The 144,179-nt window shown below is 36.6% G+C and overlaps 1 protein-coding gene across 1 annotated transcript; it reads left to right on the top strand.

Moving 5' to 3' along the window:
• The first annotated feature begins 47,208 nt into the window (after window positions 1–47,208).
• On the top strand, window positions 47,209–107,787 carry LOC149259364 (30-kDa cleavage and polyadenylation specificity factor 30-like). The gene is made up of 6 exons (XM_089453979.1): window positions 47,209–47,444; window positions 47,578–47,730; window positions 47,842–48,004; window positions 48,093–48,206; window positions 107,533–107,601; window positions 107,692–107,787. The coding sequence occupies exons 1-6, from the start codon at window positions 47,209–47,211 to the stop codon at window positions 107,785–107,787; spliced, it is 831 nt and encodes a 276-aa protein (XP_089310105.1).
• Window positions 107,788–144,179: the final 36,392 nt, after the last annotated feature.

Below are 144,179 nucleotides of genomic sequence, written 5' to 3'. Positions count from 1 at the left end.
AAGGCCACAGTCAAGAACGTAAGGCCACAGTCAAGCATGGAAGGCCACAGTCAAGCACGTATGGTAGTCATAGATCTGTATAGGCATAGGATAACCAATGGCCTCGGCACACTTGTAAGGATCTCGGTTGAATGAAGAGCGGTCTATATAATTCTAGAAGACCATACACAGTCATGGATACTTCTCATACACTGGTCTGGAAGATTCTTATACGCAGGTCTATACGCAGTGATGGAAACTTCTCAACACTATTCATGGAAACCTTATACGTTATTCATGGTAACACCTTACCACTGACGAAGTAGATCCAGGTGGTATTCGTGTAGTAGTATCAGCATAATGGTCAGCAGTGGTTAGGGTTTGAATCAAAAGGGCTACGTTCTCTGCAGAACCATTATGGTATAGAAGATCACTATGATTCGGCATTCTCCCAGTCTAGATCTGTAAGGGTATGAATTATACTTGGTGATCAATAAATATATATGTATATGAGTATGATCAGTAATGGGACTATGAAGGACAGCATGATCATGATGATGTAAAGGGCAGCATGATTAGCAATGAGATTGCATGCAGATGTATGCAGCAACATGCTGATGTATGAGGCAGCATGATGATGGATGGACATCATGATGATGAAAGCATATGAGATGGTGCTACACGATACGATGTGGTAAATGGATGAAATGGATAGGTAAAGCCGTCACCTTGGAGAATCAGTTGAAGCAGAATGTCCTCAACTGATCTCAGGTACCATCGTTATAGGAGATGATCTATGCTCTGATATAGATAAGTCAAAATGTTGACTTTTGTTTTAAATGTATTGTCTCTTTCTCTATTGAACTTTGAAGAACATAAAAGAAGAATTGATCAAGGGTTTCCCCACACGTTGTGGGGTTTGTCCCTAGCTAGTGCCACATCTTGTGTCCTCTTGTCTTGGCATGTCTTTTGTGATTTATATTTATGTTCCATCTGCAGTTTACTTTAATGCTGATGTGATTGCTAACTATGAAAATTTAAATAAATTGCTCTAGCATAGAACATACCTAAAATTAACACAATTGTAACAAAGCTCTTTTTCTCTTTTTTCTTCCAATTGTTTTGGTGTAAACCTTGTAGGTTGTGGAAGGCTAGGAGAAAAAAACACTTCCATAATTATAGTCGTGAGTGGTGGGATTCCTTGTTTCCATAATTTCGCTTTCAATTTTTCTTGCCAACCTGAATGCCTTCTCCAATGAATTAGGTTCCCAAAGACGAACCTCATGTTGAATGTTATCCTTTAAATTCCCTATGAAGACATCAATCCTTTGCTTCTCTGGAATATCATTTACCCTTATATTCAATTTTTGAAAGTCCTCAATGTGCTCTTCCATTGAACCCTTTTGTTTGAGATTTATCAATTGGCTAAAGAAGGTGTTTCTCTTTGTATCCTCATAATGTGTTATCATTTCCTCCGTGAAAATTAACCACGTGATAAGTGGTTTATGAGAATAAAGCCCTTCATACCATAAAAATTGATTCGGTTCTAAATATAAAGATGCAATACGTACTTTTTTTAACAGTTTCACCTCATGTAGATCAAAATATTGTTCCATCTGTAGTATCCATTTTACCGGATCCTTGCCATCAAACTCCCTCATATCACCTTTTCTTAATTTTAGGAGCTCGATCTCGAAACAACTATAACTTTGTAACTTTGGATCTCCCAGTTCTAAAATTGTGACTTGCGGTAGCCCTCCGCGTCCTCTTTCCAATGCCACCAGTCTAATCGAAATTAGATTCTCCAAGAAAGAGCTATGCACAATCTCCCAAGATGACATGATTATATACCTTTTCAAAAGAGAGAACGTGTACGAAGCACCACGTGTCACTGTTTCGACCTTCGGATCTACAAATGATACACAAAAAACTATAGTTTGTCCTCTTTCTTTAACTTCTTACGAAATTTCAATCTGATGCTCAGCGAGATAGTTATGACGATTTTCCCCAAGCCACCTATTTTGGATGTAATTTGGGAGCCTGCAGAAACCCTAAATGTCTTGGACTATATCTCTGAAAATATAGAGAAACAAGATCTGAAATTCAGGCCCAAGCTTCACCACAATTTTGGATCTAATGGGTTTTAATTTCAGAGTTTGAAACTTCGCAGAAAACAAATTATAGTGAAAATTCCACGATGACCTGTTCGAGATGGAATTTTGGAGCTTGCAAAAACCCTAACTTCCTCAAATCTTCGCAAATATAGTGAGACAAGATATGAAATTCTAACCTGACTTCATTTCAAATGGGTTTTTGTTTTATCTTCTGAAACATCGTAGAAACAAAGTTATAGAAAAATTTCCACGATGACCTGTTTGGAGCAGCGAAACCCTAAAGTCCAAAGCTCTGATACCAAATGTTATGAAACCAACTCACAAAAAGATAGAAAAGTTGTATCAACGCCTTAGAAATAAGCCTCTTGGAGGGGGAAACTTCCTTTACATTACACACATGAACAATTATTGGATGATACAAATGACAAGACCTCCTTTCTATATATAGGAGTCTAAGGGGTCATAATATAATCAAAGCTGACATAACAATAATAATGTAAGGGCACAATAATAACAATAATGGGCTTCTATGGGGCACAATAATAACAGTATGGGGAATACATGGGCACAACAATATAATAAGGGGGTTGTACTAATAACAATAGGGGGTTACACTAGTAGTATATGGACCTAACAGTGGTATTCATACTCTTGGCTCTCTTTAGTTCCCTTGGTTGTAAGTGTACAAAATCCTTGGACTACTATTACATTGAGTTCCTGATGATAGGAGTTAATAATCTTGGAAAGGTTTTTGAGGAATAGAGAAACCAATATCTCTCCTTAGCTAATAACCAGAGGAATAGCCTACTCTTAAGGCTATGTGTAACTAAGTCCCTTCACCAAACCAACCCCTCTTGTATAGAACCGAGAACTTTCACAAGTGTTTCCAAAGGTCAGTGGCTTTGTTAACCATCATGTTAGGAAGGGATTACAGCTCTAATATATATGAAGCTATGCTAGACCTCCTATATAGATTTCAGAGCCACTAGGTTTACACTTTTCAGTATCTTAAATCAATTTCCGAAAGCATGAGGGAATAATTAAATTAGTAAGTTGAGAAGACCAAGAAGCTTCTAAAATATTCCTCTTACCTCATTTACCTCTTCATCTTCTACCAAAATAACTCTCTGGCCCACCTACATTTGCAACAATTTCCATATAATAAACTAACCAGGTGTATTGATTGGATACCCTGGGTTAGGAAAGATGAGAAGGAATCTTCCCTAATCAATTACATCAATAGGATTATGTATACATCATTTTTAGTCATAACAAGGAAGGATCCAAGAAGGATGGCCAAACAAATCAATCTCTACATTCAAGTGAGAACTAAACGTAGGAGGGGAAGCATTATTTTTAGGGGAATACTTAAAAAATATCAAAATGTATGGGTCAGAGTTGGTTCATTATAGGCTTCTCATGCTCCTTATTCCTACAATTTTGGTATTAGAATATGTAAGGAAATTGTTGTATATTAATAAACATTTTTTTGAACTCAAAGAAGAAGAGTCATATCACGCACCCCATTTCCATGGGGGATATGCCTTATCAAACAAGAAAGGTGGTAGGGAGGCTACAATAATCATGGAAAAGATGAAGTTTCCCTTATAAACGCATTGGAAGTATGATCCCCCTTTATTCATTGTAGTAATAAATGGAAATCATAAAATAGGGCCATAAAAGGAACTATTTGAAAATCTACGCTCATAGATGGAGGTGAAAGAAATCATGGCTATGGAGTTATATCCTAACAAGACCATGGTAGAATTATTTTCTCACCCACAACCTAAAGGAGAAAATATCTCATTGTATTACACTTTCCACAAGCCCAAAGATGCAAATGAACAATGGCATCCTAAACTGCTAGCTGTGGAGAAAAAACCAAAAGGCATGGGGTTAGGAGCTTATCCTGATGCTCCCATCACTGAAGAGAAGAAATTGTAGTCTACTAGATTTAGATTTTGGTTTGAAATGAGTAAAGAGATACTTGTAATAAGTAGTGGCATGGATAACTCAAAATTTAGGTTACTGTGTATACTTAAGGGGTGTCAATTTGTGTTTATAGAATGGACTTGCTATTCAGATTGATCTTTTACATAAACTACCACCAAGGTTGGATCCCAGACTATACCACTGAATGCTTGTTTTGTGACTCACTACACCCTTCAATGTAAACTAAGCCATACACCTTCACATTGTAATAGATGATTGTTGTATACGATGGGAATGGTTGCAACATCTGGTTTTGGTGGGACATTATTTTCATGGAATCAAGTTTGAGAATGGGGTTTATAGAATCGCCAATTATACATGTTATCCACTATTAAATCCTGTATATATCTCCTCATGAAAGGTTGACAGTGAATATGAGGACCTTTGTCTAGTCTCCACCTGGTTAGTCACTCCCACCAAAAGTTATGACAAAGCTACCATAAATGATCTGAACTAATCTACACTTAGCATATGCATCCTCTTTGTTGGTTGGATTTATTTCTCTGAGTAGGGTGGTATTCATGCTTTTGGCTCTCTTTAGTTCCCTTAGTTGTAAGTGCACAAAATCCCTAGACTACTATGATATTGAGTTATTGATGATAGGATTTAATAATCTTGGCAAGGTTTTTGTTTGAGTTCTTTGGGTTTATTGTCATTTGATATCCACATTGTATAGATAGTTTTGTTTGTTAGAATAAAGACACAAGTTATAATAATAGAGTTTCCCTTACAAATTCAAGAGAGGCATGTTGTCATTAAAGGAACCCCAAGTCTACAACCAACAAATGAACTATTTTGTTTCAATCACCCTCAACTTATCCTTTTCTTGATCCATTTCACTCTTCTCTAGGTATCAAAATGATTTTCACACGAAATTTCCATTAACAAACTAAATTTCTAAATCTTGTTCACTATTTTTTTATGAGAGTACCAATTACTTGATGGTTACCTTATGTTATGAAGAATTATTTCCAGCTTGCTTTCTTCTTGTGGATATGGGTAAGCACTATCTTCATCCAGTAAAGAATAAATTATTGTATAATGATGGTGTGAATGCATATAACTATTTTCTTGTAGGCGCTGGAAAATGATTTTCCAACGCTTCCTGTAGGCGCTGGAAAATCATTTTCCAACACTTTTCTGAGGTAGATTTCCAAGGCTCAGGAAAAGAAAACTGAGTTTGGCCTGACATGTCCAACAAGATATACAATTAGTCCTAGTGAAATGGAATAAATAATATAACCCCTCTATCCTTATAATTAGTAAACCATATTATAAGAGAAACTAAGCACTAAAACCACATCTGATTTTTATGTCACCAAAAAGACTCAACAACCTTTAGTACATGTTTCAACAGAACATGAAATTCTATTACTATTTAGAAAAAAACCATTTATCTTTCTGAAGATGGTTGTTAAGAAAAATACTGCTATTGCCTTAATCAATTGATCAACTTGGTTATAATGTCCATGGGATTGAATAGAGCAACAAATAAAAAAAATGTTAATAAAATCCTAGAATCATGAAGCTAAAATGTGAATCATATGCAACACACACTAATGAAACAAGTTGAAGAGAAAGACACTGCAATATATTAGGCACCACTATAGTATTATTTAATGAATACTTATCAATTTCAATGAATTCCATCTACCAACAAAATTGATCAAGAGAACACAGTTACTACTTAACACATCTCAATTTAGACCTCAAGCTGGTGGGACTCAAACTACAAAGGAACCAAAAATAATAGAGCTTGTAGGAAGAATCACTTGGCATGGTTTGTCCTAGCTGTCGGCATTATGATACAGGTGTTGTCCTTGATGGCAACTCACTCAGATGAAAGTTCACAGTGCAGCAGATCAACAACAAAGGATTACAGATCAGACTCCAAAGAATGAAGAAAGAGAGGTATACGTTGGTTCACTTTGTCCAAGGTGCATATACACACGGTTTAACAGAACAAAAGTAGCGTATAACGTATACACGCACTTTCACAGAAGGAAAAGCACAAACATGTTGGAAAACCAAGTTTTTGGTCCAAGGTATTGACCCTAGGTATTGGGTCCAAGGTATTGGTCCTAAGTGGTTTTGGTCCAAGGTATTGAGAAAGGCCTAAGAGTATATAAGGAAGAGAAGATCATTAGGCTAGGGTGTGTAAGCAATGAGATTCTGAGGAATACTTCTATCTGAAATATATATTATGTTGCAGGGTTATGTTTGGGACTAGATCTGAAATTTTCATGTGACCTTGAGTTCAACATTGGATCAGGAATCATGAGACTTGAAATGACTTATTCTTGAATGATCTGATATTGGTTGAGACCAGATTTGATGTTTTGCGCCTGTTCTACTTGTTATCTATCATGATCTAGGTTTTTCTGAAGTCTGAAATTGTAGCAAAGTTCTGAATCAAAATTTGTAGATATGTACGTAGGTTCGTCTCAGCCAAAGCACGTGTACACACATGTTCGATTCTTTCAAGTAGAATATACAAAAAGAAAAAAAAAATTGTTCAGATCTGACTGATCTATCTGTTCAAATTCTATTGTTTTACTGTTGTCTGTCAATGAAGTCCTCTTAGATTTGAACGTAGAACTGTTGTATAAGGAAATTGAGTCTGATTAATTGATTGAGAAGGAAGGGTGTTCCTTGCTGCTATCTATTTTGAACTCTGTAATATGACAGTACATCTTCAGAATGTCACTGATTGGTATAGTTTGTGGTTGAGAAGTTTATGATTCAATATCTTTAGAGATATACGCAGTTTAGGTTAAAGGAAGTAGCGTATACACATAGGTTGGGTTCAACCAAGTAGCGTATACACTTTAATGCATGATTTTAGAGGTTACAGCTTGTTCTAGGTGATGATGCAGGGTTCTGGGTTCAGCAAAGTGTTCTGGTGTCAGTGATCTGATTGTTCAGATTAATTGAAATTTGGTTGATGCAGTTTAAGTTTAAAATACTTTGATGGATCCAATGTGAAAATTTGATGAAACGTGGCCTTCATCTTGTGGTGTTGTGATCCAGGAGTATCCAGTCTGAAAATTCATGAAATGTGGTCCCTGGTGGAAGAGTGGAGTTTTATGTAGGCTGGCACCTACATACTAGTAAACATATTGGCTAGTACAAGAGCTAGGGGGTTGTAGCTCCCTTCCAGTAGAAATTGGAAAACGAGAGAAGTTTGTAACCTTCTGCACGTAGAAGCCTGCGTACTGGTATGAGTATGCACCAATACAAGATTGTAAACAGAATTTCTTATTAAGAAAAGAAGACAGAGACGACAGCAGCAGGTGGTTTTTACCCACAATGGGTTTCCACCTTAAATCTTGGTTTTCATGTGTGTTGCTTATGTGTGATTCTTTATTCTGCTTTTACTGCACTATCTAATAAATCTCTGATATACTGGTTTAATCTCAACACATGATAAACTATCTAAATCACAAGTTCTTTTCTTATACGTTGGTTTCTTTAAAAATGGTCACGTGTACGTGCTAGTTCACTTCACTGAAGTAGCGTATATAAATCTGTTTGGGAACTAAAATTATTGATATGATAATACTGATTCACCGCCTTCTCAGTATTATTTCCAACAATTGGTATCAGAGCAGGTCCTTCAGAAGAAGCTTGATCGCTTGAAGGGAAATCCATCAACATGAATAATCAAGAAAGCATGGGATCCACCAGATCGCCAATATTCGATGGGAGCAACTTTGTTTATTGGAAGATAAGAACCACAACCTATCTATAATCGCTTGGAACCGATGTCTGGGAAATTGTGGAAGGAGGATATACATTTCCAACAGCAATTCCTACATATGCGATAGGTAAAAAGCAATATGAAACCAATGCCAAAGCTGTCAATACTTTATTGGGAATTCTGTAATAATCAGAGTTTGTCAAAATCATGCAACTCAAATCAGCCAAAGAAATATGGGATAAAATCGTTCTGAGCTACGAAGGAGACTCTCAGGTAAAACGTGCTAAGCTTCAAGCTCTCAGAATTCAGTATGAAACTCTTAAGATGCAGAGTGATGAAAGTATAGCTAGTTACTTCTTATGTATAGATGAGGTTGTTAATTGTATGAAGAATCTGGGTGAAGAAATAAAGGAAGTTACCTTAGTTGAGAAAGTTTTGAGATCCTTGTCTGCTAAATTTGAATCCAAAGTGTCTACCATAGAAGAAAACTAGGATCTACAGAATATCACTATGACATAGCTTCACGAAATCCTAACTGCCTTCGAAATGAGAAAAGAAGGACCATCATATATGAGAGAAGTTGCATTTAAAGCCTCAGCGAAAGGAAAGGAAGAACACAATGAATCAGGACATATTTCAGAAGAAGAAGATGAGGTAAACTTTGTCAAGAAACTTCTACGGGGTTCTAGAAGGCTTAGAGGTAAGTTACCTTTCAAATGCTTTGCTTGTGGTAGAGTCGGTCATTATGTTGCCAAATGTCCTCATAAAGATAAATATGAAAAAGGAAAGGAATGTGCAAAAGGGAATAGAAAACAAGTTGTGAATAAAAGGAGTTACTATACTCATGAAGATAGTGATGGTTTATCTAATAGTGATGAAGATGAAACTGGACAAGATTACAAACTTCTCATGGCTTACGATGATGATAATTTTTGGGATGCTTTAGAAGAGGAAGACCTTCATGACAAAATATCTAAACTCAAAATCTGTTTGGAAGAAAAGAATATGATTATAGATACCTTGACATACCAACTTGCTGAAAAGGAAAAACACAATGAAAAACTAGAATGTGAAATTGTGGGTCTAAGAAAGGATCTTGAGAAAACTAAATCTCTCAATCTTAGATTTGCTAAAGGATTGGAAACTTTAAATGAAATGATCAAAGTTCAGTGTTCTCCTTTGATAAAGACAGGTCTTGGATATACTAAAGAATCATCTCAATCACAGAAGCCATCAACCTCCACCAAAAGCTATCTTGATGCAACAAATACTAGTGACCAGTATGAAAATCTTCAGCAAAGGCATAAAGTAAATCACCAAGTAATTCATACTCAATTTACTCCAAGATGAACAAAAGCCACAACCAACCTCAGGAAAATCATATTCAGTTTTCTCCAAAGATGAATATCAAAAGAAACTTCAATCACCAAGTTAATAGATTCAATAGCCGCAAGAACTTCTTTAATGGGAAATGCTTTTCATGTCATAATTTTGGGCACAAAGCAGCTCAATCCGTTGCTTACAAAACCATCATGAATAGAGAAGCACGAAATCAAAGGAATGTAACAGGGATCAAGATAATTTCCTATAATAACTTTTCTCCTCTTGAAAATGAAATAGAATGCTCAATCTGTAACAACTTTGGTCATGAAGAATTTGAATGCTGGAGCAAATTTCGGCAAACATCTCAAAAGGAGCAAACGCCATTAAATCCCAAGGTATGGAGAAGGAAAGAATCTCAAACAGAAATATGTGGTATATCCTTGTATGTAGAAGGACAAGAAAAGAAGTGGTACATCGACAGTGGATGCTCAAAACACATGACAGGTGACAAAGAAAAAATTCACTCATATAATTCTTTAGAAAAGGAAAAGAATGTCTCATTTGGGAATGACACTCCTGCTGTCATAAAAGGTAAAGGCTTTGTTTTCTTGAAAGAAAAGGTTAAAGCTGGAAATGTTATGTATGTTGGCAGTTTAAAGCATAACCTATTGAGTGTCAGTCAAATGTGTGATCAAGGAAATGAAGTTGTGTTTCGATAAAACACATGTGTTATTCATGAGCTTGATACAGGAGAGACCGTAATAAAAGGTACAAGAACTCCAAACAACTTATACATACTCAAGGGAGGACAACAACAGTGCTATCTAAGCAAAAATGATGAAAATTGGCTGTGGCATAGAAGATTGGGACATCTAAGCTTTTCTCAAATAAGAAAAGCATGCAGATTCAAGGTTGTTCGTGAACTTCCAAATATCAGCATTCCAAAAAATACAATATGCAAACCATGTCAAATCGGAAAGCAAACCAGAGCTCACTTCATGGAAAAGGAAGGGTCAGCTAGTAAGCCTCTTGAACTTGTCCATACTAATTTATGTGGACCATCAAGGAAAAATTCACCTCATGGAGAAGAATACTTTATTTTGTTCATTAATTATTTTTCCAGAATGTGTTGGATAAGTCTTCTAAAGCATAAAGATGAAGCTTTTGAAAATTTCCAAGCCGTCAAAGCTTTGGTTGAAAATGAATAAAATCGAAAAATCAAATGACTCAGATCTGATCAAGGAGGGGAATTTACCTCAGATGAATTATTTGACTTTTGTGAACAACATGGGATAAAAAGATAATTATCCACCGCATGGACTCCTTAGCAAAATGGTGTGGTTGAAAGAATCAATAGAACAGTTCAAAAAATGGCTCGAGCTATGCTAGATGAATCTGGAACTCCTGCAACCTTTTGGGGTGAAGCTACATTCATTGTCGTAACTATTCTCAATGAATCAAATGTTCGGGTAAACAACACTCAAACTCCACATGAACTTTGGTATGGTAAGACTCCTACTGTAAAATACTTTAAAGTTTTTGGAAGAAAATGTTATATCAAAAGCACTGATGAAAAACTTGGTAGGTTTGAACCCATAGTAGATGAAGGTATTCTTCTTGGTTATTCTTCCAAAAGTAAAGGATATAAATGTTATAATAAAAGACTTGGAAAAATTGTTGAAAGCATTGATGTTGTAGTTGATGAAACATGCAAAAGTCCAAAATAGATAAAATCAATAGAAGATTATGACAATGAAGAAGATGGGGATTATTTTCCCACATCAAATCCATATCATATTGAAGAAGAAACCAATGAAGCACCAGAAGAAGAGATAATGGTAGAATAAAAGACTTCGTCTAGGTATGTTCATAAAAATCATTCAGAAACTCAAATTTTAGGGGAAAAAGAGGCAAGTGTACAGACAAGAAGAACTATTACAGGGACCTCAAGCTATCTAGCATTACTATCCTCCACTGAACCTCAAAATGTAAAATAAGCATGCAAATATGAATGTTGGATCAATTCAATGGATGAAGAACTTGAGCAAATTGAAAAAAATGATACTTGGGAATTAGTTCCTAGACCTCATGATAAAAATATTATAGGAACTAAATGGGTATTCAAAAAAAAGCTGAATGAAAATATAGAAGTCATTAAACACAAGGCTAGACTTGTTTGTAAAGGGTATGCTCAACCAGAAGGTATAGATTTTGAAGAAACTTTTTCACCTGTTGCCAGAATTGAAGCCATAAGGATGTTTCTTGCTCTTTCTAGCTTTCAAAAATTCAAGGTATACCAAATGGATGTAAAATCAGCCTTCCTGAATGGAGATTTAGAAGAAGAATTTTATATTGAACATCCAGAAGGATTCATTATTGGAAATGATGCAAAACTTGTATGCAGACTCAAAAACGCCCTCTATGGTCTGAAACAAACTCCAAGGGCCTGGTAATACCACATTGACAAATATTTACACCAAATCTATATACAAAGATTGAAACTGATAAATTGCTAATTATTATTGTTTATGTTGATGATATCATTTTTGGTAGCAATGAAGAATCCATGAGTTATAATTTTTCTTCAGTAATGCAAAAAGAATTTGAAATGTCCTTGCTTGGTGAACTTACCTATTTTCTTGGTCTACAAGTTCAAAAAAATAAAGATGGTATTTTTCTTTCACAAACCAAATATCTCAAACAGATCTTGAAAAGGTACGGAATGGAAGATTCTAAAGCTGTGTGTACCCCAATGGTAACAGGATGTAGTCTCAGTTCAAATGATGGATCAGCAGTAGTACATCAACCAACTTACAGATCCACGATCAACAGTCTGCTTTATCTAACAGGTACCCGACCTGACATCATGCATGCAGTAGGAATAGTTGGAAGATTCCAAGCAACTCCAAAGGAATCACACCATCAGGCAGTCAAAAGAATTTTCAAATATCTTCAAGGAACTCATGACTTTGGTTTATGGTGTCCTAGAGATGCAGATCTTACTCTTCATGCATATATAGATGCAAATTGGGCAGGAAGTGTTGATGACAGAAAAATCACTAGTGGTGGTGCATTCTATATGGGTTCCAGGTTAGTGTCTTAGTTAAGCAAGAAACAAAGTTCAATTGCTTTATCTACAGCTAAAGCAGAATATGTGGCTGCTGCATCTCACTGCACACAACAACTTTGGATGATGCAAACCTTGCAAGACATTCAAATCACATATACTCCACCCATCTCCATTCTATGTGATAATACAAGTGCCATCAGTATTTCAAAGAATCCAGTCATGCACTCCAAGACCAAGCACATACCCATCAAATACCATTTTCTCCGTGAACAAGTGCTTGAACAAAAAGTCAAATTGGAGTATGTTCCCTTCAAAGAACAGGTTGCTAATATATTCACTAAACCACTACCCAGAGAAACATTTGAATATCTGAGACAAAAGATGGGAGTAATTGCTGCATCATCCTGTTGTTAAATCTAATTTTCCAGAGAAAGGTTATTATACGTGTGTTTCATGAAGTTTAGTCCCGTACACACGCAGGTTTCTGTGGGTCAAGAAGTGTATATGTTTTTCAAACAAGAAAAACAGTGGTGTAGGCTCTAATATGGGTTCTCTGTCTGATTATGATGATTACAGTCTATTGATATGCTATGTTCATTAATTTTTATATTACTAACAAAGATGCCTTGATCATTCACTTGTTAACCATGCACAGGTAGTATAGGTTCAAGGGGAGCATTAGCCTTCACTCACATTCTGCATTGTTGGCATTATGGTTGCTGAGTCCTGCTATGGCTTCAAATATGTATCCCTTTTTTTGCTTAAGTCATGTAAAAGTATAGGGTGTGATATGTCTTCTCATACATTTGAATGAGTACTATTGGACAAATGATGTAATTTGTATCCCCACTTTGCATGAAATAGATGATGTAATTATATTTCTGTCATGTATAAACAATTGGTAAATCCCCGCTTGGTTGGGAGATGAATGTATGTATGAGTCATTGGTGATAGGAATGTCATACTCACATAGTTGAGTAATAGAGTCATGTTATTCTCTTGGAGAATATTTTTTTGCAGACTTTGCTTGTGCTCAGGGGGAGCATGGACGATTTCAGTACATCTCAACATGTACAAAGGGGAGCTCAATCAGACAATTCAGCATGTACTTGGGGGGGCATGAACAACATAGGGGAGAGAATATCTTGGTCCGCCCTTTGCCCTTGATGTCAAAGGGGGAGAGTGTCTTGGTGTTGTTGTTGCCATCAAGTCCAAAGGGGGAGATTGTTGGCATTATGATACAGGTGTTGTCCTTGATGGCAACTCACTCAGATGAAAGTTCACAGTGCAGTAGGTCAACAGCAAGGATTACAGATCAGACTCCAAAGAATGAAGAAAGAGAGGTATATGCTGGTTCACTCCAAGGTGCGTATACACACAGTTTAACAGAACAAAAGTAGCATATAACGTATACACACACTTTCACAGAAGGAAAAGCGCGTACATGTTGGAAAACCAAGTTTTTGTTCCAAGGTATTTGATCCAAGGTATTTTGACCCAAGGTAATTGGTCTGAGGCATTTGGTCCAAGGTATTGACCTTAGGTATTGGGTCCAAGGTATTGATCCTAAGTGGTTTTGGTCCAAGGTATTGAGCAAGGCCTAAGAGTATATAAGGAAGAGAGGATCATTAGGCGAGGGTGTGCAAGCAATGAGATTCTAAGGAATACTTCTATCTAAAGTATATATTATGTTGCAGGGTTATGTTTGGGACTGGATCTGAAATTTTCATGTGCACCTTGAGTTCAACATTGGATCGGGAATCATGAGACTTGAAATGACTTATTCTTGAATGATCTGATATTGGTTGAGAACGGATCTGATGTTTTGTGCTTGTTCTACTTGTTATCTATCATGATCTGGGTTTGTCTGAAGTCTGAAATTACAGCAAAGTTCTGAGTCAAAATTTGCAGATCTGTACACAGGTTCGTCTCAACCAAAGCGTGTGTACACGCAGGTTCGACTCTTTCAAGTAGCGTATACAAAAAGAAAAAACTTTTGTTTAGATGTGACTTATCTATTTGTTCAAATTCTGTTATTTTACTGTTGTCTATCAATTAAGTCCTCTTAGATCTGAACGTAGAACTGTTGTATAAGGAAATTGAGTCTGATTGATTGATTGATTGAGAAGGAAGGTTGTTCCTTGCTGCTATCTATTTTGAACTCTGTGATATGACAATAGATCTTTAGAATGTCACTGATTGGTACAGTGTGTGGTTCATAGGCTTATGATTTAGTATCTTTAGAGATATACGCAAGTTGGGTTAAAGGAAGTAGCGTATACAAGCAGGTTGGGTTCAAACAAGTAACGTATACACTCTAATGCATGATTTTAGAGGTTACAGCTGGTTCTGGATGATGATGCAGGGTTTTGGGTTCAGCATAGTGCTCTGGTGTCAATGATCTGATTGTTCAGATTAACTGAATATTGGTTGATACAGTTTAAGTTTAAAAGACTTTGATGCGTCCAGTGTGAAAATTTGATGAAACGTAGCCTTCACCTTGTGGTGTTGTGATCCAGGATTATCCAGTCTGAAAATTCATGAAACATGGTCCCTGGTCGAAGAGTGGAGTTTTCTGTAGGCTGGCACCTACGTACTAGTAAACATATTGGCTAGTACAAGAGTTAGGGGGTTGCAACTCCCTTCCAGTAGAAACTAGAAAATGAGAGAAGGTTGTAACCTTCTGCAGGTAGAAGCCTGTGTACTGGTATGAGTCTGCACTAGTACAAGATTGTAAACAGATTTTATTATTATTAAAAGAAGATAGAGATGACAACAGCAGGTGGTTACCCACATTGGGTTTCCACCTTAAATCTTGGTGTTCATGTGTGTTTCTTATGTGTGATGCTTTATTCTTCTTTTTCTGCACTGTTTAATAAATCTCTGATATACTGGTTCAAGCTCAACACATGATAAACTGTCTAAATCACAAGTTCTCTGCATATATGTTGGTTTCTTTAAACACAATCGCGTGTACACGCTAGTTCACTTCACTGAAGTAGCATATATAAATCTGTTTGGGAAATAAATTTATTGATCTGATAATACTAATTCACCCCCCTCTCAATATTATTTCCAACACTAGCACCTTAGGGCTTGTTTGGCTCCATGTTGACATTTCCATTAATTTAATAGTGTTGGAGCCTTGATTTAAAGTGTGTTTTGACCTATGTTATATATTTGCATCCATTCAGCTTCCTAATATGTTTTGAAATTTTTTGCAGACATTGATACAACATGGAAAAGAAATGGCATACAATCATGGGTCTTGAGGTGCAATACGCTAAAGAGAAAATCATTTTTTCTAGTAAATATTTGGTTTGGTCTGAAATATACAAGAAAAACATGAATATTGACCGGGTTTCAAAAATTCCAAAGAAAGAATTACTGATTTTATTAAAGGAGAGGAATCAAATTCAGATTATCCATGTTCCTTCATGCATTGAAAAAGAAAACCCCCAAGCACACGGGCTAGTGCTTCCTTACAATGGGAATTGTAATTATTTAGGAAAATCATTGTTTATATTTTGATATTAATAGTGATTTATCATTTATCAGATGTGTTGACATTTCAAAATTTATTTTGTAGTTATCATTGCTCATATGGTCCAGATGACAAGAGAAAAGAATGGAAAACCAAACCAAGGAGTTCAATTGCCAAAAAGAGGGGTTGCCAATGCCACTTTATCATGAAGTTTATAGTTCAGGATCCTGACATAGTAGTAATAACATATAACATGTATGATCATGAAGATTGGAAAGGATGGCCTTGTCATGGCAAAAAAAACACTTTATATGATGATGTTCCTCAGAAGAAGCCAACACTTTCAATGGATAGGATTTCTTATTTAGAAAGTTTCTTTTTATTGAACTGCCAATTGACTCTGTTTGTAAACTAAATATTAAGAAATATCTTAACATAGATGCTACAACTTGAGATAAGGATTTTTTATTAATCAGAAAAGATATTGTAAACATCTATAATCGTCTGACGGAAGAAAATTATCAACTTCATATCAAAGATGAAATGAGTGTGAATCTCTTGTATCAAAAACACCATAATTAATTTTTCTTCTACCAGAAGCCCAATGGTGGAGAGATCTCTTTTACAACTAGAATAAAAACTAAATGGATGTCAGAAACTATGGTCAATTTATCCCACAATAGCTAGATAGCCATGGACTCAACGTTCAATACAAATAAATATGGGGTGAGTATCTTTTTCAATGATTGCTTTAATAAAATCATTTTGGTTATAATGATTCAATATGATTAATGACTTAAAATTAACTTCAGTTTATTTAATATGAAAGTATCAGTTGTACACGCTAGTGGTGTTTGATGAGAAACAGAGTGGGGTACTATTTGCATGGGTGGTGATGTCACATAATACATCATATGATATAGCACTATGGCTGGAGAACCTCATGCATAGGTGTTTTCAGCTTCATCCTAATTGAAAGGTAAATGCCTTCAAGGTTGATGATGTTATGGCTGAAATCATTATTTTGTGGTAACATCAATATTCTTATTTGACATTGCAAGTTGCATTCATTCTAAAAATTTCTCACTTAAAATGAATTAAATGTGGCAGGAGAATCACCAAATGTGAAGTGATCTTGTGTATTTGGAACATAAGGAGGGCATGGATAAAAGAATGTTAATTAGTTGGTCAGTAGCTCAGAAAAAACAAAAGAGATGTTTAATGAACTTGGTCATATCATGAAAGATTGTTGTAGTCATGAAGTGGATAATGCAATTAATGGATTTTTCACCAAATTTGCAACTGAGGAGAAGTTTTTGGACTATTTCAATAAGAATTGGGTTGTCGATGACAAGATTCGTAAGTTTGTATACTATTTCTTCTATTTGTACATTTTTTGTTTCATCGGGACAAGATATATTTACTAATTGAGTTTTTCCATTTAGGGATGTTGGTTAAAGGTTGCCGATATTTTCCTCATGCAAACTAGGAGACAAATAATGTTGTGGAGTCAAACCATGGTTATCTCATACAACCTTTCTATGTGATAGACAAAATAAATGTTCTTGTAGGATGGATTGGCTATTCTATACTCTCCTAAAAAATGTTGAGCCATGTTATCGATTCAACGCAATTCTGAAAAGAGAGGGATATTTGAACAACCACAAGAAAGAGATGCAGCTTGAATCATCAATGGAAAAGTCTAGAATAATTACAGACAATGATTGCAGGCCTCATGAGAGCATATCTCATGCTTATTGGGTGAGGAGTCAAAATAAACCTGATAAGGAATATCTTATCATATGCCATCATAAAAATTTTATCACTTGGGCACAATGGTTTTCGGTCCATGGTATTTTGTAGATCCAGTCAAGGGAACTACGGTTATGTTCTAATCTAGGGTTAATGGAGTGGGGTTTATGGATGCCTTGGTATATATATATTAGTAGTCCCGATTTTGGGATCCAGGTGAAAATATCTATGTATATTTGTTTTATGTGTTATGCTCTCGCCATTGTTTATTTTCTGTTTTTAGAATTCGTATGCAGGTAATTTCTGTACAGGATTAAAACCTACAGGTAGATTGGTTGCATTCCTCCTTAATGGATTCAGACCCTTTATTGAATCTTGATACCACACCCAATACTTTGAATGCCCCTCCTGAGATAAGTATCTGCATCAAAACCAAACATTTATCTTATCTCAATCAAACCTTTACTTGCATCCTCCTTCTACTGTGAGAAAGACAAAACGATTGATTTGGCTAAAAAATTTGTGGGTGATGCTAATGATCTTCATATTATGGATTATGACTTCACCCTTAGGTTGGGTGCTTATGTGTCATATTTGAAGAGAAAGAAGAGTTTCCTTAGTCCTAAAAAGAAAAATAAAAGAAGAAAAAAAATGTTATCTTGGATATTGATTCGAATGTCCCTCCATCTGAAGATGAACCATCTTAGTTTCAACACCTCAACAAGTGTGGTCGTCCTTGCTCCAACAATGCATCCTCTACTATCCCAAGTAAGTTCTATAGGGAGACGATATCAATATGTTTAGATCAAAATGTCATAATTTCCATGTTTGTTGATATGTATTTGCTCTTAATTTTGTCCATTGGTCGTTCCTGATGTTGTTAATGTAGTGTGTGAATGTTTGCAGGGCTGCAACATCCCAATACTGTACTTTCAATTCAAGCATGTAGATAGATCCACCATTGCTCTACTTATCATATCAATCAAGGTGCACTTGATGAGACTCCTAATTGATTTACTTTGTATTATGATGCATGTATTACTTCACATGTTATTATTTGCTATGATAGAAATTTCATTGCTATCTTACAGATACTGCAATTTCTTCAATGGATCCCCCTCAATCCGAACATGATTGGGTCACTGACATCACACAAATTGGTGATTTTCCAGGTTTGTTTCTATGTCTCTTCTCTTAATTTTGTGCATTGGTTGTTGTTGATGTTGTTAATGTATTTTGTGAATGTTTGTAGGGCTGCATCATCCTCATATTGTGCTTTGGGTTGAATCACGTAGATAGACCCACCATCGCCCTACTTATCACATCAGTCAAGGTTCATATGGTGGGAGTCCTAATTGATGTACTTTGTATTCTGATGCATGTATTACTTCACATGTTATTATTTTCTCTAATGGAAATTTCATTGTTATCTTACAGACACATCAACTTCTTCAATGGATCCCCCTCAATCCGAACATGATTAGGTCACTCACATCACACAAATTGGTGATTTTCTAGGTTTGTTTCTATGTCTTTGCTCTTAATTTTGTGAAATGTTTTTTGTTGATGTTGTTAATGTAGTGTGCGAATTTTTGCAGGGCTGCAACATCCTAATAATGTGCTTTCAATTGAAGCACGTATATAGACCCACCATCGCTCTACTTATCCCATTAGTCAAGGTGCATTTGACGAGACTCCTAATTGATCTACTCTGTACTTTGATGCATGCATTACTTCACATGTTATTATTTTCTCTGATGGAAATTCCTTTTTTACCTTACAGATACAACAACTTCTTTAATGGATCCCCCTCGATCTGAACATGATTGGGTTACTGACATCACAAAAAATGATAATTTTCCACATTTGTTGATATGCCTTTGCTCTTAATTTTGTACATCGGTTGTTTTTGATGTTGTTAATGTAGTGTGTGAATGTTTGCAGGGTTGCAACATCCCAATACTGTGCTTTCACTTGAAGCACGTAGATAGACCCACCATCACTCTACTTATCACATCAGTCAAGGTGAATTTGACTGGACTTCTAATTGATGTACTTTGTATTATGATGCATGTATTACTTCACATGTTATTATTTGCTCTGATGGAAATTGCATTGTTATCTTATAGATACAATAGCTTCTTCAATGGACCCCCCTCAATCCAAACATGATTGGGTCACTGACATCACATAAATTGGTGATTTTCCAGGTTTGTCGCTATGTTTTTCCTATTAACTTTGTGCACTAGTTGTTTTTGATGTTGTTAATGTAATGCGTGAATGTTTGTAGGGCTACAGGATCCTAATATTGTGCTCTCACTTGAAGAACATAGACCAACCCACCACCACTCTACTTATCACATCAGTCAAAGTGCATTTGACAAGACTCCTAATTGATGTACTCTGTATTGTGATGCATGTATTACTTCACATGTTATTATTTTCTCTGATGGAAATTACATTGTTATCTTATAGATACAAAAACTTCTTCAATGGATCCCCCTCGATCCATACATGAATGGGCCATTGGCATCACAGAAATTGCAAATAACATGCAAATTGGCTTCTCAAACAAGTTGTGAGAGAAAATGTAGCTTCTTCTTCTTTAATCTCCCACATACCAACATTCATGTCATGAATGTCATTGCAGTTGATGATGCTAGGTTGTTGAGGATTCCTGGTGGAGTGATCGGCTTTGGTTAAGTGTGATTCCTAGCCAGGAGGAGTTTTTTGTTAGGGTTCTCTCGGTTTCCATAGCTAGGGTTAGGAGAGCTTAAAATTGTTCCATATTTTGATAAGTTGGAAGTATGCACATGTACTTCATTGTTTCTATATAAATAAAGTGTTTCAGCAGTGCAATAATTGAGTACATAAGTAATGATATTCCCAACGTTTGCTTATAATGGAAATTTGACAGAACATAAGGTTGAAATTGTTAGTGTTTTAGCATATATATGTGCCCCAAGAATGTTCCTATTTTATTTTGTATGAACGTACCTACCAATGCAAAGGGACAAAATTTGAAACACACACACACACTAAGAATTTGAAACATAAATATGAAACTCAAATCATCAACTACATGGAATTATGAGAACAATAATTTTCTTTAAAATGAAAGCAATTATAACATTCCATCCTTCAAGCTCTCCAATGTTCTATGTAAAGACAAATATAAATTCATAGAAATAAAGGTATACTACCTGCATGGTCATTATGACAACATTGAATAATGAAACTCCTAGTGGAAAATATTTGTCCTTTGCACAATAATAATAAATTGGAGGTTGAAAATGTTCATGAGACATGGTAAAATAACATAACAAAAAAATAATTATAACATCATAAACATTCACCTATTATATCGCGAACCATGAAAATATTACATTTGTTCATATGCATGGAATATATTACATTTGTCCATAAACTTGTCACCCATACAAAACACCCCAATTATTGCAGGTTTCGGAAAAAGAACATTTCATTGGGTTCTTCTGTAGTGAACAAACCATGCCATGATAACCCCAAGTAAAATGATAAAAATAACACATTCACATATTAGGGACTTATGTTGATGATGATTAATGACTTCTCTTGCAATAGATCGTGACCTGATGTCATCTCTGGGACCTGCATCTACATTTGACATTCCTTCCATCAATATATCAATGGACATCATATGAATGTCATATGAAAGGTGTTTATTTGATCCCTTGTTCCTGTGGGACCCCCTATATTGGAGAGACTGGTCGCTCCATTAATCAAAGGATTAGCGAACACGCTGCGGACCTTAAACATAGGAGAGCTAAGTCTTCCGCTTTAGCTGAACATGCTGAGAAAACCAATCATCATGTTTGTATTGAGGAGGCTAGTGTTATTGCTAGGGTTTCGCATTTCCATCATCGTAAATTTAGGGAAGCGCTTGAGATTGAAAAAAGGCCTTGCAATCTTAATAGAGACGATGGCTGGAAAGTTAGTAGATGTTGGGTCCCTGCTCTCTCTTCCTAGTTGGTTTCCGCCCTCCTCCTTAGGGTTAATTTCTTTTATTTATTATTTTTATTATTATTTATTTATTATTTATTTAATATTAACTTATTTATTTTAACTGATTTATGTTTTATTGATTTATTTTTATTGATTCGTTCTATTATTCCTTTATATTTTTTGAGTCTTTTTAACTAATTTATTATTTTTATTCTTATTTTATTTATTTATTCGTTCTATTATTACCATTTTTAACTAATTTTCTATCTAACCTAACCTCTTAATTATTAATTTTATTTATTTATTTTGTTTTTATTTTATTTATTTATTCGTTTTATTATTTTTATTTTCTGAGACTTTTTAACTAATTTTTTCTAACTAACCTATTTATTTTATTCTTATTACCATTTTTAACTAATTTTTATTTTTATTTTTATTTTATTTTGACTTATTTTTCTAACTAACCTAACCTCTGTGGTTTTCTTCCATTTTATTATTAATTAATTGATAATTTTTAATAATATTTATAGGCTTTTAATTTTTAGGTCCTTTGTTTTTTGATTTGATTATTTTATTTTTATTCATTTTAATTTATTTTGAGTATTTTATCTTTATTGTTATTTTATTTATTTATTATTTTATTATTATTATTATTATTATTATTATTATTATTATTATTATTATTATGTTTTTCGTAGTAACTAATTTATTTATTGATTTATTTACTTATTTATTTTTAATTTAATTTTCATTTATCTATTTATTAGTTTTATTTTGAATATTTTTAACTAATTTTTTCCTAACTAACCTAACCTCGTTTTGACATTTGTTAGGTCTTTGATGCATCTATTTATTATTATTTTATAATTTTTAATAATATTTTTAAATAAGATTATTTTATATATTGCTTTTAGGGACCATTATTTAACTAATTTCTAATTTTTATTAATATTTGTGAACTAAGTACCCTTCAATAATATGTTTTAGTCCTAATTCTTACTAACTAAGCTAATAAAATATTTTTGACCCCGGTCCTAGAGTCAAACTAGCCGTTGGTCAGGCTCCGTTCTGCCTATTTAACTTGCTTAGCTGGATCTGTTTCTTCAACTTGTCGTGACGATGAACCACACTTGTTGGTTCGAAACGCGTCGACAAATGGTATTCCATGTGATTTTCGCCGAAAAATCTCTCTAAAATGATATTGTATGTTAAAATATTGAAATTGAATCTCCACATTATTGCTTCCTTGTGAAGCGGTTTTAAATTCTTTTTTCGAACTTCATAGATGTCATTGATCTGATTGCATATGAGTTGCGAGTTCATGAAAATTGAAATATAACTCACAACATTATTTTTTGCCTATTTTAAGCCCTCAACAAGGGCAATATAGTAGGCTTCGGTATTCATTGTCCTCTTGTGCACCACATGATTTGTTTCCACATTATGAAGCACATATTTAATGGTGGCTTGACCTAGATTTGGATGACAAGACACTTCGATGCACAACGTCCACTTTTCCACCATTCTCTACGCTTAGAAGACCTAGAAAATAAAACAACAATAAGTTCATGTTAGACAAGTAGGCATTTATTTGGCTTATACATTCAAACATTAAATGAAATTTTTCTTATACATATCCTTAGAAACATAAAATAACATTCAATCTATTAAGTTTGCCTAAATATCCTTATTTGTTTTGGTGCGTTACATGTAGAAAAAATAGGCTTTCCTTCAGTTTTCCTCATTTTCCAACAGTAAGGTATGTAAAGTTTGTTGTTGGATCCACCTCTACTCAAAATAATATAAATAAAACAACTTTCTAACTCTGTCACTATGGCACAAGGACACCAGCAACAACACAACCTCTCACTGCACAAGGTTTAAACCCTAGCTAGTCAATTCAATAGTACTCAACAATCCAGTAGTGCCACAACAACTTTATATTTATATCAATGAGAAAACCTTTGCTTTTGCTCAAGAGATCAAACCCTAGTAGCGTAAAGTCTATCAAGTCCACTACTTCTTCTCAACATCAACAACAAACCCTAGTTGGACAAAGTAGAAGCACCCAACACTCTCTACTCAGCAGACCTCAACAATTTTGACTTCTCAACAATACTCTCTACTCTTGAATGAAATTGAGTTGTAAAAAATCCTCTCTTCTCATCAATAACATTAAGTTTTCAAACCATAACTGGAACGTGCATACATCAACATTATCTCTTAAATTTTGTCCACAAACAATGCATCTCAATGTCAGCTCTAGCAAAAACAAGTCATCTACACATACTTGGGTTGTAGCATTATCACATGCCCATATAAACATATGGCTCCTTTAGTAATCCCATATTCTTCGAAACAACATCAATACAAATAGGAAATATACTTTGTATTCTTACTAAGAAAACATGAAAAAGGGGGGAGACATAACTAATTATTAATCTGATCAACAAATCCATTCCTTGTTATAAGTATTGAATTTAATACTTTATAACATATATAGAAACATAGAATTTTTTTGACAAGTATAATAATATCATTCAGAGATATATGCATGTATATGAGTATCAAATCAAGTTCATTTAGCCCTGATTACAGTATGTGTTGTTAAATTGATTTAGGATAGGTTTGTCCTTTTTGCAGCCCATGAAACCATTCAAATTTTAGAATTCGACCTCAAATATCATTGTGTCATACCTCAAGTCTGTTAACGATTACACATTGGTGCTTCCTTGCGAGGAGTAGTTAATGTAGCTTCCCAGAAGATGTATTCAGATTTAAGGTTTGCTATGAAATGTCTTCCATGCTATTTTGTCTAAGGTATTGTTTTACCTGCAGGGAAAAATGAATCCATGTTGTTAGGGAATCATGGTTAAATAATAGTATTGATAATCAGAAGGTGCAGCCTACTGAGACTTGTGAGATAACGACTGATGGCCATTAATATACCAGATCTCCCAATGGGCAATGTAACTTATCTCCACCTAAAATGATGTGAGTATTTAAGTTTAGATTGAGAAGAATATTCTGTTGATTTGTTTCCAATCTCCATGTTGGATGGGCATGTGAAAATTACAGGCGAAGACGTATTGCTCAAGTTTTCTCAATAACTCAAAAAAAAACTTGGCTGAGTCGGAAGTCAAGCATGAGGTAATGTGCTTGGATTTAAGCAACAAATGGTTCAGTTTATTGCATAATTGAACAATATGCACAGATTGCATGTCCTTATTCCACCTCTACATTGGAAATTACTTATGTTTTGGCCTATTCAGAATTCCCTTGAGTTATATCAAATTTTTTGTTTAGGCAATAATGTTTATTGCAGGTCTGCAAAGCTCTTCATGAGAACAAGTTGCATGGATGCATCCCTCCAGAGATAGGAAAATGCACTGAGTTGAGAGCATTGTGAGAAAAACCTCGTTTTCCTGTCTTGATTTGTATCTGTTTTTAATAATGTAGAACTTGGTCAAAAACTTGTTAAATGCATAAGAGATTTTCTATTGAAAATATGGGTCTGTTGTCAGCCACTCCCCCTATTGAGTTTTGGGCTATAGCTGGATGGGAAACTATTCCAGATTTTCTAATCATCGTTCTCACTGTCAACCTAAATAATCCTCTGGAAAATCCCTCCAGAAGTGTCAAGCTGAGTTCATGATTGCACAAGGTGAAAGACTCAAAGTAACATCTGGAATTCTTAATGGTATGAAAATAATAAAACTACAAGCATGGGAAGAAAAATTCAAAGAGTTGATAGAAAATCTCTGAGATGTCAAGTTGAAATGGTTGTCTTATGCACAGTTCAATAGAATGTATGGTGTAATACTCTACTGGATGTCACCCATTATTACTGCATCTAAAGTTTTTGCAGCCTGTGCTATCATAGGTGATCCACCCTTAACTTCCTAAACCATATTAACAATGCTTGCAACATTCCATGTCATACATGAACCAATGGCCATTTTACTTGACGTTTTGGCTATATTGATTATACCACCTAATCAACGACCATAATACTACCAGCCTCGTAATTTTCTACCCTACAATTTTTCAATGCTTTCCAAAACACCTATATGGTTTCCATATATGATATATTAATCTCAACTCTCTTAGGATGTTGCTCCATACTGCCGAGAACCATCAAGTTGCCACAAATGTTAATATGTTCTCTTCTTGATAGCTTTATGATGTCATATATTAAAAGGGTGAATAATAGACAAGCACATGCACACAGTGCTATAATATGAACAGTCTCAGTTCCTGACATCATGATCTATACTTCTCACGCCCTACAGATAGCCCTGGAAGTATACATACATACCATTTTTCATGAAGATCAATAGCAACAATATTGGTGCCCCCATACTTGTAATCTAGAGTCTGGTTATGCATAAATATTGCAAAGGATTAACCATACGAAACATTATTAACCCACATAACCTGCAAATGATTAAGGAGCTGATACACGCCATATAAATACCACAAGGACTTTCATGGGCAATGACGCATGTCAAAGTTAAAAAAATTAAGAAACAATATTTTAATTCCATATCATGATTTGTGAATGAGAAATGTAAAGCAATTAGGATTCTCAAGTACCATCATGGAGAAATTCTCTAGAATGTGTAATATAAATCAACTCATACACTAAAGTCCAAACATCAATAAAATAAGATCTCATGTGTAATGTAGTGATTTAGATTTGATATTGTTCTTTGAAAAATACTACTTTGGATGCAACTCATTGCTAGCTATGAGTCTTATAGTGGCCAGTTCACTCTATTCTACTACATAATATGCGTACCTAGAAAGGAATTAGAAGATCAATAAGAGAAAATTGTGTAAGTGTTTGTTATGCTCAAAAATCATAAATAAGTATGCAATTAATCATTATTTTTTCCTTAACGTGTTCTTATTTTTGTGCATCTAGAGCTTGAGCACATGTCTTTTCACACCAATGTCTTGACAGAACTAGGATTTAGAGTGGGATTTCCATAAGCCCATTAGATATTTCGAGGATGCAGACTCTAGAGCTAAAGAATCTTCCATTGTGGAACGACATCTCTGCAAGCCCAAAGGACACAATTTAGGTGAGAGAAGAAATTTTCGTAGTGGGAGGGTCATTACTTACGGTCAGTCGGGGATTCTGCTCTGATGGCAATGTTCGTTCTCCCGTCCTTGAAGAGTCCATCTCAATGTTCGTGCAGGAAAATAACCAATTTGAAACTGTTAAAGGATAACGGGAGGAGTTAATGTAGGGGGTGGCAGAGGGGAGCGAACAGGAAGGTGCATGCCAGAGGGGGACAAACAGGGGGGCCACTAGATGGGAGTTGAACAGGTCAGAAAGCAAACACCAGAGAGGAAAGACCGGGGGCCCGCAAACGGATGAAATCACCAAACTATTACCGGTTTCCAGGCACTAATCTCTCCATTTCATTACAATAAAGACTCAAACTCTTCCATTAAATATTGGTTATTACATTCTAACTAATAAATGCACGATGTACTATTACATTAAGATGTGACCTTGCCATTTACCATTCCCTCCGCAAAATTTTCCCATGATTTATGATTTTCTAACCATATATAATCCCTCTAATAAATATCATGAGTGAAACAGTGACCCACCATTTATGATTTTCTAACCATGCATAATCCCTCCAATAAATATCATGAGTGAACGGGTGACCTATGAAGTGACCCTCCAATAAATATCAACCGTGAAACCATGAACTATAAAGTGACATGAATTAATGGTACTTAATATGCAAAACATGTAAGGCACAACACTTTTGTGCACGGTTAATAATTTTTTAGGTTGTTACAATTTCGCGGCCATTTTTTCCCCGAAGCCATTTTTCTTTAAAATAAATTGATTGTGTGAGTATTTGATTAGTTTTTTGCATCATTAAAAATTTTGGAGCGCCATAAATCTTTAAGCTATATAGATGTAACTAAATTTCCAAAAAAATATTATCAAAATTTATCAAAATCATGTTAAAATTTCCATTATTTTTAATAAAAAAAACTACCATTATGATGGATGCAATAAAGTGGGATTCGACAACGATGGACGATCAACATTGAATGGTTCATGACCGATGCATATCTAGTTCCATGCTCATGTAGCGTCGCTGCCCAAAATTGAGCTCTCCATATAATAGTACATACTACAAATACCGATAGTGATATAATTTACCGAGGGATGGATACGTACAGTAACATATTTACTAATAGGAGATTGAATTTCTATATATTCAGACTTGAGTTGTAGTAGGCAACAATAAAAAGAAAGGTGATAGGGAGGATAAAACTTCACATAAGATTGGGTTGTAGCCGGCAACAATAACAAGAAAGGTGATATGGAGCATGAGAGTTCACTAGATCAAGATGGTGGCCCAAGCCCTTTGCAGGTAGCCAAAGACTATTCTCACAAAAAGGTAGAAAACAATAAACAGATGGTATGTGGGAAATGGTCCCAGAATTTGTGTATGGAGGACTCTAGGATGCCTATCTGCCCATACTTCACAAGAGACGAAGAGTGTTCCAATAACCAGCATTGCTTCGCAAGAGACGAAGTTGCCCAAGAGTGCTTCATGTAATATATATATATATATATATATATATATATATATATATATATATATATATATATATATATAGATATTAATTAGAATTCTTACAAGTAAACATATTTAGGCAAAGATAGGGTTATTTATATAGAGAATTATTCTTATTTATATTCCACCTTCTTTATCATTCGTGTATGTATGGACAATGGTTATCAAATTACGCATGAACAATAGAATCCATATTCATTTGGGAATGGAAGACACAACATACATGAGAATCAGTAACACTGATGTTGCACATCAAAAAGAGAGTGTCCAAACAAGGTGTGTTACAGTAAAAGTAGTTTCTTCACCAGTAGCGAAAAATAGTTAGCTTTGATCAATACAATTTCCTATATTATAATACAATTTTATTTTCTTAATCAAAACTAAAATACCATGGGAAAAAACCACCATACACCACAAAACTGATTTTAACGAATTGAGTGCCAAAAGCAACCAAAAAATGACCCAAAAAGTTACCCAAGCAAATAATTTTAGGGGAATTGCCTCTAAACCCCCGTGCAACATATAATGCAAAGAATATGACACGGCCAATGATGTTGTTCTATGATACATATGAAAAACGACTATGTCTGTATTTTGTTTCTCATCATTTTTCTATGCCATCTCAATTCAATTTCAAAACCAATTTGTACTACATATATCCCTATGAAAATAGTTTATTTTTTCCTTGGAATCACTCTGATCAGAATTTAGAAGAATAATTTATTATCGAATCACTTTCGAGTAGTCTAAGCTAGTTGTCGCTTAGAAAGTAGCAAAGATTTTTTTTCAATGAATCCTTAAAGAGAGATATTTTATATGCATTAATTTCAATCATTTTGACAACTATTGGAGCAAGAAATTCATCATAACTATTTTCATCCATAATCTCACATTTTGTTGTAGGAAAAATTCAAGTCTTTATTTTGGTGGGTCAAAGAAGGACCATGGAGGTCAATCCATGAAAACGTGATTTTTAAATACAAACTTTCATGAAATAGGAATTCCAGCAATACATGAAAACAACTACACTATCACGTAATTTTGTGTCCTTAAATGAACCGTGTCCAAAGATCACGTTCTTAGGAACTTGCAACATAATTGTGCCAACTATTGACCTAGAATGCAACATAATCCATAAAGTTACAAATGAATAGTGTACAATATGAATGAAATGTTGTGAAAATAAATTGAAGACTAGTGCTTGAAAAGTCAAGTCTCATTGCTATTCTAGTTATTTGATTGTTGCAGAAGGCCCCTTCAAGAAGACCTAATGCACCATGGTCTCACATCTTTCCCAACTCCAATTGTCCACCAAAGTTAATGAAGTTTCTTTGGCCTATTTGGTTAACTTTGAAATCTAATAATTTCCTTGGAATATCATTGACCTAACAATTTCCATCAAATCATAACTTTAACCTACTTATTTTTTCTACAAGAGATACATAACTGCTTCCCCTGGCCATGCTTTGCTCCACCACTCTTAACCCATGCAATAAGGTAACTTGTCCAACTTACAAGTATAAGGTACCTTTATCATTCCAATACTTATTTAATAAAAATATGTTGATACTAACAATTCATTAAAAGTTTCTTTTGCTACCTCCCTACTACTAATCTTGTCTAACAACATACATAATAATCAATAACACTGATGTTTCACATCAAAAAGAGAGTGTCAAAACAAGGTGTGTTACTGTAAAATCAGTTTGTTCACCATTAGTGGAAAATAGTTAGCTTTGATCAATAACAATATTGCACATAAGCATTATGATCATGTGAGCTGAAATTTAGAAAACCAACACTTACAAACAGGGAAAAAATCTAATGCCAAACACCAATATCACATGGCCATAAAATATATCAAGTTATGTGATAATTATGAGGGAAAGTGAACCTATTAATATCAACATAAGAAATGATTATATATCACGTAATTGCTAATTATATGAAGTTATGTGATATATCACTGCTGGATGGAAATAAAAAGCTTATATTATACAACCATCTTTACAATAAGGAAAAACCTTCAAGTGGGTCCATATGAGGCCAGGTTCATGCCCTAGGTGACTTTGACAACATAAACACACGTCTCATAGCATGGAATCTTAGCCACAAAACAACAATGTAGACATCTTGCTTCATTTGCATAAGATATTTTCCTTGCAAATGGTGATTCGATAGAGAACAAACTAGTATTTTAAACCAGATTAGGACTAAAGTCCAAAGTTTAATTGTCCAAAGGCATTAAACCAGATTAACCCCCTTAACAACAACTGACTGTACCACATTTTGCATGCACAAAAATTTTGACACTAGGTGCATCACTGACATGTGCCATAACCACTTCTTGTCCATATCTTCTTGAAGTGATCCCAAAACCTGTCATAAGATCAAATTGTTATATTACTTGGAAAACCCCCCAAGGTTGAAAAACTCCAAGCTTACCCTGTTTTAGTTTTCAACAACCAATGTTGCCTCTGCAAAGATTCTAAGCTTGTCCTTCTTGGCCAATGCCCTACTAATTCTTCTGCCCTTTTCTGCATGGTTTTGGGAATTGTTTGATGTTGTGGTTCATATTCTACTGGAAGCCCCTGCTCATCTTTAGAAAACCCTTCTTCTTTCTCATCGATAATGAAAATTGGTTCCTTTATCTTCAAATTTATTTTAGATTTCAACCTGGCCTCAGTTTGTTTGTGCGCCTGGTTCGTGGCCTCCTTGAGTAATCTGTTGCATGATGAAATTCTCCAAGATCTACACCCTTCTTTCCATCTTCTTCAATGGTTCCATCTTTCTTCTTGTCCTGTACTTATGTCTGGTGTCCTCTACTGCTCCTATTATAAATCCTAGGGATTTTCATTCTATTAGGGTTTTCTGTGGCTTTTGCAGTAGCTTGGTGACTGCTCTCGGCCTCTGTAGCTAGAGCCCTTTCCTTCTTATGTTTTCTAGGAAAGGTTTGTCTCATTACCCTCTTCCTCGACTACTATGTTTGCTTGTTTAATGAATGTATGAACATGATTTAAATGAGATCGTGGTGGTAGACATCATGGGGATACAAAACCTTCCTTTTTCTTGCACATGCCACCATTTTAATTAAGCTTTGATGCAGGAGATAAGGGAGATTCATCGGATTGAAACCAACCATGTGTACCAGAAATATCATGTGATACAAAAATACCTTAGAGAATTGGTCATCACATGTCAGATAAAGTTGAATATGTCACACTAGTTTAACCCGCTCTAGTTTTAAAATGTCACAGTGGATCCCCAAGCTCCAGGAAGGGTCATGACAACTGTATTTTAGGAAAAAAATAAGGTTTACCCCTATACTGGCTTCCTTTTAAACCATGTCTCTCCCTCGGTTGGTGTTTTGGTTTCTTATGCAATGCTTTCATCTGTTACAAGAAACCCTAGCCCCTCAAACCTAGCGCTAGTAGCATCAAAATAATCAACGAAATCAAAAAAGACTTTAGTTTTATACCTAACGAACAAGTGAATGATGGGCTCCCAGCCTGCTTCTCTGAAAATTGGGAATTCCTCAGCACCATAAATATCGAACACGACTGCTCCATCTGGTTCATAACGTTTTAGGTTTCCACTCTTGCCCATCTATCTAATTATTCCCACGTCCTAAGAAAAAATTGAGAAACTGCCTCGATGTTTGGTGTGGAGTAGCCTTTGTGTGCTCCACCACTTTGGAAATGAACTATTGAAGTATCAATGTCAATTTCTCTTTCCATCTTTATTTAAAAAAAAACATTGAAAACACACTTTTAATGCACTTATGCAGTATATCATGTAGTATGTTTATTTTCACGCAATAAAAAAATTAACTAAATTCACGTTTTTTTGTTTAATTCATACTGGCTCATAATGCTTCTCCTTAGGTTTCCACTGTTGCCACATCTTGAGAATGACTAAGTAATTGTTGTCTCTTGCAGATTAGCATTTAGGTTTGGGTGCTCCAGCGCTTTCGAAATCATTACCACTACACCGCCTTGTTACCATCGCCTTAACACATTCACACCACTGCCTTGTTACCTTCGCTTTACCTTTTACCTTTTCATTTTTCCAAAGTGAAATGATATCCAAAGTTTTAATGTTTTAATTGACCATAATGATGATATCCAAAGTTTTAAAGTTTTAATTGACCACTTTTGATTCTTGACCACTTTTGACTCTTATAACAACGTCTCGCAAAGTCCTGTAGGCGTTGGAAAATGATTTTCCAGGACTCTTGTAGGTGTCAGATGTTTCCAGTGCCTATAGGAAGTGTTGAAAATAATTTTCTAGTGCCTCTTGTATATGAAGCTACATATTGGCTTTACTGATCTGATGTGAAGCTATATATTTGGGTCCTCTATTTCTACCCATGGAATGGATGTAAGAAACTTTTTCTCCATCCCCTTGGTTTTTCTGAAAATCTCCTCTTCATTTTTACCTATCACATACCCTTCACTGTATTATCTGCAGTCCTCCCTTGTGGGTTTTTGTTGTAATTTTTTTTCTTCTTAATGTGTATAGTAATTCTTCAACACTCTATCTCTGCCTCCAATTCCTTTATTTGCTTATTCTTAAAAGGAGTCTTCGATGTTGTTTAAGCTAACATCCTCTTTTTTGGTTGGCTTTATTTCTCTGAGCAGGGTGGTATTCATACTTTTAGCTCTCTTTAGTTCCCTTATTTGTAAGTGTACAAAATCCTTGGACTACTATGACATTGAGTTACTGATGACAGGAGTTAATAATCTTGGCAAGGTTTTTGAGGAATAGAGAAACCAATACCTCTACCTAGCTAATAACCAAAGGAAGAGCCTACTCTTAAGGCTAATGCATAACTAGGGCCTTCACCAAACCAACCCGTCTTGTATAGAACCCAGAACTTTCACAAGTGTTTCCAAAAGTCGGTGGCTATGTTAACCATCATGTTAGGGAGGGATTACAACTCTAATATATATGAAGCTATGCCAGACTTCCTATATAGATTTCAGATCCACTAGGTTTACAGTTTTTAGTATGCTAAATCAATTTCCAAAAGCATGAGGGAACAATTAAATTAGTAAGTTGAGAAGACCGAGAAGCTTTTCCAATATCCCTCTTACCTTATTTACCTCTTCATATTCTACCAAAACAACTCGCTGGACCACCTACATTTGCAACTATTTCAAGATGGTAAATTAACTGGGTGTATTGATTGGATACCATGGGTTAGGAAAGATGAGAAGGACTCTTCCCTAATCAATTACATCAATAGATTTATATATACATCATTCAGTCATAACAAGGAAGGATCTGAGAAGGATGGCCGAAAAAATTAATCTCTACGTTCAAGTGAGCACTAAGCATAGGAGGGGGGCATTATTTTCAGGGGAATACTTAAAAAATATCAAAATGTATAGCTCAGAGTTGGCTCATTATAAGCTTCTCATGCTCCTTATTCCTACAATTTTGGTATTAGAATATGTAAGGCAATTGTTGTATATTATTGAAGCATGTTTTTTGAAGTCAAAGAAGAACAGTCATATCACTTACCCCATTTCCATGGGGGATATGCCTTCTCAAACAAGAAATGTGGTAGGGAGGCTACAATAATCATGGAAGAGATGAATTTTCCCTTATGCAAGCATTGGAAGTATGATCCCCCTTTTTTCATAGTAGTAATAAAGGTAAATCATAAAATAGGGCCAAATTATCATGAGAGTAGGCCATAAAAGGAACTATTTGAAAATCTACACTCATAGATGGAGGTGAAAGAAATCATGGCTATGGAGTAAGATCCTAACAAGACCATGGTAGAATTATTTTCTCACCCACAACCTAAAAGAGAAAATATCTCATCGTATTACACTTTCTATAGGCCCAAAGATGCAAATGAACAATGCCATCCTAAACTGCTAGCTGTGGAGAAAAGACCAAAAGGCATGGGGCTAGGAGCTTATCCTGATGCTCCCATCACAGAAGGGGATAAATTTTAGTCCATTGGATTTAGATTTTTGTTTGAAATGAGTAAAGAGGTACCTGTAATAAATAGTGGCATGGATAACTCAAAAGTTAGGTTACTGTGTATACTTAAGGGGTGTCAATTTGCGTTTATAGAATGGACTTGCTACTCAGATTGATATTTTACATAAACTACCACCCAGGTTGGATCCCAAACTATAGCATTGAATGCTTGTTTTGTGACTCAATTTAAACCAAGCCATACACCTTCACATTGTAATAGATGATTGTTGTATGCGATGGGAATGGTTGCAACATCTGGTTTTGGTAGGAAATTATTTTCATGGAATCAAGTTTGAGAATGGGGTTTATAGAATCACAAATTCTACATGTTATGCACTATTACATCCTGCATATATCTCCTCATGAAATATTGACTGTAAATATGAGGACCTTTGTCTAGTCTCCACCTAGCTAGTCACTCCCACCAAAAGTTATGAGAAAACTACCATAACTTATCTAAACTGATCTACACTTAGCATATGCATCCTCTTTTTTGGTTGGATTTATTTCTCTGAGTAGGGTGGTATTCATACTTTTGGCTATCTTTAGTTCCCTTAGTTGTAAATGCACAAAATCCCTGGACTACTATGACATTGAGTTTCTGATGATAGGATTTAACAATCTTGGCAAGGTTTTTGTTTGAGTTCTTTGGGTTTATTGTCATTTGATATCCACAATGTACAGATATTTTTGTTTGTTGGAACAAAGATACAAGTTATATAATAGAGTTTCCCTTAGAAATTCAAGAGAGGCATGTTGTTGTTAAAGGAACCCCAAGTGTGCAGTGAACAAATGAACTATTTTGGTTCAATTGCCCTCAACTTATCCTTTTCTTGATCAATTTCACTCTTTTCTAGGTATCAAAATGATATGCACACCAAATTTTCATTGACAAACTAAATTTCTAAATCTTGCTCACTAACTTTTTATGCGAGTACCAATTACTTGATGGTTACCTTATGTTACGAAGAATGATTTCCAGCTTTCTTTCTTTCTGTGGATATGGGTAAGCATTGTCTTCATCAAGTAAAGAATAAATTATTGTATAATGATAGTGTGGATGCATATAAATATTTTCATTTAGGCGCTGGAAAATGACTTTCCAACGCTTCTTGTAGGCGTTGGAAAATAATTTTCCAGCGCTTTTCTGAGGTAGATTTGCAAGGCTTAGGGAAAGAAAAGTGAGTTTGGCCTAACATTGCCAACAAGATATATGATTAGCCATGATGAAATGGAATAAATAGTCTAACCCCTCTAGCCTCATAATTAGTAAAGCATATTATAAGAGAAACTGAGCACTAAAACCACATCTGATTTTAAAGTCACCAAAAAAGACTCAACAACCTTCAGTACATGTTTCAACAGAACATGAAATTCTATTACTATTCAGAAAAAAACCATCTATCTTTCCCAAGATGGTTGTTAAGAAAAATCGTGCTATTGCCTTGATCAATTGATCAACTTGGTGATGATGTCCATGGGATTTAATATAGCAAATAATAAAAAAAAAATGTTAATAAAATCCAAGAATCATGAAGCCAAAATGTGAATCATATGAAACACACAGTAATGAAACAAGTAGAAGAGAAACACACTGCAATATATTAGGCACCACTATAGTATTATTTATTGAATACCAATCAATTTCAATGAATTCCATCTACCAACACAATTGATCAAGAGAACACAGTTACTAGTTAACACATCTCAATTTAGACCTCAAGCTGGTGGGACTCAAATTATAGAGGAAAAAAAATAACAGAGCTTGTAGGAAGAATCACTTGGTGTGGTTTGTCCTAGCACCTTAGGGCTTGTTTGGCTCTATATTAACATTTCCATTAATTTAATAGTGTTGGAGCCTTGATTTAAAGTGTGTTTTGACCTATTCTATAGATTTTCAACCATTCAACTTCCTAATATGTTTCAACATTTTTTGCAGACATTGAGAAAACATGGAAAAGAAATGGTAGAGAATCATGGACCTTGAGGTGTAATACCCTAAAGAGAAAATCATTTTTTCTAGTAAAGATTTGGTTTGGTCTGAAATATACAAGAAAAACATGAATATTGACCGGGTTGCAAAAATTCCAAAGAAAGAATTGTTGATTTTATTAAAGGAGAGGAATCGAATTGCGATGCTCCATGTTCCTTCCAGCATCGAAAAATAAAATCCCCAAGCACAAGGGTCAGTGCTTCCTTACGATGGAAACTGTAAGTATTTTAGAAAAACATTGTTTAGATGTTGATATTAATAGTGATTTATCGTTTATCAGATGTGTTGAAATTTCAAAATTTATTTTGTAGTTATCATTTCTCATATGGTCCAGATGACAAGAGAGAATAATGAAAAACCAATCCAAGGCATTCAATTTCCAAAAAGAGGGGTTGCCAATGCCATTTTATCATGAAGGTTATAGTTCAGGATCCCGACATAGCAGTAATAACATACAACATAAATGATCATGAAGATGGGCAAGGATGGCCTTGTCATGGAAAAAAAACACTTGATATGATGATGTTCCTCAGAAGAATCCAAGACTTTCAAGGGACAAGATTTCTTTTTTAGAAAGTTTCTTTTTTCTTCAACTATCAATTGACTCTGTTTGTAAACTACATATTAAGAAATATCTTAACATAGATGCTACAACTCAAGATAGGTATTTTTTCTTAATCGGAAAATATATTGTAAACATCTATATAATCGTCTAATGAAAGAAAATTATCAACTTCATAGAAAAGATGAAATGAGTGTGAATCTCTTGTATCAAAAACACCATAATGATTTCTTCTTCTACCAGAAGCCCAATGGTGGAGAGATCCCTTTTACAGCTAAAATAAAAACTAAATGGATGTTGGAAACTATGGTCAATTTATCCCATAATAGCTTGATAGCCATGGACTCAACGTTCAATACAAATAAATATGGGGTGAGTATCTTTTTCAATGATTGCTATAATAAAATCATTTTGGTTATAATGATTCAATATGATTAATGACTTAAAATTAACTTTACTTTATTTAATATGAACGTATCAATTTTACACGCTAGCGGTGTTTGATGAGCAACAATGTGGGGTACTAGTTGCATGGGTGGTGATGTCACGTAATACATCACAAGATATAGCACTATGGCTAGAGAACCTCATGCATAGATGTTTTCAGCTTCTTCCTAATTGGAAGGTCAATGCCTTCATGGTTGATGATGCTATGGCTGAAATCATTACTTTGAGGTAACATCAATGATATCTAATATAATGCACTGTGGAAACCCCTAATACTTAATTCAAAAGAGAGAAGGGAACTCTACTTGAATGATTCATGAGGCACAACACTTGCTAAGGTTTTGCAAATGGGTTAGCAAGCTAAGTGGGCTTGATTGTGGGGAAAACTCCACAGTTAAGCACGCTTGAGCCAGAGGCGATTTGGGATGGGTGACCTCCTCGGAAGTCCTGGTTACCGAGTGCAAGCCCTGGAAGTGATGACTGATGCTACGTGATTTATTCCACTAGTTTCAATCCCACTTCTTCACCCCTGTGAGCATCACTCGATGCAATGAGTGCTAAGTGGAATATTCAAAAATCCTGAGAAATTAGTCAGTTACGACTACCTCTCATGGAAATGGTCATAGATGAATGACTTAGTTAATGCAGTTGAATCCCAAAAAGGATATCTAATCAATATTCTTATTTGACATTGCAAGTTTCATTCATTCCAAAAATTTATCACTTAAATGAATTAAATGTGGCAGGAGAATCACCAAATGTGAATTGATCTTGTGTATTTGGCACATAAGGAGGGCATGGATAAATAATGTTAATCAATTGGTCAGTAGCTCAGAAAAACCAAAAGAGATGTTTAATGAACTTGGTCATATCATGAAATATTGTTCTAGTCATGAAGTGGATAATGCAATCAATGGATTTTTCACCAAATTTGCAACTGAGGAGAAGTTTTTGGACTATTTCCACAAGAATTGGGTTGTCTATGACAAGATTTGTAAGTTTGCATACTATTTCTTCCATTTGTACATTTTTTGTTTCATCAAGAAAAGATATATTTACTAATTGAGTTTTTTCAATTAGGGATGTGGGTTAAAGGTTGCCTAGATTTTCCTCATGCAAACTAGGAGAAAAATAATGTTGTGGAATCATACCACGGTTATCTCAAGACAACCTTTCTATGTGATAGACGAAATAAATGTTTTTGTGGGATGGATTAGCTATTCTATACTCTCCGCAAAAATTTTGAGCCATGTTATCGATTCAAGGCAATTCTGAAAAAATAAAGATATTTGAACAACCACAAGAAAGAGATGCAGCTTGAATCATCAATGGAAAAGTCTAGAATAATTACAGACAATGATTGCAGGCCTCATGAGAGTGTATCTCATGCTTATTGGGTGAGGAGTAAAAGTAAACTTGATAAGGAATATCTTATCATATGGCATCATACAAATTTTACCACTTGTGATTTCCCATGGTCTATTCATGGCAACATTTGCAATCATGCCATAAAGGTAGATTGGTTGCATTCATCCTTAATGGATTCAGACCCTTTATTGGATCTTGATACCACACCCAATACTTTGAATGCCCCTCCTGAGATAAGTATAGAGGCACCAAACCTTGATGAAAATACTAGCACAACTAATATGGATGATGACAATGTTGAAGAACTTAATTTTTTGAGAGAGTAGTTGTTTGCCTATCTAGACCTATTTCGGAATAATCCTCCTTCTACCGTGAGAAAGACAAAATGATTGATTTGGCTAAAAAAATTGTGGATGATGCTAATGATCTTCATATTATGGATTATGACTTCACCCTTGGGTTGGGTGCTTATGTGTCATCTTTGAAGAGGAAGAAGAGTTTCCTTAGTCCTAAAAAGAAAAATAAAAGAAGAAAAAAATGTCATCTTGGTTATTGATTTGAATGTCCCTTCATCCGAAGATGAACCATCTTAGTTTCAAAACCTTAACAAGCGTGGTCATCCTTGATCCAACAATGCATCCACTACTATCCCAAGTAAGTTCTATAGGGAGATGATATCAATATGTTTAGATCAAAATGTCATAATTTCCATGTTTGTTGCTATGTATTTGCTCTTAATTTTTTCCATTGGTGGTTGTTGATGTTGTTAATGTAGTGTGTGAATGTTTCCAGCGCTGCAGCATCCCAATACTGTACTTTCAGTTCAAGCATGTAGACAGATTCACCATCGCTCTACTTATCATATCAATCAAGGTGCATTTGATGAGACTCCTAATTGATATACTTTGTATTATGATGCATGTATTGCATCACATGTTATTATTTGCTTTGATGGAAATTTCATTGTTATCTCACAAATACTGCAGCTTCTTCAATGGATCCCCCTCGATCCGAACATGATTGGGTCACTGACATCACACAAATTGGTGATTTTCCAGGTTTGTTTCCATGTATTTTCTCTTAATTTTTTGCATTGGTTGTTGTTGATGTTGTTAATTTAGTTTGTGAATGTTTGTAGGGCTACATCATCCTAATATTGTGGCTTTGGTTGAAGCACGTATATAGACCCACCATCGCTCTACTTATCACATCAATCAAGGTGCATTTGACAGGACTCCCAATTGATGTACTTTGTATTCTGATGCATGTATTACTTCACATGTTATTATTTTCTCTAATGGAAATTTCATTGTTATCTTACATACACAACAACTTCTTCAATGGATCCCCCTCAATTTGAACATGATTAGGTCAGTGACATCACACAAATTGGTGATTTTATAGGTTTGTTTCTATGTATTTTCTCTTAATTTTGTGCAATGGTTGTTAATGATGTTGATAATGTAGTGTGTGAATGTTTGAAGGGCTGCAACATCCCAATAATGTTCTTTCAATTGAAGCATGTAGACAGACCCACCATCTCTCTACTTATCACATTAGTCAAGTTGCATTTGATGAGACTCCTAATTGATCTACTCTGTTTTTTGATGCATGTATTACTTCACATGTTATTATTTGCTCTGATGGAAATTCCTTTTTTATCTTACAGATACAACAACTTCTTCAATGGATCCCCCTCGATTTGAACATGATTGGGTCACTGACATCACACTTGGTGATTTTCCAGGTTTTTTCATATGCATTTGCTCTTAATTTTGTGCATTAGTTGTTTTTAATGTTGTTAATGTAGTGTGCGAAAGTTTGCCGGGTTGCAACATCCCAATACTGTGATTTCACTTGAAGCACGTAGACAGACCCACCATCGCTCTACTTATCACATCAGTCAAGGTGCATCTGACGAGACCTCTAATTGATGTACTTTGTATTATGGTGCATGTATTACTTCACATCTTATTATTTTCTCTTATGGAAATTGCATTGTTATATTATAGATACAATAGCTTCTTCAATGGATCCCCCTTGATCCGAACATGATTGGGTCACTGACATCACACAAATTGGTGATTTTCCAAGTTTGTTTCTATCATGTATTTCCTATTAAATTTGTGCACTGGTTGTTGTTGATGTTGTTAATGTGATGTGTGAATGTTTGCATAACTACAACATCCCAATATTGTGCTTTCACTTGAAGAACATAGACCGACCCACCATCGCTCTACTTATCACATTAGTCAAGGTGCATTTGACAAGACTCCTAATTGATGTACTACGTGTTCTGATGCATGTATTACTTCACATGTTATTATTTTCTCTGATGGAAATTACATTGTTATCTTATAGATACAACAACTTCTTCAATGGATCCCCCTTGATCCATACATGAATGGGCCATTGACATCACAGAAATTGCAAACAACATGCAAATTGTCTTCTCAAACAAGTTGTGAGAGAAAATGTAGCTTCTTCTTCTTTAATCTCACGCATACCAACATTCATGTCATGAATGTCATTGTAGTTGATGATGCTAGGTTGTTGAGGATTCCTTGTGGAGTGATCGGCTTTGGTTAAGTGTGATTCCTAGCCAGGAGGAGTTTTTTGTTAGGGTTTTCTTGGTTTCCATAGCTAGGGTTAGGAGAGCTTAAAATTGTTCCATATTTTGATAAGTTGGAAGTATTCACATGTACTTCATCGTTTCTATATAAATAAAGTGTTTCAGCAGTGCAATAATTGAGTACTTGAGTAATGATATTTCCAACATTTGCTTATAATGGAAATTTGACAGAACATATTGAAATTGTTAGTGTTTTAGCATATATATGTGCCCCAAGAATGTTCCTATTTTATTTTGTATGAATGTACCTACCAATGCAAAGGGACAAAATTTGAAACACACACACACACACTAAGAATTTGAAACATAAATATGAAACTCAAATCATCAACTACATGGAATTATGAGAACAATAATTTTCTTTAAAATGAAAGCAATTATAACTTTCCATCCTTCAAGCTCTCCAATGCTCTACATAAGGTTGAAATTGTTAGTTTTTTAGCATATATATGTGCCCCAATAATGTACCTACTTTCTTTTGTATGAATGTACCTACCAATGCAAGGGGACCAAATTTGAAACAGACACATACACTAAGAATTTGAAACATAAATAGCAAACTCAAATCATCAACTACATGGAATTATGAGAACAATAATTTTCTTTAAAATGAAAGCAATTATAACATTCCATCTTTCAAGCTCTCCAATGTTCTACGGAAAGACAAATAGCAATGCATAGAAATAAAGTTATACTACCTGCATGGTCATTATGACAACATTGAATAATGAAATGCCTAGTGGAAAATATTTGTCCTTTTCACAACAATAATAAATTTGAGGTTGAAAATGTTCATGAGACATGGTAAAATAACACAACAAAAAATAATGATAACATATAAAACATTCATATGTTATATCGTGATCCATGCAAATATTACATTTGTTCGTATGCATGGAATATATTACATTTTTCCATAAACTTGTCACCCATACAAAACATCCCAATTATCGCAGGTTTTGAAAAAATAACATATCATTGGGTTCTTTTGTAGTGAACAAACCATGCCATGATAGCCCCAAGGAAAATGATAACAATAACATATTCACATATTAAGGACTTATGTTGATTTTGATTAATGACTTCTCTTGCAATAGATCGTGACCCGGTGTCATCTCTGGGACCTGCATCTACACTTAACATTCCTTCCATCAATATATCAGTGGATATAATATGAATGTCTGCATGATATTGTATGTTAAAAGATTGAAACTGAGATCTCCACATTATTGCTTTCGTATGAAGCAGTTATAAATTATCTTTTCGAACTTCATAAATGTCATTGATCTGATTTCATATGAGCTGTGAGTTCGTAAAAGTTACAATATCACTCACAACATTATTTTTTTGCCTATTTTAAGCCCTCAACAAGGGCAATATAGTAGGCTTCGTTATTCATTTTCCTCTCGTGCACTTATATATTTCTATGCACCACATGATTTGTTTCCGCATTATGAAGCACATGTTTAATGGTGGCTTGACCTGGATTTGGATGCCAAGACACTTCGATGCACAACGTCCACTTTCCCACCATTCTCTATGCTTAGAAGATATCGAAAATAAAACAACAATAAATTCATATTAGACAAGTAGACATTTATCTGGCTTATACATTCAAACATTCAATGAATTTGTCTTATACATCTCCTTAGAGACATAAAATCAGTGATGTTTGCCTACATGTCCTTGTTTGTTTTGGTGTGTTACATGCATAAAAAATAGGCCTCCCTACACTTTTCCTCATTTTCTAGCAATAAGGTATGTAATGTTTGTTTTTGGATCCACCTCTGCTCAAGATAATATAAATAAAGTAAAACAACTTGCTAACTCTGTCAATATGGCACAAGGACATGAGCAACAACACAACCTCTCACTGCACAAGGATTAAACCCTAGCTAGTCAATCCAATAGTACTCAACAACCCAGTAGTGCCACAACAACTTTGTCTTTATATCAATGAGAAAACCTTTGCTTCTACTCAAGAGATCAAACCCTAGTAGCATAAAGTCTATCAAGTCCACTACTTCTTCTCAACATCAACAACAAACCCTAGTTGGAAAAAGTAGAAGCACCAACACACTCTCTACTCAGCAGACCTCAACAATTTTGACTTCTCAACAATACTCTCTACTCTTCAATGAAATTGAGCTGTCAAAAATCCTCTCTTCTCATCAATAAAATTAAGTTTTCAAACCCTAAATGGAACGTGCATAAATCAACATTCTCTCTTAAATTTTGTCCATAAACAATGCATCTCACTGTCAGCTCTAGCAAAAACAAGTCATCTACACATACTTGAGTTGTAGCATTATCACATGCCCATATAAATATATGGCTTCTTTAGTAATTCCCTATTCCTCGAAACAACATCAGTACAAATAGCAAATATACTTTATCTTCTTACTAATTAAGCATGAACAAGGGGGAGACATAACTAATTATTAATCTGATCAACAAATCCATTCCTTGTTATAAATATTGAATCTAATACTTTACAACATATATAGCAACATAAATTTTTTTTGACAAGTATAATATATCCTTCAGAGATATATGCATGTATATGAGTATCAAATCAAGTTCATTTAGCCCTTATCAGAGTATGTGTTGTTACACTGATTTAGGATAGATTTGTATTTTTTGCAGCCCATGAAACCATTCAAATTTTAGAATTCAACCTCAAATATCATTGTGTCATATCTCAAGTCTGTTAATGATTACACACGCTTGCTTCCTTGCAAGGAGTAGTTAAATTTAGTTTCCTATAAGATGTATTCAGATTTAAGGTTTGCTATGAAATGTCTTCCACACGATTTTGTCTAAGGTATTGTTTTACCTACGGGGGAAAATGAATCCATGTTGTTAGGGAATCATGGTTAAATAATAGTATTGATAATCAGAAGGTGCAACCTACTGGGACTTGTGAGATAACGACTAATGACCATTAATATACCAAATCTCCCAATGGGAAATGTAACTGATCTCCACCTAAAACGATGTGAGTATTAAAGTTTTAATTGAGAAAAATATTCCATTCATTTGTTTCCAATCTCCATGTTGGATGGGCATGTGAAAATTGCAGGCGAAGACATATTGCTCGAGTTTGCTCAATATCTCAAAAAAAAACTTGGCTGAGTTGGAAGTCAAGCATGAGGTAATGTGATTGGATTTAAGAAACAAATGGTTCAGTTTATTGCATAATTGAACAAGATGCACAGATTGTATGTCCTGATTCCACCTCTGCATTGGAAATTACTTATGTTTTGGCCTATTTAGAATTCCCTTGAGTTATATCAAATTTTTTGTTTAGGAAATAATGTGTATTGCGAGTCTGCAAAGCTCTTCATGAGAATAGGTTGCATGGATGCATCCCTCCATAGACAGGAAAATGCACTTAATTGAGAGCATTGTGAGAAAAAACATGTTTTCCTATCTTGATTTGCCTTTGTTTTCACTAATGTAGAAGGTCAAAAACTTGTTAAATGCATAAGAGATTTTTCGCTGAAAATATGGGCCTGCTGTGAGCCACTACCCCTTTTCAATTTTGGATTATAGTTGGATGGGAAACTGTGCTAGGTTTTCTAATCATTGTTCTCACTGTCATTCTAAATAATCCTCTCGAAAAATCCCTCCAAAAGTGCCAAGATGAGTTCATGATTGCACAGGGTGAAAGATTCAGAGTAACATCTGGAATTCTTAATGGTATGAAAATAATCAAACTACAAGCATGGGAAGAAGAATTCAAAGAGCTGATAGAAAATCTCCAATATGTCAATTTCAAATGGTTGTCTTATGCACAGTCTAATAGAATGTATGGTGTAATACTCTACTGGATGTCACCCATCGTTACTGCATCTAACGTTTTTGCAGCGTGTGCTATCATAGGTGATCTACCCTTAACTTCCTGAACCATATTAACAGTGCTTGCAACATTCCATGTCATACATGAACCAATGGCCATTCTGCTTGATGTTTTGGCTATATTAATTCTACCACCTAACCAACGACTGTGATACTACCAGCCTCGTAATTTTCTACCCTATAATTTTTCATTGCTTTCCAAAACACCTATATGATTTCCACATATGATATATTAATCTCAACTCCCTGAGGATGTTGCTCCATCTTGTCGAGAACCAGCGAGTTGTTACAAATGTTAATATGTTCTCTTCTTGATAGCCTTTCTGATGTGATATATTAATAGGGAAAAGAATAGACAAGCACATGCACACAGTGTTATAATCTGAATAGTCCCAGTTTCTCACATCGTGATCTATACTTCTCACGCCCTATGGATAGCCCTGCGAGAGTACATACATACCATTTTTCATGAAGATCAATAGCAACAATATTGGTGCCCCCATACTTGTAATCTAGAGTCTGGTTATGCATAAATATTGCAAATTATTAACCATCTAAAACATGATTAACCCACATACCCTGCAAATGATTAACCATCATGGAGAAATTCTCTAGAATGTGTAATATAAATCAATTCATACACTAAAGTCCAGACATCAATAAAATAAGATCTCATGTGTAATGTATTGATCTAGATTTGATATTGTTCTTTGAAAAATACTACTTTGAATGCAGCTCATTGCTAGCTATGAGTTTTATAGTGGCCAGTTCACTCTGTTCTACTACATAATATGCATATCTAGAAAGGAATTAGAAGGGCAATAAGAGCAAATTGCCTAAGTGTTTGTTATACTCGAAAATCATAAATAAGTATGCAATTAATCATTCTTTTTTCCCTAACGTGTTTTCACACCAATGTCTTCACAAAATTGGAATTTAGAGTGGCATCGTCATAAGCCCATTAGAGCTTTCAAAGATGCAGACTCTAGAGGTAAAGACTCTTCCATTGTGGAACAACATCTCTACAAGCCTAAAGGACACAATTCAGGGGAGAAGAAATTTGTGTAGCGGTAGGGGCATTACTTACCGGTGGGTCGGGGATTCTGCTTTGATAGCAATGTTCTTTCTCCCGTCTCGGAAGAGTGTGTTTAAATGTTCGTGCCGAGAAATAACCAATTTGAAATTGTTAAAGGATAACGGGAGGAGTTGATGTAGAGGGTGACGGAGGAGAGAAAACGGGAAGGTGCACACTAAAGGGGGATAGAGGGGGGGCCCGCCAGACAGAATTTGAACAGGTCAAAAGGCAAACGCCGAAAAGGAAGGACCAAGGGCCCGCATATGGACAAAGCCACTGGACTATTACTAGGGCACCAATTTCTCCATTTCTTTACGCTAAAAACTCTACCCGGACTATTACCGGTTTCAAGGCACCAATTTCTCCATTTAGTTACGCTAAAAACTCTTTCGTTAAATATTGGTGTTCGCATTCAAACGCACCGTACTATTACATTAAGATGTGACCTTGCCCTTTACCGTTCCCTCTGCTAAATTTTCCTACGATTTATGATTTTTTAACAGTGCATGATCCCTCCAATAAATATTATGAGTGGAACAGTGACCTATGAAGTGACCCTCCAATAAATATCAAGCCTGAAACCATGAACTATAAAGTGAGATGAATTAATGGTCCGTATGCAAAACCTGTAAGGCCCCGTACTTTTCTGCAAGGTGAATAATTTTTGAGGCCGTTACAATATGGCCGCCATTTATTCCCTAAGCCATTTTCTTTAAAATAAATTGATTGTGGGAGTTTTCGATAAGTTTTTTCGCATCATTGAATTTTGTTTGTGGGGGAGGGGGGCCGCCAGAAATCTTTAAGCCATATATAGCTGTAATTAGAATTTCCAAAAAAACAGTCGTCAAATTTTATAAAATTTCCATTATTTTCTAACCAAAAAATTACATCATGATGGATGCAATAAAGTGGTCGTGGACAAGCGATGGATCAGCATTGAATGGTGCATGACCGATGCATATCCAATTCCACGCTCACCCAGAGTGGCCGCCAAATTGAGCTCTCCATATAACAGTACATACTATAAATACCGATAGTGATATAATTTACCGCTGGACGGATACGGACGGTAACATAGTTATTAATGGGGACCAATAAATCCCATTCTATCGGGCCATATAATAGGAGATTGAATTGTGAGATATGCAGGCTTGAGTTCTAGCGTTCTAGCGGGCAACAATAACAAGAAAGCTGATAGGGAGCATAGAACTTCACATAAGATTGAGTTGTTGCCGACAACAATAACAAGAAAGGTGATATGGAGCATGAGAGTTCACTAGATCAGGATGGTGGCCCAAGCCCTTTGCCGGTTGCCACAGACTATTCTCACAAAAAGGCAGAAAACAATAAACAGCTGGTAGGTGGGAAATGGTCCCAGAATTTGTGTAATGAGGACTCTAAGATGCCTATCTGCCCATACTTCACAAGAGATGAAGAGTGTTCCAATCACCAGCATTGTTTTGCAAGAGACGAAGTTGGCCAAGAGTGCTCTATGTAAGTAATATATATATATATTATAGAATTGAATCTAAACAAAAGTCATAATAGGTTTCTACAAGACACGTTGCGCTTTATTTTGATTAGTTTGGGAATTCTAAATGAGGTTACTCTGTTCGTATAAATGCAGGTATAACTTTGGTTTCTGTCCCAATGGACCTAATTGTCGTTACAAGCATAACAAGCTTCCCGGTCCACCGCCTCCTGTGGAAGATGTTTTGGAGATTATTAAAAGGCAGAAACATAATTCGTTAAGGTGGAGCCTGCCACAAGGAACTTCAAGGTTTTCTACATTTGCATTTTCTAATTTACTGTGTAAATTTGTTTAGACCAAGTTGAACACTTATATGTGCACTTGTTACACTTATTTATTTCCACCATTTTTTTTATGCAGGTATTTTGTTATGAAAAGCAACAATCTAGACAATTTACAACTCTCGGTCGAACGAGGAATGTGGGCAACTCAGCCCAGAAATGAGAGTCTTCTCAATGAAGCTTTTCATCGATTTGATAACGTAATTCTGATATTCTCTGTGAACCAGGCCCATCATTTCCATGTAAGTATAACTAGTCATGAGTGATATGGAGGCGGTTTAGCAACATCCCGAACACAGTTAACATTTCACTGCCCAAATTCGTTGGTAGGGATGTGCAACAATGGCGTCCAAAATAGGCGGTGTTGCTGGTCAGGCCACATGGAACGATGGACATGGTTATTTTATAAATTTCGGCAAAAACTTCTCCGTAACATGGCTAAAGGTTAGCAGTAGATTATTTATTCTATTACTACTTTTGGAATGTTATGCAAGGATAACATTTTCTTGTGAAGTTTTCCAATCCACCATTTGATACTCATTCTTCTCATTCCTGCCAATACTGAATATAAACAATTTTCATATAATTTAAGTAGCTAGCTTTTCTTATTTCTCAAAGGCGTTGTCTAACAAGTTTTCAATTTTACAATAGGGTAAATTTCTGGCTGAAATCTTATTAGAATATCTTCAAAAAATTTTATGAGTTCACAATTTTATTATAGGGTAAATTTCTGGCTGAAATCTAACTATAAATTTCTGGCTGAAATCTTATGAGAATATCTTCAAAATTTTTTATAAGTTCACAATTTTACCATAGGGTAAATTTCTGGCTGAAATCTTGTTAGAATTTCTTCAAGATGTTTTATTGTGTGATTGTAGTGTTTAAATTGTATTTTTTTATGGTTTGAAATAAATTCAGCACCATAATCCATTAACGTTAAATCACCCGGAATCTTAAAATTAACGTCCATAATTAGGAATTTCAAAAAATCTACCTAATTTTGTTTCCAACTGAAAACGTAACCTGTTAAAACTTCTAACCTAAACCTCTCTCTGGATTTAAGAGTCAAACACAAGCTCACGCACATTCAAGGCCGTTTCTTGCTCGGTAGTTTTTTTTTTTTTTTTTTTTTTTCCATCGTTATGCGAGAAGTGTTCTGTGAGAAATGAGTTATAAGTTAAGTAATGACTGCAGGTTTGATCTTTTAACCCCTTTGTATACATTTACCCATGGTTGCACATAATCTAATATACTTTTTTGTTGGAAGGAACTAGAACTAATTCCAACTACAGAATTCAACAAATGATTTTAATGTAGGTTCTGGAATTCGTTGAAAAGGGGCAAGCCACCGCCCCAATCAATCTCTAGAAGTTTCTTCATCCTGTATAAAATCCTGTTTAATCGATGAATGGAAGCAAGTTGTGAGTTTTGTGTTTATGTGTCTTTGCTCTCTGATATGGTATTAGAGCTCTGTGTGAAGCTCAGTGGTGTGTGTAATATTCCCACGCTCCGTGTGTTTGAGGTGAGCTATCAGCGTGAGTGAAATATAGTTGTGTGTTGCAGAGGAGTCAAGCAAAGGAGCTGTGAGCTGTGTTAATTGTTGAAAGTGTTTTGTTGCAAGTGGTGCATTGAGCGTGGATCGAACACGCTGCTGTGACAGTTTTGGTGCAATCGAACTTGCTGAAAACGTGTAAGGGTGTGCTAGTGAAGTGTTGCTACAAAGAGACTGCAGACAGAGATTGGGAGCGCCGGTTGTGCTGTGAGCTTGGAGAACGGCGTGTTGATGGTGAGCGTGCCGAAGAAGTTTGAGTAAGCTATTTCCTGTGTGTAGCCAGTGTGAGATATCTGTTGCAGAGAAATTTGCTTGAGTCCTCTCCCATGTTCCAAAGAAGTTTGTTTGTAGCAGATAAAACTCTGGTGCAGGGCGGTGCAGGGCAATCCTGGACAAAGGATTGTGTGCAAGTTTTCATTCGGTTTTATAACTGTCATTTCTCATTATGCATTCTGTTTTAGAATCTGGTTCTACATTATCTGATTTTGTAGTAGATGATGTTGATGCATAATTGGAACGAGAAAGCATTGAAGTGAGCATTTCCAGATTTTGTTGGATCAGCAAAAGTTAAGGCTCCTGGACAGTTGCCAGAAAGGACGAATCCCCCTCTGTGGCCGACTCCATTGTTCTGTTCCAATTTTAATAAAAAATATTGTTGTTATGTATGTCTGCTGAGTTTATTATAGCAACATCGAAAGATTTCCTGTTTAGTATGGTCTTATGTAGTTTGCCATAGAATTGGTATTCGAGGTTTCTCCATGATATAGCTAGCTTTTGCATTACTGAAATTTTAGAACGCAATCAAGATATATGGTTGTCTCTAGTTTTGAATTTTTAACGAATTACTGAAATTTCAAAACTCAAGGAAGATATATGGTTCCCTCGGGTTGTTATTGAAGTTGTGAAAGAAAAAGAAAAAAAAATTTGCATTTTGGTGATTGGAGAAAGTTTTTTTTTTCATCATGGAAAATTTGTTGCCTGATACTTATTTGAATGAATCCACCAAACTTATGGAGAAAATTATGTGAATTGGACATTCAATTTAATGACTATTTTAGAAGGTAATAATTTGTGGTCCATTGTGAGTGGGGATGAGCCCAAACCCATTGTTGCAGGTTCTATTCCAGATTGGGAGAGAAGGGAGACAAAAGAAAAGGTGTTGTTGCGTATGCCCGTAAAGTACAACATTATTCCTCACATCATAGATTGCAAGACATCAAAAGAAACATGGGATACGTTGAAGGGTTTGTACGAAACAACAAATACAAATTGGATCTTGTTTTTGAAGACTAAGCTTTTATCTCTAAAAATGGAAGCAAATGAAAATATAAGCAATTTCATATCTGTGTCAAAGATTTAAGTGATAAGTTAGGAGATATTGGTGAAAAGGTGTCTAGTACTGACTTAGTCACCATCACATTAAATGGCTTAGTGCAAGATTATAAAATTTTTGTTTCAATTCTTGCAGCTAGAGAAAAACCCCCTACATTTGATGAATTGACAGGAATTTTTCTACAAGAGGAGGAGAGGATGAAGAGCTTTAATTTGGGTTCTAGCAGTTCAAATTTGGCATTGGTGGCTAAGGGAAAATATCCATACAGAGACAAGCCACGAGACAAGAACAAAGGAGGCTAGTTTCAAGAAAAACAAAAATGTATGATAGTCTAAATTTCCAATCCATAAGAGAAATGATGATTGTTATTATTGTGGCAAACCTGGGCACCATTCTAAAGATTGTTATAAAAGGAAATATAATGAGTCTAGACAAAGAAACAGAAGGCATAATGGAAATTTTTTGGACAAAGATGCCTCAATCAGTGATAGATTTAAAAATCTTAAATTGTTTGTTTTTGATGTTGCATTGTCTGTGGAAAATGATGATAAGAATGCTTGGTTCATTGATTCTGGTGCATCACTCCATATGTCTTGTAATAAGGAGTGGTTTGATGAATATTATGAAAACATTGATGGAACATATGTTTGTCTAGGAGATAATAGATCACTTAAAGTTCAAGGTTATGGAGTAATAGGTGTGAATTTGCCTAATGGACAAGAGAAACAGATCCATAATGTGATGTATGTTCCTGATATCAAAAAGAATTTAATTTATGTTTCTACTATTACTGACCAAGATTTGAAGGTGGAATTTGTTAAATCACAATGTGTAGTGAAAGACATTCAAGATAAGTACAAGGTTATTGCCACAGGAACCAGAGTTGGAGGCTTGTATAAGTTGGATGTGACCAGGAAAAGTCATCAAGCGTTGGCATCTACAACAATATCAACAGTAGATTTATGGCATCAAAGGTATGGACATCTAAATCACAAAGATTTAATGCTACTTCAAAAGAACACTATGGTTGAAGGGTTTCCTGTCTTGAAGAATGATCATGTTGAATGTGAAGCATGTGTACTTGGCAAGCAACATAGGGAGGAATTTCCTATACATAAAGAAAAAAGGCAAAGGGAAATACTTGAATTAATTCATATTGATGTATGTGGACCTATAAAAACTAGATCTATTGGTGGAGCATGGTATTTTCTTATTTTTTTGGATGATAGATCTAGGTATACATGGGTTTATTTCATAAGAAAGAAGAGTGATGTTTTTGAGTACTTTAAAGAATTTAAGAATATGGTGGAAAAAAAAGCTGGTAATTACATCAAAATTTTGAGATCTGATCAAGAGGGAGAATTCAAATCAAGAGAATTTAATAAATATTGTAAAAGCAATGGGATTCTGCAACAATTTATAGTGCCACATACACCTCAGCAAAATGGAGTTGCTGAGAGGAAAAACAGAGCACTAGTTGAATGTGCACGTAGTATGCTTCAAGGTAAAAATATCTCTAATGTTTTTTGGGCTGAAGCCATTAATACTGTTGTTCATTTGAAAAATAAGAGTCCAACCAAAAGTTTAGAGCTTAAAACACCTTTTGAAGCATTTTATGGGTACAAACCAAAAGTGAGTCATTTAAGAGTTTTTGGTTGCAAGGCATTTGCTCATATTCCAAAAGATGAAAGAAGAAAACTTGATTCAAAGTCAATTAAGTGCATATTTATTGGTTATTGTGATAAACAGAAAGCATACAAGTTGTTTGATCCCAGTACTCATAGACTGCTTGCAAGTAGGGATGTGGTGTTTCATGAGAATGCAAATGAATGTGATAAAATAAATAATACTAGTGTATGGCATGATATTGATGATTATGTCAAATTAGATACAAGTGTTGAACAAGAACAAGAACAAGCACAGAACAAGTACAATTTCAAGAGCAAGTAGCATCAAGAAGTCATGACACTCCAAGGAGAGGAGAGGAGACTCTACAAAGCCGAAAGAAAGATGAAAGCAATAAAACTCCAAGAAGGTCATCACGTCAAAGTCAGGTCCCTGTAAGGTATAAAGATTATGCATTAATGTCTCTTGTTATGAATGTTGTAGAACCTTTAAGCTATGATGAAGCTAAAGAATATGAAGAATGGAGAGATGCAATGAATGAAGAATATAACTCTATAATGAAGAATGACACATGAGAATTAACAAAATTGCCTAAAAACAAAGTTCCCATAGGATGAAAATGGCTTTATAAATCTAAATTTAATGCTGATGGAAGTGTTGATAAACATAAAGCTAGATTCATTGCAAAAGGATATTCACAAAATGAGGGAATTGATTATGAAGATACTTTTGCACCTGTAGCTAAGTTGAACACAATTAGAATCATGATTGCATTAGCTACAAAATACAATTGGAAAATGCATCAGTTAGATGTCTTCATTTTTGAATTGTGAGTTAAAAGAAGAAGTTTATTTAATACAGCCTGAAGGGTTTGTAAAATAGGGACAGGAGCATCTAGTTTGTAGGTTATTATATATATATCTATATAATAAATTTAAATAATTTTCCTTTTTCCCTAATTCTGGAATGCACTTAATTTCAGAGTGGCAATGATTTATTATGTTTTTGTTTTCACAAAACAACCTAAAATCAAACTAGTCGTGTATATTATATTTTCAAAGCAACGAAAGACCCGCATGTACTATATGTGATCATGTTGCATGTGAAAAATATCAAAGAGCAGAGACACATAAACACAGAACTCACAACTTGCTTCCATTCATCGATTAAACAGGTATTTATACAGGATGAAGAAACTTCTGGAGATCGATTGGGGCGGTGGCTTCTTCAGGAAGCTTGCCCCTTTTCAACGAATTCCAGAACCTGCATTAAAATCATTTGTTGAATTCTAAGTGTTGTAATAAAGATGGTAGTTGGAATTAGTTCTAGTTCCTTCCAACACTCCCCCTTAATTCCAACTATATAACAGACATCTGATATGCCTGCTAGTCTAAGTCTCAGCTAGGCTTACAACATAATTTGGATTTTCTACAATGCACAACTTATTTCTACACATTTCAAATTTAGCCTTTCCAAGAGGCTTGGTGATATGTCAGCCGCATTTTCATTTGTATTACAATATGATAAGTCAATTTATTTTGATTGCAATTTTTCTCTTACAAAATGATGTTGTGTGTCAATGTGTTTTGTCCTTGCATGATATATCGGATTGTTTGTCAATTTGATAGTGTTTGATTGTCACATCTGATTACTGTAGGTGCTTGTTGTGTTTCTCCAACATCTTCAAGTATCCTCCTAAGCCATATTGCTTCACAGGTAGCACTGCATAATGCTTTATATTCAGCTTCAGTGGATGACAATGAAACAATTGGTTGTTTCTTACTGCTCCATGATATTGGTCCTGAACCAATATTGAACACGTATCCAGTAGTAGATTTCCTATCATCTAGATTTCTAGCCCAGTCAGAATCAGAATAACCTGCCAATTCAACATCAAATTCATCAGTATACATAATACCAAAATTAAGTGTTCCTTTCAGATATCGAAGGACTTTCTTTGCTGCTTTCCAATGGCTTTCACAAGGATTAGCCATGAACTGACTAAGTATGTTGACAGAATATGCTATATCTGGCCTGATAGTGGTGAGATAGTTCAAACTTCCCCCCAGTTGACGGTACATAATTCCATTCACCTCTTTGGTTCCATAATCACTGCACAATTTGACATTCTGTTCTAAAGGAGTAGATGTTGCTTTGCATTTAATCATATTGAATCTTTTAAGGATTTCCCTTGTATATTTTCTTTGTGTGATTAGTGTCTTACCAGATTCCCTCCAAACTTCAAGACCTAAACAATAAGGCAATTCACCAAAATCCTTCATCTCAAATACATGTGACAACTGATTTTTAATTTCTTCAATCAGCCTGCATGCATTTCCTGTTATGATAAGATCATCAACATATACAGATATTAAAGCAACATTCTTGCCTTCATCTTCCTTGATGTATAAGTTAGGATCATTTTTGCTTCTCATAAAACCTTTCTCATATTAAAAAAAAGAATCAATTTTCACATACCATGATCTTGGTGCCATATAAAGCCATATAAAGCTCTCTTTAACCTACAAACTAGATGCTCCTGTCCCTGTTTTACAAACCCTTCAGGCTGTATTAAATAAACTTCTTCTTTTAACTCACAATTCAAAAATGTAGACATCTAACTGATGCATTTTCCAATTATATTTTGTAGCTAATGCAATCATGATTCTAATTGTGTTCAACTTAGCTACAAGTGCAAAAGTATCTTCATAATCAATTCCCTCATTTTGTGAATATCCTTTTGCAATGAATCTAGCTTTATGTTTATCAACACTTCCATCAGCATTAAATTTAGATTTATAAAGCCATTTTCATCCTATGGGAACTTTGTTTTTAGGCAATTTTGTTAATTCTCATGTGTCATTCTTCATTATAGAGTTATATTCTTCATTCATTGCATCTCTCCATTCTTCATATTCTTTAGCTTCATCATAGCTTAAATATCCAAGATCATGGTATGTGAAAATTGATTCTTTTTTTATGAGAAAGGTTTTATGAGAAGCAAAAATGATCCTACTTATACATCAAGGAAGATGAAGGCAAGAATGTTGCTTTAATATCTGTATATGTTGACGATCTTATCATAACAGGAAATGCATGCAAGCTGATTGAAGAAATTAAAAATCAGTTGTCACATGTATTTGAGATGAAGGATTTTGGTGAATTGCCTTATTGTTTAGGTCTTGAAGTTTGGAGGGAATCTGGTAAGACACTAATCACACAAAGAAAATATACAAGGGAAATCCTTAAAAGATTCAATATGATTAAATGCAAAGCAACATCTACTCCTTTAGAACAGAATGTCAAATTGTGCAGTGATTATGGAACCAAAGAGGTGAATGGAACTATGTACCGTCAACTGGGGGGAAGTTTGAACTATCTCACCACTATCAGGCCAGATATAGCATATTCTGTCAACATACTTAGTCAGTTCATGGCTAATCCTTGTGAAAGCCATTGGAAAGCAGCAAAGAAAGTCCTTCGATATCTGAAAGGAACACTTAATTTTGGTATTATGTATACTGATGAATTTGATGTTGAATTGGCAGGTTATTCTGATTCTGACTGGGCTAGAAATCTAGATGATAGTAAATCTACTACTGGATACGTGTTCAATATTGGTTCAGGACCAATATCATGGAGCAGTAAGAAACAACCAATTGTTTCATTGTCATCCACTGAAGCTGAATATAAATCATTATGCAGTGCTACCTGTGAAGCAATATGGCTTAGGACGATACTTGAAGATGTTGGAGAAACACAACAAGCACCTACAGTAATCAGATGTGACAATCAAACACTATCAAATTGACAAACAATCCGATATATCATGCAAGGACAAAACACATTGACACACAACATCATTTTGTAAGAGAAAAATTGCAATCAAAATAAATTGACTTATCATATTATAATACAAATGAAAATGCGGCTGACATATCACCAAGCCTCTTGGAAAGGCTAAATTTGAAATGTGTAGAAATAAGTTGTGCATTGTAGAAAATCCAAATTATGTTGTAAGCCTAGCTGATACTTAGACTAGCAGGCATATCAGATGTCTGTTATATAGTTGGAATTAAGGGGGAGTGTTGGAAGGAACTAGAACTAATTCCAACTACCATCTTTATTACAACACCTAGAATTCAACAAATGATTTTAATGCGGGTTCTGGAATTCGTTGAAAAGGGGCAAGCTTCCTGAAGAAGCCACCGCCCCAATCGATCTCCAGAAGTTTCTTCATCCTGTATAAATACCTGTTTAATCGATGAATGGAAGCAAGTTGTGAGTTCTGTGTTTATGTGTCTCTGCTCTTTGATATTTTTCACATGCAACATGATCACATATAGTACATGCGGGTCTTTCGTTGCTTTGAAAATATAATATACACGACTAGTTTGATTTTAGTTTGTTTTGTGAAAACAAAAACATAATAAATCATTGCCACTCTGAAATTAAGTGCATTCCAGAATTAGGGAAAAAGGAAAATTATTTAAATTTATTATATAGATATATATATATATATATATATAATTTTTCTGTTAAAATTTATAACATGTATATTAATTTTGTTTTTATTTCTAGATCAGTTTTTTTAAATTTACTGAGAAGATATTGATCACTGAGATAACAACATAAATTTAATTTTCTTAATAATATAAAATAGAATAATAAAATATATGTTAAAAATAATTTAAAAAATGTTCTTATTATCATGTGGTATAGTAAATATTTATAAGGGAATATTTTGATATTTTTCATGTTGTTGTATATACAATATCAGCTTAACTCCAGATCTATCAAGTGCCCAAAGGGATCAAATATCTCGAGGAAAACTTGAGGAAAGGTTTACACCTCAAGAGATTTGATCCCTTTCAGTGCTTGATACATCCAGAGTTAAGATGGATTTAGGTTGGTTTCTGCCAAAGAAAATCTAATGAACAAATGATTTATTTTATTAATAATATGTAAAATTATCTAATATTAATATAATAATTTTAAATATATTAAATATGTCTTAGATTAATCTGGTCATTTTAATTTTAAATTTACTTAGTTATCTCAGTTTGTTGAGATGATAAATATTGTGAATAACTTCAATGATAAAAAATGATGAAATAAATTTTTTTAATGTAAAGTGACAATGTAATAGTGTTGAATCCTCTCTCTTTTTTCATTCTCCAACTCTGTTACTATATCCTTCCCTCTCTCCTATCTCCTTCTCTCCCCCATTTATCACCCCAAACATACACACTCTCTCTCCATCTCTCCCTTGTTACTCTCTGTCTCTCTCCACTTCTCACTTTATGTATTTCTTCTTTCCTCCCTCTCTCCTCTCTCTCAAGTGTGGTCTCTCGTACTCCCTCTCTCCTACCTCCCTCTCTCTTTCCCCATCACTCTTCTCCTCTCTCTAAAGTATTGTCTCTCGTTCTTCTTCTCTCTCTCCCTCTCTCTCTCTCTTCCCTCCAATCCTCTCTCTCTCTCTTCCCCCATCACTCACTCTCTCTCTGTCTCTCTCTTTTCCCTCCAATCCTCTCTCTTTCTCTCTCTCTCTCTCTATTTCTTTCCCCATCACTCGCTCTCTCTCTCCAACTATGTTACTATATCCCCCCCTCTCCTTCTCTCCCCCGTTCTCTCTATCTCTCTTTCCTTATCTCTTTATCTCACCCATAAACATACTCTCTCTCTCTCTCTCCATCTCTCCCTTGTCACTCCCTATCTCTCCACTTATCACTGTTTGTCTTTCTTCTTCCCTCCCTGTCCCCTCCTCTTTTGCAATTCCTCTCTCTCCCTTTCTCTCATACCTTCCTCTCTCTTCGCCCATCTCTCTCTCTCCGCCCTCCAATCCTCTCACTATCTCCCTCCCTCTCTCCTTCTCTATATCCCCCTCCATCTTTGTGTCTCTCTCTCCCTCTCTTACCCTTCTCTACATCTCTCACGCATCTCCCTCTCTCTCTCTTCATTCCTCCTCTCCCCTATCCTTAAGTCTATCTCCATCTCTCCCTTGTCACTCCCCCTATCTCTGCACCTCTACCACTCTGTCTTTGTTCTTCCCTCCCATATATATCTAGAGATAATATATGTCAGGATACATTAATATATATTAAAATATAATAAATTTAATATTGTATTAATCTAAAGTTATTAAATTTAATCATATTAATATTATAATATATTAATATGAATATTAGATTTAATAATAATAATAATAATAATATTTTAATATTAATATTAGGGTTAATAATGTTTTTTTTTGTATGGTATTAACCATCCTAGATCCATCTTAACACCGGATCTATCAAGCGCCGAGAGGGATCAAATCTCTCGAGGTGCAAACCTATTTTTTGAGTGAAAAACTTGAGGAAAGGTTTGCACCTCGAGAGATTTGATCCCTCTCGGTGCTTGATAGATTCGGTGTTAAGATGGATTTAGGCTGGTTTCAGTCATGTTTGGTCATACAAAATTTGTTCAACATCTAATTGTTTTGATCATTTTAAATATTCTAAATATGTCTTAAGATTATTTTGGTCAATTTAATTTAAATTTGCTTAGTTACTTCAGTTTTTTGAGATGAGAGAAATTGTTAGTAACTTGAATGATGAAATACAAATTTTGAGTGCAGAGTGTCAATGTAACAATTTTTATAGATAGACAATGTGAATACTAAGAATACAGTCAATTACAAACAATCTTCATTGCAATAAATCTATAACTATTTTCTTCTACTGTTCCCATTGTCACACCTATAAGTTTTTCCATTTTCTCATATCAATCATATGAAAAGAGTAGTTGGAATCATAGACCATTCAAATATTTAACTCGAGCTAATGTACTAAACAACATACATTGTCTCTGTTTCTCTCCAATATTAATAGTAGTATTCTCGAAATTCAATCATTGTGACTTATGGAGTGTCAAACCCCAAATAATTTTCAATGGTATTTATTTTCTATTACCGCGTTTGAATGCAAAGTAATTAACAATGTTGAATGATGGAAAATGGGAATAATAAGAATGTACCCAACTATAAATAGTTTATAGTTTCAAAAAGAAAACATTTGGGGTAAGCAAACATTTTATTTAGGATGAAAATTAAAGTATTGTATTTATGGTTGAATAATTTTTATGTGCTTACACTGAGAGAGAGTGTATATGTTTTGGGTGTGAGAAGGAGATACAAGGGGAAGAGATAGGAAAAGATAGGGAGGGAGGAAGAGATATAGATATGGAGAGAGAAATGTTAGAGAGAGAGAGAAGTAGAAGAGAGAGAGAGGGAGGGGAAAAGGAGGTAGGAAGAGAGAGAGAGAGAGATAGATATGGAGAGAGAGTGTGTATGTTTAGGGGCTAAGATAGAGATATAAAAAAGAGACAATGGGAGATAGAGATATAGATGGAGGAGGTAGATATGTGTTGACACTAAAATCAATCCACACTATTAATCTAATTACTTTGAAATTAATGCACATCATACATCTTGTTGCATCAAATCAGAAATCAACATCTACACTAAAATCAATGCATTTAATGCAAACAATCAAATAGGATTAGAAATCAACATATATATTGAAATCAATGCATCTAGTGCAAGCAATCAAATAGGATTAGAAATCAATATCTACACTGCAACCAATGCATCTAATGCAAGCAATCAAATATCAATAGAAATCAACATCTATGCTAAAATCAATGCATCTAGTGCGAGGTATTAAATATGATTAGAAATCGACATCTAAACTGAAATCAATGCATCTAGTGCAAGCAATCAAATAGGATTAAAAATCAATATCTACACTAAAACAATGCATCCTCTACAAGCAATCAAATAGGATTAGAAATCAACATCGACATTGAAATCAATGCATCTAGTGTAAGGTATTAATTAGAATTATAAATCGACATCTACACTAAAATCAATGCATATATTGCATGTGATCAAATAGGATTAGAAATCAACAACCACATTGAAAATCTAAAATATTCATGACTTTCTAGATCTAACTTATATGTCTGTATTTGTCTCTGTGAGACTCTTTCTTCTTCTCTCTCTGTCCACCTTCCATTCTGTGTCTATCTCCCCCTCTTCTCCTTCTCTCTCTTCCCCTCCCTCTCTCCCCCATCTCACTTTATCTTCCTCTCCCTAACTTTCTCTATCTCTCTTCTTTCCTCTCTCCCCCTGTTATCTATATTTATACCTCCCTCCATCTCTCCTTATTTGTCTCTCTATCTCAACCCCCTAAACATATGTCACACACTCTCTCTCTCCCCTCATATCTATCTATCTCTCCCTCTTCCTTTCCCTCTCTATATCTTCCCCTTTGCTCTTTCTCTCTCTCTCTCTCTACCCTCTCCATCTATATCTCTATCTCCCATCTATCCCTCTTCCTCCCTCCCTCTCTTTGCCTCTCTCTTCTACCGCCTCCCTTGCCCCATCTATATCTCTATCTCCCCTTGTCTCTCCTTCTCACCCCAAAACATACACACTCTCTCTATATATTTATCTCTCTCTCTCTCCCTCTTCCTCTCCCTCTCTGTCTCTGCCTTCTCTCTCTCCTCATATCTATTTATCTCTCCCTCTTCCTTTCCCTCTCTATATCTTCCCCTTCTCTCTTTCTCTCTCTCTCTCTCTCTCTCTCTACCCTCTCCATCTATATCTCTATCTCCCATCCATCCCTCTTCCTTCCTCCCTCTCTTTGCCTCTCTCTTCTACCGCCTCCCTTGCCCCATCTATATCTCTCTCTCCTCATATCTATCTATCTCTTCCTCTTCCTTTACCTCTCTATATCTTCCCCTTCTCTCTTTCTCTCTCTCTCTCTCTCTCTCTCTCTCTCTCCATCTATATCTCTATCTCCCATCTATCCCTCTTCCTCCCTCCCTCTCTTTGCCTCTCTCTTCTACCGCCTCCCTTGCCCCATCTATATCTCTATCTCCCCTTGTCTCTCCTTCTCACCCCAAAACATACACACTCTCTCTATATATCTCTCTCTCTCTCCCTCCCTCTTCCTCTCCCTCTCTGTCTCTGCCTTATCTCTCCCCCCCCCTCCCCCCCCACCCACCTACTCTCCATCTTTCCCTTGTCACTCCCTCTCTAGATTTCTCTCTCAATGTCTTTCTTCCCCTTCCAACTCCATCTCTCTCTCCCCCTCTCTCTCTCCTCTCTTAAGTCCTCTCTCTTTTTCCTTCCTCTCTCTCCCTTTCTCTCCCATCTCCCTCCATTTCTTCCCCCATGACACACACTCTCTCTCTCCACCCTCCAACTTTGTCACTATCTACCTCCCTCTCTCCTTCTCCCTCTCCTCCTCTCCCCCATCCATATCTATGTATACCTGTCTCTCTCTTCCCCTTCTTTCCCTATCTTTATCCTCTCCTTTTCCCTCTCTTCCCTCATCTCCTCTCTCCCTCATTCCATCTTCATATCTTCCTTGTCACTCCCTCTCTTTCCCCCTCCAAATCCATCTCTCTCCCTCCCTCTCTCCCCCTCCTCTCTCTCTTCCTTTCTCTCTGTCACTGTGTATCTCACCTCTATGTATCTCCCAGACTCTATTCCCCCTTCCATCTCACTCTCTTTCTTAAATATACTCCCATTGTATTGTAATTTAAAAAGTATCTAAATTAATAAAAAAACATAGTTAGTTGTAAAATATTAAACCTATATTTCGAATCAATCATGTTAAAGAAAATACAATAATAAAAAAAATTAAAATAATCACGTACTATGTTTCCTCTATTATTGTTAATCAGTTTGCTTTCTCATCGCTTGGATCCTTGATTAAGATGCATCTATCCCAGTTCTTTATAATATTATTTATATTATATAAATTTCACATTTGTATATATAAAAGTATTCTCATTTTTTAATTTATTAAAACTTCCATTTAATCTCTATGAAAATATTGTTAGTAGTCGTGAGGATGGAGGGTTTAGATATACCTCAAAAGTAATTATAACATTTTTGCTCTTAGATTTAATTAAAAAATGTTATAAAATTAAATTAAGATAAAATATTTTTATTTTGAAATAAGTTATTGTTTTTGGCATGGAGGGTTAAGATATACCTCAAAGCTAATTATAACCTTTTTGCTCTTAGACTTAATTAAAAAATGTTATAAAATTAAATTAAAATAAAATATTTGTTAAATATTTTTATTTTGAAATAAGTTATTGTTTTGGGCATGCGGTATTGATAAGCCATGGTATTGTAACAATTAAAAGCCTAGATCCATAACATAATAATCCAAAGTCTAGATGGCCCATGGTAGTAGCCCATGGTATTATAATTTTCTTCTCTCCTCTCCCTCTCTTTTGTGGGTATTGGCCCGTGGTATTGTAAAAAAACTTACTTAGAAGTTAATAATAGCCATGGTAAATTTTCATGATTCAAAATCTTGTCATATTGTAAATATTAAGTTTTTATCCACTTATTAATTAAATTTATAAATGGAACACATCTATATTAATTCTTACAAATATATTGATTACATAAAATATAATATTACAATATTATATGTTCCCCATAAATAGTGGCCAAAGGTGGGGAAAAATACTAATTAAAATATAATATTATTAAATTTTACTTAATATTTCACATCACACCCGACCCTAAATATTACATTTTACTCAATATTTCCCCACTCCTACTAATTTTATTGAGCACTTTCCATTATATTGAGTTTACCTTACCTTATTATTATTATTATTATAGAAACGCCACGAAATTTACCTTCTTATTATTAGAGGATATGCCCAATTGAATACCCCTTCCTTTACCTAATTTTTTTTATTCAATGTTTTCAAAATCGAGTTTGTTAATATTAGCCAACACACATTTTTTATTTAATTAATATCTTCAGCATATACAATATATATTAGCTAACACATATATTTTTTAATATTTGTTAATGTAATATTTTTTAATGTAACGTTACGTGACAACATCTCCCTCGTATACTGGGCTTACCCTCACATCTCCCTCATATACTGGGCTTCACCCTCATATATTGGGCTGAACCTTGTTATTATTACAACCCTCACATCTCCCTCATATACTGGGCTTCACCCTCATATATTGGGCTGAACCTTGTTATTATTACAGGATATGCCCAATTGAATGCTCCTTCCTTTGCCTATTTTTTTTTTTATTCGATGTTTTCAAAATCGAGTTTGTTAATATTAGCTGACACACAATTTTTATTTAATTAATATATATTAGCTAACACATATATTTTTTAATATTTGCTAATGTAATATTTTATAATGTAAGGTTACGTGACATCTCCCTCATAAATTGGGCTTACCCTCACATCTCCCTCATATACTGGAAAGCACATACATTTACAAGATTACAAATGAGTTGAGGAGCTCGAACAACTTCCTCATATATATGATATAAAACCTATTTAAAACAGAGAATCTTAACGAGACATTTCTCCATTATATTCCATTATTCTAACTCTCCCCCTTAATGGAGAAGTGTGTTTTCTATCACACCTAACTTAACTATAAATAATTCATACTTTGCATGTGCAAGAGGCTTTGTAAATATGTCAACCACATTTCCATTGGTATTATAAAAAATTAAAGTAATTTTCTTTAGATTGCATATTTTCCGTGAAAAAATGGTGATGAGTTTCGATATGTTTTGATCTTGCATGGTATGATTTTCCAATTTGATGGAACTTTGATATCAAATTTGATAATCATTGGCATCTTCTATACTTCTCCAACATCTTCAAGAATTCGCCACAAACAAACTCCTTCACATGTAACACTACATAAAACTTCATATTTTTCTTTAGTTGAAGATAAAGAAATAATTAGTTGTTTTTTGCTGCTCCATGCCACGATCTTGGATCCAAGTCTAAATCCATATCTTGAAGTTGATCTTTTGTCATCCAGGTTTCTGACCCAATATGAATCAAAATAACCTTCCAACATAACTTCAAAAGCATCAATGTATTTAATGCCATAATTAATAGTCCCCTTAAGATATCGAAGAAACCTCTTTGCTACTTACCATTGGGTTTCAAGAGGCTTGGCCATGAAATGACTCAAAATGTTGACTAAAGAGGTAATGTCTAGCTTGTTTGTAGCAAGATAGTTCAAACTTCCCACCAACTGATGATACAATGTTCCATCCACCTCTCTTGCGCCATCATCATTGTAGATTTCGACATTATTTTCTAAAGGTACTAACACTGCTTTAAATTGATCCATTTCGAACCATTTGATTAGCTTTGTTTAACCAATGTTTGTCCAACTTCTATTCACATCTCAAGATCTGAATAAAAATGCAATTCACCAAGATCTTTCATTTCAAACACATGTGACACCTACCCTTTAACTTCATTAATTAATTTATAAGCATTTCTTGTTATTATAAGAACAACAACATATAGGGAAATCAAAATAGAATGCCTCTTCTAATTTGTTTTGATATATAGATTAAGATCACTTTGACTTTTCATAAAACCTTTATGAAGAAATAGCTAATTCATCTTCTCATACCATGATCTTGGTGGTTGTTTACCCATATAAAGGTTTCTTTAATTTACCAACAAGGTGTTCTTGACCCTTTTTAACAAAACCTTATGGATGAACAAGATATACTTTTTCTTTTAGTTCCTCATTTAAAAATGCAAACTTAACAACCATCTAATGAAGTTTCCATTTATGTTTTGTAGCAACAGCAATGATCAATCTAATTATATTTAACTTAGCTATAGGTGCAAATGCTTCATCATAATCAATTATGTATTTTTGTGAACAATCTTCAGCAACCAATCTCGATTTATATTTATCCACACTCCCATCGGCTTTAAATTTGGTTTTGAACAACCATTCACATTCTATGAGTATTTTTTTAGGAAATTATGTTAATTCCCAAGTATCATTTCTCTTTTTCGAATCACATTCTTCCTTCATTTCATTTCTCCATTCTACATGTTCATTAGCTTCTTCAAAGTTGTTGACACCTAATCTTTGGGATCAGGTAAATCCATCTAAATTTTGTAAATAACAAAATAAAGGGAATTAGAAGACAAAAATACATTGAGAGATGAAACCCAATAGTGATCTGGATTGGATCGTTATAATGTTTGTCATCCATCTTGATGCATTTGGAGTGGAAAAAGTGGAAGAATCATTTCACGGGATTGTTTTTACCAGTGGGACCTAGTTTAGTAAGACGGAGTCTGACACCTTCTCAAAGTGTTTTGAGGCATCAAACGATGTTTTTGGGGATACAAAATTTTCATTTTAACGTGGCACTATTTCATGCTATTTTACACACAGAGATATTTCCAACGACATAAGATTTGCATCAATCATAGTACGTATGCAAAAATTATGCCACTCAGAAGTTGACCTTCCTGTTTTCACACCTATAATTTGGGAGGATGTTACATTAGCACTCATTATTCATGGAAAAGGGGCTATCCATGTGATTATGGTGTAAAAGTCTCTAGAATAGTCTATTGTAACTCTAATTAAAAGTTGATGTAGTCAAAATTAACCCCTAGTAGGCTATCGGGTTGTGTTATAACTGAGCCACTAGGAGGAAGAAGCATTCCATTCTTTCGAGAGCATTTTGTTCCATACCTAAGAAAAGATAGTTATGAGAGATAAGAGGTAGAGAAAATAGAGAGGATTTGTGTACTGTAGTAGTCCATGGGCCACAAACATTACTTCTTTGTACCTGTAGCCATATTTCTAGACAAAGAAAGAGAGAGAAGCAACCTCACCTTTCAGCTGTGTTTTCTCCCGAGAGAGTTTCCCAGAGAGCATATCTTGTGTCTTATGTGAGCTTATTTTGTCGTTCTCTACTTTTTTGCACAATTTCTATTCGCATGCATGCACTAATTACAGTTAAATCTACAGATATTAAAGTTTAATAAAATTGTAATACCATAGAATCTTATATTTTTAATATAATATTATCATATCAGTTGTGACGAACTATCGAGTGGAAAATCCATGGTAGTTTATGGATCATTTGGTATCAGAGAAGGTTTCTTTGGGTACTTTGTGGAGAGTGTAGTGATCTAGATCGGCGAGGCCGAAAATCGTAAAACCATAATCATGGTCATTGAATGTATAAACGAACCTCGTGATCCTGCGAAGGTGAGGCTTACGCAGTTGGAACAACAAGTCACATATATCAATTGCAATGTAAGCCTCCTCATGGAGGTCTTGAAAAACAATTTCAGGATATTTGGAGAAGATGAGGGTTCAAATGTAGAGGACAAATTAGATCGAGGATCATAAGATCGGGGAGAAATAGAGAATCAGTCGAAGAAAGGACCCGAAAAAGATCAACCTAGTTCGAGTGCCATGAACCAATCACAATCCCTATTTAAAATGGAGGCAAAATGTGATATCAAGCCGTACCATAGTGAGATTGACCCTTTGAAGCTGAACCACTAGTTGGAGCAACTAGAATTTTATTTCAATGTCCATCAGATTGAGGAAGCAGAAAAGATCTCATTCGTGCGACTAAACTTAGAGGGCCATACACTGACTTAGTGGGAGAGCCACATGGAAACCTTGAGGTTGGAGGGAGAACCTCCAGTTGATCAGGTGATTAGTTTTAGGCTCAAAAATGAAAGTGCGCAGAACTTCTTGAAACTAGTGCCAAATCTAAGAGCTTACCGATCTAAATCCAATGCAACTCGTTTCACTCAAATTCGACATTGGATGCTCCCAAAATCATGTTTTGATCGTTTTGGGAAATAACTAAAAAATTTGGAATTTGAGTTGCAGCGATGCCCAGTCAACAATCTGTACTGCTAACTGGACCATGACATGGTTGGGTGACTGGACCACCATCAGCCAATGCCTGGTTGACAACTGGCAGAATCTTAGTGGTTTGAATTTGGTTGAATTTCATTGGTTGATGATTGTGTTGAGGTGGTCCAGTGAGGGAGTGCCACGTGGACCAACCAGTAACTGCCATGTGGCATCCTCATGGCAGCCAAAAGAAAATTGGAGGTTAAACATCACCCCTGGAGATCGAAACCGAGACCCCTTGCCAAACAACCAAGGGCCAACGCCATTGTGCCAACATGTTTCTTGTTTAAAGAATGTCGAATGGTCATATTTAAGTTTGGTGAAATGCACATTCGGGGAGAGGTCAGGCTAAGACCTAACCCTGGCCACCCTTGCTCCACAGGACCATGGGAGGGAGGAATAGTGCTAGGTCCTAGCCTAGCCCTCACATTCATTAACATCGCCATATGGCCATATGTCATGACCAGGAGCATGACATAGTTTGGAGGGCCAGCCACAAGGGGCCAGTCCCATGTCGTATGACCCACTATGTGACCACTAGTACACAGAAAAGGAGCCAGCAGAAAGGTGCTTGAAAAGGGGGCGCCAACCCCAAGGCATATGCGCCTAATGTGACCCAGTGTCTAAGGAAAAGGGGCCCGATGGTTAGGGCGAGCAGTTAGCCCAACCCTTGGCCCCGTGGCCCATACGCCCACCAATTTTCAGCCCTAACGAGTTAAAGGGCGAATAAATGGTCCAACAAATTTCACCTGTGAAGGGTGAATTTGTCGCTCTGTTAGTAATTTTTGGGGAATATTTGTAGGACAGTTAGCTAGAAAGTCGAAATTTTTGGATGTTTAACAGTCAAGTTCATGGATGAGATTGTAGCTCATTTGAGTTTTTCACCAAATTGAGCTCAGAAAGAGGCTACCTGGAGGTTTTTGGATGCTCTGAATCCATTAGTGACCTCAGCTTTTTTTTTGTTTTGAACACATCTAGATGGCCTTTTTTTAGGTTGGAGGCTAAGAGGTGTATGGATCAAGCAGAGTTTGGTAGCATTTGCTGAGTGTATTGAGCATGAAAAAGACCTTGGATGGGTTTCTTCACCTTCAGAATCCATTTGTAGTAGCTGATACTTGCAAGGTTGAGCCCTTGGACATTATTCTCTCTAATTCAAGTTGAGGGAAGCTTGTATTATGTCCTTTTTGCATGTATGCTCACTTTCAGATGAAGTCTACGGTCTTTGTTGAAGACTCTTTGTATTGTTGTAGTTTGCATGGTGATTGGAGGTTATCATGTTGTTTTTATGTGAGAGTTCTCTATAGGAGAACATCCCCTTGAAGGGGAAATAGCCACATGGTCATCAACATACTTTATGTATTTCATTTTTATATTGAAATATGAATGGTCTAGTCATGTTGATAGACCCAGAGATGTAGCCCAAGAGGGGTGAACTCCGTCATCAAACCTTGTGTTTCTCTTCTCTATGCCTACATTAATTATGTGTTATGTTCATTATGATTAACTTGCACATGGGAACTAATTCATGCTTGAAGGGAAACTAAAGAAATATGTTTCTTATGAAGACCCATTTTCATGCTTGCAAAGCGTCAACACGGTCCTAGTTTTTGTTTCATTTGATTTTGGAAAGAGAGGCAGAAATCACCTATTCCACTTTCAGATCAGTTTGGTATCAGAGCACAAGTTGACCAAGTTGCAATATGGGCAGAAAAAAGAGTATTCAAGAGCTTGAAGAGCGAAATTTGGCTCTTTATATGGAGAATATAGAGTTGAAAAATATTTTGGAGATAGCTAAAGAGGAGAAGAGGCACATGCACTTTGTGTTGCAACAAGTTCTTGATGAGAAACCTGTAGAAAGTGTTACTCCTACACCAGAAAAAGAGACCTCTAAGATGAAGCCAATATGTTCTCATGGTTCAAATAGTGGTTTTGGCCCATATGTAGAAGATGGTGCATGTGATTTTTTCAATCATCTCCAAGAAGAACAACCTATGGCAGTGGACAAGAGTGGATGGTTAGATTCATCTACAAGTTGGCAGTCATCGTCGCCATCAAAGGAAGAAAGGATGCATGACAAGTTTAAAGTAGTAATCAATATCTCAAGTACTTCTTCTTGCATTCATTTGCATAATAACTCTTTTGCTTTATTTGAGCAACATATCGAGGGTATAGTTATGAAATTTCTCTCTAAGATGGGATATGAAGGTGGAGGTCTTTGCAAAAATTGTCAAGGTATTATCAATATTATTATGGTTGAGGAAAGACCAAAATACCAAGGATTGGGATATAGCCAGAGGGAGTCTGGAGAATTATCCAAAATGCTTGAAGTACATCAAACATGTGAGCATGAGATGTCACCACTTTGTGACAACCGTCGAAGTTGCAACTCCAAAGATAGGTATAACATTCCAATGCATGGAAATTTTGAATACATGTGGAATCAATACCCTTGTACATTTTTTGATGCTTCTGACCATTGCGTAGTTGTGCGAGAAACGCCTAGTAATGGTTAAAAGAATGAATTAAATTCTAGGAATCAAACATAACGACTTTCTTTTGCAAGAAGAGAAACTAAAAGCCTAAGAGAGGAAAGATTTGGGTAGACTTGTTGTAAAGATTTTTCGTAAATTGTTTGTAAATACTTGTTTTCATTACCTATTTAGGTACTTTTGTAAAGTGAACATCATTGTCACTATTTTCAACAAATAGGTGTTTTCATTTATGTAAGTACTGGATTTTTATAAGTACACATGTTCAAGGACTTTTTAGTGAATGTACAAAGTTTTTCGTCCAAATTTGTCTACAAATTGTCACAAGATTCACTAATACAGGTATTCAAGATGAAACGTGTGTGAATCAAATATTTTTTTTCAAGATTGTAAAAGATGATTGTGTTTGTAGGCAAGACCAATGTTGTCATTGAAAATTTTTGCAGCAGGTCTTCATGAGGATGATAAGTGAAGTGCCTAGGTTGGGGCTTGAAGGGCACAATTGAAAATTTTGAAATTTAGATTGAGTTGTTGGGTATTTTTTTATTTCCAATCTCTTCATATGAAGTAGGGAAGTAAAACTTTTGGAGTCCAAAATTTCCTAGTGGGGAGGTGTGATCAGGTGATCAATTTTAGGCTTAAAAATGAAAGTTCCTAGAACTTCTTGAAACCAAAGCCAAATAAAATAACTCTCTGATCTAAATCCAACGCAACTCGTTTCACTCAAATTCGACATCAGATGCTCCTAGAATCATGTTCTGATTATTTTGGGAAATAACTAAAAATTTTGGAATTTGAGTAGCAGAGATGCCTAGTCAGTAGTCCATATGCCATGTCATGGTCCAGTCAGCAGTCTGTACTGCTAACTGGACCATGACATGGTAGGGTGATAGGAGCATCATCGACCAATGGTTGGCTGACAAGTGGCAGAATCTTAGTGGTTCGGATTCGGTTGAATTTCATTGGTTGATAATTGTGTTGAGATGGCCCAATTGGGAGTGCCATGTGGGCCAACCAGTCGCTCCCATGTGACATCCTTATGGTGGCCAAATTTTTTTTGGATGCCGAACAACATCCCTGGGGATTGAAACCGAGACCTCATGCCAAACAACCAAGGGCCAACACCATTGCACCAACATGTTTCTTGTTTAAAGGATGTCGAATGTTCGTATTTAAGTTTGGTGAAATGTGCATTTGGGGAGCGGTCGAGCTAAGCCCCAGCCCTGTCCACCCATGCGCCACAGGACCATAGGCATGGGGCCAATGGCTAGGGCCTATCCCAACCCTCGTGGCCATTAACATCACCATATGTGCATACGTCATGACTAGGAGCGTGACATAGTTTGGAGGGTGAGCCATAAGGGGAAAACCCCGGGTCGTATGACCCACTATGTGACCACTAGCACGCGGAAAAGTATCCAGCGGAAAGGTGCTTACTGAGGGGGGCCAGCCACAGGGCATATGTGCCTAATGTATCCCAACATTGAAGGAAAAGGGTCATAGCGGGAAGGGTGGGTGGTTAGCCCATCCCTTGGCCCCGTGGCCCATACGTCCATAATTTCCGGCCCTAAGGAGTTAGAGGGTGAATTAAAGGTCCAACAAATTTCACCCACGAAGGGTGAATTTGTCGCTCAGTTAGCGATTTTCATGGCATATTTGTAGGACAGTTAGCCAGAAAGTCGAAATTGTGGGATGTTTAACAGTCAAGTTCATGGATGACCTTGTAGCTCATAAATATTTGAGTTTTTCACCAAATTGAGCTCAGAAAGAGGCTACCTGGAGGTTTTTGGATGCGTTGAATCCATTGCTGACCTAATGTTTATGTTTTGAGTACATCTAGATGGCCTTTTTTCATGTTGGATGTTAAGAGAGGTGTATGGATCAAGCAAAGTTTGGTAGCATTTCCTGAGGGTATTGAGCAGGAAGAAGACCTTGTAGGGGTTTCTTCACCTTCATAATTCATTTGCAGTAGCTAATACTTGCAGGGTTGAGCTCTCAGACATTTTTCTTTCTATGTCAAGTTGAGGGAAGCTTTGATTATGTCCATCTTTTTGCATGTGTTCTTACTTTCAGATTAAGTCTAGGGTCTTTGTTCAAGACTCCTTGTATTGTTGTAGTTTACATGGTGATTGTAGGTTATCATGTTGTTTTTATGTGAGATTTATCTACTGGAGAAAATTTCCTTGAAGGGGAAATAGCCACATGGTCATCAGCATACTTTATGTCTTTCATTTTTACATTGGAATATGAGTTTTCTAGTCATATTGACAGACCCAGAGATGTAGCCTAGGAGGGGTGAATTCTGTCATCATACCTTGTGTTTCTCTTCTCTATGCCTACATGAATTATAAGTTTTATGTTCATTATGATTAACTTGCACATGGGAACTAATTAATGCTTGAAGGGACACTAAAAAAATATGTTGCATATGAAGACCCATTTTCATACTTGCAAAGCATCAACATAGTCCTAGTTTTTGTTTCATTTGATTTTGGAAAGAGAGGCAGAAATCCCCTATTCCACTTTCAAATCACTAGTGACTCAGTCAGAGGATTTCAAAACCTCATTAAGTCACAATTTTATCCCATTGGGTATGTCCAGGACCAGTGGATCCGATGGAATTACTTCAAGCAAAAGTCGTGCCAAAGCTTGCATGAGTACACCTCGTAATTCAGGAAGATGGCTATAATGTAGGATATCTCTCCAAATAACTCAGATGTACTCCTCAAGTATTTGTGGGCTATGCACTGCCATATCCGTGAACAGGTAATGTTGTTCAAGCCCAAATCGGTCGACGAGGCTGTAGAAATTTTGAATAATTTAACACATATTCAATGGATATTATCCTGATCATGTACTATTGCGAAATACATACACAATACGTAAGCTCCTCTACATTGATCATCAATATAACAGCATCAATAACAATAAAACATCAAGAGCATTCACACATTAACACAGTATGTAACCCGGGGAAAGCATCTCGCTAAAAACCCCACACTATCTGTATATTAATGATTGAGACCATGTAACATTACAAAGTACAATGCTTATCACAAGCAATCCAGTACCAGCTCCACCTGTTACACACAATACAGCTAAGATCTGATCTCCAAATCTATTCCACTGCTTGCCTGCCTCCACTGCTCAATACCAGCTCAAGAATGAATGAGAATGGTCTACCAAACTCGTATTTCACCTCCAAAGAATCACTCACAATGTGTAAGACGTGAGCAGAAGCTAAAAACTGGGCAAATACATGGGCAAACTCATTGGCATACTCAATCCTTTGATTGTGCAAGATCTGATGCACAACTATAGTCACAACTGATAGCAATCTAATTCTCTAACACATGTCCCTGTTGAACTGAAAATTCATTGACATGCAACTGAGTTAACTGATGTATTCTATAGTTGTATTATGAGTTAATAATTAGTCTAACAACTCATCATTAGTCTATCTGCAGTTAGACTAACTACAACTAGTTTAACCAAGTCAAACTGAACACAACTCCATCAACTCCACAATCAACTCCACCAAACTCAACTGATTGAGTTCTAACTGAAGTCATGCATGCAACAACTCAACTGACTCATAAGAAAAGCGTACTTCCTTCTGACAGCTGCATGGGCCACATCTGTAGCTCAAATTGAAGTGCTCCAAGAGAATAAGATCAAGTATATAGTCCAAATATTATTATGAGACAATAATATTTGACTTTTCTATTTTTGACAGCCAGTCTAAAAATAGACATTGATCACCCACACTTTGGTCACCCACATTGTGATCACTCACACTGTGGTCACCCACACTGTGATCATCCACACTGTGATCATCCACACTGTGATCAAAAATAGAACTTGCACCATAATTTGCCTGCGGGCCCACTTAGTGAAGGCGACTCTTTTCACTAAGCTCCATCATCTTGTTGCAATCTCAACACTCCCTCTCGACAAGATATGGATTATCAGCAACCCCTATCCTGCCTCGGTGGTACTTGAATTTTCTCCTAGTGAGAGCCTTCGTCAGAATATCAGCATCCTGATCCTTCGTTGGAATGTATGAAAGCAACATGATCCTCCGCTGCACACAATCTCTGATATGATGGTACCTGATGTGCTTGGACTCGAACAACCCGACCAGGATCATCCTCATCCACATAGATCTCTGCTTCCTGTTGTACCAAGAAACTACTGTCGATCCAATACTGAAGACCCCTCCTGATGTGCTCTTTCTGTCCATTGGGCTCCCTGCCCAATCTGCATCCGTGAAGCCACATAGCTTCACCTCATCCTCTTGTCTGTACCACAAACCATATCCCGATGTGCCTTTCAAGTAGCGAAATACATGCTTGCTCGCCTTCCAGAAGAGCTTGGTAGGCTTAACCATAGCTTGTGAAAGCTGGTTAACTACATAGCATATATCAGGTCGTGTATTGACCAAATACATCAGCGACCCCACCAACTGTCGATAAACAGTGGCATCCACTTCTTCTCCCGAAGTGGCATCCTTCTTCCTCCAACCTCCAGGAAGAGGAGTATCAACAGGCTTGTAGCCATGCATGTTGAACTTCTCCAGTATCTCCCGAGCATACTTGCCCTGAGAAACAAACAATCCACCACTGCGCTGCCATATTTCCAATCCTAGGAAATAGTGAAGGAGGCCCAAGTCCTTCATCTCAAACTCTGTAGCAAGATCCTTCTTGCATGACAGTATCAACAGCTCATCACCCGTTAGAATCAAATCATCAACATACAGTACAATGATAAGCAACTTACCCTCCACCACAATCTGGTATAGGTTAGGATCCACCTCGCTCTTGGAGAATCCAAGTCCTATGAAATAGTTGTCTATCCGTGTGTACCAAGCACGTGGTTCTTGCTTCAACCCATACAACGCTCTCTTGAGCCTGCACACATGCGACTCGCTGGTGAAGACCTCAAAGCCTTCGGGCTGCTTAATGTACACCTCCTCCTCAATGACTCCATTGAGGAAGGCAGTCTTCACATCCATCTGATGAATGTGCCATCCCATCTGCGCTGAGAGAGCAAGAATCGTCTGTATGGAAGAATACCTTGCAACAGGTGCAAAGGTCTCCTCATAATCGATCCCCTCTATCTGTGAAAAGCCTCGGGCAACAAATCTTGCCTTGTGCTTCTCCACACTCTCGTCAGCTGCCTGCTTGACCTTGTAGATCCATCTCGAACCCACCACTGATTTCCCTTCTGGTCTAGGAACAATCTCCCATGCACTGTTTCTGACAATAGAATCATACTCTTCCACCATGGCGTCTACCCATGCGGGATCCTCCACATCTTCCTCGAAAGAGGATGGCTCAGTCACAACACACTTGCTCATGAGAGCCATGTATCCAGTGTACCGATCAGGTGACTATCTCTGCCTGCGTTGGGCTGTAGGTGGTCCTACAACTTTCTCTGCATCTTGAGCCAGTCGCTCAGCTTCTGTCAAGCGCTTTCACCCTCTGATGGTTGGCGCTGCATGAGTGGTCTCTTCCACTCCATGAACCTCGTCCTGTGGCTGATCCACATCCTAAAGCTCATCCTTAGGAACTAATAGCTCCTCATCTGCATGCAAGTGTAGCTCCCTCTCGAGCGAACACTTCATGGCTTTCTTCTCCTAAAATTTTATATCCCGTTGCACAACAGTTTTAGCACTGTCTGGCAAATACACACGATAGTTGTGGGGCGTATCAGTGTACCCCACAAATATCCGAACCTCTGCGGTCGGCTCCAACTTCTTCCTGGCATCCTTCGTCACATGCATGTAAACGTTAGCACCAAAAATCCTCAAATGAGAAAGATCAGGCTTCTTACCAGAATAAGTCTCCTCAGGTGTACTCATGCCAAGTATCCTATGAGGACAACGGTTATGCACATAAACTGTTGTATTGCATGCTTCCGCCCACAAGTGAAGGGGTAGGCCCTGATCATGCAACATTGCCCGTGCAGCACCCACAATCGTTATGTTCTTCCGCTCAGCTACCCCGTTCTGCTGTGGGTTATGGGGAGCTATGAGCTCTCTACGAATCCCTTCTGCCTTGCAGAAATCCTTGAACTCGTCCGAGATGTATTCACCACCATTATCGCTCCTAAGAGCCTTCACCTTCTTCCCCGACTCCTTCTCGACCAGTGCTTTGAATTCACAGAACTTTGAATATGTATCGCTCTTCTTCTGCATGAAGAAGATCCAACACTTATGAGAGAAATCATCAACAAAAATCACATAATACCTGTGTTTTGCTGTCGAAGCAACTGAGAAAGTTCCACACACATCTGTGTGAATTCTCTCAAGGATCGTCGTGGCGCGACTATCCTTCTCGTGAAAGGTGTCTTTCACAAACTTCCCCAAAGTACACCCCTTGCATTGATCTGACTGCGCAAGTGTGCCTTTAGGAAGCCTTGTAGTGATCTGCTGCAGTATCTTCAAGGCTCCATGGTGAAGGTGACCCAATCTCCTGTGCCACAACTCGCCATCATCCCAGCTCACCAATCCTTCTGCCTTGCCCGCCATTGCTGCGCATCCATCTACATGCAACTGATAAAGGTTCCTCACTCGAACCCCTATCTTCCGGGTCTCACCAGTTGTCTTGCTGCGCAGGAAAACCTTTCCCTCGCTGAAATCAACATCATACCCCTTGTCTTCTAACATTGCCACTGAGATGAGATTCTTCGTCAATCCTGGAACATGCATGACTTCCTTCAATACCAAGGGTTTACCAGACTCCCTCTCAAAGGAAATGGTACCGATACCGGTCGCACTGTATCTACCATCATCGCCCATCTCGATGTGCACTCCAAGATCTTTGTCCTCCAGATCAGAGAACAAATCTCTATCTCCCGTCATGTGAAAAGACGCACCACTATCCAAGAACCACACTGATCCCATCACACTTGAAACGAAGCATGCGATCAATGAAAAATCAAGCTGAAACTGTGAGGCTAGAGCCTCTCCTGCTGAAGATCCAGCAGCCTGCTTGTTCTTCTTCTTCTACGGACAATTAGTGGCATAGTGTCCATGCTGGTGACAGTGAAAACACTTCACCTTGGACATATCCTCCTTCTTGCCTTTCGCACCAGACTGAGAAGCTTTCTTGCTCTTCCCTTTCTTTGCTTTGGCAGCCAAAGCACAATTCTCTTCATCAGATACCTTTGATGAAGATCCATTCTCACCTTTATTGTTTCTGAGTTTATCCTTGAGCGCCAGGTCGCTCTTGCTTTGGAATAACATTTGCAATCTGTTGAAAGACATTTCAACAACATTACTGCAAATTCGATTTTCCACCAGCTCCAACTCAACCGCTTCCGATCTAAAATTCGTGAGAACACAATATTTCTCGTACAGAGATTGACTGTATGGGCATTCACTGGATATCTCACCTTCCAAAGGAAGGATGAATCCAAAGGCTACCTGGCCCGATTACAGACTCTGCCTGAAGAAATAGAATGTAAACACTTCCTGAATAGTAGATCTGATGATCAACACCTCTGATACCATGTAGAAATTTTGAATAATTTAACACATATTCAATGGAGATTATCCTGATCATGTACTATTGCGGAATACATATACAATACTTAAGCTCCTCTACGTTGATCATCAATATAGCAGCATCAATAACAATAAAACATCAAGAGCATTCACACATTAACACAGTATGTAACCTGGGGAAATCATCTCGCTAAAAACCCCACACTATCCGTATATTAATGATTGATACCATGTAACATTACAAAGTACAATGCTTATCACAAGCAATCCAGTACCAGCTCCACCTGTTACACACAATACAGCTAAGATCTGATCTCCAAATCTATTCCACTGCTTGCCTGCCTCCACTGCTCAATACCTACTCAAGGCTGAATGAGAATGGTCTACCAAACTCGTATTTCACCTCCAAAGAATCACTCACAATGTGTAAGACGTGAGAAGAAGCTACAAACTGGGCAAATACATGAGCAAACTCATTGGCATACTCAATCCTTTGATTGTGCAAGATCTGATGCACAACTATAGTCACAACTAATAGCAATCTGATTCTCTAACACCTGTCCCTACTGAACTGAACATGCACTGACATGCAACTGAGTTAACTGATGTATTCTATAGTTGTATTATGAGTTAATAATTAGTTTAACAACTCATCATTAGTCTATCTGCAGTTAGACTAACTACAACTAGTTTAACCAAGTCAAACTGAACACAACTCCATCAACTCCACAATCAACTCCACCAAACTCAACTGATTGAGTTCTAACTGAAGTCATGCATGCAAAAACTCAACTGACTCATAAGAAAAGTGTACTTCCTTCTGACAGCTGCATGGGCCACATCTGTAGCTCAAACTGAAGTGCTCCAAGAGAATAAGATCAAGTTTATAGTCCAAATATTATTATGAGACAATAATATTTGACTTTTCTATTTTTGACAGCCAGTCTAAAAATAGACTTTGATCACCCACACTTTGGTCACCCACAGTTTGGTCACCCACATTGTGATCACTCACACTGTGATCACTCACATTATGGTCACCCACACTGTGATCATCCACACTGTGATCAAAAATAGAACTTGCGCCATAATTTGCATGCGGGCCCACTTAGTGAAGGAGAATCTTTTCACTAAGCTCCATCATCTTGTTGCAATCTCAACACTCCCTCTCAACAAGATATGGATTATCAGCAACCCCTATCCTGCCTCGGTGGTACTCGAATTTTCTCCTGGTGAGAGCCTTCGTCCGAATATCAGCATCCTGATCCTCCATTGGAATGTATGAAAGCAACATGATCCTCCGCTGCACACAATCTCTGATATGATGGTACCTGATGTGCTTGGACTCGAACAACCCGACCAGGATCATCCTCATCCACATAGATCTCTGCTTCCGGCTGTACCAAGAAACTACTGTCGATCCAATATTGAAGACCCCTCCTGATGTGCTCTTTCTGTCCGTTGGGCTCCCTGCCCAATCTACATCCGTGAAGCCACATAGCTTCACCTCATCCTCCTGTCTGTACCACAAACCATATCCCGATGTGCCTTTCAATTAGCGCAATACATGCTTGCCCGCCTTCCAGAAGAGCTTGGTAGGCTTAACCATAGCTTGTGAAAGCTGGTTAACTGCATAGCATATATCAAGTTGTGTATTGACCAAATACATCAGTGACCCCACCAACTGTCGATAAATAGTGGCATCCACTTCTTCTCCCGAAGTGGCATCCTCCTTCTTCCAACCTCCAGGAAGAGGAGTATCAACAGGCTTGCAGCCATGCATGTTGAACTTCTCCAGTATCTCCCGAGCATACTTGCCCTGAGAAACAAACTGTCCACCACTGCACTGCCATATTTCCAATCCTAGGAAATAGTGAAGGAGGCCCAAGTCCTTCATCTCAAACTCTGTAGCAAGATCCTTCTTGCATGACAGTATCAACAGCTCATCACCCGTTAGAATCAAATCATCAACATACAGTACAATGATAAGCAACTTACCCTCCACCACAATCTGGTATAGGTTAGGATCTGCCTCGCTCTTGGAGAATCCAAGTCCTGTGAAATAGTTGTCTATCCGTGTGTACCAAGCACGTGGTGCTTGCTTCAACCCATACAGCGCTCTCTTGAGCCCGCACACATGCGACTCGCTGGTGAAGACCTCAAAGCCTTCGGGCTGCTCAATGTACACCTCCTCCTCAATGACTCCATTGAGGAACACAGTCTTCACATCCATCTGATGAATGTGCAATCCCATCTGCGCTGAGAGAGCAAGAATCGTCCGTATGGAAGAATACCTTGCGACAGGTGCAAAGGTCTCCTCATAATCGATCCCCTCTATCTGTGAAAAGCCTCGGGCAACAAATCTTGCCTTGTACTTCCCCACACTCCCGTCAGCTGCCTGCTTGACCTTGTAGATCCATCTCGAACCCACCACTAATTTCCCTTCTGGTCTAGGAACAATCTCCCATGCAATCTCAACAGAGGCTTGTGTACAAGAATAGTACACAGATAACATAGGCCTGAAGAGAGCAAAATCAAGTGGATTGAAGCAGAAGGAGAAACAAGAAACTTCTAAGTAGGGGGAGAAGAAGAAAAAACGAGGAAAATATAAGAAGACAACAAACACAACACACCAAGTGCAAATTCCCTAGAAACCATTGCAACATCAATGGCCATATAGAGGAAAAATGATGGAAATTGCATCCAAAGCTAAACCCGAAGAACAAGAAGAAAGATAATAAGAAGAATCTCATGGCCATTGATTCGAGAAACCAAGTTGAAAGAAGCTTGGATGTGGATGCGAAGATCCTTTTTACTTCAGTACAGAAGGAGATGAATCTGAGTAGCCTTCAGCAACATGAAGAGAAAGAAATGATCAAGCTCTTCCATATAAAGATGCAGGACAAGAAGACAAAGATTGATGCTCTATTTAACTTGGGATCACAAGCGAATCTCATTGCAAAAAAGTTGGTCAAGAAGTTGGGGTTGGAAGTTCATGATTATCCAAACCCATATCCATTAGGATGGGGAAATAAGGAAGCAAAGTTGAAGATAACAAAACAATTTAACATTAGATTTGTTATCAGTGCTGATTTTATTGATGAAGTAGACCTAGATGTGGTTCCCCTTGATGTATGTGGAATTTTGTTTGGGAGTCCGTAAATGTTCACGCGTGATGAAATATTCATGAGGATATCCAACCAGTATTGACTCTTCAAGGATGGAAAATCGTTCATCATCAATGCACACAAAGAGAAGTCAAAAATATCACTAGTAAGTGCTAACCAAGCCAAGAAATTGATCAATTCCAACAAGAAGTAGGTTTTATTGTTTTTAAGAGAAATTCAATCTGAAAATGAGTCAATAAGAGGCAAGGAATACCTGGGGGGTGTAGTAAGAAACATAAAATAAAATAAAATTGAGGAGTTGTTACAGACATACAAGGATATGTTCTGATAGCTTAAAGGGTTACCACCTAAGAGATAAGTGGAGCATGAGATCCAATTATTGCCAGACTCCCCATTGCCAAATATTGGGTTGTACAAACAGTTTATTATAGAAGACAGTGAGGTGAATAAACAGTTGCATTAGCTACTGGAACAAGGTGTCATTTCACTAAGTACATGGCCATGTGGGTCACTCATCATCATTGTGCCAAATAAGGACGGGACTTGGCGGATGTGCATAGATTACAAGATGTTGAACAAAATCATGCTCAATAACATATACCCCTTGCCCAAGATAAATGATCTGCTAGATCAGTTGTAGAAAAAGAAGTACTTCACCAAGATGGACTTGAAGCCTGAATATATCTAGGTTAGATTCAAAGAAGAAGATACATGGAAGACTAACTTCAATACTTGACAAGATTTGTATGAGTGGTTAGTTATGCCATTTGGCCTATGTAATGCACCAGCTACATTTATGAGATTAATTAATGATGTCTTGTTCCCTTTTATAGATTCATTTCTTATTTTCTATTTGGAAGATACATTGGTATATAGTGCTACATGGGAGGAGCATATGCCACATTTGACGCGGGTGCTGGAAACATTGAAGAAGCACCCACTGCTAGAAAATCTCAATAGGTGTGAGCTTTCACAACAATCCTTGGTGTATCTAAGGTATGTGATCGGTGGAGGAGAGTTGAAGATAAATCCTTCCAAGATGGAGGCCATCATGAAATGGTTGGTACCTACTAATTTTTCTGAGGTCAAGTGTTTCGTTGGGGCAACACAGTACTAGAAGAAGTTCATAGCCTCATTTTCAATGGTAGCAAGTGGCAAGAGTTTCTAGTGGAGAAGAGGTCAGTGAAGGGATTTCAAAGAGCTAAATAAGAAGATCAACCAAGCACCAATTCTAGCATTACCAAATTTCCAGTGACCCTTTGAAGTAGAGACAGATGTGGCTGGGTATGCTATGGGAGTTTTCTTGATGTAGGGAGGAAGACATGTATGCTATCATTCTAAAGTATTTCATGAAGCAGTTCTTAACTACCACACCTATGACAAGGAGCTATATGCCATGGTACAAGTTGTGAAGAAGTGGAAGCACTAGCTAATGGGAAAGGAGACAATAATCCACACAAATCACTAGTAGTTACAGTACTTGGAGGACCATAGTAAGCTACAATAGACAAAGCATTACAAGTGGATGGTGTTTTAACAACAGTTTCATTTGGTGATCAAGTATAAAATGGAAGCACAAACAAGTTGGCAAACATGCTTTTAAGGCCACCCACATCAAATACCACAACTTTGGGGACTCTTATGCACATGGATCCATTCACCCATGATGCATATAGATAGGCATATTCAGAAGATGAGGACTTCAAGGAGGTGTATCAACAGTTGCAGAGTCAAAGTCGTGCATGATGGAGATAGCACGGTTGATTACCATCTCCAGGATTGGTTACTATACAAGCTAGATAAGTTATGTGTTCCTAAAGGTGAGCGATTGTAGTTGATCAGAGAGGCTCACACCTCCAAGGTTGCTCGATCTTTGGATTTTGTGTCTCCACTAAGGACTTTGCCATGTTTTTCAATGCACCAAACTTACTTTCTCCAAGGCGTCCTTCTCCATTTTAACTTTGCAGCCTTTGACATTGGGGGTCCCTCCTTTGACTGGCCATAACTTTCAATCTGGGAGACCATTTCTTATCTTCTATATACCACTGGAAATTTCTTTCAGAGCTCTATCCGAGTGGGTCTCAAATGCATCTAAGATTATCTTTTATACAAGATATTGTTCCAAAGTCTCAACACCTTAACAAAATTAGCTCCACCACTATTTTTCACCATTATGCTTGTAAACATTTGAGCTTTGCAACACCTTGGCTATACATGTGTTGATCTTCCTTCTTCTTTCAGTCTTCTCTACTTTTTACATTGTTGTAATTTTGATCTAGATACACCATGATTTACACCTCATATCATCTTTTTTTCATTTTCCAGAAATGCTTTTATTTTTCCATAAATAAAAACATCATCAATGCTTTTCATTTTCCATCAATGACAATATATTTCCAACAATCTCCTCCCTTGGCATTAATGACAACTCCACGATAAAAAAAACAACATCATAATGGAACAAGCAAAGATAAGTGTACTATTTGTCTTATCCTCCTTTGGATTTTTCTCCTTTGTGTACTATTGCTCTGATAAAATTTTCTTGGTGAACTTTTCCTTTTTATTTATCACCAATACTTCTCACTATTGATTTATCACCAATAATTATCCCTCTTAGTATGAATTTCTACTCCATATTTTGTTTGATTAACAATACCTCTTCCCCCTTGACATCAATGGAAAATATACCAACATGCTCCCCCAATGAATAATATCCCTTTGTCTTTATGATTCCGTGGACCTGTCAACCGCTTCTTCCTATGTTGAAAACTTCAAGTATCTCTGATATGATCTAAGCAACTTTCTTTTTATCATGTGAAAAAGATTGAGTTTAGAGGAGAGGATTTCTTACTCCCAATCTCTGCCTCAAGTAGTCAAGAGAGATCTCTTGCTAAAATAAAACATGATTGTACAACTAAGGCATGAGGAAAATAATTCTTGATGGTTTAAGTCTCATCTAGGTTTACATTCATAATAATTCCTTCTCCTGGACATATACACCTAACCTCTAGTAATAATTGTGACCTATCCTATGCATGATTGACACCATCAACTTGTCAATTTATTGATAACAAAATGCAACGCTTAGAAGTGCTTATTTGATACGCATAAATGGATTCTCACAAATGCATGCCTATATCAATAACTCAACGTAGACTCTTGGTTTACATACTCCTAATGGTATCACACTCACCATATGGATTTTTGTCAACATGAACAATAGTAGAATTCAAATAAAGGAATATTTCATCAATACTTGGACAGATAGTCTCATACGGACAACATGAACACCACACTCTGACAAAAATTAATGGCAATTAATACCAATTGATAATACCTTTGATACCAAGTGTTAAATTGATGCCATTGATACAATTGTTGAGCATTTGATAACTGAGTGTTCTCCACCTATGATCATTCTCTTTTCACCAAAATGAGTTCTCTCCAAAAAATTGATGTTTGATACCAATTCCTAATTGGAATAGTCTGAAAGAAATAACAGTCAAACCATATATCGGCAAATCAAAAATTGATCATTCAGACAACATTAATATGCAACAAACACCATTAGCCTCTTTCTTTCATTCTTGTCCTTAAGTAGCAAGCAATTGATGCCAAATATGGTACCAATTGTTAATGGAATAAATTGATACTTGAATCTCAACTTGAGTATGCTCCCCTTGTGGTTATGCTCCTTCAGTGACATTAAGAATTTGTAATCATACTTACACAAGACAGGGAATATTTAAGAGTAAACACATCCCTATTATGTCATCACCATCTATATATACTTAGACTATCAATCTAATTTGACAACAACATTAAATAAACCACAAGAACACAATACTCAACAACACTAGTCTTCTTCAACGATTTTATAAAGTCAGGAAAAAAACAAAAATAACATACTTCCCTTAACCTTCAGATGCAATATTAGAGATTTTCCTTTCTGGTCCTTTAATCTAACCTCTATGGCTTCTCTTGAAGCCAACCTCTTCTTTTTAACGAAGAGGAACAAGGACTCTACTCCCCCTGAGTATATTATCTCCCTTTTTCATCCACACCTGGGCATGCGAGTTTGGTCAGCAACATGAGATGATTTCTTGCGCTAGTCTAGTATTATTTCCTAACTGAATGACTTCCTACCAAACCATTGATTATTCCTCTTGGTAGCACCAATTAAAGATAATCTTCAAATAACATCTTACTCTTCTTTCTCATTGTATGTGTCTTCCTTCTGCAATGAAGAACTAGCAAATTTGTTTCTCCTTTTGTTTGATTGGGGTCATTGTTTATTGCAATTATATGGGAGACATCCACCTCAATAATTTATGGCTTTGATCTACTAATATTTTGTAAACATATTCAAATCTAAACAATGGTCTATGTTGCTTCCATACACCATTCTTTTTGGCTCTCTTATGAGTGTTGAAACAACTCCTACATAGTCCTCTTTGTTGGATTTCCACATGATTCTTGCCTCTATTTGACTTGTTCCGGAAAGGAGGTGAATCTTTCCAAGTTTGCATGCAACTAATTTGTGCCCATACTTCTTACACATGTAGCATACAATTTTATTCACAAAGGGGGGGAAGGAATTATTCTTACCAAATATTATGCTCATCCAATTTGCTAGACTAATACTCTCTCTCCTAGTGCTATTGGACCACTAATAATATTTCCTTTGAGGGGGGAAGGCTCTTTGTACATGGTTGTTCGAATTTCTTTGAGCAACTCATGGCTATTATTGAAATAGAGTGTTCCACTTATGTTGCTGCAACTTCTTTTTCCTCTATGGAAAATTAGAGGCAATGTTCCCTATGTTACCACAACAAAAACATATGAGGAGTTGATACCTTTGACTTGATTCCTACAATGCCTTTTGTATCCTTGGCGTTGTTTTGAATTCGTAGTGTTGTTAGATATTTCTTTAACAAAGTTGGTGAGTCCTTTTAATGTTGCTAAAGAGTCTTTGTCATCTTTCAATATTGTCTTGACCTCATGAGGGTGGCAATTGATGGTTTGGATTTCTTCCAACACATCAAAATTCTAAAACTTGATCAACTGCTCCTTTAATGTTATATTCTACACTTCCAACTCCATATTGATGGCTATAAGATTATTTACCTCCTTAATGGCTAATATGAGCTGCCTTTTCAAACAGATCTTTTCTTCAATATATTCCAAATCAGTAAATGAGCCACTAGATTCACCACTAGTGTCTATTTCACTCACATTTTGTTCAAGAGATTGTTACCTTGACTCTAGGGAGTCTTCTCCTGACACATGTGGTGTTATATCTTGTTCTCTTTTAGAGGTGCACCCATTTTCTACTTGAACAATGTTTAGACATGCTATTGCTATTAAGGTAGTTCCTTCTTCACTATAACTATATGAGCAACTCTCTCTTTCACTAGTTCTTGAAATTGAACAACTTGAAGACAAATGGCAAATTATTCTACAATAACAACAGAACATCAACTTACTTGCAGATTATATATCCTCTAAAACTTCTATGTGTTGATCAACAACCTGGCCTCTTGATATAAGAGAATCATCCTTTGATTCATGATATTCAATACTATGTGAATCTTTTACTACTCCACCCTCCAAGGAAATCCCCTTGACATCACATGCAACTTGTATGCCTATATCATGGATGGACTGCAAGTCTTTCCATATCTCTTTGGTAGTCTCACAATAGATTAATTTCTCAATATATGACATGGACAACCCTATCAAGATTTCCTCCTTAGCTTGTTCATCAACCTCACGATCTATTAATCCATTCTTTACAAATAACCATACATCTAAATAAATAACTTGCAAGTAGATTCTCATTCCTACCTTCTACGTTATATAATTTGGCCCACTCAAAAATGGAACTCGATTTGAGGTAATCTAGTCCAACTTCTCCATGATCCTTGATCTCCCTTATAGTTTTGAAATGATCTTGAATGTAGTGTCTCTAATACCAATTGTTATAAACAAAGGAAGATGGGACACTACTAATAGTGGGGTGAATCAATAGTGTGACAAAATTATACACTCTTCACAAATTATACTTTTCAATTACTTTACCAATCACTCATGTAATTAACATCATAACTCAATCCTATAAAACATAACATCATTATCACCATTAAGAACATGTGCAACATAACGACAAGACATCAATATTCCTTTTATTACTTTGGAAAATACAAGCTACAACTTGATTACGTCATTACTCTACAAGCCATTGCTTGTAGGTTTATCAGGTGCTACTGGAAATAACTTCTATCCCTCCTTGTTTATCAGTATTCACTGAAATGGATTTCTACCCCTTCTCATTTATTAGTTTTCATTGAAAGGGACTACTACCCCTACTCATTTATCTGTTGTTGTTGAAAGAGAATCTTTCCCCTGTTTTTTTATCAAACTTTGTTGAAAGGGACTCTTGCACTTGCCTGTTTATCAACCTCTTTTGAAAGGGACTCTTGCAACTCTTTCCCCTCAAATGCAAGCTACCACTTGTTAGCCTTGTTGATCCATCTTTCATCCATCTTAAAACTAGAACCAGTAGACCACTTCTCTTTTCATAAACAAGTAAATTTCTCACCTCAATGTAGATTTTTACTGTAGATTCAACAACTTATGTGATATGCTAAAACACAAGACAAGAATATACTCTACTCTTCAGCAGAAACCAAAATTGATCGATGAAAACAATAAGAAGAAAAGGAATAATATCAATCTCACATAGCAAAATATTTCTTTGGGGAAAGCAATTTATAAAAACCCTGACTATCTATATTGCATTAATCAGAAGATCTCAGAAGAAAATACAATTCTTGTTCAACCAAAACAATTTGAGCACTAGTAAAATCTCTCTGTGTGCTTCACAAACCAGCTCAAGCCAACACTTAGCCAATTCTTCTACTTTCCAAGCCCCTACTTCCTTGTGTAATTCCTAAGAGAATTAGCCCATATTTAATTTGGAAATTCACTCTCCATAACTGCGCAATCCGTCCATATGCCCTCAACTGATATCATGCACCATCTGTACAACTTGGAAAGGTATACAACTGATAGTACATTGTCCCTGGACTCTAATCTCAACTGGGTCTTCCTCTGAACTAATATGCATGAGTTATTTATGATTGAACCTTCAGTTAACTAGTGTGGTACTAAGGATGCATTAGTGCCCGTCCCCACTACTAGAACTCCTACTAGTTCCTCCAACAGTCAGAACTAGTTTAACTGAATATAACTCAGTTAGATTGAATTATCTAATTACAACTCAAAGGAACTCAACTTGGGCCCCTAAAACTTATAGGTCACTCTACATGACTCTATATATAATTCCAACTCAAATTTCCTTAGTCAATTTAACTTAATTAACTATTACAAGTTTCTAGGAGAATAGAATTTCGATTTAATTCACTCTTTAATTCAAGGACAAATTAAATTAGAATATCTTGATGATATTTTTAACACTCCCTCTCAACATGAACGATATTGTCTGCTACCACGATCTTGCCTCTATGAAACTCACATTTTCATCTTGACAATGCCTTTGTCAAAATATCTGCATCATGCTCCTCTGTGGAATGTACCCCAACAACATAATTCTCCTCTGCACACAATCTCGAATATGATGATACCAGATATCAATATGCTTGGACTGATCATGAAAAAATGGATTCTCAGAGAGTTTGATACAACTCTGATTGTCACAGTAAATCACAGTTGGATCCATCTGCTGACCAAACAATCCAATAAGAATCTTCCTCATCCAGATAGCCTCACAAGTTGCTTGACTAACAGCCATGTACTCTGCTTCTGCTAAACTGAGTGCAATTTATATGTGTTTAATGTTGTACCAAGAAACAGTTGCTGACCCAATACTAAAGATCCCACCTGATGTTCTATTCCTATCAAATGGACTCCCTACCCAATCTGCATCGATGAGGCCTTTAAGCTTCAATCCCTCTATCCATTTTGTACCATAAGCCATATTGATTAGTGCCTTTGAGGTATCTCAACACATGTGTGGCTTCCTTCCAATACAACTTGGTCAGCTTAACCATCACTTTACTAAGTTGGTTAATTGCATAACAAATGTATGGTCGTGTGTTCATCAAATACATGAGTGAACCCACAAGCCACCTGTAAATAGTAGTCTCCACTACTTCACCGGAAGTAGCATCCTCCTTCCTCTAGTTATCTGCTATAGGAATCTCCATGGGTTTACTACTCTCCATGTCGAACCTTTTGACCATCTCATTGGCATACTTTCCCTGAGAGATAAAAAGTTCCTCATCACCTTGCCATACTTCCAGGCCCAGAAAGTAGTGCATGAGCCCCAAGTCCTTCATTTCAAACTTTCTTGCAAGATCCTCTTTGGAAGACTTGATCAACTTGTCATCACTTGTCAGAATCAAATCATCGACAATAATCAACAATTTACCTTCAACGACAATATGGTAAAGGTTTGCATTTGCTTCACTTTTGGTGAAGCCCAACCTAGTGAAATAGATATCGATCCTGGTGTACTAATCACAGGGTGCTCGTTTTAGCCCATACAATTCTCGCTTGAGTCGTTATGCATGTGACTCTCTATTGAAGGTCTCAAATACTCCATGATGCTCAATATACACCTATTCCTCAATCATGTCATTGAGGAATGATGTCTTTGCATCCATCCGATGTATCTTCCATCCCATCTGTGTTGACAGTGTTTTATGAGTACCTTGCTACAGGAGCAAAAATTTCATTGTAATCAATCCCTTCCACTGGAGAAAAACCTCTGGCAACAAACCTGGCCTTGTGTTCTCCACACTACCATCTGCTACTTGCTTTACCTTGTAAAGCTATATAGAACTCACCACTAACTTGTTCGTTGGTCTTGGGACCACATCCCAAACACTGTTCCTGACAATGGAGACATACTCCTCAACCATGGCATCAACTCAAACTAGATGCTACACTGCTTCCTCAAAAGACGATGGATCACTCTCTACACATCCCGCTCATCAGAGCCATGTAGCGAATGTATCTCTCCAGTGACCTCCTCTGCATGCGCTGTGATGTGGGTGCTCCCACATTCTCTAGAGGATCATGCAATAACCTGTCAGCCTCTCTAGTGCGCTTTCTCGCATCTCTAGAAGACTTTGCATGAGTGGGTGTCTCAATTCCCTGATCCTCTACATGTGGTTGCTCCACATCATCCTAAAGTTCCTCCTTAGGGGTTAGAAGCTCCTCAATCGCATGTAGCTGAAGCTACCTCTCAAGGGAACATATCATGGCCTTCTCTTCATCGAATTATAGATCTCTGTGAACCACTGTCATCTTGTTGGTTGGAAGGTACACCCGATAGTTGTGAGGTGTATCAGTGTACCCAACAAATATCCCCAAATATGTTGAGCCATTTTTGTTGGCTCAAGATTCTTCCATGCATCATTGGTTACCTAGCAGTAGACTAATGAACCAAAAATCCTGAAGTGTCCCACATCTGGTTTCTTCCCTGAAAAAGCTTCTTCTAATGTGTACTCATCCCAATAATTGGATGAGGGCTTATGTTCTGCAAATAAAAAACTGTGTTGCATGCTTCAACCCACAAGTGTAGTGGTAGGCCCTAATCATGCAACATCGCCTGTGTCGCTCCTACAATGCTTCTATTTTTCCTTTTAGCCACCCCATTCTGCTATGGGTTATGAGGTGCTATCAAGTTACGTCGAATGCCTTATGATGCACAAAAGTTTTTGAACTCATTCGACACATACTCTCCACCTTTATCACTCATGATATCTTTAACCTTCCTTCTAGTATCTTTCTCGACTAGTGCTTTAAATTCACAAAACTTTGCAAAAGTCTGATCTTTCTGTTGCATGAAGAAGATCCTATTGGGTTGCATTATATTCTTTCCACAACTAGTCCACACGCGGAGGGGTGGCAGCCCCCCTTGTACGTTGCATTGGGTGTTGCCTGGGCGGTATGTAGGGGGGTGGTAGCCCCCCTACAAGGGGTTTGGGGCAGCACCCCAGGAAAAAAAAATTGGACCCTATATTAGGTGAGCAGACCTACCTATGATTTTGTGCATGTATTTCGCACATGTTTTTGGGCGTGATGCTTTTTGGTCCATGGTATTTTGTAGATTTGGACAAGGGAACTATGGTTATGTTCTAATCTAGGGTTAATGGATTGGGGTTTATGGATGCTTCGGCATGTATATGTATGTATTGTAACATTGAAAGGAATATAATAAAAAATCAATCTGGTAGTCCCGATTTTTGGATCCTGGGGAAAATATTTGTGTATATTTATTTTATGGGTTATGCTCTCGCCATTGTTTATTTTCTATTTTTAGAATTTTTATGCTGGTAATTTTTGTACGGAGTTAAAACCTACATTTGGTATCAGGGTTGTTTTGGATTCAAGGGGATGCCTTTGCTGTTGAGGGGTTTTTCTCAGGCCTGTGGTAGACCCTATTCAGTGAGAGATCTGCGGTAACGATTCTTGTGGTGAAAGAAGATGGCGAGTGGTGGAAATATAGAGATCGAGAAATTTAATGGTCAGAGTTTTGAGTTGTGGAAACTCAAGATGGAGGATCTGCTGGTGGATAAAGATCAATGGATCATGGTAGATCCAGGTACTAAACCAACAACATTGTCTGATGAAGAATGGAAAAAGTTGGATCGGAAGGCAAAAATCACAATATGATTGTGTGTCTCAGATTCAGTATTGCTGAATGTATCAAGGGAAGCTACGGCAAAGGATTTGTGGGACAAGTTAGGGACTTTGTACCAATATAAGTCTCTGGTGAATAAACTATTCCTACGGAAAAACTGTATAACCTGAGGCTGAAAGATGGAGACTTGGTGACAGAGCGTCTAAATGCATTTAATACTGTGGTAAGCCAGTTATTATCGTGTTGATATTAAAATTTTAGATGATGATAAGTGCATCGGTTTGTTGTGTTCTCTACCAAATTCGTGGGATAGTCTAGTTGTTGCAATAGGTAGCAACGAAATTGCCTTGCAGTTTGATGAAATAGTCTCATCCTTGCTGACGGAGGAGATGAGACGGAAGAATATGGAGCCAGAATGGTGATGCCTTGTTTGTACGAGGACGATCCCAAAACAAAAACAAAAGTAAGTCTTCGAGTGGGAGATTTAAATCTAAAGGGAGATCTAAATCTCCAGGAAAACTTGTAAAGGTGTGCTAGAAATGCGGAAAGGAAGGGCACTACAAAAGGGACTATAAATCTAAAGCTCCTGAGAGAGGAAAGGGATCTGATGGTTCTCCTTATGAAAAGGTTAAAACCACCTCAGATGAAGGTGGCGATGTGTAGTTGGCTTCTTCTTCAAGAACACGTGTAAATCATGAGGCATGGTTGATTAACTCAGGTGCATCCTTTCATTTCACTCCCCATAGAGAGTGGTTATGCGAGTATGAGAAATATGATGGTGGTGATGTATTCTCAGGGGATGACAGGAAGGCTAGAATCATTGGTTGCAGAAAAGTCAAGTTGAAGTTGCAAGGTGGAAGGATTAGAACACTTCGGGGTGTTCTGCATATTCCTGCATTAGCCAGAAATCTAATTTTTGTAAGCAAGCTCAATGATGCACGTGTAAAAATAATGTTAAAGAAAGATACCTGCAAGATGGTTCAGGGAGCACTAGTATTGATGGGGGAGTTCGTATTGGAACTCTATACAAGCTGCAAGGTAGCACTGTTATTTATGGGTGCAACAGTTCTGTGGTTCCTAAAAGTGGAGCATAAAATCTAGTGGTCTCTGGAGAAAAGACCATGCTATGGCATCAAAGGCTAGGACATATTGGAGAGAAGGGCCTTCGAATACCTCATGGTAAAGGTATGGTAGAAGGTATGTCTAATAAATATTTGCATTTTGATTTCTTTGAAAATTGTGTATACAGGAAGCAGAATCGGGCGATTTCCCCTTTGGTGATAAGAGGGCAAAACAAATATTAGAGCTTGTGCACAGTGATGTGTTTGGACCTATGTCAGTCCCATCACTGGGTAAGTTCATGTACTATGTATCATTTATAGATGACTACTCAAGGAATACATGGATATATTTCCTCAAGAAGAAATATGAAGTCTTTGACAAGTTTAAAGAATTTAAGGCTCTGGTGGAAAACCAGATAGAAGAGAAGATAAAGGTGATGAGGACAAATAATGGTGGAGAGTTTTATAAGAAGGATTTTGAAGAGTTCTGTAAGAATTGTGGTATAGCACGGAAGAAGATTAATCCATACACACCTGTGCAAAATGGATTTGCAGAAAGAATGAACAAGAAGTCGATGGAAAGGGCGAGAAGCCTGCTTAGTGGTGCCAGGTTAGGACAGGAAGTCTGGGCAGAGGCGGTGGAGACTGCATGTTACCTGGTCAATAGATCACCTTCATCAGCGTTGGAGGATAAGACTCCACAAGAGGTATGGACTAGTAATAAACCTTCTCTTCTACATCAGAGGGTATTTGGATGTGATGCATATGTACATGTTCCAAAGGAGAAAAGAACAAAGTTTGATAGTAAATATGAAAAGTGCATCTTTATTGGGTATAAGGATGGTTTAAAAGGTTATAAGCTTTGGAACCCAGTAATAAGGAAGGATTTGTACAACCTATATGTGGTGTTTAGAGAGCTGAAATATGTTATTAAAAATGAAGTCCTACCAAAGGAACCTAAGAATATAGAGTTTGAGCTAAAGAGGAAGAATTAGGCTCTACAACAGAAGAGGAATCAGAAGATGAAGAGCCACAAAATCTGGTTATAAGAAATTCAGTTCGAGAAAGAAGGTAGCTAGAAAGGTATAGTCCATTTGCTTTTTGTTCAAATTTTTCCTAATATATTACTGATGATTATCCCAAAACTGTGACGGAAGCAGTAGATTCAGAGGATGGAAAACTCTGGAAAGAGGCCATGGTTGATGAAATGGCATATTTACACAAAAATGTGGCTTGGGATCTAGTAGAGTTGTCAGCTGGAAGGAAACCCATTGGCAGCAAATGGGTGTTCAAGAAGAAGATGAATGCAAAAGGAAAGATGGAGAAATACAAATCTCGGTTGGTAGTAAAAGGTTATTCCCAAGTGCCGAGAATTGATTTTGGTGATATTTTTTCTCCTGTTGCCAAGGTAGCTTCTATTAGATTACCTTTTTTTTTGTTGCTTCTTTTGATTTTGAGGTAGAATAGATGGATATGAAGAAAAAATTTCTTCATGGGGATTTAGAAGAAGAAATCTACATGAAGCAACCTGAAGGCTTTGGGGTGAAGGGTAATAAAGAACTAGTATGCAAGTTAAAAAGTCTTTGTATGGGTTAAAATAGTCACCAAGAATGTGGTATTAGAAATTTGATACATTTATACAGGGACTTGGCTTCACCAAAAGCAAAGTAGATCACTGTGTAAATTTTAAATTAATTGGTGACCATGTTATTTATCTGGTCTTGTATGTGGATGATATGTTGCTAGTTGGAAATGGCAAAGAAATTATCGAGGATTTGAAGACCAAATTTTCCTCCAAATTCGACATGAAAGATCTTTGTTCTGTAAACTATATTTTGGGCATGGAAATTAAACGAGATCGGGCAAAGAGGAATCTCTGGTTAAACCAGAGGAAGTATGTAGAGACAATACTGTAGAGGTTTAATATGAAGGATAGTAAACCGGTGAAGGTTCCTATTTCTGTAGGTGTAAAGTTATCTACTAAATAGTGTCCCAGGACACAAGAAGAGGAAGAGAACATGTCCCTTGTTCCATATGCAAGTGCAGTCGGTAGCTTGATGTATGCGATGGTCTGTACTAGACTAGACATTGCACATGCAGTGGGAGTATTGAGCAGGTTTATGTCAAAACCAGGAAAGGAGCATTGGACAGTAATGAAGTAGGTTTTCAGGTATTTGCGTGGCACTAGTGATTATGGTTTGTGCTACCAAGGAAGACTAGGATTGGACAAATTTTTGGACATCCATGGCTTTGTTGATGCAGACTGGGCTGGAGATCTAGATCAGAGAAGATCTACAAGTGGATATGTGTTTAACCTATTTGGAGGTGCAGTCAGTTGGATGAGTAAGAGACAATCTGTAGTGGCACTTTCAACTATATAGGTAGAATACATGGCAGCCACTCATGCAAGCAAGGAAGCAGTTTGGTTGCAGAGATTGTGTTTAAGTATGGGGTTAGTACAACGAGCTATAAGGATAGATTGTCACAACGAAAATGAATTTTTCTTGGCAAAGAACCTTGATTATCATTCAAAGACAAAGCACATTGATGTTCAGTATCATTTTGTGAGGGATATAGTAGAAGACAAAAAGGTGTTGCTGGTAAAGGTGGACACTTTGAAGAATACTGTAGATGCATTGACAAAGCCTATGAGCACTGAGAAGTTCTCTTGGTGTAGAGAAACAATGGGCATTGCAGGGTTGGATCAATGGCTAAGCTCTCCTCTGTCCCCCTATGGAAATAAAAGAACACGTGGGAGAATGTTGGGTTGTGTTATATTAGGTAGGGGAACCTACCTATGGTTTTGTGCATGGATTTCGCACATGGTTTTGGGCGCGATGGTTTTCGCTCCATGGTATTTTGTAGATCTAGTCAAGGGAACTACGGTTATGTTCTAATTTATGGTTAATGGATTGGGGTTTGTGGATTCTTCGGCATGTATATATATGTATTGTAACATTGAAAGCAATATAATGAAAAATAAATCTGGTAGTCCCAGTTTTGGGATCCAAGGGAAAATCTCTGTGTATATTTGTTTTATGTGTTATTCTCTCACCATTGTTTATTTTCTAATTTTAGAATTTGTATATAGGTAATTTTTGTATGGGGTTAAAACCTACAAATCCAACACTTATGAGAAAAATCGTCAAAAAATATAACATAATACATGTGCTTGGTTGTGGGTTCTATCGAGAATGGTCCACACAAATCTGAGTGAACTCGATCGAGGATCGCTTGTTCTTGACTGTCTATTTAATGAAAGGAAGCATTGGTGTACTTTACCAATGTACACCCTTTGCATCTGTCAATCTGCTCTAGTGCACCCTTGGGAAGACTGGTACAAGTTTGTTGCATGATTTTCGAAGCACCATGGTGCAAGTGACCCAACCTCCTGTGCCACAACTCACCAATGTATCGGCTCTGCACCTTCTCCGCTTTCATGCTCAAGGCAGCACAATCTTCTACCTCCAACTTGTAGAGATTCTTCACTCGAACCCCTATCTGCTTCACCTATCATGTGGCTATGTGACGAAGGGATTCCTTTCCCTTACTAAATATCATATTATAGATTCTATCTTCCAACTTGGAAATATATACCAAGTTCTTTTTCAAAATAGGAACATACATAACATCTCGTAAAGTGAGGGGAGAACCCGACCCCATTTCAAAGGTAACTGTACCGAAGCCGATAGCACTATACCTCCCATCATCACCCATCTCGATATGCATCTAGAGATACTTCTCCTCCAGGTTACTTAATAGCTCTTTGTTACCAGTCATGTGGAAAGAAGCTCCACTTTCTAGGTACCATACAATACTCATCATCAATGACACCATACAAGCGATGAGGGTAAAGTCCAGTTCAAATTTTGAGGCAAGAGCCTCACTCACTGCTCCTCCCGAGGGCTTCTTACCAGCCTTCTTGAGCGAACACTTTGTGGAAAAATGTCCCATCTCGTGAGAGTGAAAGCACTTGACTTTAGACATGTCCTTATTCTCGCCTCCCTGACAAGAATATGATTTGGAATGGGATTACTTCCCCTTCCCTTTCTTTGCCTTACCCACTAAGGCACAATTATCCTCATCATCAGCCTTTGATGAGGATCTGTCTCTGGTGTTCTATTGAATCTCTTGTTGTACCAAATTAGACCACAACCGCTCCCAATCTGGTAGCTTCTACCTCCCATTAACTGAGTCCTGGTAAGTGTACCAGCTCTTGGGAAGTCCTAAAAGTGCTAGGCTCACCATATCGTTTTCGACAACAATAATCTCGACACTTCCAAGCTCATCCTAGCAATGGGTGAACTTGGCCAAGTACTTCGAAATTGAGTCGCCCTTCTCCATATTGATCGTTCTGAGTTTTTCCTTTAGTTCCAACTTCCTATGGTCACTACTATTTTGAAGCAGGTTCATCAATGCCTTCCACATTGCATATGGAGTTTCCTTATTGTCAAGACTTGAGACAATGTGATATCGAACTCCTTCCAGGATAATCCTTCTCGCTTTTGCCATACACTTTCTCCATTCAGCCAGATCTTTAGCATCAGATGTTGGAGGCTTACGAATGTCATGATCTATGAATTCCTTGAGGCCATTTTCCTCTAGCACTGCCTCCATCCTGTCCTTCCAAGCTATGTAATTCGAGCTGCCCTTCACAACATACTCAAGTCTTAGGTCGTAGAATGACATATTGTTGATTCTGAAGTAGTAACTTGCAAATTCGATTTCCCCTGCACAACAAACTCGAATTCTCCTCTTCTATACTGTCTTCAACTCCGATACCATGTAGATTTTCAATGTAGATTCAACAACTTATGTCATATTTTAAAACACAAGACAAGAATCTACTCTACTCTTCAGCAGAAACCAAAATTGATCGATGAAAATAATAAGAAGAAAATGAAGAACATCAATAACACATAACACAATATTTCTCTGGGGAAAGAAACTGCTAAAAACGTCGACTATCTATATTGAATTAACTAGAATATCTGAGAAGAAAATATAATTCTTGTTCAACCCGAACAATTTCTGCACTAGTACAATCTATCTCTGTGCCTCACAAACATTAGGGGAATTTTGAGGTCTAAAATGGGCCTCCTAAGAAAAATGTATAACTAATATAAACGTTTTAGAACCAATATGATTCAAGATGATGATGTCAACCATGGGGGATGATTCACCATTTTTGGAGTAAAGAAGTAAAGATATTAAAAAATAATAAAATAACTTAATAACTTTTTAAACTCGTATTTTCAACTTATCTCCTTAAGATTTTGCTCAAAGTTTGAGCAGGAGTACTTGTTGGATGAAAAATTTAATTTCTCATCCAAGGAGTACCCATATTGCATACTTTTGATGGACCCTGCTACACGAAAAATGAGAAATACATGCAAAAATGTGATTGTAATCATGTTTTTCATGTATTTCTCATTTTTCATGTAGTAGGGTCCAATAAAAGTATGCAACACGTGTATACCTTGGATGAGGAATCAAATTTTGCATCCAATGAGTGTTTTCACTCTAAATTTGAGTAAACCCATAAGGAGATGAGTTGAGAATAGAAGTTGAAAAACTAGTTTTTACTTTTTTCCCTCTAAAATTTGAAGATGTAATCTAATTTTATTATTTCCACTATTATTTTATAATTTCCTTAGAAGGCCCATTTTAGACTTCCAATTTCTCCTAATTCCAGCTCAAGCCAACACTTAGCCAATTTTGTTGCCTACCAAGCTCCTACTACCTTGTGCAACTCATAAGAGAATTATCACATATTTAATTGGGAAATCCACTCTCCTTAACTGCACAATCCATCCATAAGCCCTCAACTGATTGCATGCACCATCTGTATAACTTGGAAAATTATACAACCGATAGTACATTGTGCCTGAACTCTAATCTCAACTGGATCTTCCTCTAAAATGACATGCATGAGTTATTTATGAGTGAATCTTTAGTTAACTAGTGTGGTATTGTCCCCACTACTAGACCTTCCACTAGTTCCTCCAACAGTTAGAGCTATTTTAACTGACTATATCTCAGTTAGACTGAGTTGTCTAATTACAACTCAAAAGAACTCAACCTGGCCCCCTACAATTTAGGGGTCACTCTACATGACTCTATATATACCCCCAACTCGAATTTCCTAAGTTAATTAAGTCAATTTAACTTAATTAACTATTACAAGTTGCTATAAGAATAGAATTTCGATTTAATTCACAATTTAATTCAAGGACAAATTAAATTGGAATTTCTTGTTGCTATTTGTAACACTCAACTACTCACCAAAACAATCATACAAACATCTTCAACAATCCTTTATTACTGATAAACAACAACTATACTAGAAATCACTAATCATTGATCAAATCACCAATTATACCAGCAACATCACCATAAAATCCTCTTCATAAAACACCATTCAAACCATATCACCAAATTCACCTCTTCTAATATCAAATTTGATCTTTGATCCACCTTTGATGCATATTCTCATTATGCATCATGTTGCACCAACAACTTCCCTCTCTAAAAACCAAAATGGTTGGGCTCTTGGACACACCCCAAACGTTTCAAACTCGATTATCCTTATAAAGGAAATTGGACTGATATTTTTGGAATTAAGAATCTTGTTATCTTGCACTTTGATCTTTGAATGAATGTCTTATTTTTTTCCTTTGTCTTATTCAATTGAGTCATATGCATCTAATATTCAAGTAATCAAACTCTCCTTAAATATTTCTGCTTGATAAACTAAACTTAACTACTCAAATTTACTTTCTGGAATTCCTACAAGTTGCAGAGGTCTTCTAATTCTGTTGAATCTCCAAGTTTGGCTTAGCTACCAAATATTCCACTTCATTGTTTTTTTTCTATTCTAAGTTGCCAACTCATTCGTTCCTTATTTAGCTCTAACTTTTAGTCCTCATCCACTATATATGTCCGCGAGCCCATGGCTTACATTCTTTTAATAAAAATCAAGACTATACATCCATAGCTCACAATTTCTTTATATTAGCCCCAAAGGACTTTATAGTTTTTGACTTGCTCATGCAAAGGCCCTAAGCCTTTTTCAATGTGAATGTGGTATTTTCCCTTGTAACTATCCCGAAGGCCCTCGGTTCATTACACATAAAACACAACAAAACCACGACCTGGGTATGATCTCTGTCACCTGAAGGAACATCACTTGTTAGCCACCTTTCCTATTCCCTAGGCTCATCATCCTGGCTATTTCTTTTTTTAACCCTTTGTTTTTCCTCTTGGGTAGAGTCTTCCATGATTTTTTCTTTTTAGGATTTTTCTTCCACGTAAGTGCCTTCTGGCATCCTATCGGGAGTTACTTCCGAGTTATGTAATTTTTTCTTCTAGGAAAGTCCTCCTATACCTTTGCGACTACCCCTGACTTCCTGGATTTTCATCCCCGACTCCCCGGCTTTGTGTTGCACACTTTTCTTCCAGGGAAGTACCTTCTGGTCTACAACTGCCCCAACTTCTTGGCTCCAAGCTCCCCGACTCTATGTTGCACACTTTTCTTCCAGTTCCAGACTTCTGACTCTCAACTTACTGACTTCCTAGCTTCTTGTTTCCCTAACTCCCTGAATCTCGCCTTCTCGGCTTTATCACCCGTGCACACTTCTCAGTTTCTTCCAGGAAAGTATCCGCTAGGGTTGTATGTTAACTGGCTCCATCGACCACCAATGGAAATGCTCTCCACTGCTTTATTGTCAAGCCACGTCCACCTAATCATTATATTTGGTTGCTTCGCTAAAGAATTTTCCATGTTTGGAAACGTGCCAAACTTACTTGCTCCAAGGGGTCCTTCTCTAGTTTAACTCTGCAATCTTTGATGTTGGGGATCCCTCATTTGACTAGCCATAACTTTCAGTCCAAGAGTACAATTCTGATTTTCCATATACCACTGAAAATATCTTTCAGATCTCTATCCATTTGAGTGGGTATCAACTGCATTTGAGATGATCTATTGTACAAGAGATGGCTCCAAAGTTTATGCACCTTAACAGATTAGCTACACAACTATTATTCACCATTCTTCTTGTAAACATCTGAGTTTTGCAACACCTTGGCCATATGTGTGTTGATCTTCCTTCTTCATGCAGTCTTCTTTGCTTTTTCCAATGTAGTACCTTTGATCTGTATACACCATCATTGACACCTCTTATCATCTTTGTTGCCTTTGCCATCAATGTTTTTCTTTGTCCATAAATGACAACATTATCAATGCTTTTCCTTTGCCATCAACGACAACATCATCAATGATTTTCCTTTCCCATCAATGACAACATATTTACAACAAAAACAACTACTATTCTTACTTACATGGTGTTTAACACTCCATGTAAGTAAGGGCAATTTCAACTGCCCTTTTCATACATATGAAAAGATGACAAAACTAATAGGAGTGACAATAACAACAATAAAATGAAATAATTTGAAATTGATCACAATGAAGACTATTTATAATTGACTACATTCTTCAATTCAACATTATTGCATTGTCACCGTGCATTCAAAAATTTTACTTCATTATTTTTCATCATTAAATTTCTTATCTATCATCTCAACAAACCAAGGTAATTGGACACAATTTAAAATTAAAATGAACAATTTAATCTTTAATGTATTTAATATATTTAAAATGATCAGAATAATTAAATGTTCAACAAATTTTGTGTCATCGTGCGTGCTTGAAACCAACCTAGATCCATTTAACCCCAAATTTATCAAACACTGAGAGGGATCAAATCTCTCAAAGTGAAAATCTTTCCTCATATTTACACTCAAAAAAGTGAATTGCACCTTAAAATATTTGATACATCTAAACAATAGATAAATAAAATAAATCTAAATTAATTTTATAAAAATAAAATTTTAAAATTATATATATATATATATATATATATATATATAAATTAAATTAGAAAAAATCCGTGTTTTTAAATTGTTTACCATATACAACCAAGTTTTTAGAAAACTAAAATAGTGTTGGGAAGAATCAAAGCAATCTTAAAAATATAATATAATCTTGTACTCTATTTTAATAAATTTATAAAACTACTAAATATTTAAATTTAAAATATAAGTTTACATATATATTGTTTTGAAATTACCCTTCCCATGATATAATTGAGGTTCTTGTATGTTATATGCTTTTGGGTCAAAGCACCAAAAGAATATATATTGTTTTGAAATTACCCTTGCCATGATATAATTGAGGTTCTTGGTATGTTATATGCTTTGGGTCAAAACACCATAAGAACATAATAAAGAGAATATTTTTATAATATTTATATATTTTTTATAATATTTTCACCAATAATGCGTAACAAATAAATGTAATATGTATTTTGTTACTTAGTATTTGAATTTTTTTTATAATAAAAGTTATTAGAATTATTGAAAAAAAAAACACTATTATTATTTCAAAAATGGTTTATATAGATAATTATTTTTAATATATTTTTTTAGTTATATTGTTATGTTGAGTAGTAAAATTAATATTAAATAAACTGAAAACCAAATCAACTTTATGTTGATTCATGTATAAAACTATTATTATAGAAGTAGTTTTTCTTGCTTTAAGAATTATAAAGTTAGATTAACCCTAAGGTTTCACCACTCACTCCAATTTTAAAGCATAATAATATTATAAAATTGAACATCTTAACTGAAATGCTACACAGCAATCTTAAACACAAAAAATAAGATTATTAAAAATATAATTATGATATCAAAAAATAAGATTATTAAAAATATAATTATGAAATTTAGTGAGAGTAGGAACTCTTCTACCTAAGGAAAAGGGGTAAACCAAGATTTGAGAAAGGAAAGCAACATTATTTTATTTTGAGAAACCACACTTGTCACTTAGAAAACTCAAAAGATTCAAAAACTCAAAAGATTCATGAAATTATGTTTAAGTGCACACACAACATGAAATCCAAATAAAGTCCTTACCATAAAAAAATTGGAAAAATTATTTATGATGATTCAAAATTAACCTCTTATTACATAAATCACATCAAAATTTATTTATTTTGGAATTTAAGGCTACCTTTGTTAAGTAATTCACTTACCCCATACAAACATATACTACAAAATCCTTATAGACAATTTATTTCATGATTTACATTATAATTAAAAAAAAAAAAAAAATATTTACATTTTGATAAACTTCCCTCTTAATAAATTAAACAATATTATATTAGCATGCTTTTTGACATATATTTAATAATTATTATTCTTAATTGCCTAACCTAAACCTAACATGACTTTTGAATGTCATTGGAATTGGAATTGTCATTTTAAGTCCATTACGAATAAACTTGGAAAATTACAACTTTAACAACCAACTTTAGTGTCATAAACCATGGAACATAATTTAATGATGTCAAATGAACGAGAAGCTGAAGATTTATGAGTTTAATTAATGAATTCGTTGGCGTAAATGTAGCGTATAAAAGAATCACCCAGGTCGAGGCTATTGGTTCGAAGGGAGTTGCATTCATACAGTGATTCATGTACGTACAATACATTAAACAGTCGGGCACAGTTTTTCCATTGCATTAAATAAAACAATCTTGCCAGGATGTGAAAAGTACACTCGTACTGTTATTTTTTTGAATTTTTTATTTGAATATTTTATTTTGAAAGAGAATTGTGTATTGATTTAGTTCGTTTGACCAGTACTATATTGTTAGATGAGAATTATTGTATTTTTAGAGATTTCTAGAAGAGCACTGTGCACTGATTTAGTTAGTCTAATATTTTTGATCTCCATTTGTTATCTCCATTTGTTATTGGGGATCAACAACTTGTAGTTCATGATAATGGATGGAGTAATCATTCTAAACGTTCTGGAAATCTCTAACAATATTAACAATTGTGAAAACCTGCGATTTCCAATCACATATAAGTATTGTATTGTATTTTTTTTTAATTTAACTTATAAGTACTGTATTGTATTGTATTTATTTTTTATTTTATTTTTATATTACAATTTTTATAACTGAGGTGTGAAGACCAAACCTCCCCACTTAACCATTGAGACACAAACCTCCCCACTTTGTTAGAGTATTAATCGCAATGCTTGTTCACAACGCCAACAAACCCTGTTCTTATGACGACAAACTCACTATTAGTCGGCATGGTAATCAATAGTCGGTAAGAGTCGGTGGAGATCATTGTTGATTCTCCGGCGCATGGATGTATAAATACTAGCGATGGCTAATGCAATAATGAAGCTCACTCGGTGAGTCTTCATAGTTCTAACATGGTATCAGAGCAATGTTCAAGTAAGCTCGGTGGAGTGAACTCTTGAGGGCTCCGTGTTTTGTTGAATAGTTGGCATGTGAGTCAACATAGAGCCTTTAACGCGCCCACGATGCATCCCAACCTGGTTTCCATGCTCAAGAACATCATATCCCAACAGAAAATGGAGGATGACCTACACTTTTTGCAGACGCCTCATCACGGTTCAAGGACATAGGCCTCACTTCCGATGATGGGTTTCTGAATTATCAGTCTGAAGCAGGGTTCCAGCGAGCCGTGCAGCAGTAGTACAATAGTGAAAACCCCTGCAAGAAGAAGCAAGGACAATAGAAATCCAGGCGAAGTCCCAAGGTGGGCGGGGACGAGGAGGATTGAGAGGATTGACATATCGCGATTGTGGCAGTCAATATGATCCAAAACAAGTGGCCCTTTAAGTGCGCCTACAATGGTTGTGACAAGACTTTCAAGAATCCGCAGACACTAAAAATGCATCACAAGAGTCACTACACAGACGATGTTGGAGAAGAGTCATAGATCTGTCCGTTGTAAGGTGTGAGGAGTCGTGAGGGCTTTGTGGTGTGGCTATGTGTAAGCCTGAAGCCGAAGTGGAAGAGCGTTCTAGAGAACTCACAATGTGTGTATAAGCTATTGATTTGAGTGCTCTCAGGTTGGAAATTCATGATGCTTGGTTGTAGAGATGTTATGCTCCGTCGCATGGCTAGGTGTTCACTGTTATGCATGCTGAAGGAATATAAACCATGAGTAAGAGGAGGGACGATCCGTGTGTGATCAGTTTTGTGATTGAAAGAGGCCAACGAAGATCAATTATGTGATTGAAAGAGGCCGCAGCAACCCACAAGGTCAAGCTTATTTGTGGGCAGTTCTCCGTGTGTGGAGAAGTTGTTGCGGAGTTGAAGCGTGAGAACGTTGTGCTCAGCGTGAAGGAGTGTTTGTCAACATGGATATCTGATCTACCTAGTTATGCTTTTGGAGGAGAACCTGTAGTGTGTTTTGGATGATTGGTGCAACGTGAAAAGTTTAAAGGCCGATTGAAGGTGTTGTTCAATCCACAAATAGTGCTTCTGAGTTATGATAGAGTGTGAGCACTGAGGTGTGTTGAGCCCTAAGCGTTGTTTGAAGAGGGCATTATGCATTGGAGTTGTGTGATGTTTGTGTCGTTGCAACTCTAGAGGGTTGAGATTTGTGAGGGTTATGAAGCTGGAAGCAGAGTAAGTCTGTCAAGCGGTTGAATCTCTGTGTTTAATTGCAGTCAAGGTGGAGGCCCATTACATGGAGAGAACCTTTGGTTCTTAAGTCAAAAATGTGTAGTGTTGAGGTTGTAATGAAAGCGTTGGAGCCATGAGGAGCCGTCTGGAGAAGCGGCCAGCGTGTGCTGCTAAACAGTTATTTGTAAATTGACATTGCTCTAAACTTGATGTTTTCAACTTTGCTCCAAATTCGTTGTTCGTGAACCTGTAGCGTTGTGATATTGTAGATGTGAGCTCCGTGGAGGCTTTAGAGACGTGTTAAGCTGAAGCAAAAGTTGTTGTATGAGCATGAGAGTCTAGAACAACTTTGAAATTTGTTTTGAAGCCCATTTATTAGAAATGCGTGTGGGCTATTTTGTATGGCTAAGGAGACCGTGGCTTGCATTAAATCCACAATCAGACCTTGTGCACCAGACAATTGTCTTCTCAATCATGGAAATTTTTTTCCAAAGGAGTAATTCACTATGTTTGGTGGGTGTTGAGGTTTGTTGAGGAGTCGCTGCCCACATGGAGGTCTGCCATAGGTTGTGATGTTCAGTTGTAGTGTGTGATCTAGTGCATAATCTTGTGTTTGGTGTGGCGTTGTATGAGGAGGATGCCGAGATCTGGTGCCGAATCTTTGCTCACAGAAGAGAGCATCCTCTGTTTTTGTGAACCTGTGGCGTTGTAGGTCAGTAAAGTTGTTTTGTTCAGTGTTCTCGCAGCTCCAGTGGTGAGCTGTTGTGAGGCCACTAAGTGTGATCCAAGTGTTTGTCTTGAGATGCCAAGTGTGGTAGAGTATCGAGCATGTGAGCTACGTGAATCGAGGAGCCCGAAGAACAATGTAGATCGCAAAGAGTTTCTAGTGGAGTGTTGGCAGATAGAAGTGTCTACAACTGAGTGTCAGATGAAGAGGTTTGCATTGACCATGACCGCTGTGTGGCGTAGAGAATTTCCAGTGGAGTGTTGGCAGATAGGAGTATCTGCAACCAAGTGTCCGATGAAGAGGGTTGTGCCAACCATGATGCCTATGTGGTGTAGATTGTGGGGAGTTTCGAGTGGAGTGTTGGCAGATAGGAGTGTCTGCAACCGAGTGTCCATTAAAGAGGGTTGTGCCGACCGTGACGCTTGTGTGGTGTAGATCACAAAGAGTTTCTAGTGGAGTGTTGGCAGATAGGAGCATCTGCAACCAAGTGCCCGCTGAAGAGGGTTGTGCCGACTGTGATGTCTATGTGGCGTAGATCGCAGAGAGGTTCTAGTGGAGTGTTAGTAGATAGGAGTGTCTGCAACCGAGCATCCACTAAAGAAGGTTGTGCTGTGTGAAACCAACAACAAAAAATGAAAGCCCTATTATTTGTAAGCATTTGTTGAGACTGAGACCAACAGTCACCTTAAAGTTTAGGTTGTCATTATTAAGGGGAAGTGTTAGAGTATTAATCTTGATCCCTGTTCATGACATCGACGTGCCCTGTTCTTATGGCGGCGAGATCATTGTTAGTCGGCAGGGTAATCAATAGTCGATAAGGTTCGGTGGAAATAACTGTTGATTCTTCGGTTCATGGATGTATAAATAATAGCGATGCCTAATACAGTAATCAAGCTCACTTTGTGAGTCTGGAAATCTCTAACAATATCAACGACTGTGAAAGCCTTCGATCTCCAATCACTTATAAGTACTATATTGTATTTATTTATTTTAATTTATTTTTTATATTACACATTTTATAACTGAGTTGGGAAGACCAAACCTCCCCACTTAATCATTGACCCGCAAACCTCCCCACTTAACCATTGAACCACATCCTCAAGACTTATTATGAATGATCTTTATTAATGAGATAAAAATTCTATTAGAATTTGTCCCTTTTGCAACAAAGCTAGCTGTTGTCCTCAACCTTCACGTCACAAGAAATGCTCATGGATTCCAATTTGATGTATGATTTCTGAATCATATCTTCCCAAATATAATGAATGATCATCATCACCCTCTGTACATTAACTATTACTCGCATGCTAAAGATCCTGATCATTTCTTCCTTCTGAACCCAAAACCTATCCCTATTGTCCACTCTTAGGTAATGCCATATCGGATGATGCTAAATGTGTTGTAGAAACTCTCTTTTTCCTTGTGCTGGTTTTTATGTAGGTGAAAACACTGACGCAAAGAGACCTAGTTTACCAATCTGAATCTGTATTTTTAGTTAGATTTCACTGAACCTTACATGGCCAGGACATGTGTGTAAGAAATCAGAAATAAATAAATAAAAAGTTATTGCCAAGTAAAGATGGCTAATAAAGACATATGAAGAATGTGATTTTTTAGCTTTAAAAAAGAAAAAGAAAAATTATAATTTTTCTTTCCATGAAAAGATGTGGTGAGCACTTTGCTAGATAAGTGACCTTAAGAGTCCATTCTGTCAGTTAGAAAGTTGACATCATGAGTCTAATCTATTAGATAGATGGTAAGTGGTGAGCACTTTGCTAGATAAGTGACCTTAAGAGTCTAGTCCGTCAGTTAGAAAGTTGACATCATGAGTCTAATCTATTAGATAGATGGTAATATTAATTTCAGTTTAATAAATAGAACAAAATTCAAATTTGTAAGAACTTGTTGATTAAGAAGACTCTTTTTGGTAAAAATCATATAGAAAAAAATTTGCTCTACCAAAAAGGCTATTCTTAATGTAATATGGATCAAAACACCCTGTTGATTCTCTTACGGCCCAGTGATGGTAAGAACTTGTTGATTTTTATTGAATAACTTTTCTTCTTTCTGCTTAGCAAGTGGAATGGTGGACCCTTTATTTAGGACATTTTTTCCTATCCGGTAAGTTTAATTTTTTTTTGGGTTAGCCAATGAAATGTTAGATTTTTTTATTTAGGGCATTTTTACGTTGATTATATCAAGGAATGTTAAATTTTTTATTTAGGGTATTTTTATGTTGATTATATTCTGGAATATTTAGAGATTTAATGATTAATGAAGTTCAAATAATTAACCTTTGTTAAGCATTATATTCCAAAATATTCAAAAAAATCTACCTTTAATAATTGGTACGTACTAATCTTAATTTGTGTGCAGCAATGTGCGTTACCCTTTCGAAAGACCCGGCATTTGATCAATCCCTACAATAGCAACTTACCTGTACAGGTGTTTATATCTTCTCACTATTTGTCAATCACACTGGGCAACTCTAGTAGTATTCAAGGATTACTTACTAAACGTGTTTTCTCTGTACAGATTAGCCGAGATTGCCAGGAATTAGAGCCTTCAGTGGGACAGCAGTTGGTTTCGCTGCTCTTTCTGGAGAAAGATGTAAATTTTGTGGTAGGGTAGTGGTATGGTTTATTGTGATCAAGGAGGAATCTAGAATCCATGCAAATGATATTCAAGTAAATTCGTTTTACCAAACGCCATCCATGGTATTGCGCTGATGAAGCAGTTTTGGGCTCACGCAAACATCTTTATTACAGTGAAGAAGAGAAGGTTTATAAGATACTCGGTTATATGGTTTTGGTATGTGCAGCCTACAGTGTTATGTCAAAATAATATACAAGACTTATGATTTAGAATGAATTCTGCAATTAATTTATATTTAATTTTACCTTTAATTCTTAAGTGAATTAATGTTTGTTATTAAAAAGTATAAATAATATAAAAAAATTAATAATATTTAATAAAGTTTTATATATATATATATATATATGTGTGTGTTTGTTATTAAAAAATATAAATAATATATAAAAAATTAATAAAGTTATATATATATATAATTTTATGTTTAGTTATGTAAGATGATAAAGTTTATATTTTACAGATAATTATATATATATATATTTTACTGGTGGTTCAGATACTAGGTGGCGCTACATCCACACAAAATTTTGGCAGATCAACTTCGAAGGGAATCTTTTAAAGCTTGTCCACGGAAAATCTGCGCAGATCAACTTCGAAGGGAATCTTTTAAAGCCCGTCTAGCAGGGCCAACCCCAAGGGCATCAATCAACTCCGAAGGGAATCTTAAAGCCTGTCCATGGAAAATCTGGGCAGATCAACCTCGAAGAGAATCTTTTAAAGCCCGTCTAGCAGGGCGAACCAAAGGACGTCAATCAACCTCAAAGGGAATCTTTTAAAGCCTGTCTTGCAGGGCCAACCCTAAGGGCATCGATCAACCCCAAAGGGAATCTTAAAGCCTGTCCACAGAATATCTGGGTAGATCAACCTCGAAGAGAATCTTTTAAATCTTGTCTAGCAGGGCCAACCAAAGGGCGTCAATTAACCTCGAAAGGAATATTTTAAAGCTCCTCTAGCAGGGCCAACCCCAAGGGCGTCAATCAACCCCGAAGGGGATCTTTTAAAGCCCGTCTAGTAGGGCCAACCCTAAGGGCATCGAGGAGAATTGACCGTGTGACCTCCCGATCGACGAGGTACTTAACGGGGACTCGACTGGTTAAGCTAACCCTTGGGGCTATTAAATAATTTTATACTTATTTTAAATAATAATAATTAATTATATACATATATGTAACATTAAATATATGTTTTTTTAGTTAATTTAAAATGAAGTTAATAAGTTTTTTTTGGGATTAATAACATTGTCGAGATTTGGTTGATGTTTGGAACTAACTAATGTGGTTCATCTTCACCATTTGTCGAACTATATTAGTTGGTAGTTGGTTCGAAATGTCGACCAAATCTCTACAATGTGATTAATTTAAAAGACAAACTTATTATCAATATAGATCACAAAAATCTAAAATCTAACATAAAGTGAAATTCTTATTTTATGTAATGATTTAAAATTCAATAATTAATATATTATATATAATTAAATGATAAAATAATATATATATATAAAATAGTCATATTTATGATTTCTAAATTAGTACTGCTTAAATATATTATATTGTATATTATATGATTTTAATTTATTTACGAAATGATATTTTATATATTTTAAAATACAAAATAATTTAATATAACTTTTTTTAATTATTTAATATTATAAGTTTGCAAGTATTTGAAGGTTGCCAAGAAATGTACTATAGTTCCTCCATCCTTCTTGGTGTCCGCTTCCTTATTTGTTATGATGCTTTATGTTTCTTATTGGCAATATGATAACAATATGATGATGTATTTATGTATAGGTTTTTATGCTTTTTTGTAGTCATGTTTAGCCATAGTTATTAAGTTTATAGTTCGCTCAATAGTGCTATTAGTAGTTTAACATTTTATTATTATGTCTTCGGAACATAAAAGCTTTTCTTCAGTGGTCCTCTAGTTTCCTAGTGTCATACTATGGCTGGAAAAACTAAGGAAGTAACTTGTTGTTTTATTAATAAAAAACTGGATAACTTAATCCAAAACAACTCAATGAAGGTTTTAAAATTAAGTAATATTTTAACTTAACACTATTTAGTCAATTATATTGTTGATATAAAATTGTTGTATTATTATAAAATGAAATAAACAATATTGAAAATATTGAAATTTTGTTTTGAAAATAAATCAGAATGGATGGTTCGAAAAATGTTAATATAATTTCTTTAATATGATTTTTACTGAAACTTTTTTTACTAAAAATATTTTCAAAAATTAAAAATATATAATTAATAATTAAATATCTATAATTAACAATTAAAATTGTATGATGGCTTAACAGTTGTACCATTACAATTGGCGGTTGCCTCCAATGATTATATAGACATTCTAAATCAATTTAGGGGCTATAGATACCATACGGTGGCCTTATGGTTGTATATTGCACATAGAGGTGGAAATTCAACGCTCATGTGTACTGCGAGCAAAACATGGTGGAGGATGCCCAGTGCAAACTTGGGGTTCCACTCCTCCCCGGGTTGATGGTTTTCGAATTACTGTAAGAAGGTTTTTTCTATGAATTAGGCTCCTTCGATATCTAGATCGAGAAAATAGTATTTTTATCTGGTTGCTTTTTGTTTGTTGCGTGTGAGGGATTCTTTGCATTTTTTTGCCCCCGAATGGACTCAACATTAGTTTTGTTTCCTCAATGCATTGCAGAGAAACTCTCTAGTTATTTTTTGGTATTGTCTATTTTTTCTTCTCTTATAGTTATGTGGGCGATGATCTTTCTTGCCCTTTCATGCATGAAACTCCTCTTTAATAAAATAAAAAGAAAAAATAATAATTAAGAGAAAGGGTGTGTTGTAAAATGTTAATTGGTTGAAATAGATGCCTCCGATTCATGGAATAATTTCACTTGTATTGTTGTTATACCAACGATCTAGAAGTGCAATTGGATGCAATTTTGTCCGTTAAGGCAATAATTTTGATGGTTGAAGCAAAAGCTAAACTCTCTTCTTCTTCTTCTTCTTTTTAGATGAAAAAAGTGATATATCCATTATGTGAAAGTTACATATTCTTCATGGCCATGTATCTCAAACAGTAGCAGTACAGAGAGATTTATCCGAGCAAAACTGCGATCATGCATCAAAAATTGTCCCTATAGCCAGTCCAGGAATCAAAATCAAAATCTATTCTATACTAATTGTGGATTGCAAGATATATCTTAATATTTCAGTATAGCATGTCTAGTAGATGATAGACAATATGTAGCACATCTGTATTGTTTTCACTACTTGTAGAACAAGGTAAAAAACAGAGAAGATCAATCTGCTATAAAAAAAGGAGAATGTCCGGTTTAGAAGTTATCCTGGTAATGGCAGAATCCCGGCCTCCAACCAAGTCTCGTCCATCTTTATCTCTATGTGGAGACCATCCAGTTTTTCCATGATGCCTTTTTTGGAGAGACCGTCAGCCTCTGTATTGAAGTCCTTGCTGATATGCTGTATGGAGGAGTGTTGTAGTGAACTCCAGATTGTAGTGATCTGTTGTAGCTAGCCTTGCCTCCGAAATAGTCTATGATGACCTTAAAGTCACCATAGATGTGAACATATGGAATATCCAGAAAGTGTATGAACCAGAGGAGTCCCCATAATGCCATGGCCTTGACATTTGTGTTGGTGCCATTTCCAGCCCCCTAGTGTACATGATATGTCAACACTAGTGAGTATAGGATTATGAATCCGCATCCACAAATGATGCGCTTTGATGTGCCATCAAAAAACTCAGCAGGGTAGGTGATCTCCGGTCCAAATTTGGATTTTGTGGACACTTTAGTGGAAGTGCCAGCATGTAGTTCCCCGAGGCTATGCTTCTAATTATTTCCATCACCAATGCCTAGCTTTCTCAGAATTCATTGAAAATTTTGTTCCTCCACCTCCAGATCTCCCAAAGGAAAATAGGAGGTATGAAGCGCCTTGTTTTGTGCTGTTTACTCCACCATTCAAGATAGTCAGGAATATCAGTGAACAGTGGGAGTTGGAGACCAAATGGGACATCTAGGATATTCTAGATTTTTGAAACCTTGGGGCAGTTGATGAACAGATGCCAATTATCCTCTTTTGCATTTCTACATAAAGTGCAAAACCTAGGTCTAAAGTGCATTTCTACATAAAGTGCGCTGCTTCTTTTTTGTAGGTTTGGCCATGTCAAGTTTTTGTTCCTCCAAACTAACTAGAGAAAAAGAGTTGTTTTAGTAGGTATGTGGGAACTCAAGAATTTTGAAAACCAAAATACCTCAATGTGATTGTCTTCTAAACAACATAGTCTTTGATATGTATCTGCCACCATAATGTTATCCGCCTTCATCTTGCCTTACCATGTGATCGAGTCTCTAGTCGAGTCTATGCGGATCCTAGTCAGCTGGAGTTGCATGCGAATCAATTCCCATTCCTCGGCGAACTGTCCATGTAGTCCCAGCTCCGTGGATTGCTTCTAAATGGGGTAGTTGTTATGCCAAGCCATAATGACTTGTTGCCAAAAGAAAATACCCAATTCATTTAGACCGTGTATGAGAGGGTCCGAGAGAGTGTCGATATCCTCAAGTCCCCAGATACTGTCCTGTCCAATAGTAATGTGATGACCTGTGCCCAGTCTCCATGTAAGCATGGATATAAATAGATGATTTATCTTCTTAAAACTGCACCATACTGCTGAACTGGAATTACAACGAATGCACCCTCTACGCAGCCAGACCTGAAAATCCATGTCCTTTAGGTATTTATGGTTTATGATTTGACTCCAAATGTCAGCTCCAAAGATCCCGCACCATAAAGACTTGAGCAAGAGGGCATGTCCAAATCTTTTTAAGTGCAGGATACCCCAACCTCCCAGCCACTTCGGCATGGAGATATGTTCAAGTTTTGTAAGATGAAATTTTTGCTTCTGCCACATACCAAACCAGATGAAGTGGGCTATAATCCCGTTTAATTTCTTGATGATGGAGATAGGCAGATGGAATAAGTGTGCCCAGTACACACCCATCTGGGTAATCACAACCTGCGTAAGAGTGAAGCGCTCACCCATAGAAAGACATCTGAATTCCCAACCCGATATTTTCCAATAAAATCAGTCAACAAGCCATTGCCAATCCAAAACTCTGTACTTACAAGGCTTAATGTGGACCTAAGATATTTCAACCCACCAGACATGTTCTCAAAAACAATTCCAAATAGATTAGAAATATAGTCATTAATGTCCCTATCACCATGAGCATGTATAATAACTGATTTACTTTGATTCATCATAAGGCCAATAACATTTCGGAATTTAATGAAATTTGAAAGAGGTGTAGCCAAGAAAATCTATTGAGCATCCCCATGATGAGCACGTAATCCACAAAGAAGTTGTGGGAGATCCGAATGTTTCTGCCGATGTGGAGTGGTTGGAAATGTCCACCAGCAATTGCATTTGTTATATGGAGACTCAGACCATCCAATGCCAGAATAAAGAGGAGGGGAGAAAGAGAAAAACCTTGTCGGAGTCCCCTCCCGGCCTTAAAGAAAGTCGTCGGGTATCCATTTATAATTACCGCATATTGCACATTTGATACACAAGCCATGATCCACTCAACGACAGAGGATTGAATACCCACTTTGTGAAGGACCATACAAAATTAACCCCAATTTAGACAGTCAAATGCTTTTTTAAGGTCCACTTTCATAATAGCAACATTAAGATTCTTAGAATGAATAGAATGTAGAAATCCCTGTGCTATTGCGACAACATCATGAATCTGTCGATTTTTCAGAAAACCGAATTGTTGTGGGGTGATGAACGAGGAGAGAGTGAGCCTCAAACGATTAGCAATGGTCTTTGAGATAATTTTATAAACAAGATTACAAAGAGAAATTGGGTGGAAGTCAGAGAAGGAATGAGAAATAGGCTTCTTAGGGATCAAAGCAATATAAGTTGAGTTTATAAGGGGATGAACATATCGCTGAATCCTAGATTCTTCAACCAAATTTACCATAGCAGCCTGAAAGAGGTCAAAAAAATGTGTGAACAGTTCAACAATCCAACTGTCGGGGTCGGGGCTCTTGTCACCCTTGAAAGATTTGAGGACCTCAATATTTTCCTCTGCAGAGATACATTTGTATAGGTCACGATTTGCATCATTGTCAAACATGTTGGGGTAGTGTTGTATCCCCCAAAGTTGATCCTCAGGGCTGTCCAATGTTCTACGATAGTAAGATTATTGAAAAAAAGTGATGGTAGCCCGACCAATATCATTTTGAGTTTGGTATTTGTTTCCATCCGTATCATAGATCTCCCATATAGAATTGGTGCGGTGCCTGAAATTTGTGTATCTATGGAAGAACTTTGTATTTCGGTCACCTTCCTGGAGCCAGACAACTCTAGTCTTCAATCTCCAAGTGGTCTCCTTTATGAGTAGCAAATCTTGTCTTTGTAGTTCCAATTCCTATATGCGACTTCTAATGTCATCCAGGAGCGAGTATCCAAATAGGAGTGGGCGGGTCTCCTGTAGTTCGTTATTGATAGCTGCAAGTTCTCTATTCAAATATCACTTCTTTCTAATCTCCCATTGCTTGGTCTCTAGTGGCAAGATCCTTAGTTTTTCAAGAAAAGTCGCCATATGGGAGGGATGTTTATTCACTTCTCTGCCCCAAACATCCCTAACCAGGTCGATATAAGCGGGATCTTCCAACCATGTCTGGTTGAATTTGAAGGGAAAACCACCTCGGAATTCATCCTTGCCCCAGTGGAGAGCGTTTGGGTGGTGGTCAGATATGTGGCAGCTGATAATATCATATGAGACGAACCCCAGTCTTTCGATGATCTGTTCATAAAGGAGGAAGCGGTCAAGTCTCTTTGCAATGTATCTCACACCCAATCGACCATTATACCAAGTGGGACTTATAGTGGTTGGAGTGATATCCACCAAGTTATGATCCAAGATTAAGTCCTTAAACATGTCCACCATGACATCGACTCTTCTAGTTCGGCCCCAGATATCATGTGCGCCAACTGTGCAGTTTAGGTCACCTGCCAAAACAAGAGAGGAAAGGTCAAGTAGCTTCGACTCAACCAGTTGTTGCCAAAAGCGCTCTCGTTCACGATAAGGATCATACACATCGAGTATATGAATGCAACCCACGAGGCCACGAATATGTCCAACTATACTCGTATGGTTATAAATTAAGTGTAATTATAATGTGTATAAAGAATATACGATAGAATTGAATATATTAGATGAAAAACTATATTTTAATAATAGTTAAATTTATTCTAGTTAGCTTTTACAATTAGTACCAGAGTTTCAAGATGTAGAAAAATGACTTTTAACCAATGTTAAATTTCTATTAGAGAGAGTATAAATAATGGAAAAGAGTAAAACTTAAGGGATTTGATATAATATTGTTGATGTGGTAAATTTGTTTAATCAAAGTTTTATATATAAAAAGTTGTTATAATATTGTTGATGTGGTAAATTTGTTAATCAAAGTTTTATATATAAAAAGAAGTGAGAAAATACTAATATTTAGCTATTATTTATTGAATAAGGAAGTAATTTGTATAGGTTTTACAAAATAAGTTTACGTCAAGAAACTTAGGAGATAAAAACTCAAAATATGTTTTATGTACCAAAACAAGGAATAGGTTGAGGAAGGATCTCAACCATGGACATGAAGATCTCAAATAATTATAAGTGCTTGGGAAGAGAATTTCAAGAACCATGATGTTACATAACTCTAACACTCATGTTAGTTTCTTATTACAATACAATCGAAGAATACAAAAGCATAAAAGCTCAAAATATAACCTAGGAATTTTATTCCCTGTCATAAGCATAAATAATAATTGAAGTAAAAGTTTGAATATGTGTATGATAATTACATAGTCAAATATTCCTTTCATTTTTATTTTTTTTTGGGGAATAACTGCATGAAAGGTTTACATTAAAGCTTTTTGCTATCTTTAACATTTTTATTTCCATCATAAAAAAATATCATTTTTCTAACAACCTAAATTTTGGTTCACATTTAATTATCTTCCAACTTTTCATATATTATGCGAAAACTGGAAACATTTTGCCCATCTATATGAAAACCATGTACTTTTTTTTACCATTTAGTTTAAATTCAAATTTTCAAAGGTTTCCTCTCGTGGGGCCGAGGACATTGATTTAACATAGCCTTTTTCAAGTGTCTTATCAATTATATGTTTAATGCAAACAATAAGTTTTACATTTGTAGGGTTAAATATTCCATGATTTTGGAAATGATTTCCATATATATATATTAGATGTGGTTATGAAGTAATAAAATAACATATAAAAAATCATTTGAATTGTGTTTGAAAAGTAATAGTTGATGAAGATTCAAATTAGTTGATCATAATTAATTATGGTTAGACACATTTAATTATAAATGAATACGATTAACCATGTTTAATCATAATTGATTAAGGTTTATTAATATTAACTATGTTTGAGTATGGTTGAATTTTTACATTCTCTAATATTTATATCACATACAAATTCCACTCAACTAACTTTCAATATAGTTCATTATGGTACAACAAAGGTAATTATAACTAATTATGGTTGACCAAATTTCATTATGGATTTTCTAAATGAGTCCAGGAAAACATATTTTAGAATAATTGGGTTTTCTTGATTATGTTCACTTTAGTTGATCATTTTTTGTCTTTGTTAACCATGGTTGTTGATTTTTTACATTGCTTAGCCATGTTTGGTTATAGTTGTGTGGATAACGATGGTTGACTATGTTTGAACATGGTTGAATATTTTTAATGATCGTTGTTTGTGGTTGGATATAGTTGTCCATAGTTAACCTTGTTTCACTATCATTGGCAATATTTGGTCATCCTTTCATGATAATTCACAATGGATGGACATAACTAACCATGGTTTACCATATTTGACTATAATTAACTATGGTTGGAAATAGTTTACCATATTTAGTTATGATTGATGATGTGTGGTTGTTGTTTGATCATGTTTTACAATAATTGAATTTAGTTGATTATTGTTGGATTTACTTGATCATGCTTGAATATGGTGAAATATAGTTGACATATTTTAGTATGGTTGAGTATGTTTTTATTGTTGATGTGATTAGCTGGTGGTTAAGCATAATTTAAAGATGTAATTAACATGAACGACTTTTGATAACCCTTAAATTTAATTATCTAAATTTGAATGTACTTTTAATTTGGTTGGTTGAGGTTGACTTTATTTGATTATAAGTGGTATGATTTATTATGATTGATTATGGTCCATAGTTCTTTACTATAGTTGATTTTGGTTAACTATGCTTTATTTCATTAACAATAGTTTATGAGGGTTTACATTTCTTAGCCATGTTTAGTTATAGTTGAGAAGGGATGATCATGGTTGACTATGATTTAATAAGGTTGGACATGAATGGCCATATATATATATATATATATATATATATACCCATATTTTAGTGGCTCTTTTCAAACTTTATTGGTGCTTTTATTGTGCACTCTAATATGTCCAAGTTGTAGTAGTCCTCTTTCAGTCAGCTTCATTCACCTCGACCAAGTGATTCCCATGCTTTCTTGTAACATGCCATACAATCTTTCATTAGATTCATTATAGAAACTTTGCAAAAATTAACATATACCTCTTGCCTTATCCTTTGAATGGTTGCCCAACCATTCACACAAATATCTTTAACAAAGCCCACTTATCAGATGTTTTCAATATGCCCTTGTCGTTACACCACAGTGGCCATAGTTTAGCGCAGAGGTTCAAGAAGAGCATAAAGAGTCTCAATTTAGCCTTGGAGAGAGAGATAAAGTTAATAATGAAGAGTTTTTATCACCTGCATTACTCCTGAAGGACTAAGAGTTCACTCTCTGACACTTTTAAGTGGACCTACCACATGTGTTCTCATCCCAACCTTATGGAATTACCATCAAGTGTTATCAACCCACTAGTCTTGGGTGCCTCATCCTCCTAGAAGTTATCAAACCGCATAATCTCTAGTGGATTTATTAGCCCATAAGGCACAACCACTACTCATTAATTATCAGACAACAAGCCTCTTGGGTCCCTCAGCTGAGCTATCATCTGAGATTACACTGTGATTATCAGCCAACAAGCCTCATGGGTTTCTTAGTTGTGCTATCATCAGAGCTCCTCTATGATTATTAGCCAGTAATACTTTTGGGTTTCGTAGCTATTCTAACACCACAGTTTATATGCTCCGTGATTATCAGCCAACTAGCCTCATCTATTAATCAACTATGATATCATTAGAGTTTCTCTACTCCACCAAACTCCCTTATGGCATCAACATGATGCTTAGTGGAGTACATATCCAATATTGCAATCAAGGATTCTACTTATTAGTTAATATACATGCTACCATAACCATAAACATTTCCTTCTCATCCACGCGAAACAAAATGAGAATATACAATCATATTCTTATTTAAAATAATTGGTCATCTAGGGCTTCCCTGCCCCATTGATTCCTCTTTCAACTAGGAATCTCATTGGACAACTTATCATGTCATCCCATATAGCCATTTACATTTACATCAATTAAATTTATACAATCATTCTTCCACAAGAATGATTCCTAAAAATACCTAGTCAGTCACAATAAACACACACACACACACACAGAGATATCTATATATATATATATATATATATATATATATATATATATATATATATATATATATATATATATATATATATATCAGCATGGTCGTGAACACACAATCTTATATGTAGTTAGGGCCAAGGTTGAGAAAACCTCCTTTGAGTCATTCTCATGGTTTTCATCCTCCTTTCCATTATCCCCATGGAACAAACCAACCTTATTGATTATCATACTGGGTTCCACTTAATCAAGGACATATCATACATTAATGCATATCAGATAAAACCAAAGATTTAGAGGACTCCTTGTATTGTACTTGTTGTGATTCACACAATAGTTTTCAGCCTGCACATATTTTCTTTTCTTCTTACTGCCATATTTAGGAGTGATTCCCCCACATACAGTAGTGATGGTATTTCCAAACCCCTCACCCAAACCCATCCTTTCTCATCAATTTTTTTTGTTCATGCTCTTTATTATTCGTAGGGCCTCTTCTAGATCATTTTTTTATTGGTATTTATTAGCTCTCTTATTAGAGATTCGTGGCCTTCCTTCCATGACAACCAATGTTTCAAAGGGACCTAAGGCATGAAGAACGAAAGGAAAAATCCAAAGGAAAAGAGGGTAAATGCAAAAGAAAAGAACTCATGACAACAATCATAAAATCACACAACAAAAATAGCATGGCCATGCATAATCCAACAATGAAAGGGAAATTCAAACATAAATCAATTTAGGTAATAAACATAAAATATTTAACAACATAAGAAAAATAATTACCATGAGTTCTGACATCCCTCAATGCTTCAAGAGTAAGGCTCAACTCGAGCCCTTTCAACTATTTCATTCAATATCTTCTACTACAACCAACCACAACAATAAACTCAACCACACAATCTGTTTACAATTAATTATATTGCTTCAACAATAACAAAATGGATACATAATCTATATCTAATCAAACATATCAACCCTTTATGCTAGGTGGCCAACATACTTGTCCTCCACAACTTCGTAGGTTCTGGGCACATTTCAAGCTATTCCCTCCAACATTTGTGCTCCTTGCAAGTATGAAATCTCGGTTGATTTATTTGTATATGGGGGCAATCTCTATGAAGATGGTTATCCCCATATATACAACATACTATGGGCTTCTTTTAGGACTCGTCCTCTTCTTTGATATGGGAATGTTGACCTTCAGAGGCTATGTTGATCTTCTGTTAGGGTTCACCTCTACTAGTGGTGGAATTTCTTGTCTTCTCCCTAGGCTATTTTCCTAAACTTCCCTACATTTTTTATTTAATTTCAAGACTTCCTTTTGACTTCAAGTCAGTCTTAAGCTCCGACCTATGTGTAGACTACCCATAGAAGCATTTCAACTTTTTGATTGCCTCGTCAAGGGTTTTTGTCTCATTGAATTCAATTTAATATTTAAATGCTAATGGAAGCCCACTGATGTATTTCTAAATCTTTTCCTTTTCATCCTTGAGGTAGGGAACATATCTTAATAGATCTAGGAATTTGATGGTATACTCTTCGTCTAACATTGATCCTAGCTTGAGCTCATAAAATTCTTTAGCCTTGCTGTCAAAGTATCTCTCAAATAGATACTTGTCCCTAAAATATCCCTCAAATTCCTTCTAATATAACTTGTCCTCTTTTATGCCTTTCACATTTTTCAGATATTCGCACTAGATATCATCCTTATCCATTATGCTGAAAGAAACTATATTCACTTTCATGTTCTCAGAATAGTCGTGTACTCTAAAGAACTTACTCATTCCCAATAGCCAATATTTTCCACCGTCTGACCTCTTCATCTCATCATCAAAGGTAGGAATCTTAACTTTCTTAAATTCCTCTGGTACATATTATTTTCCCCTCCTATCATGATGATGATGATGATAATGCATTTTGGGAGTGCCTTTAAGCTGATGCTCGTGTGTGTTGGTCCCCTTCTCTGGGGTGCCTAGTAAAGTACCTCCTTTCACCATATCTTATCTTGTAATTCTTTGTATCGTTTTTGAGATTCTCCCATATGCCCCATTGATTCTTTCTTCTTTCTCTAAGGGACTCTTCTTGTCACTATGACTAGCTCCCAAATCATGTTTTATTTGCCTTTGTAGTTCTGAAATATTATGAAATAGATTGCATTCACTTCTGCTTGTGTCTCTTGTGCTTTGACAAGCTTCTCATTTTCAAATTTACAACTTCTTCTTTCTACTTTTAGGCTTCTTAGTGTTTTCATCCAATCAGGAGAGTCTACTATTCCTCATTGATTAATTAATCTTCCCTCCTCATTTGTTCTTTATTCTTCATATCCATGTTGTGATTGGTCAAAGCTATATTGCACCATTCTTGTCATCATCTCTTTAAATCTTGGCGTCTTTTATGTTCTATCACACACACACATATCATTTTTATATTTCAACAACCTCAAAACATAATAAGCATGATCACCTTAGCTTGTTATTGGAAGTCCATTTGTACAAGGCTTGCTGAGAAACATATTGTAAGTTATCACATCAATAAAAATAAGATAATATCAATCGTTAGTACCATGCTACATAATTAAATCACAAGGTAATAATATCAACCATATATGCCATCAATCAACCGTAGACTTGCTTTTAACACCCAATAATTTGCTTTATCCATTTTCTAGAATTCAATATGAAACCCCTTTGACCTATTAACTTTGTAACAGAGCACCAAATTATTCCTGAGGGATTGGAACGAACTTTGCCATTATTTTATCCATGATAGAGCCCATCCAGTCCAAGTGTTGAACATGGATTCTTTGATACCACTCTGTAATGGTCCAAGTGTTGAACATGGATGCTCTGATACCACTCTATAATGGGCACCCTCCTCACACCAACCCAAAACATAGGCTAGAAGGAGGTGGTTACTATGTTTACCCAAGATCTAATTTAGCGTTATGGAAATGGGGTCTAAATTTTTTTATCTTTTTCAGCCTCCTCAAAACTTCAAATAGATGGTTCCATTGCATTTGTCTCATCATGAAGTTTTTGGTGATGTAAATTTTGTTCCAGTCCAACCTTTGGATCGAAATATATGACCATTTTAATTTTAGTATCACATAATTAACATGCCACATGGAATTTATGTGGTCCCCATGTGGCTATACCAGTGATGACCCCCTAACTGTAGAATTTCCCACTGTAGATCACCTATTAATGCAATATAATAAAGAAAAATACTTGATCTAATTCTACAAACAAACTTGCAAAAGCTTAGTCGATTTTGAGCAAGATCAAATAGAACACATTAACAGAGAATGAGAAATCAATCACACATGAACACGGAAGAATACTCTGGGGAAAGCCTTAGCTAAAAACCCTGATCTTTGTATTATCATACAAGTGGAAATATGTCCGGATTACACAAAGCTTTAGCTCACAAGCTATCTAGCTCTTAGTACAATCCCTCAATGTTGCTCATAGACTAAATAGACACAACATATTCCTTCCCTCAGTCCTCCAAGCCTCCTATTTCCTTGCACAGTTTTTCCTGGGTCCTCTTGCTGCCACCTGTGTGAACTTACCTCTCACACAACTCACCAAACTTAGAAGTAACTGCGCAATCTCCAAGGAATGAATTCCTTCTGCATGCAAGAGATATCCTTAATGGAATATCCCTGCAATTGATAGTACACTGACCCATCATCTGATCTCAACTGGGTCTCTGACTGAACTGACATGCATGAGTTATTTATGAGAGAATATTTAGTTATCTGAAGTGCAGTAGTTACATGCATGCATGCATTAACTAACTGAACTCACAATCAGTTCCACAAACTGTTGGAACTAATCTAACTAGACTTAACTCAGTTAACTGAGCTAACTAATTACAACTCAAAGTACAAATCATCTTGATCTCCTTAATTAAGGGATAACTTCCTCAATCAAAGGAAAAACTGTTGCATGTCTTCACATGAGTTCATGTTTGATTTTCTACAACTAATTAACTCAAGATGAATTAATTAATTATTTTACAAACGACTGCTAAGATCAAATTCGAATTTTAATTCTCAATTTTAGTTCACGAACTAACTAAAATTGCAATGGATCTCGAAATTCTATTTATAGCAGTGCTATTTTTAGCATTTCTTGTTGCTATTTTCAACACTAACCACCACTTGGTAGTGTTGTATTAGCTATTAACCCATTCGTGTCCCACTCTTAAATAAGTGCATTGACAGCCCCTCTCCAAATGTCCTTGCATGATATGCAGAAACATGCACTCGACCCATTACCACCACGTCACCTCGAAGATAACTCTCTCGGATGAAACCTCTCAGGAGAAAATCCAGGAGACCAAGTATTTAATCGTTTAGGTTCATAGGTTTTGAGGTTTGTGGTCCCAAGGTCCACGTCACCCTAGAGGAAACTCTCATCTCAAAAGAAACTCACCTCAGAGAAAACTATCTTGAAGCAAAAAATTCTCGATGAAATCCCTCCTCGTAGGAAACCCACCTTAGAGGAAATTATTTCTCAAAGAAAACCTTCCATAAAGGAAACACACATTCGTGCCCACTCCTACTGCATCATCTCAAAAATATTTCTCTCAGATAAAAACCCTTGGGGGAAACATCGAGAGACCAAGTCCTTAATGTTGGTTTTTAGATATGAACCATACAATTCACCCAATTCCACATTAATTTTCAACCTGGGGCTTGACGGGTTATTCCAAGGCTATCATACAAGGTATATGCAGGCCACAATTTCCCTACCCAACATTGAACATTCAAATCATAACATAACAATGTGTAACAACAAGTAATAACTGTAACAACAATCAGAGTAACAACAAGTTAAGCCTCACAACAACACACTAAAATCATTGCATAGCAAGGAAATAAGACAAAAAAAATAAACCTATGCACATAACTAATCCAACAACGCTTGGTCAAGAGAGTGGGCCCAAATCCCTGATCAAGGTTGTGGCAAGATCAAGAACTATAAAATTCTCAGAAGATCATAAATTATATTAATCAAAATAACATTACAGAGGTTTGTTGTTACAACTCAGAATTCTTGTGTATCTCTTAGCGGTGGCTTTCCCAGCCCCGTAACACTACTTATACATTTCATTTAACAACTAACAGTGCCTAAGATTACGATAGTTGTTTGCCTACAAATGCATAGTGATTCTTGAGATATAACATAATATAAAGATAACACTTGTGCTGGTCGATAAGTTGAACCACTGTTGCAGCTGATATCCAAAGATAGTGCTGCCAACTCGATAGTCATCATATGTTGAATCATGGTCTTGATCATCATTCCTTCAAATATGCAAGGAAACTTAAGTTAGCAAGTCGCTTTAGGCAATAATCCCCTACGACTACACTTCATCGATTAAAAATTCACAAAGACATGACAATAGGTATACCTTTGTTGTTTAGAATACAAATCGACCAACAAGGACATGAAATGAGTATAGGAAAGGGATAAAAAGGTGGGTAAAAAGTGGGCAAATTTAGCAACCAACATCTTCCCCCAACTAGCCTTTCTGCATGTCCTCATGCAACTCATCTTCTGGCAGATTTGGGTTAGAGCTATTGTGGTCAACATGGAGTTGTGTGAAGTCATATTTCGTGGCCATTTATGTTCTGGGAACCTTATATCCATCTGTGTGAAGGATTTCCTTCCACTAATCCTTGTGTACCACATAAGTTGGTGTGTATTTCTTAGCTGGCAGCCAAACAATGGGGAACCAAAATCTCAAACCCATCCATCGGGTCCCACAGGTCTGAATACATGTGATATAATGTGGTATTCTATTCAAAGCCCGAACAAAATTAGTGGCCCCAAAAGGTTCACGTATCCTTACTACAGATGACGACAACACCCATCGTTTCTAATAGCCGGACCAAGCCTCCTCCTAATAAGTAAAAATTTTCTTTGTATAAAGGTCGGTGCACCACTTCTGTGTTGCCATCATCTGATCCTTTCCTCCTTCTATTACCAAGAAGGTACGATGTTTGTTGAAATATTCACAACCTAACAATGTTTTGCTCGAACTACAAGTGCCTGTTCACTTGGTTCTCTTTAAACGTGTCGAAGGATTTCTTCCATTTAACTTGGTTAATCGTGAAGGAGGTGAAGTATCTCAACTGAATATTCCCCACATATGGAACTGGATTGAACAATTAATCGGTCCTCAGAAAATAATCATGCATGTAGAGTTCTCACATTAAGTGTTGGTTCAAGATATTGTGACCCCTCTAGATCCGCAAAAACTGTATGAAATATTGGATTTCATGGCTTATCTTCTAATAGATGCTCTCCAAATAGAAGAACATGTACTTTTCATGGGGCAACAAAGAATAACTATGAGCAGGAGGTCGGCACGCCATCACTTACTGCGCTAGAGAAAATATTTCATCTATTAGCCTTCAGTAGCTGCACTTGCTCTTCTAATTCCTCAATCTTTTTCGGCTTCTTTTCCTGTTTCTGATTTTGTTTCTCCATCTGGGTCATGTAATCAGTCAATACTTTCATAGCTTGTTCCGAAATTCCTCTCACTCCTTCCCGGTGGGCTTCCAAAGAGATAGACCCACGTTGAAGGTGAGATGTAGTAGCCTACGATTTCTCAATTTCTTACCACATGGTTAACAAGGATTTTTTTTGGGATGGACTTAAATTTGATATTCAAAAGTTTGTGGCGGAATTTTTGGTTTTCCAACAAAATAAAGTTGATACAATTAAGATCCCAGGTCTATTACAACCTTTAACCATTCCAATTCAACGTTGGGAGGAGGTTTCAATGGATTTTATCATAGGTTTACCCAAGTCCAAAGGAAAGAGTGTCATCATGGTGGTAGTTGATAGACTTACCAAGTATGGATACTTTTGTGCATTATCTCATCCATTTAAGTCCAGTACAGTTGCTACTGCATTTATGGAAACAATTCAAAAGCTACATGGAAACCCAAAGATTATTGTAAGTGACATAGATCCTTTCACTGGAAATTTTTGGATAAAATTATCTTCTTGTCTCGATACTTAGTTAGCTCATACCTCATCTTATCATCCTCAATCTGATGGGAAAACTGAGATACTGAACAAATTTTTGGAAGGATATATTAGTTGTTTTGTATCTGATAAACAGACACAATGGGTCAAATGGTTGCTTCTCGCTGAATGGTGGTCTAACACTTCCTTCCATACTGCAGCAAAAATGAACCCATTTATGGCACTTTATGGATATCGTCCACCGTCCATCACATCATATTTAAGAGAAAATTCTAAGGTTCAAGCAGTGGAAGATCACATCAAGCATCAACAAAAAGTTATCCAACTCTTAAAGGATAACTTGACTTTGGCGCAAAATAGAATGAAACAACAGGCATATCAACATCGCAACAAAAGAAGTTTTGATGTAGGTGACTGGGTATTTCTATGATTACAACCATACAAAGAAATGTCCCTCAACCAAGCTAAGAAGGATAATAAATTATAACCAAAGTATTATGGTCCATACAAGGTGTTGCAAAATATTGGTACGATGGCATACAAATTGGAACTTCCTACATCTTCTCGAGTGCACCCAGTTTTCCATGTTTCATGCTTAAAGAAGGTTATAGGTGACAAGCTCCCAGTTCAAACAATATTTCCAGAACTTGATGAGAAAGGAAAAATCATATTGGAACCTAAAGAAATCACTGAAACAATAACTTGACATCTACGAAGTCGAGCAATTTCAGAGTATCTCATCAACTGGAAGAACTTACCCGCTGAAGATTCCACATGGGAGGATGAAAATTTTATACAGAAGCATCCATAACTACTGAAGTGTTGAGGACAATTTTTTTTTGAAGGAGAGGTGCATGTTAGGTCCCTGTAATACTAGTGTATTCCCTTATTATTAGTGTCATTGTAGCCCCTTATTGTTATTGCTTTTCCCATGTTGTCCCCATATTGTTATTATTGTGCCCCATATAAGCCAACTATTGTTATTGTTGTGCCCTTACATTATTATTGTTATGTCGGCTCTGATTATATTGTGACCCCTTAGACTCCTATATATAGAAAGGAGGTCTTTTCATTTGTATAATCTAACAATTATTCATTTGTGTAATGTAAAGGAGGTTTCCCCCTCGAAGAGGCTGATTTTGAAGTCGTTTATCTATATTTTCTTCTATTTTTTGAGCTGGTTGCATAACATGTTCATAGTAAATTCGTAAAGGGGACAAAAATTCTCTAAGTTTATTGAACTGATAAAAGAGTCTTGTGGATGATATAGACTTTGAGACAAAAATATAAGCCTTGATCTCAGAAAATTATACTTAAGGGAAAGAGTATTCTCATAACATTTGGTGGAAAGTATTAAAGATTTCACTAAAGAACTCTCGAGTTGGTAAAGTATACTAAAGAAACTAAAGGAAAGGCCTAGAATATTGTAGTTAGATGAAGGAGTATGGATACATTCAAGGATAACAAGGAATTTTGTAGTTTTAGAAGTCATTTTGGTAGACCCATGCCTTGTAAAAATATATTTCATCTTTGGATACAAATAAATCAAATCCATTCTACATGCCTATTTGCCTTGGAGAAATTTAGAGATTGGTTCCCCTTTAGATTTTTTGACTATTTGGAAATTTGGTGTTTGGGGGTCCTAGCCTCAATGCTTGGTAATATGTCCAATAAGGGGGGATATTACCAAGAGCTATCCAAAATGGATATTAAGAACCAAAGGACATAATATCATTTTTCAGGTATTGGGCTAATGACATAATGAATACCTCTATTACAAGCGAACTCCAACATAGTGTATTAATTAGCCGACATATAGTTTGTCAAAGTATCTGGTATCAGATATTAGGACATGGGATAACAAATACCAATGAGAATAACATGATATTAATAGATCCCAATGATAACCATTGAATGTTAGGGACATTTCCATTATCTTTCTACGACATCATATCTCGACAACAAGCCCTCATACTGATAGGAAAGGTATGGTATTGGGTGATCATGTATTGACTTTGGGGTAATGAAGGGTCACTTATCACCCTTTCGAATCTCCATTTATTAGGATTTCATTTGATAAAAAATGAAGATTCGAAGGAAACCTCAATAAATAGAAGCTAATATGTTATTAGATGGGAGTGGTTTATTATAGATGACAGATGGAGATCGAATATTGGTCATCAATTGTTTGGTATTGGGAGACGATGACCCAACCATTGTGATTTTTTATCAATACTGATGACACTAAATAAAGTGCATACATGGGCTAGGGGACATGGCATGCTAGAATATTAGACCTGGTAATATGGCACACTACGTAGTAGCTGATGTGCCAAGGTAACTAGTTATGATGAAGTGGCACAAGGATAGATTTTTAATGGTGTGGTAGCTAATGTGGTGGGACATTGTGGATCATAGTGCACAATGGTGTTAAGATGGTGACTAGGTGGCACCCAAGGTATTAGTGACATGGATGTTAGGATGTCAGACTATCAGGTATCGGTAGTTGAGGACTTCCTCAAATTTCTTAGGGGAATGGTATCTTGATAGAAAACTATCGATCTATTGACATGTCAAGCTATTTGCCTATTGACATCTTGAGATATCGACCTATCGGCATGCCAGGTGTTAGTTATCGATAGATTCTAGAATTACAACAATGAGTTATGCCTAGTGGTTGGTGGCCTAGGGGCCCAATACACAAAAAAATGAATGACGAGAAGTGGAGTCTCCATCTAGTGATAATCCATTATCAGATCAGGTTATCAAGTGTTTGGAGGAACAAAAAATGGAATTCTAGTGTGTCCCAGAGGCTTGGGAACTCAGTTGATAGAGTGGCAGGTGATGAAAGGAGGACTTTTTATAACTAATGGCCCAATATCCAAATTGGTTAATTGGAAATGAATTAGGAAAATTTGGTGAAGTATTGCTTTGTGTGCTAATAGTTGATAGAACGCCAAGCTGCCTAGGTAGGCCATTATTGTCGTTGATATGGCATGGATCAATGTGATGGTGACACATGAATGCGTTTTTCCACATGGTTCTATAAATATATTGATCTAGCCTTTGAGGATAGTATTCAAGTGGTCATAACTTGTTGGCATTATGATACAAGTGTTGTCCTTGATGGCAACTCACTCACAGGTCAATTCAGTTTTGGTAAAAGGCAGCTCATAGTACACCAGGTATATTCAGAGGTTACATGGCAACTGTACAGAAGAATAGGAAGATGGAACTAAGGTCTACTAATCAGAATAAAGAAGGTAGAGGAAAAGGTTGATGTAAAGTAGTTTAAGAAGTATACACAGGTCCATTTAGTCAAAACAACGTATACACGTTGGTACACAGAACAAAAAGAGCGTATATGTATACACAAACTTCCACAAGAGGAAAAGCACGTACATGTTGGAAAACTAAGGTTTTGGTCTAAGATATTTGGTCCGAGGTATTGACCCTAGGTATTTGGTCCTAAGTGGTTTTGGTCCGAGGTATTGACAAAGGATCTAAGTATATAAGGAGGAGAAAATCAAAGGGCTAAGTGTACAAGTAATTAATATCTTATGAAGAGTGAGATCAAAAGCAAGTATGCATGTTATGGGTTTATGGTTCTTTACTTGATCTGAAATAAGGATGAACCTTAGCGGTTGATGGGGATGAGATCTAATGATCATGAGACTTAAAATGAATTATTATTATTTGATCATGGATAGTCTAGATCTAAATGCTAACGCATGATTTATACTGTAAATGTTCTGATCTGAGTATGTTTGAAGTCTAGAGGTGCAACGAAGTTATGAAGTAAGTACTTGCAGATCTGTACGCTGATTTGCTTAGGTGAAGGTGCATATACATGCTGGTTCGATTCTTCCAAGTAGCGTATGCAAAAGAAAAGCTTGATGTTCAAGGATGACTGATATATTAGATTAGTGCTGCTGTTTTACTGCTGTCTGTCAATGAAGTCTTCTTAGATCTGAATGTAAAACCGAATGAATAGGGAGTTTGATATTTGATAGATTGATTGTATAAGTGAGAAGAAGTGATCTCTATTGTTCCCTGTATAAAGCTCTGTAAGTTGACAGTAGATGTTCAGTATATTGCTGGTTGGTACAAATTTGATTCAAAAGTTTATGTTTGCAGTAGCTTTGGATGTATACGCAAGTTTGATTAATGGAAGTAGCGTATACATGCAGTTTGGGTTCATCCAGGTAGTGTATAAAATCTGATGCATGGTTTCTGAGGTTACAGCTGGTTCTAAATGATGATGCAGATTTCTGGGTTCAGCACAATGTTCTGGTGACAGTGATTTGATTGTTTAATTGTATGTTGGTTGATGAAGTTTGTGTTTCTAAATTTCTGATGGGTTATTGATGAGTCAAGGTCTTCATATGTCTTGATATGTGCCAGGAGCATCCAGTCTGAAAATTCATGAAACGTGGTTCCTGGTGGAAGAGTGGAGTTTTTCTATAGGCTGGCACCTACGTACTAGTAAACATATTAGCTAGTACAAGAGCTAGGGGGTTGTAGCTCCCTTACAGTAGAAGCTAGAGAACAAGAGAAGGTTGTAACCTTCTGCCTACGTACTGATATAATTCTGCACCAGTACAAGATTGTAAACAGATTTTATTATTATTAAAATAAGACAGAGATGATAGTAGCAGGTGGTTTTCACCCACATTGGGTTTCCACCTTAAATCTTGGTGTTCATGTGTGTTGCTTATGTGTGATGCTTTATTCCGCTTTTACTGCATTGCCTAATAAGTTACTGATGTACTGGTTTAAGATCAACACATGATAAATTGTCTAAATCACAAGTTCTCTGGATATATGTTGGTTTCTCTAATCACAGTTGTGTGTACACGCTCGTTCACTTCACTGAAGTAGCATATATAAATCTGTTTGAGAAATAAAATTATTGATCTGATAGTACTGGTTCACCCCCTCTCAGTATTATTTCCAACAATTGGAATCAGAGCAGGTCGTTCAGAAGAAGCTTGATCTCTTGAAGGAAGATCCATCAAGATGAATAATCACGAAAGCATGGGATCCATATGACTGCTAATCTTCGATGGGAGCAACTTTGTTTATTGGAAAATAAGAACCACAGCCTATCTACAATCTCTTGGAACAGATTTCTGTGAAATTGTGGAAGGAGGACAATTCCTACAGACATGGCAGATAAAAAGCAATATGAAACCAATGATAAAGTTGTCAATACATTATTGAGAAGTTTGTCACAATCAGAGTTTGTCAAAGTCATGCAGCTCAAATCAGCCAAAGAGATATGGGACAAAATTGTTTAGAGCTACGAAGGAGACTCCCAGGTAAAATGAGCTAAGCTTCAAACTCTCAGAATTCAGTATGAAACTCTTCATATTCATAGTGATGAGAGTATACCTAGTTACTTCTTACGTATAGATGAGGTTGTTAATTGTATGAAGAATCTGGGTGAAGAAATAAAGGAAGTTACCTTAGTTGAGAAAATTTTGAGATCCTTGTCTACTAAATTTGAATCAAAAGTGTCTGCAATAGAAGAAAAATAGGATCTGCAGAATGTTGCTATGACACAGCTTCACGAAATCCTAATTGCCTTTGAGATGAGAAAAAGAGGTCCATCAAATATGAGAGAAGCTGCATTTAAAGCTTCAACAAAAGGAAAAGAAAAGGAAGAACACAATGAATAATGACACATTTCAGATAAAGAAGATGAGGTAAATTTTGTCAAGAAGATTCAACAGGGTTCTGGAAGGTTCAGAGATAAGCTACCTTTCAAATGCTTTGCTTGTGGTAGTGTCGGTCATTATGCTGCCAGATGTCCTCATAAAGATAAATATGAAAAAGGAAAGGAATATGCAAAAGGGAATAGGAAACAAGTTGTGAATAGAAGGAGTTACTATACTCATGAAGATAGCGATGGTTTATCTAATAGTGATGAAGATGAAACTGGTCAAGATTATAGACTTCTCATGGATTATGATAGCAATGGTTTTTGGGATAGTTTAGAAGAGGATATTGATGGTTTATCTAATAGTGATGATTATAGACTTCTCATGGCTTATGGAAATGATGATTTTTGGGATGCTTCAGAAGAGGAGAACTTTCATGAAGAAATATATAAACTCAAAATCTATTTAGAAGAAATGAATATGATCATAGATACCTTGACATACCAACTTGTTGAAAAATAAAAACACAATGAAACACTAGAATGTGAAATTGTAGGTCTAAGAAAAGATTGTGAGAAAACAAAATCTCTCAATCTTAGATTTGCTAAAGGATCAGAAATTTTAAACAAAATTATCAAAGTTTAGTGTTCTCCTCTAATAAAGACAGGTCTTGGATATACTGAAGAAGCATCTCAATCACAGAAGCTGTCAACCTTTCCCAAAAGCTATCTTCATGTAGCAAAGACCAGTAAACAATATGACAATCGTCAGCAAAGGCATAAAGCTGATCACCAGGGAAATCATACTCAATTTTCTCCAAGGATGAATATCAATAGAAGCCACAACCAACCTCAGGAAAATCATACTCAATTTGCTCCAAAGATGAATATCAATAGAAACTACAATCAACAGGTAAATAGATTTGATAGTCGCAAAAACCTCTTTAATGGGCAGTGTTTTTCATGTTATAATTTTGGGCACAAAGCTGCTCAATGTGTTTCTAACAAAACCATCATGACCAGAGAATCCTAAAATCAAAGGACTATAACAGGGATCAAAAGAAGTTCCTATAATAACTTTTCTCCTCTTGAAAATGAAATAGAATGCTCAATTTGTAACAACTTTGGTCATGCAGAATCTAAATGCAGGAGAAAAGTTCGGCGAACACCTCAAAAGGAGAAAATGCTATTAAATCCCAAGATATGGAGAAGGAAAGAATCTCAAACAGAAATATGTGGTATAACCTTGTATGCAGAAGGAAAAGAAAATCAGTGGTACATCGACTGTGGATGCTCCAAACATATGACAAGTGATAAAGAGAAACTTCACTCATATAATGCCTAAGAAAAAGAAAAGAATGTCTCATTTGGAAATGACACTCCAGCTGTCATAAAAGGTAAAGGTTCTGTTTTCTTAAAAGAAAAGGTTAAAGCTGGATATGTTATGAATGTATATGGTTTAAAGCATAACCTGTTGAGTGTCAGTCAAATGTGTGATCAAGGAAATGAAGTGGTGTTTTGATCAAACGGATGTGTTGTTCGTGAGCTTGATACAGGAGAGACCGTGACCAAAGGTAAAAGAACTCAAAATAAATTATACATACTCAAAGGAGGACAACAACAGTTCTATCTAAGCAAAAATAATGAAAACTGGTTGTCATAGAAGATTGGGACATCTATGCTTTTCTCAAATAAGAAAAGCATGCAGACTCAAGGTTTTTCGTGATCTTCTAGATATCAGCGTCCCAGAAAAGACAATATGTAAACCATGTCAAATCGGTAAGCAAACCAAAGTTCACTTCATGGAAAAAGAAGGGTCAGCTAGTAAGCCTCTTGAACTTATCCATACTGATTTATGTGGACCAACAAGGAAAAAGTCACCTCGTGGAGAAGAATACTTTAGTTTTTTCATTGACGATTTTTTCAGAATGTGTTGGATAGGTCTTCTAAAGCATAAATATGAAGCATTTGAAAAGTTCCAAGCCTTCAAAGCTTTGGTTGAAAATGAATCAGATCTAAAAATCAAATGCTTCAGATCTGATCGAGGAGGGTAATTTATATCGGATGAATTCTTTGACTTTTGTGAGCAACATGGAATAAAAAGGCAATTCTCCACCACAAGAACTCCTTAGCAAAATGGTGTGGTAGAAAGGATGAACAAAATAGTTCAGCAAATGGCTCGAGCTATGCTAGATGAATCTGGAACTCCTGCAACCTTTTGGGGTGAAGCTACATTTGTTGCTGTGACTATTCTCAACAAAGTAAATGTTCGAGTAAATAGCACTCAAACTCCATGTTAGGACTCAGAATTGACCAATTTTGACCTTATATTTTTGCCATAATATTATCCTTTTTCAGTCATAGGTTGAAAGCTTTGATTACATAATGACTTAATCACCCCAAGGTACGAAGTAACTCTCCGCATATCTATATGTTTAATTGCTCATTGCATATTCATGAATATCTTTATATTTATCTTTGGAAAAGCTAATTAAGCTGCCAAGTAACCGCTGGACTGTCTAAAGTCTACAGGAATTATAATTCATAGTTGCTGTAACACCAAAAACAGCAACTACGCAGTTGCTGCAACACAAGAAGCAGCAACTACGCAGTTGCTACAGCCAGCAATGACAACCATCTAAAGCAGGGGAATGCTATTTTTGCAACAACTGGAAATAACAAACGGCAACTATCTGGAGATCGCCAGAATTCCACGCTTACGCGGCATGATCAGCAACTGTCCAGAAAGGCAAAACACAGTTACAGTTGCTAAAATATCAGGAATAGCACGGGTTTACTAAATCAACAACCATGGGGAAACGGCAAAGGATAGTGCGAGGATCCCAAGAAGACGGTCGAAGTGCGGTTACCAGCTGTGTAACAGCAAGAAACCCAAGAAAGAATACATTGTCACACTGTTGTAACAGCATCCGGTAACTCTTATTTTTTACAGAAAGGTCTAACTGAATGAACTGTGATAATCTATTGTAATAGATGTCTCCTCTATAAAGAGGAGACATCTACATTAGAGAAGGGGGGGAAGAAAAATAGTTTTGTAAGGGGAATTTTGAAAGACAACAGCAAAGTCTGAACTTTTATTGTAACTGGATCATTTGACAGATGAATAGAAGATTGTTCTGAGCACATAATCTAGCCATTGTGTTCTGGGGAATCTTGTGAGAGGGACCGGGCCCACCTTCCTCACAAGATTCACCCATTTACTTTTCTGTCAAGTGTGTAAGTGTGTTTGGTAATTTCTTTCTGCTGATACTCTGTTTTGGATAGTGTAGCATTACCTCTGATAATTTCCTTTTTGCTGGCACTCTGTTTTGTTAATCGTTTGAAACTGTACTTCACCGGTGAATTAGAATTGCAGTGTGTGTTAGCAATATGGTTACAGGGGCAGGTGCTGAACGTCCTTGCTTGGAGGATAGGGTCCTGATCCTCTGCTAACAGAGCATCCATCACTTTTCTTTTCAGATTTATAATCTTAATTAACTGTTTTCATTTTAACTTTGCAAAGCACTGCTATAACATAGCGTGAGAATTACGTATACTACAGCTTTTTGATGCTTTTAGAGTTAAGTACATACAGTACGCGGTAGCCTTTGAAATAAAAGACTTTCCCAGGTTGACAATTTAATGTGGTACTTGATTGTTAATCAATAAACAATTCAACTAGCCAACATTTTGGCGCCGTTACCGGGGAAGGCGACTAAAGATTTCTAAAAGCATTAATGATTTCTTTTTGAGAATAACAGGTGCATGAGAGGACGCAGGAAACCTAATTTTACAGGCGGCAAAGGCGGAGGAGGAAGAAAAACTTTTATTGATGAAATCATCTCAAAGGCCGAAACATCACAGAGGACATTCCTGAGCAAATACCCGTAGAAATCCCTCAGCAAACAGAGGACATTCCTGAGCAAATACCCGTAGAAATCCCTCAGCAAGCAGACGACATTCCAGAACAAATGTCCAAATAAGTCCTCCAGCAAACACCCCCACAAGTTGCTGAAAATGAACAATCAGCGGTAGAAATACCCGCGGAAACAATCCCATCCCCCAATAGAACCAATCCTTCCATTCCCATACTTGGTATTTCTACCGAGGACTCTGAGGATAACATCCCTATTACTCTCCTCAAACGGAAAATACAGCAGAAAAAGGGAACCCCACCAAAAAGAAGAAGAACTAGGGCTTCGGCTAAAGCAGCTGCTATTTCTGCCACCATCCCTATCTTAAAGAAAGCCAGCCGGAAAAGAAAAATGTCTGAATTCCCTGCTTCTCTACCAAAGCAAAGGACTCGGTCGTCTGTAATAGCTGAAATTCCTAGCCATACCTAGCTCACCACCCATCACCTTAAAAACCCGCATTCCCACCAGCCCTGGAAACTCCTCTCCCTCACCCTCGGAGGCTGAGATGCAGAGTGTTCACAGTTTCGTGACATCATATTTTAAGGCAGCTGACACACAAGAACCAGCTGCTGACACCTAAGGTAATATTGGCCAAGAAGCTGCAACACAAGAAACAACCACTACCCCAGGTGACACACAAGAACCACCTGTCGAGGGTATAAGGGATCAAATCAATGATGAAGCACAACCTCTGCCTCCACTGGAACCTGCTACTCCACAAGCTCAGCCTACCATATCTGCTCTGCAGGAAGAAATTGAATTTCTGAAGTCCCAGATTCAGGACTACCAGGAGGAAATAATAAGGGTCAAGGAAGCCTATCAAAATGAATTTAGCTTGCATATTTTAGCACGAGTAGCATCTGCAGCAGAGAAGAGTAAGGACAATGAATATGTGTGTGCCAATTGTGGTGAGATATTTACTCAAGCAGGATACAAGGTAGTGGCAGAACCAATGAATGAAGTCCCTGCTGTTGTGGTTGAAACAAAAGAACCTGTTGTTACACAGACGGAAACACCACAACCCTTTGCTCAGACAGAAGAACCTGTTGTCACACAAGAACCAACAGGCTCTCCAGAAACAGTGCAGGAACAGACAGAAGAACCTGTTGTCACACAAGAACCAACAAGCTCTCCGGAAAAGGTGCAGGAGCAGACAGAAGAACTTGTTGTCACACAAGAACCAACAGGCTCTCCAAAAAAAGTGCAGGAGCAGACAGAAGAACTTGCTGACACACAAGAACCAGTAAGTTCTCCAGAAACTGCACAGGAGCAAACAGAAGAACTTACTGACACACAAGAACCAGTAAATTCTCCAGAAACTGCACAAGAGCAAACAGAAGAGCTTGCTGATACACAAGAACCAGTAAGTTCTCCAGAAACTGCACGGGAGCAAACAGAAGAACTTGCTGAAACACAAGAACCAGCAAGTTCTCCAGAAACTATGCAGAAAGTAACAGGGAATGAAGAAGAGGAAGATATAAAGTCACCCCGGCCTACCCAAATTGCTATGGAGAAAGAGGAGGAAGCAGTTACACAAGAATCAGGAAATGAAGAAGGAAACATTGACTCACTCCGGCCTACTCAAACTTCCATGGAACGAGAGGAAGAAATAGTTACAGGAGGAAATGAAGAAAATATAGACTCACCCAGGCCTATTCAAATTGCCATGGAACAAGAAGAAAAAGAAGGAAATGAAGAAGAAGACATAGACTCACCCAGGCCTACCCAAATCGCCATGGAACAAGAAAAGGAAGCAGATACACAGGAATCAATACAGAATATAGAACATGAAGAAGAAACAGTAGCTGGAAATGAAAAGGAAGATATTGGATCATCCCGGCCTACTCCAATTATCACAGAGCAGATTATCCTTGTTGATGCCTTTACACAAACAGAACTTCCTTCTGTTAGTGATGCATGCACAGAAACAGATAGTTTTCAAAAATTAAAAGGAAAATGGTGGAGAGAATATGAGCTGTCACAAGGCAAAGCATTCCAACAGCAAAAGGGGACCTAGTTCAATTATGCATATAAGAACTGGGAAGCACTTGAGCAGTGTAGAGCTCAGTACAAAGAAATTAAGGAATTAAAAGCCAGATTGTCCCAGATGTTTTAGTTATTCCAAAGAATACTTGCCACAAGGAAACCCTCTTTCAATGATGCAACATTTTTGAGGGAAAGACTCACATTCTTACAGATAAAGGCTATTAGAGAAGGTAGACCTCACCAAGTGGTTACATCAGAGCAATTTATGCAAACCTTTGCAGAGGCACCTAAAAATGATCAAAATTTGTTATGCGAGCTTTATCTCCATAATGAAGCCATGTCCGAAGAAAGAAACATGAATATGATACCTGTTGTTGGCGACATACAGTGGAGAGCTTTCATCTCCTTTTTAGCTAACCAACTTACATGGCAGAATGCCTTTACCTCAGCTCAACATAATGAACAGAATTGCCTTCTGTGGATTAGGGCTGAACCTCAGAACGCAGCCACCTTCATCGTACAACATCAAAGAATGATTAGTGATCCTGAAATGAAGGACCACGTCAGGCAACTACAAGCAGTGGTCCTGAGAGATTATCAACACTATGTGAGAACTAAGGCACCCTTGGCTGTCAAGGCAAATAACTTGTTTTGGGAAAACTGCCCCAAGGAGAGGCAGGAATATCACCCTTATAATCCACCTAATTTACAGGTAGCACTCTCAAGGGTACCTTACTATGTTAGATGCATGCAACACTGTGCTGAAAATTGGATTGTCTACAGATTTAAATTTCCACTTCTATGCTTATCTAGTGAACAATACAAAGGCCAGTTTGGATTATCCAACAAGGAAGAAGCAGTAGCATGGAGGCAAATACAGACTGTCTATGGGTTCAGAAAGAAGTTTGATGCCACTTCCTATAACTATTGTCTCAGTAATCTACACTGTTCATCCCAGTACTCCGACTCAGACTCAGAGTAAGCATTGCATGACGACATGCAATCTCTTCAGTTGGGGGGGATGTTAGGACTCAGAATTGACCAATTTTGACCTTATATTTTTGCCATAATATTATCCTTTTTCAGTCATAGGTTGAAAGCTTTGATTACATAATGACTTAATCACCCCAAGGTACGAAGTAACTCTCCTCATATCTATATGTTTGATTGCTCATTGCATATTCATGAATATCTTTATATTTATCTTTGGAAAAGCTAATTAAGCTGCCAAGTAACTGCTGGACTGTCTAAAGTCTGCAGGAATTATAATTCATAGTTGTTGTAATACCAGAAACAACAACTACGCAGTTACTGCAACACTAGAAGCAGCAACTACGCAGTTGCTACAGCCAGCAACGGCAACCATCTAAAGCAGGGGAACGCTATTTTTGCAACAACTGGAAATAACAAACGGCAACTATCTGGAGATTGCCAGAATTCCACGCTGACGCGGCATGATCAGCAACTGTCCAAAAGGGCAAAACACAGTTACAGTTGCTAAAATATCAGGAACAGCACGGGTTTACTAAATCAACAACCATGGGGAAACGACAAAGGATAGTGTGAGGATCCCAAGAAGACGGTCGAAGTGCGGTTACCAGCTGTGTAACAGCAAGAAACCCAAGAAAGAATACATTGTCACGCTATTGTAACAACATCCGGTAACTCTTATTTTTGACAGAAAGGTCTAACTGAATGAACTGTGATAATCTATTGTAATAGATGTCTCCTCTATAAAGAGGAGACATCTACATTAGAGAAGGGGGGGAAGAAAAATAGTTTTGTAAGGGGAATTCTGAAAGACAACAGAAAAGTCTGAACTTTTATTGTAACTGGATCTTTTGATAGATGAATAGAAGATTGTTCTGAGCACCTAATCTAGCCATTGTGTTCTGGGGAATCTTGTGAGAGGGACCAGGCCCACCTTCCTCACAAGATTCACCCATTTACTTTTCTGTCAAGTGTGTAAGTGTGTTTGGTAATTTCTTTCTGCTGATACTCTGTTTTGGATTTTGTAGCATTACCTCTGATAATTTCCTTTTTGCTGGCACTCTGTTTTGTTAATCGTTTGAAACTGTACTTCACCGGTGAATTAGAATTGCAGTGTGTGTTAGCAATATGGTTACAGGGGCAGGTGCTGAACGTCCTTGCTTGGAGGATAGGGTCCTGATCCTCTGCTAACAGAGCATCCATCACTTTTCTTTTCAGATTTATAATCTTAATTAATTGTTTTCATTTTAACTTTGCAAAGCACTGCTATAACATAGTGTGAGAATTACGTATACTACAGCTTTTTGATGCTTTTAGAGTTAAGTACATACAGTACGCGGTAGCCTTTGAAATAAAAGACTTTCCCAGGTTGACAATTTAATGTGGTACTTGATTGTTAATCAATAAACAATTCAACTAGCCAACATTTTGGCGCCGTTGCCGGGGAAGGCGACTAAAGATTTCTAAAAGCATTAATGATTTCTTTTTGAGAATAACAGGTGCATGAGAGGACGCAGGAAACCTAATTTTACAGGCGGCAAAGGCGGAGGAGGAAGAAAAACTTTTATTGACGAAATCATCTCAAAGGCTGAAACATCACAGAGGACATTCCTGAGCAAATACCCGTAGAAATCCCTCAGAAAACAGAGGACATTCCTGAGAAAATACCCGTAGAAATCCCTCAGCAAGCAGACGACATTCCAGAACAAATGTCCAAAGAAGTCCTCCAGCAAACACCCCCACAAGTTGCTGAAAATGAACAATCAGTGGTAGAAATACCCGCGGAAACAATCCCACCCCCCAATAGAACCAATCCTTCCATTCCCATACTTGGTATTTCTACCGAGGACTCTGAGGATAACATCCCTATTACTCTCCTCAAACGGAAAATACAGCAGAAAAAGGGAACCCCACCAAAAAGAAGAAGAACTAGGGCTTCGGCTAAAGCAGCTGCTATTTCTGCTGCCATCCCTATCTTAAAGAAAGCCAGCCGGAAAAGAAAAATGTCTGAATTCCCTGCTTCTCTACCAAAGCAAAGGACTCGGTCGTCTGTAATAGCTGAAATTCCTAGCCATACCTAGCTCACCACCCATCACCTTAAAAACCCGCATTCCCACCAGCCCTGGAAATTCCTCTCCCTCACCCTCGGAGGCTGAGATGCAGAGTGTTCACAGTTTCGTGACATCATATTTTAAGGCAGCTGACACACAAGAACCAGCTGCCGACACCCAATGTAATATTGGCCAAGAAGCTGCAACACAAGAAACAACCACTACCCCAGGTGACACACAAGAACCACCTGTCGAGGGTATAAGGGATCAAATCAATGATGAAGCACAACCTCTGCCTCCACTAGAACCTGCTACTCCACAAGCTCAGCCTACCATATCTGCTATGCAGGAAGAAATTGAATTTCTGAAGTCCCAGATTCAGGACTACCAGGAGGAAATAATAAGGGTCAAAGAAGCCTATCAAAATGAATTTAGCCTGCATATTTTAGCACGAGTAGCATCTGCAGCAGAGAAGAGTAAGGACAATGAATATGTGTGTGCCAATTGTGGTGAGATATTTACTCAAGCAGGATACAAGGTAGTGGCAGAACCAATGAATGACGTCCCTGCTGTTGTGGTTGAAACAAAAGAACCTGTTGTTACACAGACGGAAACACCACAACCCTTTTCTCAGACAGAAGAACCTGTGGTCACACAAGAACCAACAGGCTCTCCAGAAACGGTGCAGGAACAGACAGAAGAACCTGTTGTCACACAAGAACCAACAGGCTCTCCATAAAAGGTGCAGGAGCAGACAGAAGAACCTGTTGTCACACATGAACCAACAGGCTCTCCAGAAAAGGTGCAGGAGCAGACAGAAGAACTTGCTGACACACAAGAACCAGTAAGTTCTCTAGAAACTGCACAGGAGCAAACAGAAGAACTTACTGACACACAAGAACCAGTAAATTCTCCAGAAACTGCACAAGAGTAAACAGAAGAGCTTGCTGATACACAAGAACCAGTAAGTTCTCCAGAAACTGCACGGGAGCAAACAGAAGAACTTGCTGAAACACAAGAATCAGCAAGTTCTCCAGAAACTATGCAGAAAGTAACAAGGAATGAAGAAGAGGAAGATATAAAGTCACCCCGTGTTATAGACATTTTTGTGCCTCGCATCATGGAGCATGAAATGTCAATAATCACAGGGATCCTCAGTCCCTAAACATGTTGTTCTTACCCCTAAAAGAACAAGGTCATCAAACAACAGCACTTCCAATCAGTTCTCCACCTGAAAACACTTCAAAACAGGCTTATTTTGGATCATGTCAGCTGCTCCACTGAGCTTCTGCGCTGGAATGCAACTGTCCCTCCTTGTACCTGCGCTGGAAGTCAAGATTAATGAAGGCTACCTGCGCTGGGCGAGATTGGCCAAGTGGCACAGTCATCCTGCAAGGTGTCAACTGCCCAGGAAGCTTCCAAACTGACACTTGGTTCATGAGATTCGCCCTGTGATGAGTAAGAGGTACTTGATCACCATGTGTAAGCAAGGATCTCCAAGTGGACTCAAGAACTGAAGATTAACTGAAGAGGGAGAGGACACAAGGCAGCTTCATGTCAGTCTCAAGCTGACTCATCCTTTCTTCTTCTATCCTATATATAGAGCTCTTCTATGAGGTCTAAAGGGGCTGGAATTTTGTGTAAAGTAAGGAGGTGCTGTTGGTTTACAGTTAGAGCTATTGGGTGATTGTTTTACTAGAGGTGAAGAGGAGAGTTCTTGCTGCTGGGGAGGTGCTGCTGGATTGGAGCCATTATTGGTTGTAACCTTCTCAGAACCCTGTTACTTCTATCAATAAAGTTTTGCATGTTCTCCTATATACTTGTATTGCATTGATGTATTGTATTTACATGTATATTTGATTCATCCTAATCCATGCTTCAGTTATGAGTACATGTATCTTGTAGTTTGCTCTCTTGTTTGTGCAGGATCTGTGTGTGGCTGGACCGGCAAAGAGAGCAAGGAGCTGGGAACAAGAGACAAAGAGAGAGGACACGGATCGACTAAGCGAAAGACACCAGGTTGGTTAATCTTTCTTCATTCTCTCTGTACTTTCATAAAGGAAATCATCAAAACTTTACTTTCAGTTGTTGCTAAAGACTGTCACCTTTAGAGTAGGGATAGGGTCATCCGCATCGGATACTTTTCCCCACAACACCCCGGCCTACCCAAATTGCTATGGAGAAAGAGGAGGAAGCAGTTACACAAGAATCAGGAAATGAAGAAGAAAACATAGACTCACTCCGGCCTACTCAAACTTCCATGGAATGAGAGGAAGAAATAGTTACAGGAGGAAATGAAGAAAATATAGACTCACCCAGGCCTATTCAAATTGCCATGGAACAAGAAGAAAAAGAAGGAAATGAAGAAGAAGACATAGACTCACCCAGGCCTACCCAAATCGCCATGGAACAAGAAAAGGAAGCAGATACACAGGAATCAGTACAGAATATAGAACATGAAGAAGAAACAGTAGCTGGAAATGAAAAGGAAGATATTGGATCATCCCGGTCTACTCCAATTATCACAGAGCAGATTATCCTTGTTGATTCCTTTACACAAACAGAACTTCCTTCTGTTAGTGATGCATGCACAGAAACAGATAGTTTTCAAAAATTAAAAGGAAAATGGTGGAGAGAATACGAGCTGTCACAAGGAAAAGCATTCTAACAGCAAAAGGGGACCTGGTTCAATTATGCATATAAGAACTGGGAAGCACTTGAGCAGTGTAGAGCTCAGTACAAAGAAATTAAGGAATTAAAAGCCAGATTGTCCCAGATGTTTGAGTTATTCCAAAGAATACTTGCCACAAGGAAACCCTCTTTCAATGATGCAACATTTTTTAGGTAAAGACTCACATTCTTACAGATAAAGGCTGTTAGAGAAGGTAGACCTCATCAGGTTGTTACATCAGAGCAATTTATGCAAACCTTTGCAGAGGCACACAAAAATGATCAAAATTTGTTATGCGAGCTTTATCTCCATAATGAAGCCATGTCCGAAGAAAGAAACATGAATATGATACCTGTTGTTGGCGACATACAGCTGAGAGCTTTCATCTCCTTTTTAGCTAACCAACTTCCATGGCAGAACGCCTTTACCTCAGCTCAACATAATGAATAGAATTGCCTTCTGTGGATTAGGGCTGAACCTCAGAACGCAACCACCTTCATCACACAACATCAAAGAATGATTAGTGATCCTGAAATGAAGGACCACGTCGGGCAACTACAAGCAGTGGTCCTGAGAGATTGTCAACACTATGTGAGAACTAAGGCACCCTTGGTTGTCAAGGCAAATAACTTGTTTTGGGAAAACTGCCCCAAGGAGAGGCAGGAATATCACCCTTATAATCCACCTAATTTACAGGTATCACTCTCAAGGGTACCTTACTATGTTAGATGCATGCAACACTGTGCTGAAAATTGGATTGGCTACAGATTTAAATTTCCACTTCTATGGTTATCTGGTGAACAATACAAGGGCCAATTTGGATTATCCAACAAGGAAGAAGCAACAACATGGAGGCAAATACAGACTGTCTGTGGGTTCAGAAAGAAGTTTGATGCCACTTCCTATAACTATCGTCTCAGTAATCTACACTATTCATTCCAGTACTCCGACTCAGACTCAGAGTAAGCATTGCATGAGGACATGCAATCTCTTCAGTTGGGGGGGATGTTAGGACTCAGAATTGACCAATTTTGACCTTATATTTTTGCCATAATATTATCCTTTTTCAGTCATAGGTTGAAAGCTTTGATTACATAATGACTTAATCACCCCAAGGTACGAAGTAACTGTCCGCATATCTATATGTTTAATTTCTCATTGCATATTCATGAATATCTTTATATTTATCTTTGGAAAAGCTAATTAAGCTGCCAAGTAACTGCTGGACTGTCTAAAGTCTGCAGGAATTATAATTCATAGTTGCTGTAACACCAGAAACAACAACTACGCAGTTGCTGCAACACCAGAAGCAGCAACTACGCAGTTGCTACAGCCAGCAACGGCAACCATCTAAAGTAGGGGAATGCTATTTTTGCAACAACTGGAAATAACAAACGGCAACTATCTGGAGATCGCCAGAATTCCACGCTGATGCGGCATG

Source organism: Pinus tabuliformis, chromosome 6 (genome assembly GCF_031772625.1).
Source record: "Pinus tabuliformis cultivar Carrire ecotype Pingquan chromosome 6, CPIR1, whole genome shotgun sequence".
Lineage (NCBI taxonomy): Eukaryota > Viridiplantae > Streptophyta > Pinopsida > Pinales > Pinaceae > Pinus > Pinus tabuliformis.
The sequence above is the reverse complement of the archived record's forward strand: the minus strand, read 5'-3'. Positions and strand labels throughout refer to the sequence as shown.

Bases quoted from the DNA above. Each gene is read 5' to 3' on its own strand.
- LOC149259364 (XM_089453979.1), top strand. From the start codon at position 47,209: ATGGAGCATGAGAGTTCACTAGATCAGGATGGTGGCCCAAGCCCTTTG. The intron at 48,005-48,092 runs GTAAGTATAACT...ATTCGTTGGTAG, and splicing joins ACCAGGCCCATCATTTCCAT to GGATGTGCAACAATGGCGTC. The intron at 107,602-107,691 runs GTGTTTATATCT...TTCTCTGTACAG, and splicing joins ATAGCAACTTACCTGTACAG to ATTAGCCGAGATTGCCAGGA.